The sequence below is a fragment of the Pelecanus crispus genome, chromosome 5 (genome assembly GCF_030463565.1).
Source record: "Pelecanus crispus isolate bPelCri1 chromosome 5, bPelCri1.pri, whole genome shotgun sequence".
NCBI classification, from domain to species: domain Eukaryota; kingdom Metazoa; phylum Chordata; class Aves; order Pelecaniformes; family Pelecanidae; genus Pelecanus; species Pelecanus crispus.
Genome location: NC_134647.1, coordinates 30,780,803 through 30,896,836, shown reverse-complemented (window position 1 = coordinate 30,896,836; position 116,034 = coordinate 30,780,803). Strand labels below are relative to the sequence as shown.

Sequence of the window (116,034 nt, the reverse complement as noted above, 5' to 3'; positions counted from 1 at the left end):
TTGGTGTTTTAATATATTGTATGAGGAGAGCAGGCAAATTTTTTTATTTTTGGATGGTGGGTTCTCATTGCTAATTCACATCTTGAAGTTCTAATCTGCATTCCTGACATTATCACTTATACAGGGACAAGCAGTGTCAGACAGGATTAGAGAATTAGTACAGAGCGAGGCATCCAAAACCATTTCTGCTGGCTTTTATTAGACTTTTTTTGTTTGGTTTGAGTGGCAGTAGATAACCAACTTAATAATTATTATAAGGTCTTTAAGATCCCACTCTTTCTTTGGAAGGTCTATGCCCTGCTGAAATTTTTTTGTCCTGCACAGGGTCAAGGAAAAGAGACAGGCTGAAGGTGCTGCTGTTTGGAAAACAATAGCTACAGAGCTATCAAGTGTTGACAGGGGACGCAACCATCATCCCTGTATCCAGCTGATGAGAGAACAAGGAAGGAAATAGAAGATGGACGTGAGCCCTGCTTTTCTTCTGGTTGTCCCCGTATTAGATCCAAAGACTTCTAGGAGAATATGAGCCGTGCTGCAAGAGAAAGCAGAGGTGGGAGCTTGGTGATGGCAGCTGGTAGAACTCCTCTAAGTCATCCAGCTATTTCTGTAGCATTTGGAGTGAGAAGGTACTTTCCCAGTCCTCCTTCAGGCTGTTTGGAAGGAGTATGTTTTATCCCAGACTGTCCATTCTCTAGTTCTCGGCTTCGGGGGGAGGGGTGGTGGTGATGGCCACTTAGGCCAACAGGTGATGAAAGGAGGTGGGTGTTGGGCAAGCACTCTTTGCTCAGACAACTTAGAAGCAGTTCTCCTAAACGTTGCCCGTTCTTTGTGCAGCAGGTTGCTCTGTACGCATCGAGAGACAGCAAATTTAGGAAGTAGCTATACTTCTGGAGGCTGCAAAAAACCTGAAATTTGTGTGGGTATGTGTAGCCTCACACAATGTGCACACACGTACACATGTAATTATGTATATAATTTTTTATCAGACTCGGTCATTTGTTGATAATAACTTGCTATAAACAACTGTTGACACAAAGCCATTTTCAGTCATCCTAGAAAAAGCAAATAGCTTGTTTTCATGTGACAGCTCGATGAGACAAGCACCTTAGAAACTGTTTATAGTATGTACAGCTGTTTTACAAAGACAGTAATTTAAAAATACGTATTTCCTGAAGTGTTAGCTAACTTGCTTGTGTGTTGAAAGAACTTTAAACATTTAGCATGGCTGTTACCTTGTATTGCTGCTTTTGTGCTGAGCAGTCGGTCATTGAAAACTATGTTATAAATTAGTCGGCAATTTGATTTTTTTTTAACCTTTGAGTAGAGAATATAGAATCCAAGCTGTTTTCGATCTGACATGCATTATAGAAGAATTAGAGGTTTTGTTCTAATCAAATATTTGTATTTGTCATGTTAATAAAATCAGTAATGGCTGTGGTCAATGACAGTCTTTCCTTTACTAGAGTGAATGTAAGTCAGATCCTAGGGAAAGGGTCTGAATGGTTTGTGAATCATTAGTGACTCTGCTGTTCTCTCCAGCCAACATCAAAAAGATGTTTTCCACTTGTATCAGCTGGTATCCAGGCATTGCTTTGTTCTGCAAACAGATCAAGAGAGAGGGGGATTGCAATGGGGTGACCCATGCAGTCAGAGACAAGAGATGAGGCGGTGCATGTAAGACGTCAGAAAAAGTAGCAATGAATGAAGGAGAGGCAGTGCCAAAGTTCTAAATGTAGATGAACACTAAGCAATACCAACAGTATTAGGCACCACTTCTTCTGGAGCATCTGCGCTGCTAGATCTGTGCTTGTCTTGGCCTGGCCTGACCTGGTTTTCCACATCAGCTTGGTTTTCCTGCACTTCACCCTTTGTGTCTTTTTCCCCCTCTCCTGGCAGTAGGGAGGGGAGGCAGGAGGGCACTTGCTCCTCTTCCACTCTCCCTGCTCAGCACCATTCTGTTCTTTTCCTGAGAACATGCACAACAGATTTGCCTTGTACGTGGGTCATCGTGACTCTCTGACCACAACACGAGTGCATGAAGATCATAGAATCGTAGAATCGTTTAGGTTGGAAAAGACCTTTAAGATCATCCAGTCCAACCATTAACCCACACTACCAAGTCTACTCTAAGCCAATCAAGGGTAGACTAGACTAAACCATGTCCCGAAGTGCCACATCTACCCGTTTTTTGAACACTTCCAGGAATGGTGACTCCACCACCTCTCTGGGCAGCCTGTTCCAATGCTTGACCACCCTTTCCGTAAAGAAATTTTTCCTAATTTCCAACCTAAACCTCCCCTGGCGCAGCTTGAGCCCATTTCCTCTTGTCCTATCACTAACTACATGGGAGAAGAGCCCAACAGCCACCTCACTACAACCTCCTTTCAGGTAGTTGTAGAGAGCGATAAGGTCTCCCCTCAGCCTCCTCTTCTCCAGGCTAAACAACCCCAGTTTCCTCAGCCGCTCCTCATAAGACCTGTACTCCAGACCCTTCACCAGCTTTGTTGCCCTCCTCTGAACACGCTCCAGCACCTCAATGTCTTTCTTGTATTGAGGGGCCCAAAACTGGACACAGTATTCCAGGTGCGGCCTCACCAGCGCCGAGTACAGGGGAACAATCACCTCCCTGCTCCTGCTGGCCACACTATTCCTGATACAAGCCAGGATGCTGTTGGCCTTCTTGGCCACCTGGGCACACTGCTGGCTCATGTTCAGCCAGCTGTCTACCAACACCCCCAGGTCCTTTTCAGCCAGGCAGCTTTCCAGCCACTGAGATAAAGCATCTCAGACTGTATGAAGGGAAAAGCAGAGGTTCCAGGACTTTCAGTGCTACTTGTTCTGCAACTTGCAGTGTGGGATGAAGTCTGTGGCCCTCCCAGCAAGATTGGACCAGTTTGGGTTTAGTAGAGACAGACTCTTCTTGCACTAACAGTCTCTGCAAAACCGAAACTTTGTAGTGAGTTAATAGGTGCTTGATCTTTCTGGAGTATTGGTAGCACGAAGGAATCCTCTTTCACTGATAGACACGTGATGTATGTCAAGGACAAGGCTTTGAATTCAAAGACAGGACAGCAGACACTAGTGCAGAGGAGTCATTGGGAGGTGTCATAAACAACAGAAATCTGCATTGCCTGCCTGGGCTACAGAGGCTTTCTTTCAGGCTTTCTCCTGAACAGGGGAGAAGGAACTCTCTCTCTCTCTCTTAACTACCGAGCACTAGTGTAAAAGTTGATGTTGCTTCTATGTATTATTTTTGGCTTGCGATTTCAGCCAGCAATTGTGTGTAGCTGCAGATCCATTTGACCTTGCCTCTCTGTTGTCAGGAGTTTTGCCTCATTCTGCTTGACACTCTTTGCTCCCTCTGTGTTTTGAGAGAATTGCTCTGCCACAGAGAGGCTGCCTGGGTCCCTGGCACAGCACAAATACTGTAGTCAGTAGAGCAGACATGGGGGCTTTAGCACATGTTTGTGCTTGTCACCTCCCACCTCTAAAATCACTCCCAAATGCCACCAAAAAAGATGTCGGCTACATCTCTTCTTCTTTCCCTCGGTCTGGGAAAGGAGACTTGCCAAGATCTAAACCCTAGCAGGGGGACCCCTTTCCCACTCACATGATTCACTCAAGGGACACCATTTAGGTACTCTTGGGGAAGAGGAGCGCTTGCACAACCAAAAGAATCCTTTGTTTTGCTCCCAGATTCTATAAAATGGAAGTAATGACTAGAGAGTCTCTAAAAACCCAACCTGAATATTGTGGCCTGAGATACTCTAAAGGATTACTTCACCTTCCTGTTACCTAAGTTCATTCTTTTCTGTTCTCCTCTTTTTATCTCCTTCTTGGTGGCAATGCTCTTTTTTGCAATGAGCACAGTGATCTCCCTCCATATAAATCTTTATGGCCAGAATAATCTTGCCATCTTACGTTGTTCTCCTGTGAAAGCTGATGACCAGGGTGGACTTCTGCAATTTCTACCTATGTTTCATGGATAAGGATGTAAAATAAGATGCTGCCTTTTCCTGTCCTGTGGGCGTGTTTGCCTCATAATTCTTAAGGTGCCAGTGCTTAGCTATGTGCACACAACTACCTTCAAGGAATTTTTTTTGGTCAAAAATGAAGAAAAGGGGCAGAATCCCCTCATCTTACTGGTATTTCCTTACAACATGTGCTCTCCGTTCCTTTAGGATCGTAAAGGTACCAACTGCATTAATCTTTTTTGATACTAGAGGGAGCTCATGGCTTGAGCAGTCAAGAGTGAACATGGTATCTTGCACAATTCTTGAGGAAACACAGATGGGAAGTAAAGTGGCATTGATGACTATAATGCACCTTTTTGCACCTTTTTCCATCACTGGCAAAACTAGAAGGGCTGAATTTATCTGCTTAGCAAATTACACATGGCTTTCAGAGACACTCAGATAATGAAATGCTGTAGCTGCAATTTCTTCTCTATCTGAGCACCTCTCTGTCACGGCTGGATTTATCTTCACAACTTCCTCTGAGGAAATAAGCCCTCTCATATCCCTGTTACAGTCCCATACTGTAACACAGTAGGCTGTAAAGAAGCTTTTGGCTGACTCTTTTGCCACATCCCTGTTTTTCTGCACTAGGCATCTGTCACTGTAATAGGGCAGTTGAGAGCAGATGAGCCACCAGAAGCTTGGGGTCTTCGGAGGCTGGAATGCAGCCACGCTTGAAACGGGCTGGTTTAAATATCTTAGTTAAGATAACTTTGCATAATCAGAGCAAACAATTTACATTACAGCCATTTGATCACTCAGAGCTCTTGACACATGGACTTCTAATCCTAGTGAGCGCTACCTGTATCCCGTTTAATTATACTTCAACAAATCGTTATTCCTTTAGAAGCAGCTCAGCTGCCACCGTGGTGCTCAGTGAGGTTACTGGAAGTGTCACGGCAACACTAAGCGGACAATCGTATTCCTTCAACGCCTGAGGCAAAGCAGAATGCGGTGCTCTGCCGAGTTTGAGTTTTGGCAAGCAGGGCTCCGTGCCTGCGCAGGGCAGCCGGTGCAGAGGCGCACAGGCGGCGAGGGCTGCTGGGGGCTGGCATGAACACAGCCTCCCCGTAGCCACTTCCTGCACGCACGGCTGAGCTGTTCTTCTTCTCACTTAGTTTATTCTAAACGTGAAGTGTTTACTGCAAGATAAACAAGCGCGATGCCACTGGATGGAAGTGTGAGGCTGCTTTGACCCTTTCCAGTTCAGGGGTGAGAAGCATTCAGTGTCATTTTTCTCTTTACTTCCACATCAGCAAGGAGGGAGCAGTGCCCTTCTGAGGGGCTTTTGGGTGCTGTCAGGCCGGCATCACCGTAACTGGGAGCCTTTAGCCTACTCTTCACCGTAATAGCCATGGTGGGGAAAGTACAATATATCAGATAGGAAGGACCATACAGACAGGTGGATATTAGATATGATGCAGAATAATCACTCAAATGCAAGTCACAGTAGGGGGATTTCAGTGGAATATTACAGCCAGAAACATGCTCTTCTGCTGCAATAGATGCTGTTCAGGAAGCCCTACAAGGGGGCTCTTGCAAAGGGCTGAAGATGGGAAGGCATTACAGCACATTGACGTTATAGATACCTGGGCTTAAGTACTACAGTTTTTCTAACATTAAGTGCTGATCATTACTATGATTAATAGCTCGGTCTAGTTTGTGGAATAGAAGATATTAGGATATACCTGAGTGCAGAGGGCTGAAGTTTTTCTCCTCAGTATCTTGTAACACAATTGCATAAAGCTAGATTGCTTGGGCTTTACTCTTAAAGGATGCAGTAAGTACTAAAAGATGCTGTTACTTGCTCTTTTATAGGTGACGCTGTAGACAATCCTCTGCCCAAGGCAGTTATGTTCCTTTATCACCTAGGCAGTTAATCTCTGTTAGATAAAAAGACATCATTTTTATTTAGCTGGATTCCCTGTAAATTCTGTCAGCCTTTTTTTTTTTTTTTCTTCTTTTTATTTGTGCCCTAACAATAGAAGTTGAAATGAAAAAGAGTGAGACTATTACAGCACATACTATTCAGGATTTACAAAATGGTTGATCATGTTCTTGGATGTGCTCTGAACATGAGTACAATGATGGATATATGGAGTAAAGGGATTTTGGCTCTCGGGCCAGTATTTGTATAGGAGTTGCAAGCTATGGGAAAGTAGACCTGCAGGTCGCAGTTATGCCCTTGGTCCTCATACTGTAGAAAAAAGAGCCTTGAGGCTGCTGTAACTTGTAGCTAACTGAAGCTGCACCTGAATGGCTGCAACATCAGCCAGAGATCTCAGGAATGCAGCAACAACAAAATCTTGCTCCTTTCCCCCCTCTGCTACTTGCTAATTAAATTAGCATTAAGATGAAGAGTCACTGTAGAGGAGCTCAGAGGCAAACACTGAAGCTCTGGCTGTAACTTCTGTTCTGAGAAGAAAACAAGAGCAAGTTTCTAGCAGCAACAACTAGCAATTGCCAGTTGTTAGAGACCTTTTTTAGAGTCAGCAGATTACATTTGTGAAAGCTCTGGCATCTCTGACTTCTAGATGGGATCAGTTTCAGGTCTCTCTATCCAAACCTTTCCAGGGGAGTTGGGGCTGGAAGTCATTGCTGTATAACATCTGTTCTCTGATCTCACTCCAGCTTCAGTATTTTCTTCCTACAGTATTTGCTGCCCAGCAAGGAGCTCACATAAGCTGTATCTATACTGCATGCAAGCAGTGCCTTGGGAGAGATCCCTGAACTGGCTGAAGGCTCCACACAGTTGTGTTGCTGTGCAGAGGGACTGGCCGAGGCTGTGGGTGCAGGATGGCTGTTAGGACGGTGCCGCAGGCAGGCGAGTGCTGCACGGCACTGAGGTGTCAGTATTACTCCCAGTCCCAAAGCTGGCAGGATTGGCACCAGCTAGATTTCTGCACTGAGTTGCCTCTCACAGTACAGATATTCCCCTTGTCTGCTGTATTAAATGCTTCACAGGGAGAGTGAGCAGTGTTCTGAGACCAGAATCAGGTCAATGCCTGTGACTGGGAAGCTGGAGGAACCATGGACTGCACCAAAACAGGCCACAGAAGGCCAAGAAACTGGGGTGGGACCAGGACAAGGAGAAGGATGGGCCTGGAGCAAAGGCAGGCAGGGAGAGTTCATAGGCAGGGAGAACAGAGAAAAGACATGTCAGGAAATGACAGTACTGAACATTCAGCTGCATCCTTTAAGGCTGCCTGTACCCCCATAACATGGGGAGGCTGAGCACAGTGCCCTGGTGAACCCAGTCCTTGGACTGTTTGGATGCAGAAGGCACATCAGACTGGTCAGGAGATGAGTTCATGAACAACTTAAATTTCTCAGTCCCTGTCAGTGTAGAGTCCTCAAGTGTTCTCAAATGTATCCTCAGAGCAGCAGTCCCCTTTCTGAATGGGGAGATGGAGATGCAGAGACAGAAGCAGCTTGCCTAAACTCACATGGGAAGCCCACGGCATGCACGAGGAGTAAAGGCAGAAAGCCACCACCCTAACCTGGCCTTCCTGCCTTTAAATCTTTCCAAATGGGGCTGCACGGACAGGCAAAAATGTCACACAATTGCTGCTGTCCCTCCTGTTCTTGTGGGGCCTTGGTCCACCTGGCTGCTAGGCAGGTGAGTACTTCTCCCCTGTACCACTCTTGTTGCCCAGGAGAATGGCCAGCAGGAGTGAGCAACAGAGGGCAGGTGCAGCAAGCACCAGTTGAGGGCATTAGAGGGAAAGGGGTTTGCGAAGCTGGCAAAGCAAGACCCGTTTTGTAGAGAAAGAAGAGCTGAAAGGATATGAAGACAAAGCAGGGAAGTTACATTGAACTAAACCGGGATGTGCTCGCAGACATTAATAGCTGCTTCCTGTCCCATATTTCAATATGTCTTCTGCTTGCAGTAGTTTGCAAACATACACAAATGATTTTCTGGAAAGGCATCTTTTACTCCTCCTTATTCCTGTTAATTTTCCCTTGGGTTTCAAGGCATGGGTGCAATTGAAAAAATGGTTCAACTCTACGTTAATGAGTCCAAACACAATTCAGGGCACAATCCAAAACTGCAGAGCCGATGCAGACCTGTTCATTGTTTTAGTGGGATTCAGATCAGATCTTGGTTACACAGTTGAGTGTGACAGGATAACAGCAGCAGAGTGAAGTAGAGCAACCTGGAAGGAATCCGCTCATACTCATTATCTGTTAGCCTCAAATGCTAACAGAATTAATACAAAAAAAGAGAAGGGAAAAGGGGGGAGAAAATATCCGTGTACTAAACTATAGGTGTTAAAGAGCAAATCTAAATAGAACTGGCTTGACAAAGTCCAGTGTTGTCATTCCCTGCTCCCTGCAGAAACTATACCTGGGGGAAAATAAATTGGACAAAGACTTGCTGACAAAGTGATGGTTCTCAGACTGAAGCTTTTGTTCCAAGACCTTACTTGCTGTGTTCCCATCCTTTCATACTAGATGCCTCATCTTAAACTGTACTATTCTGGCTGAAATTCCAAGAAATAGACCCACCAGCCTCTCATTGCCCATCCTATCTCCATCACCGCTGTGAGCTTTCCTCCCTTCTACTACAGGACCATCTCATTTCAGCCTGCCATGCACAAGCTGCTCACTGAGTTTTCCTTCACGTGGGGTCTCAAAACTCCATTTTCTCATGACAAATCTCTTTGTCTGCCTTGGCCATCGCTCCTTTCCCATGCTGCAATTGCTTTTTCTATGGTACCCATATCTTCTAAGCCATAAACCAACTTTTTTTTTTTTTTTTTTTACACCTCCATTTCCCCTTGCTTTGGATATCAACGAGATCTCAATCTCAATTCTCCCTTCTGAGTCACTATTTTTTATTTTTTGTTCAAATATCGTCTTCATTTGCAACAGAGCTGACTATTATCTGCGAGTGGCAAAGAAGGATGACATTTAAAGACACTTATAAAGCAAAGCTCGCACCAATCAGAGGCCAGGTGGTGCGCTCCTAGTAACCCATTGCTTTATGTATCAGTGTATTAACTCCCTCATTTAGATTGCCAAATCCACAGGCAAAAGCAGTTCCTCTGTATATGTTTAATGATTATTCTTCTAAAAAGAAAAAGATAATATGAACAAAAACTGTGATTAACATTAAGAATGAAATTATGAAAATAGGACTGATTTTCTGTTTCAGGAGTGTGATCCTCCAGACATTTCAAAAGAGGGAGAAGGAATACCAGAGATCTCAGAACACTGTAGTAAGACTCTGGAGAAAGAACTGTATCCACTTCCTAGCTCTGCCATGGCAAGAATGACCTCAGGTATTGTTATTTAATTTCCCCGTGACTTAGCTCTCTCTGTGTAAAGGGTGATTGCTCTCTCTTTGACTTGCAAGGTTGTTCTGAGATGTTTTGATCCTATAGAGATGAGTCAGAGGAGCACCTATGAAAAGTTTGTTACAAGAGATGCAGTTACTGGTGAAATGTTGAAAGGAAAAGGCCAAAATCATGAAAATTTCAAAACTACCGAGCCCTCAGGAAACCAGGGTGAAATCCTGTGTGGAGTCTGTTTCTTCAAGCCAGAGTCTTGTGGTTTAAGCACTGAAGAGTTTCTGCATATGTTTTTTTCCTCTGCTTGTGATAAACCTTTAGCACCAGGACATTTGCCTAAGTGGAGAGGGCTGGGTGGGTGCCTGTACAGAGAAGTTCATCGTTCCATACCTCAGCTGAATAAAACCATTTCTCATAACAAAAGAGGCAGCACTGACACTCACCAGTGCAGTTCCTGAGACTGCTGACATGCACAGGTACGCAGACACGAAGGCACTGCTCTGTCTCTGCAGTCCGTGGGCTGATTGTACGGTACAGCCGTCCATTAGGGTGCATCATGTGCAAGTGAGGTAGAACACAACGTCCAGGGCTTGGCTTCAGTAAAAGACCTGCACAAGCTTGGGGGAATAATTTCCTTTTTTTGTTCTTTAATTTCCTCATTGGCTAAAAATGAGTCTAGCAGTTCTCAACCTTGTATCTACACCACCTTGCACACTGTAGTTGAAAAAGGCTATATCGTTCATTATTCATAAATGTGCGTATCATTACAGTTCACTGTTTGAAGGCTGTCTTTTGCAGAGACCTCCTGAGGCATCTTGTCCGCATTTCACTGTTGAAGTGACCAGTGTGCATCTGACCCTGTAATATTGCAAATCGCAATGTTTTGCAAAAATTGCAAAAGAACTGCCTCGGAGGTTGACCGCTTACAACTGGTGTTTGAAGATGGGGACGGTCTAGGAGGCCTCAGAAGAATTTTAGCCGCATGCTCCTGAAAGTGGCTCTGAAGGATCTCAGGGTGGAGGTTCATGCTGGCGTTTGCCTCAGTCCATCTCTCCATCACCAGAAAAGCGCCCACAGCCAGAAGGTAGGAGTCATTGGCCCGTGCCAGATCCCAGCCTGCCTTCTCCAGTGGTGTGGGGAGGGGGGGCTGCCCCGGTCCTGCCTTCCCAGCAGCATCTCCCAGTCACAGCTGCTGGATAATGGATAGCAGCGCCAGATTTTGCTCCGAGAACTTAATCTGCACTGTCGTCCCTCATTACTGCCACTCAGTGCCGTCGTGTCCAGCCATGAAGGGTCACAAGATGACATGAGAGAGGTCGGGCGGGGGGGGGGGGGGGGGGGGGGTGTTGTATAAAAGGTCCTGGCAAGCACCGGGAAATATGGAAGGGCTAAAAAGAGAACAGCTACCCAAACGATGCTCCCAGCGGCTCGGTGGGGATGGGGCTGAAAGCGGCTGGGTTCACACTAAGTTTTCCCGAAGGTCACCCCGCAATATGGTAACTCCCGGCTCGGCTGTCAGTGCCCATAAAGGCAGCTCTCCTCACAGCTCTCCTGGCAGTGCGGGGGGGCAGGGAAGGAGGTTTGTTTAGAAGCATTAGCGTGCCCCTCCCCCGGCCCCATTAGCGGCCCTTATTAAACCAACACAGACAAAGAGCAAAGATGCCCTCGTTAATGGAGAGTCTCCGATAATTACTCGGCTCTGCCGCTTCTTTTGGGGCCTGAATGGCCTTTGAATAATGTTTCTCTTGCTGTGGCTGCAGACAATACCCTCGCAGACTGCTTTAAGCGGTGCCAATCCCATTAGCAGAAGAATAGCAGAGCTCGCTGGTTGCGCGGCTGTGCGCGCCGCCGGCGAGGACCGCGGGCTCGCAGCGGGAACCGGGCTACCCCGCCCGCGGCTTCGCTCGCCTCTCCTGCCCTCCACGGCCCCAGGCGGCGAAGCGGGGAAGCGCTGGGCGACCCTCCATCTCGGCAACAACCTCCCAATTTAAGCAGCGCCCCAGGCAGGGGGCTTGCGGGCGCCGTGTGCCCCCCGCCGCGGGAGCGCGGACGGGCACGGCTGCTCAGCGGAGGGAAGGGGGGGGGGGCAGAAGCCCCTCAGCACTGAGGGAGGGGGGTGCCCCCGGCCCTTCCTCGTGGCCCCCAGGCACAGCTCTCCCCTCGCGCCCACGCAAGGCACCGAAGGGGACGGAGGCCCAAGAGCCTCCGAAATCAGAGTCGGGCCGTGCTGCTGCTTTACCCGACGGAGGAAACGAGGTGGCGGTCATCCCTCTGCATCCAGTTGATTACAGAGCACGAAAATGGCAATACCGCCTAATTTCGGGAGGGTTAATTTTGTGCTGCGCACCTCAGGCAGGAAGCTAATTAGTGTGTTCAGTGGGTAGCTATCGACCGAACTTGGAGGAGTTGGAATAACTCTACCCAAGCCTTTCTCTTTGATCTCCCCTTCTGCATGATAAGTGAAAATAGCGTATAGCTGGGCTGGCTGCGGTGTTTAATTTAATCATCTGATGATACTTATTTTCACAAACATGAACTCAAGGAACAATTATCGGAAAGGCTTCATCTTGTGCCGAACGTGCCAGTGAACGGCCTTTCTGTGAGGTAATAGCTTCTATGTAGGGAGTCAGTAATTAAAATGTGTGAAAAAAGGCCCCTTCTTCAGAGACAGCGGGGAAAGACGGTGGGTCTAATGCTCAGCTGGTGTGAACTGGCAAGTCTGTCTATGGCCACAACAAATGGGCACTGCTCCTTCCACATCATGCCAGCAAAGGATGTGGCAAAAGGGTTCTTGAAAGCTTCCTGCTTTGAGAAAGATGTTTGGATTCTGATCGGCAGGAGCCAAACTCAGGAATACAGGGTACAATGATCTGGTCTTTGGAAGATGATTCTGCAGTACTCATGGGAGGTGTTCGGATCTGAAGAAGAGCACTTGGTCCTGCAAACTCTCCCACAAGGAAAGCAGCTAAGTAAAGTTTCTAGTGTTAACGGGTAGAGCCATTTTCTCCCTCTTTCAGTGTTAACCCTCTAGACTTCCAGAACCATAATCTAAAAGCTAGGAAGAAGCTGACATTTGAGACATTCTAAGTAGAAGGAAGATGACTTCCTTTATGTCCTCATCGCATGGGCATGTAGGGCACAATTTGGTTACCGGTACAGTTAACCACCAGGTAGCTCTATGCGCTCCGTTCGGTTTTGGGCCATGTGCTGATGGTTGAGAGCAAGGGGGACAAAGCTGGAAGTCAAGCTGTGTGGAAGGTTCTGCTGGATAGCCACCACCATGTCTTTAACCAGTATGTCCTGCTTGAAACAGCTCGTGATTTCATGCTGGAGGACGGTGATATGCTTAAACAATGAAAACTGGAAAATCTGGAACTTGTGTTCTTAAATATATATAGTAGCAACAACAACAATTTTTTCAAGGCTCATGTTTCTTCAGAATTAGAGCGTGTTATCCTGCAGATTTGAAGGATAATGTTGGTCATTTGTGCTTTTCCACTGGCACACAGACTCCAGGAAGAGGAATCTCTACCAGACTAGAGGAAGAAAATGTAGAGTCACCTGTTCTTAGATGCAGTTTTTTTAAGCTGTGGTAGAGGGATATGTGATAGATGACAGATATAAAAATGTGATTTAGAAAGGGGATGGAATCTCTTCTTCCTGTCAATGAAATGGTGAAAATTGTTTATAAAATGCTTCTTAGACAAGAATGGAAAATTACAAACTGTTCCCTAGCAGCCAGTGGAAGAAAGGTGCACGTTAATTGCATTTTGCCTAGGAAATGGAAAATGTTACCCATCCCAGTACCTTTGCAAAGGGTTTCCAGCAGGTAAGAACTGTTAGGAATACCTAGAGCTGGGAAAAGCACTCTTTAGGGGGCTGAGAAGGACAAAATTAAGAGACCAGTATCAGCCTCTTTCGCTACATGTCCTCCCACTTTTTTGGGGGAACACAGTGTTTCCTACAGCCCCCCACAGTGCACAAGGCAATGCTGCGAGGATGTGGGGGGGCCCTTGGTGCTGGCTGGCCCCAGGGAAGCATCTGGCAGGGCATGGAGCCCTGGCAGGAGGTGCCTTTCCCATCTCCCGCACGGCATTGCACAATGCGAACCATTGCAATGCCTGGGTGTGTTTGGCAAATGGGGTCCCAAGGAGCCCTGTGGGACATGCTTGGGGTGTACGAAAGAGAGGGGGGCAGGAATAGTGCCTGACTGCACTGAATGCCTGGGACTTGACTTGGCTGCTGAGACAACTGGGATTGTTCTGGGTTTGTGGCATATGGTTGCTGTCCTTCCAGATTTATGGCTGCCAAGTGTCTCTGGGAGTCTGGTTTTTGAGCAGAAGGGTGATTGTTCTTGAACAAGGCCTCTCTGCTGTCCTCCCCTAAAAAGAAATCACATTTATGCCCTTCTGCAGCCTGAAATCACTTTGTCACTCCAGGTAGAAAATGATATATGGGCCACTTCCCAGAAAACTATCTAAGTATGAGTGTAATGTTAAATGTGGGCAATTTCCTCATCAACACAGCATTGAAATGAGGACCAGGGGAGGGATGGGTTTTTACATTTCTCTTTGAGCGCAGCGCACACTGCCTACCTGCTCTCCTCCCCTCACATTCGTGTCCCCACAGGAGATGGACCAGCGTGCCCTGTGCCTCCCGCACGAGGATGCTGGGTCTGGAAGGGGAAACTCGTAGTTCATAGCTGGCAGAGAGGCAACATTCTGAAGCATCGTCAGACCCAGGAGTCCTAGAGAGCCTCTTTCCTTCTGAGGAGCCCAAGAGATAAATGTCTAGGTACCATTTGAGAAAAGGCTGGATGGCGATAAATAGCATGGCAAGTGATGATACTGCCTCGTCCTTTGAGGGATCACAGTGCATACAGTTGAATTAGAATAAAAAGATCAATCTTTGACTGTTACTCAGTGAAGAAGCCATTCATCTTCAGGAGCAGCACTTGAAATGTATGGTGCTCTAGTAATATATTATTTGTAAAGGCCAAGATTAATTAATTTTCAGTCAGATAAACTGGTATTTTTTTTGTGCCAAAGGCTCTCATTCATCCTTGCCGTAACTGAAATGAGATCACCCATACGAACACAACTTTGTTAATTGTGCCAGTCATTTTGCAATGTATACTAAATGGTTGGGGTGTGAGGATGAGAAGAAAAACTACTGGTGGAAGCTAACCTAACACCTGCCTTTTGTTGCGGATCGTGAATCCTCTTTATGGACTCAGTTCAGCAGCACATTTTCCTGCAGTTACATTTCAGGACTAACCTTGTCTCTGCTGCTCGGCGCGGCACCGCTGACTCCCCTGGGATGCAGCCGGTGAAACAGCACAGCGCCCGAGATTTTGTATGTGACTGCGGCGCGACTCAGAATTGGTCTGCCTACGCCGGATGGCAAAATTCGGGTACATCTCTAATACCCACATGGGTATTTCTCGCCCTGAGGTTAGTTTTGCAGGACATGTATTGTCAGGTGGGGTGCCATGGTACCTAGGGAGGAAATAAGCCATTCGTAATTGTCTTGTAACTTTGTTTTCTTTGGGTAACAGGTTGTGCCAGAGATCTTTTTGCCGCCCTGTGGCGACAGGAATTTGCAGGCTGTGCTGCTCCCCGCAGCCTGCACGCCTCGGTAAGTGCGCTTGCAGTCGGGATTGTTAAAAACCCCTTCCGGATTTTGCCTTTTCCAGCTCTCCTGAAGTCAAGCATCACCGCCCTGAGAATCTTTAGGCGCGGAAAGGTGCGATTTTACCCCTTACGTTTAGAATGGAAAACCTGAAGGTTTTTCTCTTCTTATTTGTTGAAGGGGAAAGGAGCAGCCGGCGGCTCACTGGGACACGCGGTGGCCGCCCAGCCGCTCTCCCGCCGCTGCCAGCGCTGGCGCAAGGCCCGAGGGGTCCCCGCGGCTGCCGGCGCCGCCCGGGCCCCTCTGCCCGGGGCCCCCCGAGCGCCGGGGCTCCCGGCCGGGCGGGCGGCGGCGGCGGCAGGAACCTTGGTGCCGCGGAGCCGTTTCCCGCGGCGGCCGGGACGGCTTTGCGGCAGGACGCGGCCCCGCCGCCCGGCAGCAGCGCGGCGGCGAGGAGGGGCCGGGCCGGGCCGGGCCGGGCCTGCGCGCCGGCGGCTCCGCTCCGCGCCGGGCCGGGCCGGGCCGGGGCGAGGCGAGGCGTAGGCGGGGAGCCCCTCCTCGGAGCACAGGCAGAGCGCGGCCCCGGGCCACAGGTAAATACCCCCTTTGGTCTGTGGTCGGTGCGGGCTTGAGGGGTCTGCGAGCTTCCCCAGCCCCTCCGGGGCGGGCCCGCAGCCTTGGCCGTGCTGCCCGCCCGCCGAGCGCCGATGCGGGCTGCGTGCGAGGAGCCGGGCGCGGCTGTCTTCGCGTTTATAGCACAAGCACGGTCTGTCGTCATGTGCCCGCCTGGAAAGACACGTTCCCGTGTGCACAGAAAGGCCCCGCGTTTTAGTTTGCCCCCACCCGTAGCCGCGCACCATGTCAGCAGGAATTTGGGCTGCTCCCCGTCGGTAGAATCGGACTCCGGTATGCGTAGGCACAGTGTGCAGGCATCACCCTCTATTTGAATAGCCCAGAGTATGACATAATGCCCTGGTCGTCTTATGTTGCAGTGAAACTGCTTCTTTTACGGAGCAAGCACCCAAGCACAGCCAATGGAACTGTACCTTCTGGAATCAAGTAGGCCCGACAGGAGAGTATCTGCTATGTGGGAATGTGCGCTAGCTGGAGTATCTGCAGAAATGCTAGGAGCGCTGGCATTGCAACGTAAGGGAAGGGAAGAAACTCGAGATTAGATCTGTGAAAGGAATCATGACTTGCTCCTGGTCTGTTTTCTGTTCTGCAGATATGCACTTACGGCCCTGATCCTGCAAAGATTTACAGACAAATCTAATTTTAGGCGCTGCATAATCCTACTAAGCGACTACAAAAAGTCGCAGTATGTAAGACTAAGAAAGCATCTGAATCTTAGTAGGACCAATGCCCATACGCTTTAAGCAACAGTAGTTTTCATCTTGCCGCTTTCAAGGCTTATTTATCCAAAATTAGTGAATTAAATTTGGGATCAGAAATCTAAAATGGGAAACAGGGCACTACATAGTGGAATGAAGGACCTTATCAGTCTACAGTAGCTAGATATATCATTCCTGCAGAGCCTTAATCAGACTGGAGTCACCTTATGTGTTAACATTTCAATTTCATCAGATGTTTTGAGGTTTATACTGGGCTTCTGCTAAGATCTTCTGTAATAAAGTTATAGTTCAGTTTAGAAAGCAGCAGGCGTTTGTGCTTAGTAGTCACAGGACTCTGCAGCGGTACATGTGGTTACGCCAGCCTGCGGGGTTAGCTGTTGTGGCGGGGCAGGGCTGCCAGGACCTGAGGGTTTGGGATGCTGTGGCAGTTTGTTGAACTTCAGCATTACTTGGATCGTTGCTTCCTTTCCTTCCCCTGCCCCTCTTCCCCTGATAATTAATGCGCCAAACCACTGTGTTCCTGGCCGTTTGAAAGACAAGAGCAGGGTTTAGCTTGAGGTTCAAAATGAGTTTGTTATTAAACACTGTATTTCCATCAGTGTCAGCGTTCAACCGCTAATAGATACGGGAAATCCAGGTCTCGCTGTAGAAAAGCTCGTACTGTCCCAGCTGAGCTCTTTGGGTACCACAGTTAGAGAGAGGAGTTGGCCACAGTCGCAGAGCAGGGCCACTCAGAAAGCTCTGTGCTGGACGGATTTGGATGTCTTACGGCCATGCCCTGATCTTAGGGAAGAAATGTCTCCCATGTTCTTGTGGGAGATGCTGTGTTTCTTACCCTCCTCCTGGCCCCTGGAGCAATGGCAGTTGTTATTCCCAGCTGTGGGGTTATACCGGGCTGTGCTGGAGGCTGATCATTGTTTCCTGCTTGGTGTGCCCCAAAGAAACTACCCTGCAGTGCTAAGTGAAAATTAACTGTGTGGTCTGGCACAGATGGTAAAGGATTCGGTTATTATATTGCTGTTTATACCAGCTAGTGCTTCATCTAGAAAAGTCCCAAAGTGTCTTCTGAGTCTTAGTTATAAGGAGATAAATGTCTTTATCTGTCAGCCCCGCTTCTGTATGTCCTTCGTTGCTTAAATGCAGCCACCTTGGGGTGCAGCAGGACATTGCTGCACACAACAGCTGAAAGCTCAGCAGCCTGATTTCCAGCAGTCTCTGTAAATGAGTCCCAGAGGAGCAACATCCCCAAGAACAAAATGTGCCTTTTATTTCTGTTCAGAACTCACAGGGACAAACTGAAAATGTCTTAATTTCTGATCTCTTGGGGGAGGAAAAAAAAAAAAAAGTAGAGCTTTTAAGGGCTGGCTGTCTTTTCCCTTCAGCATAGTTCTAGAAAGTGTGGAGTGGGGAGGTGCTTGTAAAATTTCAGTTTGCATTAATCAGAAATGTTTATTTTTTTTAAAAAAAAGGTTATCTCACCTGGCATGTACAAAGTTCCCCCACATCCTAGCGGGAGACAGGCTGGTACATCGTGGCAGGTACAATTAGAAATATTAGACTGAGTCGTGTTGTTTGTTTTTTCTTGAATGCCCAGTTCAATCATGTTTCCTCTTGTACTGGGGGAGGTTTGTATCACCCCTCTTGGATATGCTGTTCCCTGACAGTCTCTGTACTCTTTGTGCTGAACTCAGGAGGTAACAGGCTATTTTGTGGTATCTGTCTGCCTGGCAGAACAGGTAGGAGTTCTTGTAGTCAAGGGCAGCATGTAAAATGCAAGTTATACAACTTTAGACAAACCTGTACACACAAAGCAGATGAACCCAAGTATAGACATCATCCACCATCCCTTGGGTTGTTATTTGAGACTACAGGTATGTTTAAGACCACACATCCGTGCCTCAGGCCAAATCGCTGCGCTGCTTCATTCCATTTGTCCATGTGGGTTTTGTGCCTGAAGTGTGGGTTTGAGGTGTTTGCATCCAGATGATCTACATGGGTGGTGCTAGGACTCGGGAGAGCCTCTGTTCCCCTGCGCCTGACACCCTTCCCCGCAAGGTCGGCCAGCCAACAGGCAGCGTGCTCAAGGGGGAAGTCTGGATTTTAGTCTCATGTAACCTATGAAGGTGCCCACCTGCTGATGGGTTTGGCTGGCCTGCAGCCTGGGCTGTGTGTCACCATCAGCTAACTCCCCTCTGGTCAGTCTGCTTTGCTTTTTGTTCCCTTTCCTTGCCAAGGGTCCTTCATCCTTTCCAGAGTCCCAGTCCAGCTACTGAGATTTCAAATAGTTACTCATCCACGGGAAGTGATACAACCCCTCATTACTCAGTGGTGCTTGCCAGCCAGGAGGGATGTGTGTCAGATGGCTGCAAGGAAGAGGAGTTGGTGACAAAGATCTTGGGAGAGCTGTACAGCAGTCAGTCTCTGGAAAAGAAAAGCTTTCTGTGGTCCATCTTCCCCCACTGCTGGGTCTTCCTCACCCTCTGGACCTGGTGCAACAGGCTGTTGTGTGCCGTTTAGCTTAGAATTTCGTGTGTTTTAATTACTGTTGCCAAAGTGCAGTTAAAATTAAAGATAATGTATACTATAAGTGCTGTTTATTATTCATTACTTTGTGCTCATCACTGGATGAGCTGTTCTGTAGCTGTGACGTGTTAGTTCCCCATACAGGGAGGATGCCTGGGGAGCTTCCTTGTTAAAGGCACTGGGTCAGATCAGCAGCTGGGGAAAATCTATGCTTCACAGAGCGAGACTCATGTATCCTTCCTAAGGGTCTGCTTCCCCTCACAGAATATGGCATTCTTCTTCCTCCCTGGTTTCACCTCTTTCTTCGTTTCATCTTTTCTCAGTTGGTTGTTTTGTTTTCTGTAGCATGGAAGAGATCACTGCTGTCTTTTAGCTTGACTGTGATTAGGCACGAAGTTAATTGCAGCTGTTCCTGCTCTTTGCCTCTCCCTGGGTCTAGCACACAGGATGTGGGAGCTCTTCTTCACTGGGAAATGTTGACAGTCGATTTTATCCTTAAGGGCAATGAGACTATAGCAAACAGGTGGGTTTGCAACATGAAAATGGTTATGCTTATATTCACAGTTATCCTTTCTAGTGCCTGGCTGTATAGGCAAGCTTTCCTGACCAGAAAGTCTCTTTGTGAGTTTTTCCTGAATGTGGTCAGTGGTTTTTGCAGGAATATCAGTCAGGAGGTATTTATGTAAGACACTTTAAAATTGGGCTCATATGGCAATTTTAAGCAATTAATTTCTCCGTTGTGTGTTGGGGAAAGAGGCTTTTGAAGAGGGGCTTTAAAAATGTGATCTGAAGACAATTATCCAGGCCATGTTGAACCAGCCATTGACTATCATATCATATGGCAATGTCTTTGAAACTGTGATACCCTGTTCCATATGAAAAGTTTCTTGTTGTTTTATCTTCTGTAAGTTTCATCCAGACATTTAAATGATGGATCTAACAAGCTTGGGTGCTGTGTTGCTCACTCGGTGTACACAGCAGTAGGTCACCTGGGGTTTTGGAATCACGTGGGGAGAAGGCTTGCAATGTGCCGAGGGAACAAAATACAGCCAGGACACACGAAAATGTGATAGTTTGTACAGGGACAGTGTCCCAGCTGACACTCGCTCCCTGCAGTCATCCCTTATGAAATTCCTAGTTATTGGTTGTCTCTCCAAATTGAGTATGAGAGGCAAGCGCGAGTGCAGCTTTCAATCACTGCTCAGAGAACTGGTCACTGTATGCATTGGATTTGTAACTGCTCGGACTGTAAGTGTTTTGAACCAGGACTGCTCTTCGGTTACAAGTGGATGGCACACAGCGCAATGGATCTGACTGGGGATGTTGTATGCTGAGGCTTCAACCACGGCAGCAATGATGCTATGCTTCCTGTACAGCTAAAGGAGAGAGGGCTTCTGGCTGGGAGAGACGCGTAGGTGCCATCATGCTTTGAAAGAGCTTCTGGTCAGGAGAAGACGGAGAATGTTTGCTGAGGAGGCCTTGCCATACTGTAAATAAATAAAGCACCATCTGCCATGTAGTTACAGCAGGGGGATGCTGGAAAGAGGGCATTCCACAATACCTTGCACTGTGCTGCTACTGTCAGTTCTCCAACTTTTTCTGCAAGCATTCTGTGCCAGCGATATATAGAAGAGCATAGGCAATGGTAAAGACTTCGTGTGTGACAGTCAGCCACCTGTGCATCCTCATTCTCTCTTCTACCCATTCCGCTGTGCCCACCTGACAAATACAGCTCAACCTCTTAACTAAGAGGTAGCACCTAAGTCTTCAGCTTCATAGCTTTTTCTCAGGGATTCTGCACAGCAGAGCCTGGTTTTCGGGGGCTGTCATTGACCTAAGTGTGTCCCATTTAGATTCTGGGCAATACTTGGCTGATGTGACCACAGAGCTAGTCAGAAATCCTTGTAGTGGCAAAACCCATAGGCTGTGGTTGTTCAGGGTGCCACTGGAAGACATTCAGGTCACAGGCTGAGGTTGCTCAGACTGGCAGGCAGAAAAGCTCATTAGGTACTAGCTGCTCCAGCCCCAGTGGATTGTATTCAAAGAGACTGTACATCCATCTTTTCTTCAGATGACCTGTTGTTCAGGCCAGGCTTATCACAGCCCATGAACTGGACTATAGTGGTGCAGGCCTGCAACATAACAGAAATAAACGTTCCTGAGGCCGCTTGAATTTGCTGTGCTACCAGATTGTTACCCAATTGAAAGAATGTCTCTTTCTGTTTTCCTTGTTGGCATTGGAGTTTCAGCCCACAGTTGCAATGCAGCGCGAGATAAGCAGAGCTGGTTCCCACAGCAGGTTCCAGGGTGCTGAGAAAAGGGGATAGGGCAAGCTCTCCAGTGGCTGAGGCACCCCTGCTCTCTATTTGCATACAGGTAACTTGTAAAGCTCCTTTTATGCTCTTGAGATAAAATTCTCAGAAACACCCAAATCTTTGCCAGGAATTTGAGCCTAAGAGTCATTAGGAATCATTGAGACTTGGGGGACTTTTAACGTTATTACCTGCCTTTTGCTACCTTTTGCTGGCTGAGAGCTCCTGTCCTTTATGCATTTCCTCCTGAACACGTTGCTTGTGAACTTTCATTGTTTGTTCCTTTCCAATTCTCTCTCCAAATAGAAGAGAAAAGGGGAAGTCCGTATTTATCTGTTGTGTATCACTCATTGTTTTACACATCTCTATTACCTGTGTACTGAAGAGGAGGTCCTGTGAGCACCGAAACCAACAAGACTGCTTATCAAGTTGTGTGATGCCTCCTATTCCTCCTTCCTGCTTTCCCCCGCTGCTTCCCAGTGTTTTCAGATCCATCTCACACTAACCACTTGTGCTGTGGCTAATTTGGAGAGACCCATGTGGTGGCACTGGCCTCCTAGAAGGGATAAGGGACCGAGTTTTGCCTGCTTCCCTCATAGCAGGAGGGTCAGTTTGGGCCCGTTTCCTGTCCAGTGTTGAACAGCAGTTCAAGAACTGCATCTTTAAGGACACTACTGCTTTGTCACATCTAGTTGAGTTACCTGTATGGTTCAAAAGAAAGGGAGAGAAGGAGAATAACTGGCAGATAGCCAGGATGGGGCACAAACCCCGTTTCCTTAGGAAACCAAACTGAAAGGTGCTTCTTTTCTATATACTTTTTATACAGATTGGTGAGCTAAATGGATCTCTTCAGTCACTGGTTCCTGAACACATGCTGGCTCTAGCTTTCTCTCCTGCCTGAGCTAGAATGAACAGTCCTGAATATAATGTGTAAGCTGGGGATGCACACCGAGTGTCTGTTGTGGTGGTATGTATCACCTGCAAGATTGCTTTCTACTCTTCTTTTCTGTGCTTTTTAATTTTTGCCATGCGACGCCTGGGTATTCTCCCTGGCCCGTGGGGATCCAGAAAAGCACGTCAGGAAGTTAAATGATCTCTTCCAGTGTACATTCCTTGGCATTTGGCGTCCGTGATTTTTCTCTGCTGTCAGACTGTGCTGTCACCTAGGTTAAGTCCTTGTGGCTTCTCTAAGGGAAGTAATCTTGACAAAACTGAACTTCTGCGTCTCCCATGGCAAGACCAGCAATCCTTGCTGTTTACCTCAGCCATATGAGCAATGTGGCCACTATAAGCTTGTGATAGTAAAGACTTTACCCATGTTGTAAATGCACATTAATTATCTGACTGCTGCACGTTCATGGATGAAGGCTGTGTCTGTGCTAGACAGATGTATAGAAAAGCATGTTTTTCAGCTGCCGCAATCCCTGTGTCCAGCAATTTTTGCTAAGTACAACACCCTATGTTCCTTCAGCTATTTTTCAGTAAGACTAGTTCCAAGGCACCTGGATGGACTGTTAGGTTTCTGCTTCCCATAACAAATCCCTGTTTACAGTTGCCCATAGCTTTGGCAGTCTTTAATAGTTTGGGCTGCTGCTTCTCTCTTCCTCTCCTATTCACTGCCTTAGGCTGAATATCTTTGGAAAATTTCAGGTGTTTCCAAGAAACAATAGATAAGGCAATACATTTTATAGTAATTTTAAAGGAGTTCATCCTATCCTGTTGTTTGCCTTTTTTTCCCCTTCATGTGAAGGAACTGATTTCCACTGCTTTCCCTCCTGGAGAAGATTCTGATGGAGCTGTTTGCTGCCATAGCAAAGTTTGCTTTCATTTGGCACCAAATCCGTGCAGAAGTCTGAATTAAAATTTTGTTGAGTGCCACTGTCAGAAAATGCCAAATTGTATTTATGGAGCATATGTGATTGCAGAATCCCAGTGCTAGTGGAATAACTGGCACAACTCTTTCTTTGATCTAAGGAGGTTCTTGGCAGTGTATGAAGGGATGAGCCTGCCACCACTGAGGTCACCTTTCACATCTTTATGGAGCAGGGCAAACAGACTAGTTTGGAAGGTATGAGTGCTGCAATTTGCGAACCGTGTGGTGCAAGGGCCTGTCATTATCTCATGACTTCGTGATTCAGCATCTTACTGGATGTGAGGTCAGTTTGTAGTTCAGCATCACCACACTTGGCTGCATGACACTGGATAGCTCCAGTCTCACAGGAGCCAGAGAAACGTGCGGCCACATGAAGCCTCCAGCATTTAAAAATGAACCTGTTAAATGTAAGTGTCAATTTTTCCCCCTTGCTTTCCACTTTTCCTAACGATTTAAAATAACAAACAGAGCAACATTGCATCTGCTACCACTGAAATGCTTCAGTGGCATGTCACGAGCCCTTCTGGAGTGATTGCTGCTCCAGTCCCTTGAGTGAGAGCAAGGCTGTATACTCTGCTGTATTCACCCCTGTGAAACGGCATCTTTGTATGGGCCAGCCTGTAGCTTTCACTGTTGGCGTATGATTGTGTTAGTGCTGGTTTTGTTCACGTGAATGCCTGTTGCAGTTTTGCAACTTCAAAATATCATTCTTGCTTTAAAGACATGCCATAGGAGGATGTAGAGTAAGTGGACAGGTTGCACCACATCATGTCCCTTAGCCTGTTCCTGGAGCTCCCAGGCTGTAAGGTACCAGGGAGCAGAACGCTGTTCTGGGGTTGCTGGCAGGAATGAGCTTCAAGAGTGAACTCCACGCTGCATTAAGCTGACAATGCAGATGTGCCCAGGATGACTTTATTTCCCACTGCTGTCAACTGGCACACTTGCACAGCTTTGCAGAGTTTGTTCCCATACTGTTCTGATTTGAAACCACTCCAGATCTGTTTTGCTCAGCCCTCTGGTTGCGGTTCTGGCTCTTCCTTCAGTGTCTTAACTCTACGTTTACTTGTCGAAACTGATCCTAGTCCTGGTTCACTGTGAGGCTAGTGAAGTGAATCCTTGCAGAGAGATAACGGGAGAAGGATCCCAGTGTAAAGGCTTGAATTTTCCCGAGTTATGTATATGATTATTTATTGCTTTTGAAAATTATTTAGTTGGAGTGTGTTTGCAGAGATCATGGTCTGAACTGCTGGTCTGTTAGGAGGGAGGGTGAGCTGCTGCTTTTGAACACAGCTGTGTCATGGCTGGCCACAACTGAAGCCGGGATGGGAGGAAGCCAGCAGGTGATTGTGGAGGGGGTTGGTTTGTGCTACAGGACTCTGTGCCCCCTTCTTGGGGGTCTGCTTGCCTCCTTCCTTCCTCTGGCTTGTGATAGGAAAGGGTGCCTATTTAAACGACTTTGCTAATAGAAGTTAGGCAAAGAGACTGTTCTGGATTAAAAAAAAAAAAAAAAAGAACCTTAAATAGAAGTATTATCTGTGTTTGATGCTGTTTAATAGATGTTTTTTCCTGCTAAGTGTAAATCTTCATGGGTCCTGGTAGCACTTCAGCAGCATTCACAAGCTAATGAGCTGCTAATTATCGGCCCTGCCCAGGCTAATTAGTTCTGTTAAGAGTGTATTAATCTAGGCAGAGCTCTCAGCTAATGCAGCTTTGCTGCTTCTAGGACTTGAGCTGATGTGGTCAAAACTGGCATGTAGATCTCTGACTTTGGTCTCTTCTGCATGTACAGGCTCTAGGTAGTGTTGATTTCTCCTGGGAGCCTTGAGAGCTGTTCTCCCACCAGCACAAATGCCCAGTCTTCAGGTCCCAAGAACTTGCACGCATTTGACTAATTTCCCCAATTTAAACATACCTACCATGCACTTCCCTCGAGCATGGCAGCGCTGTGGATGGAGCTTCAGGAGGGAGAGGTTAGAAGGCAGCAGGCTTGGTGCGACAGAAGTCAGCAATGAGACACCCCCTTATTGCACCACGGGGAATAGAAACTACCCTTCCTTCCTCTTCACAGGCATGAGCTCAGGTGGATCAATACAGATCCTCAATAGTTCTAGCCTTAAAGCCCTTTGCTATTCTTACATTTTGCCCAGTGTGTCAGCTGCTTGGAACTAAAGATCTGCAGATTTGTGACAGTGCAGGATGTGGTGTGTTTTGTTTTGCTGGTAGGATGCTTTGTCTTTCTGGGGCTTAGGTTGCAATGTGGTTTCACTTAGGTTCCCAGTGATATTCTAGAGAGAAACTCTATGTGCAGTGCTCTGCAGCAGCCTAATAGCATTGATTTATTAGGCAAATATCACAGTTCTGTTTATGCAGGCAAGTAGGCAAAGTAGCTGCTGTAAAACTCATGTTGGTCTCCTAAAATCGGGAGTGCAAGCAATCTGGGAGAAAAAGGCAAACTATTTGAGACCGGTTGGCCTATTTTACTAACCTTCGTTTCTCAACTTTTTCTTACAGTCCCATGGGAACCTGTACTAAGCATTCCCTAGGTTGCTGCATTTGTGATGTTAGCCGGTACCGCCTCTCAGTGCAGCTTTCTAAAGCTTGGTTAATAAATGGCATCACTTTGGTTCCCCTTTATCTGGTGCCCCATCCCGCTCTCTGCGGGTTCCAGTTCAAGAAGTGATAATACACAGAGTTCACACACAGTGAACAACAGAAACCCCAAAGGGGTTCTTCATACACAATAATGTTGGTGCCAAGTGAAGGAGAAAGTAAAATCAAGCAGACTGTGACTGTGAAAGGAGTGATGCGATTAAACACATTTATCTGGGAAAAGGCCCTTACTGACATGATATTTTGCTTTGCTTTACAGGTACTCGCCATCCCTATGAGCTTATTTCATAGAGGGACTGTAGCCCACTTGATCAGTGGATGTTAAGTCTCCCATCTGAAGACGGGTTGATTTGGTTCCTTTCTGCCACTAAGGATTGTGGTTGGCGAATGTATTTGCCCCACCATCTCTGAGTTAACGGTGTGCCAAGGACAGATGTGAAGCAGCTCTTTCTCTGGATATTGATGTGGTATCTTCTTAACGCATCACGACGCCTCGGGCCCATCGGCAGCACAGGATATGGAGGCTCTTGAAGTTGATGACATTAGCCCTGCCTTGGAAGTGACTGAAGACTTTTTCAATAGTTTTGATACCAAGCTTGAGAAGATTGTGCAGCCCTCTGAGGTATATGGTGTACAGGAGGTCCCCGAACTGGTTGGGCACGAGGTATTTGATCAGATAACAGAAAGCAGGAATCTGAGGAACGTCGCCTCCTTGGCCAAAAGTAGCCTCATCTGGGATCACTGCAAAAATGGCCTCTTGGAAACCAAAGCTCAGACAGTGTTCCCCGCCAAAGACCAGCGCGTGGTGCAGAGGGGAACGGCTGCTGACAACCTTGCTTGGGCAGGGGAAGGGGAGACTGCAGCTTTTAACATCTTCACTATCTGCCAGCGGAGGAGAGACAGGCCTCGCTCGGTGAACGACATCTTGGTGCAGAATGAGGAAGCCTCCACATTCAAGCCAGGACACAACAGGTCACGCTCCGATATCAGCCATGTAAACTGGGGAGTGGTCTTCACGGGCACCTCCCTGCAGCAGCCGCCTGCGCCTGGGGAGGGCAATAACTGCGCCCTGCTCTCTTACCTGGCGTTAACCAAGGGAGAGGACATCCAAGGAAACACAGGTTTGTGCTGATGCTGTATTGTTTCTGTTGATATGAGGACTTTCCTATTTGTTTTGAATATTTATCTTGAAAGAGGAGCTGCATGTTTAAAAAAAAACAAAACAAACCCACCAAAAACCAGCTATGAGGTAGCTCTTAAGATGATAGAAATCAGCATGGCTCTGTTGTCTTTGATATGGCTCTGCCTGCCTGCCTGCCTAAGGATCAGTCTTTAAAGCAATCTTGACTTCTGTTCCTTTCATGGTTTGAAAAACTAAGCTTGTTTTACTTTTTGCTTCTGTTTTGCTAAGTTTGACTCAGGAAAAAATAATTTATTTGTTATGGATTTCTGATCATTTCCTTACCTGATTTTCCCAAACTATAAAATCTTCGAGTGCTAAAGCTGTTGGGAGAATGGCATATCCAAACAAAGGCAGTTTTCCTAAAAGTTAAAGAGCATTATTAAAATTAAAAAGAGAGCATACAAAGCTTTACTATGAGGCCTGAGATCTCTGCTCTGTTTCTTTAAGAAATGCTGGCTACTCAGTCCATAAACAATTAACAAAAACTCAAGCATGCAATTTGTGCTTGTCAATATTAAGGCATCTCTGCCAGCTTTGTATGGGGTACAGGAAGTCTTATTAGATTGAGGCAGGCGTCTCCAGTGAGCCATACGAAGTCACATTTCGGCAAGTGATACTTTTTCCTTTCTCAAACATGGCACTGGAAGAGGTTGTGCTCAGGGCTTCGGAAACACCGAACCAGTGTCTCTGTCTCCGTGATTTATTTTGTAGATGCCAGAAGTGGACTGGGCGCTTACGGAAAAGCAAAGCAGTTAGTGCCACAAAGGTTTAGAATCTAAATAAAGGCAGGACTTAACAAAGGAATTTAAAAACCAAAGGGTTGTGAAAACGTATGTGTGTGCGTATGGTGGAATGGCTCCAGTTATGAATAGGTAGCCTGTTTAGGGTTAAAACAAGCCTTTTGGGTTGGGTTTTCCAGGTAAGTCAGCTATTTTGGAGCATGGAAAGCAGGTGCGTTAATGGTTGTGTTTGTGGATGTGTGCATATATAAACATAAACATATATAATATGTAGGTAGGTATATATGTATATATGTACACACAAACCTGTAGGTTATTGTGTTATATTGTGACATAGTTGCTGTATCCCAAAGAAGGGTGCTCTTGGTTTACAAAGGCAAGTATACTTGCTGTTACTTTTGTTTAGGGAGATAACATTGCTTCCCGTAGAGTGGGGTCTCTGTTCTGTGTCCTTCCCATGGAAGGGATCCAGAACAGGAATGCACCCAGGAGCCTGGAGACAGAGCTCTCAGTTTCTGTCAGCTGTATCCTGGGCATCTCATGGGTTTAATTTAGCATGTAACACCTTTATATACCCGCAGAAACACCATTAAAATCTAGCCATTAAAGGTCAATACATGTCCCCGATAGTGTTTTAAGCTTAATCTTTTTAGCCCGTTTTCCCCACGCAACCCTCAGAAAAAGAAATGAGTTCCGTTACGTACACTGGTTGTATAAATACCTAAGCCATTCTGTGTTTAAAGACTTGTTGATGCACTTGTTCAGTGAGAGCAATTTCAAGCTGCTGCTAGATCCCCAACCTGCAAGAAGCAAGCCGCCAATCCAGCTGGTGCTGAGCAGCATAGGCTGAGTACAGACAGGTCTCCCTTCTGTCTGTCCAGGGCTTAGGCAGCTGTGAGAGTACGTTGGGGTGCACCCTAATGCATTGCACCTCTGTCTGGGGTGAAGCAAATCACGTTACCCTCTCCGTTACACACAAATGCAAGACAGTGTGATGCAACTGTTCATAAAATGAAGCAAAATGAAAAATGGAATCAGTGATGTACGTTTTTCTTCCCCTTCTGGCAAACACAGAAATTTTATTAGGATCTGCAGTGCTGGGACGTGATTGCTTCCGAAGTCAGGGACCGCATACTGCGGTGTCTCCTCCCTCCTGGGTGAGAGTGTCTGCACTTCCAGAAGGTGGGCTGTCTGCAGTGTTGTCCTCCTTCAACCCTGGCTCCCACTTCAGCTGTTCCAGTCCGCTTTGCTTAGAGATGACAGACCCCAGGGAGATGCACCAACCCGCTGGAAGCCCTAAAAGGGCCTTGCTGTATCCAGAGTCGAATCTAGAGCAGGACTTCAAACCAGTGTCTAGAGCAGCTTGATAGAAAACCTTCCATGATGTAACCACGAGAGGAAGAGAAAAAGACAAGAAACACGCTCTGTGTACAGCTGGATCTAACAGTGAGATTCCTTAAGCTAGGTTGTTTCCAGGATTTAGTCACCCCATCGCAGTGTGTACCCAAGGCTTGCCACTTCAGTAGTAGCCGTGGAGTTCAGTGGTAGTCTTCCCAGCCCCTCAGCAGGCACTTGCGCTGTTTAAATGCAGTTAATGCAATGTAGTTTTTCTCCATACAGAAAAAGTGAACAAACTGTGTTAGTGTGATAAACTCTTTATCATTATGATTTCATGTTAAACGGTTTGTAGTTATGAGTTATAAGTACGAAGACCTTGCATCTATCAAGTAGTTTTGTGAAGCAGAGCCATATTAGCACTCTTCAGAAAAACAGAAATTGACAGATTTCCATGAAGAAAACTCTTGTTTTTATACTATCTGCAGTAGTGCCAGGTATCTTATAGCCCATCTATTCCTCGATTTCTCTATGGTACCAGGAACAAGTCCCATTGCTGTGCTCGGTGCTGCCAGAAGTGTAGGTCTCTTCAAAATGGCTTTTTACAGAAGAGACTCAGTATGGTCAAATTCTGGGATCTTGGAGGTGAACTGAGCAAGGGAAGGAAATGGATTAGTAAGAGTAGTCGCAGAATTTCTCCCAGTACTCACCTGTGGCCCAGCAGCAGTCAGTACCTCTAAGGTGCTCAGCCCCCACTTTTTCTATTGCTTTTTGCAAGGGTGCAAGGCGTTTGTCAGTGCTTGCTGTGTGCCCTCCAAGAGCCTTTCTGCATGGGATGTTTGAAGGCAGTGGTACCTTCTTTAAGCAAGGAGAACTTCTGTGCTCTAAAAATACACTCTTTTAACCTGTTTCCTTAACCTGTTCTGTTCAGCTGCTGTGCAGGTTTTAGAAGGTAGCCATGGTATTTCTTCCCTCTGTGTTTACAAGAGAGCCTGCCATAGAGTTTGCTGCTACTGTGAGCTGAGCTGAAAAAAGAAAAGCAAAAGCAAGAAAGTAGATGTTGCAGGTATGTGTATCTGGGACTGGTAATTGTTCTCCACAAGAGACTGAAAAATGTATTTTAAGGATGGCTAAAAGCTGCTGCAGCTGGTTGAAGGAGTCATAGTGGCTGCAGCCTGTGGAGACATCCCTTTCCAGGGCTTTAATACAGAATAAACGAATGCATATGAGATACTGAGAGCAACCTCAGCCACTCCTGTCAGTCCTCATTGTGGTGAAGGACTTCCCTCTGGAGCCTGCAGAGGTCTCCCAGTCCTCCGAGGCTGGCCAAGTTGCTGCACAGATTAAGTCTTCACAATTTTTTGTCCTTATCTTCATAGTATATTTATTACTATGAGCTTATCTGTTCCTGCTGCTTGCTTTTTTGTAATACAAATAAAATGAAACTGGATCCTTTCCCTGTGCTGTGAAAGAAAATGATCTGAAAAGAAGCTGTGCCTTTTGGGGCAGTATCTCCTTAGGCCTGCTGGCAAAACAGCTGGTGTACTAGAAGCGAGCACTGTTTGTGCTACCGAGCAGTGTCAAGCAGTAAGTGGAGCTAGCAAAGACGGAAGTTGTAAGCAAATTCAAGGCAGCCTTTTGTATTCCTGGGCATGTGGCCTGGCAAACAAAGGGAGAATGCTGCTTCAGTAGTACCCAGCGCAAGCTTGCTTAGATCATTAAAACACAATGTGTGAGCAGTTACCTTTGATAGTCATGTGGATGTTTTCATTCGAACACGACCACTCCCGAGAGTGTGGGTGCTATAGTACTTTTCCCAGGTAGCTGTTTTGTTTGCCGGCGGTGCCTGTGAGCTTGGGAACTCCAGAGCTGTCATTGCGCTGAGCACCTGCATGCTGACAAACTGTCCGTACTGCAGAAGGCTGATGCCTTGTACCCCTCTGCACCAAGCAGCTATGGAGGTACTCAGCCAGCCCCATTGATTTTGGGGTGTTTGCAGCACTGTGGCATGGCAAAATAGGCATACCAGAGAAAGGTGACTGCTGTAAAACTGGCCAACAGGCCTGAATTCTACTGTGTCTGATCGAGGCCAGGATTTCGCCTCCTTTCAACTGACTGATTTTAAAAAAATACCTTTTTCCCCCCCCCTCTTCACATTTTTTTGTCTGGCTGGGAACCTAGCCATTGTTTTTGATACTTTGAAGGTATGATCTTGTACTCAGAGTTTGTGCAGGGGATATTTCAAGAGAGGTTTGGGTGCCTCTTCATATAGCTCTTGTACATATTACAATCTTTTCTAGTGTGTTTTTGTGGAGGTGAGACATCTGTATTTGTGAGCAACACACCACTGATTCACAGGTTGGGGACTGGGGGTGATCCTTGAGTTCTGAGGAGTCATTTTACAGTGCTGCTTTCTCTTATTCTGGCAACCACACAGACTTTATGTCGGGGTGTTTTCTTTGTTAGCCAGATATCCTCACCTTCAGCAGCAGTAGTGGTGGCTGGTACTAGCTCTGTGCCTGACATTGGCTCCTGCAGTATTTAGTGGTACATACCAGTGTGCTGAGCAGGTTTGTTGTGGTGGGTCACAGAGCAGCAGGCAGCGGTGCCACCAGTTGCCACTGTTGTTGTCCTGCTCAGGGAGGAGCTGCAAAGACAGCTAGCTGGAAAGGGGAGGTGTGGCAGGTACGGGTGCTGCTGCAGAGGTGGAGGTGGCCAGAGATCCTGAGAGGTGTGAAACATTGGAGGTGTGTGACATGCAGCCTCCAGTGACATGCTTCCCCTCCAGTGATGGCCAAGTAAAGCCTAGCTCCTGACCCATCTACCAGGGAGGTTTGGGAAGCCTGATTGCTGTTTGTGATTTTGCAAAAACACCCCTGTAGCGCTGTCTTTTGTCTGTGGTATGTAGAAGCTACACAACCAGGGCAGACCAATAGGCTGTTAATTGCCACTGGGATGGCAGAACATTATAGATCCATGCAGAAGATAATGGTGCTGTCGTCCAAGAGGCAGATGTGTGGAAGCAACACTTCTGCACCTTCCTCTCTGGAGAGCAGGAAGCCTCAAACCACTTGGAAATAATCCCAGAGGCATCAAGCCAGCTGGAGAGCCGATGTCCCCCCTGTGGCCAATTTGTTTTCAGCATTAAAAGGTAGTCAAGAAAAAGGTAGCTGTACTGCAGAGATCTGGGGCCTTTCAGGATTTAAGGAGGCAAAAATGTTATTTAAAATCTAGTGTGAGTTGGATGCCCTCCACTGTGGGGGTCTGTAAGTGCCAGGGACTGTTTATGCATTTAGCAAGAGATAGCCTCTTCTTCCAGGAGATTAAAGCTTAAATACACCACACAGTAAGGATAGGGAGGGTGACTAGGGACAAAGAGAGGTGAGGTGCTTGCCCAAGATCAAATGGGAGTATAATTTGGATCACCTGATTTCAACTCCTCTGCTGGATGATACTTCCCCTCTACCGCCCCGGCTAATTCGGGGAGTGCAGCACTGGTTCCCTGCAGGCTCACTCCTGATTGCTCCCTGGGCTTGGGCACCCTCTGAGCTGGAAGGGCCGTGGGGGGCTGGCAGAGAGCAGCAGCGGTGGAGGGGGCTAGGCTGGGCAGATGCCTTGGGTGGAGGGAAACGTGACCTACTCCACTCCCTTGCCTGTGGGAGGGTGCAGGGTGATGGAGAGGGGACTGCGGTGGGAGGCGATGGGAGGGGCTCACATATGGGTGATAAATTCACAGTGCAGGAGGATTACAGTTAGCGGCACTGATGAGTTTGGTTGTGAAGCTGTTCTGGTTGGGAGGGTTATTCTTTATGGACATTTTTGCTCTGGAGTTACGACACTCCATACAGCTAATGAACAGAGTTTTTATCTCCTGGGGCAATGCTGATTGCTTCCAGTGGTGTTGTGATGACTTTCATAACTGAATTTTCAGATTAGTTGCTGTTATTCACTTAGTGGTGTCAGCTAACTCTCCTAATGTGAACTGACCCTGGTTTTGTGGCTTTGACAGACACTTTATACCCTTTCTTCCTTCTTTTTAAAGCTGAATTGAGTGAATTTATAAAAAAATCAGCAAATCCATCTTCGTTTGATATTCCCACTTCTTTTGCAAGTGCTGCTGTTTTATGCCTCTCTTAGCTGGTGGTAGGTAACCATCTCCTTCAACTCACTATACTTCTGTCTCTTCCAGAGTTAAGTCCTCTTCTGGGTTGGTCTTGAACTTTGACTGAATCCAACCTTCTTCTCCACTGCTCCTTGGCATAGGCACTGTGTCAGTATGCACAGGGTGCTCATGGTCTGCTCAGCAAACACTATACAAGTGTTCAACTTGCTGCAGAGGAGCAAAAAGGATTGGGTGGAGCAGCTGGGCAGCCAAGATCCTGTAGACTTCAGCAGAGTTTCCCCTATGTTTCTCATGCAATGCCACACCTGAAGGGAAAGACATAATTTGTTCAGGTTCTTTATCCATCTGTTTAGGCAGTTCATTCAGTGAGGAGTTGTTTTTGGTGAACAGCTAAGCCAACCTTACTAGCAATGCATAAATCTAAAATTAAGAGTTTGCAAGTTCAACATTTTCAAAGCAGGTTTTGCTTTCCCGAAGCCTAAGGAAGATGACAAAGAGTGAATGCCCTTCTGGTGGGGAGAGATGCTGTTTCTTCATATAAATTAATGCAAACTACTACCTAGTTACGAGTCCAGTTGCTACAGTGGTCCCTTGAAAAGAGGTGGCATTGGGAGAAGAAGCCAGATTTGGCTCCAGGACAGCCATCTGCTGGAAATTTTGTGGCTAAACATCAATGCCATTATTTCAGGACCAAGTGGAATCAGATGTCCTTGCCTGACAGAGATACACCTGCAGAGCCAGATGGGAAAATAGGTGGGAAGAAAAGACTGTATTTTTAAGTAGGAGGGAAGTAGACATTGTGGATCTGAATCACGCTGGCTGAGGCACAGTTTGTCCCTGATCTAGTAAACCCCACCAAGCAGGTGACTAGCCCAACCCAATTTGAGAGCATTTTAGGTCCCAAAGGTGTCTGTTAAGTTCTGTGGAAATGAGAGAGGAGGACTGTTGACAAAAACTCTGTAACTTGTGCTCATCTCTTACTAAGCATTAGAGAACCCAGGGAGGAGTGCCACCTCAAGAGACAAACCAAACCCTGCAGAAACCAGGCATCTCCACTTCTGCTCTTTTCCAAGTTACTTGATATTACTGTCATCAGAAATGCTTCAGTGGTGGAAACCAGGGCAAGTTTTCCTGCTATACCAACAGGGATGCAAGTACAGTCAGTTGTTCAGGAGCATGTATCTTCTGGACATGCTGAGACAACATTTGGCCTCCTCTCCTGCAGTGCTGGTTGCACCAACTGCCCCCAAGTGTGGGGAGGGATACATGTGTGCTCGGTGCAGGGTTCCTAGCCGGGACGAGTGGGCAGTTCCCAATGGAGAGGAGAGATGCTGAAGAAGATACCGCCCTGTCCCCAGCTGCTGAGTCTCTCTTTGTTTCCTTCTGCCTCCTTCCCCTTCTTCCCTTGAAATTATAACTCCAGATGGCTCAGGCGTGGGCCATTTACTGTGATTATTTTCCTTTTTTCACTCCTCCTCAATTTATTCTCCCTGTCTCTGTAGGGAGGAAAAGAGATGCAGTTTCTGTTTGGAAGGTGGATGCAGAGATGGTAGCATTTGCTCTCTGAGTGGAAAGGTATTATCTGGCACACTGCACGTCGGGGAGATAAAGGAGCAGAGGGTTGTAAGGGGGGGGGGGATGTCTGTATGTGTAGCATATGGATTCAACCTGTCTCTGCCAGCATCTATTGCCCTGACCAAAACAATACAAGGCATTTGAATTTTAATCAAGTTGGCTGCTGGTTCTGTCCCAGTTAGAGTGAGAGTCAACGGAGCCGATTCATGGGAGCTTGAACGGAAGGAGTGGGGCAAAGGAGGGAGAGGGGGGTGCCTCTGTGAAAGGCAGGGAGAGATAGCCTTTCTCTAACTCAACAAAAGACAAGCAAACCCGTGTGCAGATGAAGGAGGGGTGGCTGGGGGAAGGTTACAAGTTGTCTTATTATGGAGAAGCTTGAACTGTCATCTGTACTTGATGGAAGCGAGAGAGATTGCAGTTGGAGCTGCAGAAGCGCTGCGTCCCTGATTGGATTAATAGAAAGGGAAGATGACTCTAGAATGGCTGCCCATTATCTGCACTACAAAGGGATTAGTGTGGGTTTCAGAGAAATTAATGGCTTTTGAGTTAGCGCAGAAATACTAATGAATGTCAGGGCCAGAGATGTACGGTGAACAAAATTGGTTCTCTTTTTGTGTGTGCGTGTGCTTGCACGTGTATCTATCCATTTGGGATATGAAAGTGTGCTTTTTCTCTACCATTTTGAGTTTTAGATTAGGCTTTCAGTTTTCATATTTAGCAGAAATACTCCTGAGTAGCTTATTTGTCGGCAAGGTATAGTTATATTGATTTCTTTTCCACCTTTCCAGACCTAGTGCCAAAGTAGCAATTTTTAATTGTTGTTATGATTTTAGCCAAATATGCAGGAAATCTCTGTAGGTAAAGTGTAGAGTGCTTTGAACATGGTGTTAAATGCAGGCTCTATTCTGAGTAAGTGGGCAATGTGGGGGAGCTGAGCTGGCAAGGCAAAACTGAAGTGCCTCCTTTTTGTTAGTGTGGATGGGAGGCAGCATCCTTCCCCCATTTTTAACCCCCATGAGGTTTGCATATGCACATTAAGTATATCAAGCAATTAATTCTCACGTACGTTCATTAAGTTTAACTGAAACATGTCTACTTAATCCTTATAAATCCTTAAAGTTGGTCTTCACTGAAGAGCTCTGAAGAGCTGGCCAAAGCTTCTACACTGTTGCTGTCCTTAGTCCTCCTCCTGACCATACACGAAACTCTCACAACCAACTACAGCAATGCTTTCAGCCAAGGACGGGAGCATTTCCTTAGACTGTAGGTTACAGCCCAAGGTCTGCTTCCTCACCAGTTGGTATCTGAAGTCCTTTGGACGGTAACTAAGTCCCTCAGATACTCATAGTCCCTGACTGTCCTTGTGCCCCTGGGAGGATAGACAGAGTCACCCATTAGCTGGCAGTGGTGAGAGCGGCTTGACCAGCAATCCTGGCTGTATTAGCTGGGAAGCCCGGTACACGTAGGGATGCAGTAACTTCTGTACAGGCTCATTTTTGGCTCTTTGTTTCCAAGCTTTGTCAAGCCCAGATGCTTCTGTTCTCTTAGCTCTGCATTGAAGACATCCTAGGTATACTCGGAAGCGATCATGTCTAAAACGTGTTAGACTGTGGTTTGTTAACATCAGTGGTAACTGGTTAAGCTGAGACACTGAAAATATTTTGCGCCTCCAGCTGTCTACCCTATCTGTCTTTCAAAGGTTGTCAGCCTGAGGCCAGAAACCATGAGTGAAACAGCTCCTGTATTGCTGCGGTTTGTAATGCTGTGTGTTAAGGTCGATTGGTGCTGATTTTGTTTTGACCTAATTGTGCTGGGCAGTGGATGAGGAGCCGTTCCCAGGTGGCTCCTTTGCTGCTGTGTTGGGAATAGCAGTCTCCAAGGGAGATGGACAACTGGATGCAGAAACCTCTTCACTTGTGTCTGTTAATTCTGCCACTGCTTGTAAGTGAAGACCCATCACGGGTACCCTTACTGGAAAGGTGAAGTAGAAGTCAAATGAGAGCAAGAATTTGTTCCTCAGGCTGGGTTGTTTTGGGGTGCCAAGTGTTAGAAGTCAGTGGTAGAGTGTAGCAATGAATGCCACTGAATTTATACAGGGACCAACAAAAATTGCATTGAGCCGCATATCCAGCCCAAGGTAAAAATATGACATTTGCATGTATTAATGGTGGCTGAAGTGGTGCAAATCAGATTGGAACAAATTTTGCATGGAAACCTTTTTTAAAACTCGGAAATGCTTTAGATAATTCCTTTTAAATTCGTATCACTTTGGTGCCCAGAGTGACTTGTGTATGGTTGGTTTTCTGGGGATGAAGAAAATTTCCCTTGACTGCCTTGGGCTGAGGTTTGTGAAAGGGCCTGCTCTGAAGCACCTGAAGTGCTGAGGCATTTAGGTATGTGTGTTTGAGTCTGGGCAGCCTCTTACTTTTCATTTTTGGTCATGTCTGCTGGTCCTGAGCCTGATTCTCATAAATCAGCAAAGCTCCTCTCTAGTAAACGGAGCTGTGCAAAATGTTCTGGTCCCGGGTCGTGCTGAAATGTGGTAAGAAACTGCCATTGCTGGGCACAGTTCTCCCTTCCCCGTGTCCTGGGTAAGTCCAGGTGCAGTGCCTGGGTGCTGGCAGCGGGGCTGTTCTGGCCAGTTCCAGTGGCCTCGCTGATGGGCACAGCTGTGCCTGTCAGACACAGGTGGGGCCTCTCTGGCAGAGTCCATTTCAGAAAGGGCAAAGCACTGCACTGTGGTCTGAGGAGCGAGGAAGAAAGTGTGAGGAGCAGCCCAGGGTCAGAGGAGGAGAAGGTGCTGCAGACGCCGGGGCAGGGATTCCCCTGCAGACCCTGGGGAGCAGGTATCTCCCTGCAGCCCATGCGGGACCCCATGCTGGAGAAGGTGGAGATTTCCTGAAGGAACTGTGGCCATGGAGTGCTAATGCAGGAGCAGGTTTATCCTGAAGGGCTGCAGCCCCTGGAGAGGACCCACACTGGAGCAGGAGAAAAGCGTGAGGAGGAAGGAGCAGCAGAGAGGAACTGACCATGAGCCCCCATTCCCCTTCCCCCTGTGCTGCTTGGAACAGGGGGAGGTAGAAGGGTTGTGTGTGAAAGCATGAAGTTGAGCCTGGGAAAGATTGGGCATGCGGGGAAGGTGTTTCAATTTGTATTTGTTTCTCACTGTCAAAATCTATTTTAATTGGCAATAGATTACTTGATAATATTGTACTCTTCTGGACTAGGTTCTGGGACTTGCAGTGTTTTGTTGCTCTGTCACTGTTCTCCTGGATAATCTCAGGAAAATTGCTTTGTTTCTCTGTCCCTCTGTTTCCTTGCCCCCTTTTTGTAAAGTGTTTTGGTACCTCTGGGTGAAAAAGTGCTGTATTCTCCTTGGTTCAAATGTAGAGTCAGTGCTTGTGTTAGGTAATTATAACCTATTGTGTGAAGGCTATTTCTGTGATCCTATCCTCCAGATATATCTTGTATGGGTAGGAGGGATAAGCCAGAATGACATAGCAATTTGAAACAATTATTTAAAAAGAATTAATGGTAACGTTCTCATTTTGTTTCCTCCAGAACACAAGCCAACGTTCCCAAATATTCTGAAGAAGGGATACTTAGAAGTTAGAAGAGGCAATGACAGCTACTGGCAAACCTGTTACGCTGAGCTCTCCCCATACAAACTGTACCTGTATTGCTTGGACAGCAGTGGCAACCAGACTCTTCCCACCGTGTATCCACTCATGCATTTTCAAAGGGTCACTGTTACTGGTTGCATTGAAACCAAGGTGGTGGACACTGTCCTGTCGGACAACTCACAGCTACAGCTGAAGGCAGAGTCCTCATGGGAGGCTTTGGACTGGGGACAGAAACTCTGGGAAGTGGTGCGTGCTTCTGTGCCTGCTTTCACAAGACAGCAGGAGAAAGTGGAGAACGTGCCAAAGCCTGACAATAACAGTGACCTTTCTCAAACCAATGGATTGTTAGAGAAGCCTATGGAGCTCTTTCTGTCCATGAATTTGACTGAAAACACTAAAGAGTACCAAAATATTCTCAAATCAGGGACTCTTTACAGGTTAACTGTCCAGAACAACTGGAAGGCATTTACTTTTGTCTTGAACAGGTCTTATCTCATGGCATTCCAACCGGGTAGGCTTGATGAAGATCCTCTGCTGAGCTACAATGTCGATGTGTGCCTGTCCGTACAGACAGATACTCAGGATGGCTGTGACTCTTGCTTTCAGGTCATTTTTCCTCAAGATGTCCTCCGCCTGCGTGCAGAGACCCGTCAGAGAGCCCAGGAGTGGATGGAAGCACTGAGGGCAGCAGCTAATGCTACTAGAAGTTTAAGTCAGAACCCGCAGGTTACGCTTAGGAACAAACCTGTAGATCGGCCCTTTGGAAACGATCTCAGAAAGAGCAAGCGCCAATCTGTGACCACCAGCTTCCTGAGCATCCTGACAACACTGTCTCTAGAGAGAGGGCTCACAGTTCAGAGCTTCAAGTGTGCAGGTAAGCGACCAGACTGCAGCATCTGCACCTACTCCCCTTCTGCAGGAAATCACTTGGAAGAGCATGTATGTGTTTTAGCAGCACACAGCTGTTCCCTGCCTCTTACTATGGCCGTAGACACTTTGGTGTGTTAGCCTTTCTTTGGTCTCTGGAAAACGTGGAGAAGAGCCTATGGGATATTCACCTGCATTTGATGAGCAGTGCTGAAACGTTAGATCCTGCACATATAGCACTGCATGGGCCAGGGCTGCCTTACAGGACGACTGAGCTGTTTCCTTGATTCAGGACACTGGAAAGGTGGTCCAGAATCAAAGCGACTTGAATTCTGGATACGAGGCAACTTTCCAATTTCGAGCACTTTTGTTTCCTTTTATTACTGCATCTCCTCCAAGTAATTTTTGGAACTCAGTTTCAGCTCCAGGCCTTCTGGGGAGACTCCTCAAAGCATATATGCTTCCATGAAACGCTGTCATTTGGCAATGTGTGTTCTAGTACGGAGGTTCAGGCATGAGCTCATCTGCTTGGTTCTTCCCTTGAGACAGGGGTGAAAAATTGACCTTAAGCCTCTGCATCTAATTGTAAATCTCAGTTCATTTGACTGCTGACTCTAGTCCTAGGCAAGAGCGTGATTTTATCCCGTTTGGGAATGAAGTGAAAATAGAGAGGACCTGTGTGAATGCAGTTCATTGTCCTTTTACTTTAGCAAGGGCATCTTCCCGGAGCAAATTTGGGAACTGTGTGCCTAAATTGTACTCTGTGGCTGGCTTTAGTTATGCTCACTTACAAATTGTCAGCTGTATCAGAAACGGCTTTCCTGAAGGGTTTTCCTCTTTTGTTATGGGAGCTATGAGGGTCCTGCCTCCTCCCCACTCTGTTCTGGTGTGGGGGAGCTGTCTGATGAGGATGTCTCCTGCTGCTCTGGAACGACACGTGGTGCTGGGGGGAGTCTGTGCGGGTCCAGGACCTGCTCGCTGGCCTGAATGCCTTCCGGGGGAGTCCCGAGCCCCAGCAGTACTGGGTTGCCCTCAGAACCGGCTGTGGGTGTAGCTGGGTTTGTCCCTCTGTGGTCATCACCTGGAGGTGGTGTTCCTGCTCACCTCTCTGCAGTCCGTGGCACCCACCTGGTAGCCGGAGCATCGTGAAGGTTGGCCTCACTGCAGCTAATGATTTGGTCACAATATTGTGCTTCAGGCTTCTGCCTGAATTCAGTTCTGTTCCTGGCCACAAACTTTGTGTGACTTCATGTCACTTTTTTCTAGGAGTAATTACGTGCCAAACTACTGCTGAAACTGAAGGTGCCTGGGTCCTATGATAACTCTGATTACCTGAACACTGTATCAGACAATGGTCATGTCTTACCTTTAAGGGTAGTTGTGAGAGTGAAAACTGCAGGGAGACTCTGGGAATGGGTCAAATAAGTATCCCCAAGATGGATCCAGCCCAGCATGTTACCCAGGAGACAGCCTTGTGAAACTCAAGAAGACAGCAGAATTTACAGCCTCATTTTAAGATAATGTCCCAGATGACATTAAAACTTTATTCCTCTCTGCTCATTGCTTTTAATTCAAAGCTCAGTAGAGGAAAATTTTGTAATTCTGCTTCATCCTCTGACTGAGGTCCAGGAGAGTTTCAAGTGAGCGTTTCCAATGATCTCCTCAAAAATAGGATCAGGCCCTGGGATGGCAACAAAATGCATGTCTCCGATACAAAATAGGTTTTAGTCTTGCATTATGTAGTATGGGAGCAGACTTTTCTGTGGGAAAGGGTGGATTTCCTCTCCCAAACATGGGGGGCGATTCATCTGCACTCAGTCATGTATTCCCCACAGAAATAAGGTGCTCCGACCACATCAGGGTTGCATGGAGTCTCTTCCCGATACACGTGAGGCATTCTCAGTGCTCCTGTGGCCTCCTTTTAGCCTGCAAAACTGAACAAACACTCTTGTGCAGAGAAATGTGAGTTGTGGAGAGTCTGTGAGAAGCCGGCCACTGGGATTCCCTGTACCTGAGGATGGGGATGCACAGCACTTACTGTAGGGGCGGACCATTTGCCATCTGCCTGAGACTCTTCGAGCTGGTCTTTGAGAGTCAGCTGGAACTTCCCGCTGTTACCACGGCGCAAAGAGATGAATAATTGTAATTATATCTGGGAGAAACTGGGGAAACTTGCCTGGCTCGGAGAAGTTGGTGCTGAGGAGAGTTCGGAGGCGCACCAGCAGGCTGAGACTCTCTCCTTGTACCTTGCTCCCTGCGGGCAGTTTGCCCTGGTCCCCGGCGTGGGCTGCTCTTTAACCTCAGGGGCCTGGTGTTGGTAATTACAGCTCGCAGGCATTGAGAGCGGGTTTTCCCCAGGGCTGCTGGGAGGGGTAAGCTTGGAAAAGGATGAGGGGGGGGGGTGGAAGAGAAGTTTTGCTGTGAATTCTTCAGCCATTTAGTGCAAATTCCTGTAATTACCGTCTTTGTGTCCTGTCCCAATGGCACATAATACAGCAGAAGCCTTTCCTAATTGAGACCTTACAGGAGGTACAAATCCCTCCTTTGTTCGGCCTGACAAATTAGTGCCAGAAAGTGGCAAGGTCCGAGTGGGAATCAAAGGCAAGCAACACAAAGATGGAACTTAAGGCTACAGTAATAACCCTCTCTAGTCCTGCAGGGTGGGAGGGAAGGAAAAGTAATGACCAATGAAAAATGAAGGGGGTTTTTGTTATAAATTCCCTTGACATGACAGCACCTCAGGGCTGCTTTATTTATTTAGGAAAAGTGATTAAATAGTAATACAACAGGGCAGACCATTGTCTCTTGAGCTACCCCCCTTCCTACAGACCCCTGCTGCCTTGGCTAATTGATTGACAATGAACCTCTGATAAAGAAGGTTGTTGGGAGGACCTGGTGGGGACAGGGTGGGTTTTTTTTTTTTTTTTTGTTTTCTCTTTGCAGTCTTTGTGGGGTTCCCCTCCCCGATTTTCTTCTGTTTGAAATGCCCTCTGCATCCCCCTTTCCTTTTCTCCTTCAGTAAAAGCTTTTCAAGGGACTGCTCCCAGACAAACAGCTGACACTCACAAGCAGGTAGGGAAGAATGCGAATGTCTGCGCCTGGCTATTGGCAAGTTTATCTTGGAGTCTGACTAGCACTTTTCAACTCGTGATACAAGCCAGGGCGGTGGTGTCAGATGTAGTCATGGGGCAGGGGGAACAAACTGTTGATACACTGGAGTCAGAACAGCAGCTTGAAAAAAGTTTTCTTCTGCTTGATCAGCAGATACAACAGCTTTTCCCCACATACCTAACTCCTAGTCTTACTGCAGAGGGCAGGGTGTTATTTCTCATAATTTCCAAAAATGAACTAATAGGCCACTGATTAATAGTGGAGAGCCATGTTTTTGTAAACCCTTTCGCCTTTGCTGCCATTGTTTATATTTTTGGCTTGGAACATAAATATGTTTTGGAACATGGGGTTAACTAGAAACTGCTGGTACTGGAATGGCAGCTTCCTCTGTCCTTTGCATGTTCATATAACTGCAGGCATGATCTTGCCCTGTTGCTGGGGCACAGCAATGTTCCCGTGGGAAGTGTTTGTGGCTCTGAGCAAGAGTGGCATTTCTAAGCATCGATCTGCTCAGGTGAGACTTTGGAGGGCCCTACCCTTTGTCTTCAAATGGATATGAAGTGAAAGTTGGTCGCAAATCCAAGCTGGTAAATATCAGGTTTTAGGATTTGTTCTTTGATACGTAGGAAATAAGAGACATGCATCATGTTAGGATGATCTGTTGGCGGGGACTTATTATTTTTTTATGTATTTATTTCACCTGGATTCAAGAGAAATCCCCAAATTGTTCATGTTACAAATTTGGGATGAGGTGACTTCCATCAAAACATGCGTTTGGCAAGTGCAGCATCTTGCAGACAGCAGTAGCCGGTTGAGAGTACTGCAGTGGCTGTCCTGTCTCCCTGTTGGGCCATCTGTGGGCTGCTGGGGAAAGGCAGGTGTTTCTCCTGGAGGTGCGTGAGGAGCAAATGCCCCCAGCTGCCCTTCGCTATTACTATTCCCTTGGCATGTGCCTTCATGTTTCCATAGATGGGGAAGACAAATGGCCTCTGCCCTTGCCTCCTGTTTACGCATAGCTCCTGTTCTTTTCATGTCTCTCTTCCTTTTCACCTTTTATTTTTTTTCCTCCCTGTCCTTTATTAAAACAAACATTTTTTCAGTGAAGTCACTTGTGTCTGCCAGGAACAGCAAATCCTAATGGATGTGGGAGTTTCTGCCTTGCAAAATGTGCTCTACACCCTTTTGTTTGTCTGTGTGACTTTCCTTGCTCCTCTTCTGGGGTGCCTTTTGTCTTTTCCTCTCTGCTTTCTCCATGCCTCCTCACTTCCCAAAAGGATAAATACTGCTATTAGGGCTCCACTGACTTGGCTGGCTGAGCTGAACACTGGGTGCAGAGAAGCCAGGGTTAGTAAATGGGCTATTTCCTGAGCTTGCAGCCCTGTCAAATTGAGCAGCAGGTGGAAAGCTGTTGGCTTTCAAGGAGTCATTCTGCCTCTAGTGCTGTGATCATCTGTGTAGGCGGGGGACAGTCCAGTGCAACATGCCCAGCTTGTCCAGTCTCTGCTCTAGCCTACCTCACTGGTCTGAAATCAGCCCCTACTGTGGTAAAAGTAAAGTTCCCTTTCCCCGCCCCCACAATGAAAAGAAAGTATTTTCCTAGTTGCTTGCAAGCCAGCAAGTGTGATTTAAAAAAAAAAAAAAAAAAAATTAGCCAGGTGCAATGTTGACTTCGTTCAACTTCTCAAAAAGCCATATAGTTGAAACTTCTCAAATCCAGATAGTTGAAAAGCATGGGTGCTCCTTCCTTGAATTTAGCAAGTACTTTGTGAACTGTTGTCACACTCGGCACCTATTTGTAGCATTTCACTGAAATAAAAATACTAGGGGACAAATCTTAGCAAACATAGCAAAATAGTAAAATACCAGAAGGTCCTTTGGAAAGTTGTCAGCACTCTTGTCACATTTTTAGTCCCAAATAACAATAGTCCTCACCTTGTCCAGGGCTTTTAGGATTGTGTTTTCTAAGTGCTGTATATATTTTGTGCTTGGTTTAATTTCAATCGATCTCTTTGTTCCAAGGCTTCGGCAGCTTTTTGCCTTCCTTGTATTTGAGACTCTGTAAAATCCCCTGAGAATGTGTTTTGCACTGTAAAGGTTTTATTAAGTATCTTCACTTTAGATCACAGTCTTCCAGTCTTGTATGTGACTTTCAGGCCCTGTTTCTATTGATTCAAAAGTAAAACTTCCACCGCCAACAGTGGTATTTCTAAACTCTTATTCTTTGTTAGCCAAAACCAGCTGAGCAAAAACCCATTGTCCATGGCTAAACTGGTATTTGGAAAGTACGCTGTCTAAACGAGGCCACTGACTTGTTGCGAGGACTGGGGGGAAGGTTTCCAGGCAAGTGTGACTAGAATTTGTGTAGCAAGGAGTGCTTAATTACAGTGGACCTACATGTTTCAAAACACAAGGTTGCTGGTCCACAGTGCTTTGATGTGTGGCAGCTCTTGTTTGGGTAGAGACCAGAAGATACCCCATGGTATCTCTTTTACTTGCTTGAGTTGATTAAACCTGTTATCAGTGATCAGTCATGATCACAGAAGCCATTTAATTTTCAGTGGTGAGTGAGCTCTTCAATGCGGTTTTAAGATGGCTTGACTAGGGGAAATGGCACTGAAAACTATTAGCTTTGTCTAAGCTGGTAGAGGTTAGGTCCTTCACCTTCCTGGGATCTGGCTGGCACCTTCGCAGAGTGGGATTTTCCCCTTCATAGGATTTGGTTTGGAGTTGGCCTGCTGCTGCCCAGAAGGGCAGTTTAGCTGAGTACTTAGGCAGTTCAGTGCCTGCCCTGCACCCTGATGTGCACTTTGCAATCCTCAGCTGGTGTTTTACTGACTACTTTGCCTTAGCCCTGCAGGTGGAACAGCTGATACAAATGTCTTGGCTGATGAATCTACATATTCCTCCTGGCAGGTTTAAAGGGCGCCTGTGCTGCCTGTACAGTGATGGGTGACCCCATCACTCTAATCTGCCTCTGTGAACAGCTCTGCAGGTTTTCAGTATGTTCTTGTTTTGCCTTTTTTTTTTCCCATCACAAATAAAATATTTGTCCTTATTTCTTTTACTGTTAATGACCTCAGCTCTGCTGTGTGTGAGCATGTCTCAGCGTAGGCTCTGTGTTTGTCCTTGGCTATGCCTTGTTTCTTCCTGGCTTGTGGGTGCTAGGTATTAGTTCCACTGCCCCGAAAGAACTCTTGGTTGCTTGGGGGTTTTTTTTGGTCCATTTATTGTGTGAAGCCAGTCTTGATGAATCTTTTGGCATAAAGTTCAAAGAAGAGAATGCCAAAACCAGGGAGTCTAAATGTCCCAAGTCTCACCTTTGTTGGGATGCAAAAAGCTACGTCTGGACAAAAGGAAGTGTTTTCAGACCAGAAAATTCCAAACACCACCCCCACCCCCTCGCCCCTGTTCTTCGCTGGAGAACCCAGAGGTTGAATTGCATTACAAGAGACAGCTTTATTTGTTGGGCTAACTTCTTTTAAATCAGTCAAGCCAGCTTTTGCTAATAAAGGCCTTGCCTTCACAAAAAGGCACAGGCAGGGTATATCAGCACAACAGTTTTTCTGCAGTTGCAGTTTATACCAGGACCCTGAACTGTTTTGGGACATGACTGTCAATTTAGTTTCCTAAGAAAACAAAGCTGATGTTATAATGCTGTTTGCTCACAGTTTTACCCTGCTCCATAAGATTTGTACCTACTTGACGCTTTTAACAAAGTTTGACAGAGGAGAGGAGGTGGCAAAGATGTGGGAATCTTAGAGGTTTCACAGAAGCTGGCATCATAGGGAGCCACTCTTAATGCTGCTCTGGAAAAAAACACCTGCGACGTGCACTGTGCGTTTGCTCGGCATCAGAGCATCCACGCGGGTATGCAGCCTTGAGGGACAAATACAGAAGAAAAATGGCTGGTTTAGGTCCACTACCGCAAAACTAGGGCATTTGTGTGTGTGTTGGCAGGGCTGCCCCCGCTTCTGTCACATGCCAAAGCAGTGTATTATTGGCAAAACTATTACATTTGGATCAAATTGGGGGAATGCAAAAGACGTTACAGAGCAAACCACAGGCCAGCTGGTGGGAAGATTTCAGGTTCTGAGTCTGGCCTTCTGCAACGTCAATAGACTCTGATACATACCTGTGCTGTGTAAATCTGAATAGTGCATCTGCCCAAAGTAGTGCTGTGGTGGTGATTTGTGACCAAGAAGAAGTTCAGCCAAATAGCACTGGCAAAAAATATATAACCACACTTACTGCACAGTTGTTCCTCATGTTAAAAGGAGATACAAAACCAGCTGTACATTCAAACAGAAACAGAACTGATTATTTCTAGGTATGTTGATAGCTGCTGTATCAAATAAATGAACCTTAGCAAACTAGGTAGCTTTCAGTGTAAGTAAATGAGTGAGCGGTGCAGGGGTAAGTGGTCTTCAAACTAACTGTAGAGCAGGAATGAAAACTGAGTTAAGTAGAGACTCTTTTTGCTAAACGACCCAGCCACAGCTGAGGATGCTGGCACCAGTGTTTGCTCTGATCGCACAAATGGCTGGCCTGCTCTTTGCTCTGTTCGCTTGTCTACCTTCTCAGTATATAAAAACAAGCATGAGTGTAATCAACTGTAGGAGTGGGAATACCATTATTAATTATGCTCAAATTATCTACTTACTCATAGCTGGCAGACTTTGAGAGCTGGCCCAGAGAGTGTGTTCAGTTGCCATCTCTGACTGAAGAGCTGGTAAATTACTGAATCCTGCCAATAAGTCATTCCATGTGAGCTCCTGTTCCCTTCTGTCAGGCAGTGCTTCAGTCTCAGCAAAGCGCCAGATATTGCAGAGAATAATCCTATAAGGGCATGGGGGAAAGAATAGCAAATTAGCTTGAGGTGTACAGTATTATTCCTCAACACTGTTGTCCTGGGAAAGGGGAGAAAGGAGTTGAAAGGATGCACTAGGAGAATGCAAACTGGCCATGTGTTAAAAGATTCACAAACTATAACAATGTGTGAAGTGTGTCTTCATAGCTGTTTGTAATTCCCTCAGAGCAAGTTCTTGGGGAAGAATGGCATCTTGGCCATTCACAGCATTTGACACTAAAGGTAAAAGAACCTATATTCTGGCGAAATTCAAGTGGGGAAATCCAAGGAAATAAAAAGCTAGTTTTCCAAAAGTATGGTTTTATTGCAGCCATTTGACACACAGCTAGTATTTTTTGGTCCTGATTTATTGATGAAATTTTTTCTTGACTTACATATGCAAAATGCGAGCTTACACTTTGACATTTATGTTTTTTCAGTGTTACATTTGCAGGCTTGACTACTGTTGGTTTTATCGGGAAGGCAGAATTTAGCTGTGTAACCTGCAGCATGCTTGTATGCTATCTTCTACAAAGGATAATACAAACATGCAGGATGTTGCGTATGCATGTATATGTGCTATCATCTGGCTTGTTTCCACTAGTGATTTTTTTTTTTTTTCTTGATTCTTCATCTTCTCAGAGAGGGTCACAGCTCTGCGTGTTCAGCCTGACTGACGCAAAGGGTGTTGTTTACTTCACCTACCCCTAGCAGTCTAAATATTGGTTGTCTACGCTAATCCAGTCTTCGCTGATTGGAAGAAAGCCTAGATGTCTAGAGGATGATTTATCTCATCTACCTTGGAGAGATGCTCTGCGGCAGCGTGCCTGTGAGACATCACTAGTAGGATGGGATGGGTCACTCTCTGGAGTGGCCTGTCTCCTCAGCCCTGGCTAGAGCCTGTAGCCAGCAAGCCTAGACTGGGTAGGCTAAGTTAGCTGAGCTGGATTCTGCGAGACAGGAAAGACAGGGCTATGCATTGTATCTTCAAGTGGCACTAACGAAGATGGGAAGGCTGTTAATTTAGGGCTTAGTCCTGAGCTCCAGCTAATAGTCAAGGTTTCCATTGACTCAGAATGGTTGGTCCATCCTTTGGAGTCTATGTGAAAAAAAATTGAGTCTGGCAGCTGAGGACTAGTGAACCCTTCATTATTTCCTGAGAAGCTGATCTAGATTATAATTAAAGTGGGATTTGTACATTGCTGAGATAAATAATGTGGGATTTATACATTGCTTAGATAATTATAACTGAATAGGGTTAAAGCCACATGGCTTCAACAGGGAAAATTTTCTGCCTTTAATCTGTTAAGGGTTTTCTTTTTTTTTTTTTAGAGTCCCTAAGAAGCTCACAAAAAAGTGGGCAACGTGAATAAAGTGTCAGACTTTGCTTGGAGGTTTATGAGTTTTGATTATTTCTTTAGAAAGAGAATTGCTTTGGGAAAAAAGTAGTGCTGGGAAAAGGACAAAGTGTAATGTGAATTCAAACCTGGGTAGGCATGAGGGAGAACTGAGCTGGATTGTTAGTGTGTCTTCCTCATGAGTTTGAGTTTTCCCATGGTGGAGTGAACTGGAGTAGGTGCACAGAAACACAAGGCCAGCAACTGAAGTAATTCTCACCTCCTCTTTCTGTTTGTGCTGAGCAGCTAGAGCAATGTTGTGTCTCATCTAACACTCTGAAAATTTGTTGCTGTGCTGCTTCTCAGTCTGTTTTATGGCTTTATCAAGCTGAAAGCCTTTTGAAGTCTGTGGGTCATTTTCTTTTCTTCATATTGTATGTTGTTTCTAAATGAATTAGCTTCTAAGCTAATCTGTCACAGATTTAATTATGGTACACAGTCAGGAGGGAGTTGCTTTTCCCTGATACTGAGCAAGGAACTTTATTGAATAAGGAAAACAGTTGTGTACTTAATTCTAGTTTGGTCTTCCACTTTCTCTGTTTCACTGTGGAGCTGCTCCAATCTTTTCTTGCTAAAAGATTAAAGAAAAAGGTATCTGGATAAAAAGAATAGTTGTGTGTGTCTTCCTTGACTGTAAGAGTATGCAACACCCTGAAAGTGGCAGAAATGGTGTTTTCCATACTTTGCAGAAGAGGAATTATATTTAAGTGTCTTGGGTTCTTCCTCCATACTGTCCTCACCACCACCTTAAGTCAAGGAGAGAGACTTGTTATAACTTTTTAACCTCATCTTCCTGTACTACTTTCCTCCTGAGGTCTTAGCACCTGGAGATGAGCCTCTTGATGTTGATACTCCTTCTCTGGGCACAGACATGTTGTTGAGAGAGGTTCATCTGTGCCCAGCAGCGCTTTCTTGCTGCTATTTTTTCTAACCCCTTTTTTCTTTGTTTGATTCCAAGGCTGTTTTGTTATATTTTCTGTGATGAAAGGTTTGGGATTATTCCTTCCCTCACTTTGCTAACAGTATACCTACAGTGACACTTCTTCCCTCTGTAGCTTGCTCCATAACGTCCTTCAGGTAGGGATGATTTGGGGTAATAGTAAATATTGCAGTATTCTCCTTGCTCTAGGCTCAAGGTTTGCCAGACCTTTGTACAGGTGTTATATGGATAATATTCTGTGTGAGCATTAGGAATAGGTGAGAGAGGCTTGGTGAAAGTTGTGCTGCTTTTTTCCCCACACCTTGTGGAAGGTGCTTTCTCTAGCTATAGGCAAGTAAGTGTTTTCTCTGCAAACATGAAATGGTCCCTTCCCTCACCCCAAACTATTTGTTGAGTTGTGTTATCAATCTCTGAGGTGGTCAGCTGCATCCGACTATCTTGCTGGGAGGGGTGCTCAAGAGTTTAAAGCCAGGAATCGGTACTACCTTTGCTTCTGGTAAACACAATGGCAAGTTCATGTACCTGAATGTCCAGGTGCAGGATTTCTAAGGGCATTAAGCCACAAACTATTGCTTCCTCCTCTTCTTTCTCTCTCGCTCTATTTTTTTCCGTCTTAAAAAAACGAAGTAGCATAAGTGGTCTATGCCACAGAAATGTTTGTCATGCTACATCACTTTGAACTGCATAACATCAAAGAAAATCAGTGCTTTGATAACTTGATTTGAAAGGATTGTAGAAATAGCCATCATTATGAATCACAACAGATAGGAATGGAAAGGATGGTGATTTTCAAACAGCAAAGCTTGTAAGGTAAGGGAAAATGTAAGGTAGGTGCCTGTGCCATGTTCTCATCTGAAATGCCCCAACCTTACAACTGTTACGTAGCTTTGGAGACTATGATTTACTTGAGGGTATGAAGAGGAGTGAGAAATACTCTGTGTAAAAATGTGTTTCTGTGGAACAAGGAAACAAACGTGGACTCAGAGAAGGGCTGGAATAAGGGAGAAGGCAATGCATGCTGCTTGGGTAGGAACTTTTTCCACTTTCTCCTCTTTATAAAACCACCCTTCCTGAAGGGAAGGGCATCCAAGATTGCTTGCTGAGACCCTCCTTATCCTGGAGACCTTCAGTTCCTCTGGGTTGGACATAGGGAGGAGCAGGGAGGCCCCCCCAGCACTTCTGTGCTTTGTCATTCCTCTCCTGAGGAAACTCTGTCCATGGACTGGAATGAGTTTCTGGCTCTAGGAAGTTGCAAGAAATTAGGCCTTAAAATGGTGACTTCTCAACTGCAAATGTTTCAGTTTAGGGTGATGGCAATTCAAATTGGAGTTTAGCTTATTCTTGCCTTCAGTCTAATGGATAGGAGCTAGGGCACTAAGGCAGACCAGAGCCTGTAGAGTGGCAGGGAGTGCACAGTGGCAGTCAGATGAAATCAGTGTGTCCGGTCCCATCCCCGTCCCCCAGACAAGTAAGTGATGGCTGGTGGGGAATGTTTATAAAGGTTTCAATGGCATTGAGTTAGGATACTTCAGCCTCATTCAGACACAGCTTTACCACTAGTACTTCATCAGCTGCTGCAATCACATAGAGCTAGAAAATACTGCATGTCATTTAGCAGTTTCTCTTTCACCCAACATGAGGTGATGGCGGAGGCCAGCTGAGGTATGAAGACAGATGCTTCAGTGCCTTTCAGTGATAGGAAATTCAGAGGCAACTAGTGAGGAGAAAGATTCAGACCCTTCACTTCTTTTAGCAAGGCTGGCACAGCAGAATGTGTTGTACTGAGGTATTGCTAATGCAAACATCCTCTCTGAGGGCTTAGAATAGAATCATAGAATCGTTTAGGTTGGAAAAGACCTTTAAGATCATCCAGTCCAACCATTAACTTACACTACCAAGTCCACACTAAACCAATCAAGGGTAGACTAGACTAAACCATGTCCCGAAGTGCCACATCTACCTGTTTTTTGAACACTTCCAGGGATGGGGACTCCACCACCTCTCTGGGCAGCCTGTTCCAATGCTTGACCACCCTTTCTGTGAAGAAGTTTTTCCTAATATCCAACCTAAACCTCCCCTGGTGCAGCTTGAGCCCATTTCCTCTTGTCCTATCGCTAACTACTTGGGAGAAGAGCCCAACAGCCACCTCACTACAACCTCCTTTCAGGTAGTTGTAGAGAGCGATAAGGTCTCCCCTCAGCCTCCTCTTCTCCAGGCTAAACAACCCCAGTTCCCTCAGCTGCCCCTCATAAGGCCTGTGCTCCAGACCCTTCACCAGCCTTGTTGCCCTTCTCTGAACACGCTCCAGCACCTCAGTGTCTTTCTTGTAGTGAGGGGCCCAAAACTGGACACAGTATTCCAGGTGTGGCCTCACCAGCGCCGAGTACAGGGGAGCAATCACCTCTCTGCTCCTGCTGGCCACACTATTCCTGAAACAGGCCAGGATGCTGTTGGCCTTCTTGGCCGCCTGGGCACACTGCTGGCTCATGTTCAGCCAGCTGTCTGCCAACACCCCCAGATCCTTTTTGGCCAGGCAGCTTTCCAGCCACTCCTCCCCAAGCCTGTAGCGTTGCATGGGGTTGTTGTGACCGAAGTGCAGGACCTGGCACTTGGCCTTGTTGAACCTCATACAATTGGCCTTGGCCCATCGATCCAGTCTGTCCAGGTCTCTCTGCAGGGCCATCCTACCCTCGAGCAGATCGACACTCCCACCCAGTTTGGTGTCCTCTGCAAACTTACTGAGGGTGCACTCAATCCCCTCATCCAGATCATCGATAAAGACACTAAACAAGGCTGGCCCCAAAACAGAGCCCTGGGGCTTGTTCCCATGTAGCTTGGGAAAGGGGAATGTTCTCTTTCATAGATTCCTTCATCTTGCTCCATGAAGAGATGAGTGGGCATACTTCTCCGTTTCCTTTACAGAGGAGCAAGATTTACCTCTGTTGTGCTTTTAAAAACACGGGCTCCATAGCAACAGCGTGAGTACCTTCTGCAAGCATCTTCCAGGGCTAGTAGTCAGGTGAATGTCATGTCAGACTGGTATTTCATGTCTTGTCAGCTGTTGAAAACCTTCACCTTTATGTATGAATGCATTTTGAAAATTGAAAGAATGGTCCTGTATGTACTACAGAGCACTGATACTGAGCTTACTACCAGGCTGCCTGCTGACTTCATCCGTCACGGCATAGTGGAGGACGACTGCATGGAAACTCTTTTAACTGACTAGTCAGGAAACTGCTTTTTTAGAAAAAGAGAAGAACAGGAAAGGAAGGATGGGAAAATGCATGCTTTGCACTGAGGGAAATAGGAAGTTGTTGGCTCCTAAGTTCTGATCCCAAGCCACAGTCATAGGTCGTATTTTTTGTAACGCAGTGCTGAGTTACTTGAATTGACTTTACCTTATAAGAGGCATACCTGCATTTTTTCTGCCCGAAAAATATTGCCTTGCAAAAAGTTCTGCTAGTATTGACCATACAAAAACTATTTCTGCGATGATAATAGTTTACAGCTATAATGTTTGGGTTTTCTGTTTGATTATTAGCTAAGACGAGGTCACATTTTTGCATTATGTATGTTGAGTTATACCACTTGAGATATGTGTTTATACTTATGTTCTGATCTTGTGAATGGTAAAGGAGGAGACATTAACATAAGTATCTCTTTCATCAACAGACCTATTCATGTATTTGCCTTTTTCAAGAAACTGCATATCCTTTCTTCAGAAAAAAAAAAAAAGGGAAGTGGGAGAGAGAGATGGAGACAGGACATGTCCCACACTGATTCACTTGACAGTGTACAATGCAGAGAATCAATGGCCAAATGGCTCTGGAGTGTGAAAGAGGAGGAAGTGAACTAAATGTGTTGGTCAGGTTATTCTAATTATTTTGATTAGAGAAGAGGGGACATGGTAGCATCAGCTAATAGGGAGAAGGAGGAGATTGAGTTATGCCTAGAGTGGTTGAGCTGCAATCTGTCCTCAAATCAGGATGACTTCTACTGGGGAAAAAAAGATGCCTTCACTGGGAGAAGTTACATAATTGCACTAAATAAAATCAGTTATACTGACAAAAGCAGTCAGTCAGTTGGCTTGTGCCTGAAAAACTCTGTTTAACCAATACTTTTGCTGTAAAAGTGATGTACAAGGATTCTGCTAATCAGCATTACTAACCAGCTCCAGCAGAGACCGTCTGAGCATACAGCACATGCTGGAGTGGGGCTCTGGTGCTAATTGTGTCTGTAGCTGTAAATGTCATATGGGGACACTAGCATTTGAAGGAAAAGCAGAAATATTGTCATGTGTGCTGTGTCAAAGAGGTGTTAATAACAACCACAGACATCTCATTATATCTTATCCAAACATTTTTAGTCTTGCTTCCTGAGCAGGCTGTTTAATGTGACTATGCTGTCTGTCTTCAACCCTCCACTCTAATATTAATTTGAACCTGTTAGCTCATTTTAGCCACAGTTGAGAGAAAGACAGAGGTGTCAAATACCTTGAGTTTCTATGTGTTTTGTGAAAACAGGTGGTCAGGTGAAGGAGAGCTCTGCATCAGTTCTTTCCAACTAAAGCAGCAGCTTTTGACTACGTTGTTTTACGCCAGGGACTCCACACAAGAGGGCATGGGAAGAGGCAAGGGATCCAGCTGTGAAAAAAGTATCAGGCAGATCTCAGACCTTTTAAGACACAGGGTAATCCAATCGTTATTAAAAAAAAAAAAAACACAAACTGTGCAGGAAACTGAGCTGTGTCACTACTGCAAGTCAACGACCACTCGTTCTCAACGTGACTGCTGCTCACAGTTGTTATTCATGGTCTGACTGTGGTTTGCCTTGGCTGTGCTAATTCTGTGGCCCAAGCCTACCTGCCAAGTCAGCATCCTTTCTGGCTGTCAGCAGGAGCTGTCTTGAGCTCCTCCAGGCAGCCAATGCTGGCCCATTCTGTTGTGGGGAAAATGGGGGCTGTCTGGAGCGAGCGCACAGTACTTCTGTGGTCTGGTGCTTTCTGTCTAGGCTTCAGGGCATGGTTTTCAGATGGCCGTGCCTTTTAAATGCCCAGTGTCTCAAAGTTGGTCTTCTGCCTTTGTTTCTTGAGAAGTGCTAAGTATCCTCTGACTGCTGTCTGAACTCTGTCATAGATGCCAAAGTTAGCATATGCTTGTTCAGCGCTAGTCCAAGAATACTGATATTTATTCCTCTATTTTTAGGGAATGAGAAATGGCTTATTGGTAAACTAAATAAATAAAATTTAAGAAGGGTCTCAGATGGGGGAATAATTACTTTTCTTACTGCATCCTGAGTGTGTACCTCTGGCATGGTGTACAAACCCAGGCTTTTCTCCTCTCTCTTCTCCAGGCTGTCAGCGCTCCATAGGCTTGTCCTATGGGAAAGCTAAGGTGTGCAGCTACAGTGGATGGTATTACTGCAGCACCTGCCATGTGGATGACAGCTTCCTCATCCCTGCGCGGCTGGTTCATAACTGGGACACTTCCAAATACAAGGTAATCTCCCTGCAGGTTGGCTTGCTAGCAAGTGAACTGAATTGCTCTTCAGATAGAAACACAGACATTGCAACAGGTTGAAGGTTACAGGCATTGACTGCTAATACTGCCTTCTTTGTCCCTCTTGCCAGAATGAGCCATGTTCTCTCAATGTCCTGGTTTTGGCTGGGATAGAGTTAATTTTCTTCCTAGTAACAGGCATAGTGCTGTGTTTTGGATTTAGTAGGAGAAGAATGTTGATAACACACTGATGTTTTTAGTTGTTGCTGAGTACTGCTTATGCTAGTCAAGGACTTTTCAGCTTCCCATGCTCTGCCAGGTACACAAAAAACTGGGAGGAGGCACGGCCAGAATAGTTGATCCAAACTGACCAAAGGGCTATTCCATACCATATGACGTCATGCTCAGTACATAAACTGGGGGGGGGGGGGTTGGCTGGGGAGCAGCGATCGCTGCTCAGGAACTGTCTAAGTATCGGTCGGCGGGTGGTGAGCAATTGCATTGTGCATCACTTGCTTTGTATATTATTATTATTATTATCATCATTATTATATTGTTATTATTATCATTACTATTTTACTTTATGTCAATTATTAAACTGTTCTTATCTCAACCCAGGAGTGTTTCTCACTCTTACTCCTCTGATTCTCTCCCCCATCCCATCGGGGTAGGGGGAGTGAGTGAGCAGCTGCGTGGTGCTTCGTTGCTGGCTGGGGCTAAACCACGACACTCAACAAGACAGATGTTTTTATCACAATTTCCTTAGCCAGGCCTAAGGCATTTCGCCACAGGAGCAGCCATGCTGCTCTTTCTTGGTGGCATCTTTTCCGTCATTGCTTATCTGGTTGTTCAAGAGACAAGGAGGGACGGAACACTGAAACCTCTCTTTTGGCCCTAATCTTTGCATTTACTGGGCCCTTGAGGAGTACCTGTTTCATGAGCACTAAGGACTAGGGATTGGCACTGCTTGGTGATGGATGCTCAATTGTGGAAATGCCCACAGGAAGCTGGCATCCCCAAATGCGATGCTTGCAAGGCCCGGTATGTCCTGTCCCTTGGCACAAACATTTCAAGGACACTAGAAGGACATTGTTATAGCACTTGTTTGGACGAGACAGCCGAAAGTAACGTGAAGAGAAAATTCTACAGTTGCTCGCTTGCCACACAAGCAGCTTTTCTAAAACTTGAGTAATCTGCCGTTTGCTGCTGTCTCGGTGGCTGGTTGCTAGATAGGGGCAACTGATTACATGCTTCGAAGCATTATGCCAGGAAACACGGTAGCAGTGGTGTTTTGCCATCTCAGGGAGCATATGCTGAAACAGTAACAAACTCATAAGGAATCCAGACCATGCTAGAGCTTCAGACCTAGCAGCCACTGTTAGGAGAGGCTGTTTGATGTTTTGTGTCTGCGAATATTATTATTATGGGCTATTTGTAAAGGAAAAAAATAACCAGTAAATGCCCTATTAGAGGAAAAGCAGCTCTCTTGAAGAAGAAAATTTGTCAGATGGGGAGATTATTAAAAGGTAGCCAGAGCCTGCCATCAGGAAAATGATAGTCTTGTGCCATGAAATGCAAGATTCTGCAGAGTTACAAAGCTCCTATGTGTGGAGACAAAACCCCCTCCCTCTCCTAGAAGCTAGGAATAAATATTTAAGAGTTCTTTCTTTGGATGCTTTTACCAAGGACTAAACTTGCTAGCCCTTGGTAGTATAGGTAGCCCTGATATGGGGCAAGTGGATGGTAGGGCAAAGACCTCATATTAAGCTATCAGTAATAGTGCCAAGAAAATAAACTGGTTTTGTTTTCTAAACCTGCAGGGTAAAAACTATGCTCTATGCTGTTTCCTGTGGTCTTGGTGTAGGCAGCTGAGGCAGAAAAGGAAATAGAACTTCATTGAAAACTTAATCTACTGTAATCGCACTGTAATAGTGAGAAGTTACCAATCTGCACTTTTTGTAGACAGGCAGAACAGCTGTGAGGTGGCTTGGGAGCACAAGGAAATTCTGTGCAGATACTTTACCAGTCTCTGTGCCAAAGTGCTCAGAGAGGTGGATTTAAGAAAGGAGCACCATCCCTCAGGTAGGAAAACACTACAGCATCCCGAACTATTAGGGCAGAAACTAAGGCAGGGAGGGAAGGTGAAGAGGATATCATGTGCCACAGTGGGAGTGTGACAACTGAGCTGAGATCACTGGTTGGATCTCCTCAACTCCGTCCCATCCATGTATAGCATTAAAATAATAAGTAGTTCTTGTTACTTTCGTGAAATCTTTGGGGTTTTCCCCTTTCTGTTCAATTCGGCATACATGCACTTTTATTTCTGTCCCTGCTGTACCTCCATGGGAACTAAGCAGTACTTTTCTGAGGTGGAGCACGTATTTCCTGCACTTTGACATCCGCATCTCCTTTATCCATTCAGAGATGAGGTCTGATGCTTATTTCTTCTGTATGGTCTAAAAGGCAACTTAGTGCTGGCTGCTGCACTTGGTAGTTATAATGAAACTGCATGATTCCTTAGTAGTGTATTAATTAAATGTGCTGATTTGGCAGACAGATACCTTGTCCCGTTTCCTTGAGGTGATTTTGGTAGTAATAATTTTCTTTGGGCTCATTTTTAAAGGCAGATGATTTAATTTGTCAGCATTTCACCTCCCATAACGGGCCAGTGCGCCCACACAAAACTGTGCAGCAACATCCTAAAACAAAGCTGAAGAGCAGAGCTTCTGAATGCACAGCCCTGCCCCTCACAGGTAGGGCAGCAATGCCTGGAAGTGGAGCTTCTGCGGTGGGTGCCTTGCTCCTGGCTGGGCTCATAGCATACCCCAGAGAGGTCCTGCAGGAAATAAGCACATACCACATTTGATGGTCAGAACTGAAACAGGGCTTCAGTTTTCAAAAGCTTCTGCATTTCACCTAGTCTAAAATGTGGCCGTCAGTCCACCAAATGGAAGGACAGTGAATAAAGAGTTTGAAAACCTGCACTCCTTCCCACTGCCACCTTTTCCCCGCCTCTGCGGGGGTTTCTGGGGTCTGTCCTACCTGTCTCTGGCAAAGCAAGCACCAATAGGTACTCTAGGACATGAGCTTTTATGACGATACAGTGTAATTGGGCACGTTTCTCTTTTATGTTTTGTGGACTCCTAGGCACCTGAGCAACAGCTGTAAACTAAACTGTTGCATCAATTAAGTAAGTTTTGCAAATGGAGAGGTTCTTGTCTTCTTTTGGCAAGATAGGTCATGAAAAAACAGAAGCAGTAGAAATCTCTAGAGTTGTGTCTTCCCATACCCAGGATCTTGAAAGACAACGATGCACTTAACACCTGAAAACAGTGGGTAGGAAAAGAAAAATCCCCTTGACTGCAGTAAAAGCTCTTTGAAAGGACTTGGCAGTTAGGCACATTTCTTCTGTCATAACCAAAGCAGCAGTTCAGTTCCCGGGTTCACTTTTTTCCCCTGTCTCCCTACTGTTTTCATATTTGTGTTTTTGACGAGTTTGTGTGAAGGGAAGAGAAAAGAGGCAATCTTGTGAATGTCCTTTCTGCCTTTTACTTAGGCCAACCATTTTCCCTGTTTGCACGCAGAAACCAGTAAGTATTGCAGTTTGATTCAGGTGGCTTCCAGCCTGCACAAAATGCCAGACAAAGACAGCAGGAAATGAACTCCCTGTGCCAGAAGGCTTCAAGGGAGGCTGACTTCTGGTAAATTGAATTGTGACCTGTAAGTCTGTAGCCTCTAGAAAAGAAAGGTCTGGAAATGTTAGCATCCATCCGTGTGTAACATTTAAAGCTAAAACCCTGTTGCACTTTGCATGTTCTCACTCCATCTGGCTTATTTAATAGGGTTGTCTAGTCTGTCCAGTAAAATTGGGGGACTGTGAGTATGCTAGTACATGTACTAGGATATTGGCTGGTAGCAAGCTGAATTATTACGACTGCCTGACCGTTCCCATTATAAGACTGCATTTCAGCTTCTTGTAACTTTGCTATGGTCGGCAATGTGAGTTAATGTTTTAAATGACCTGTGTCAGGCATGCAGAGTGAACCTACACCTACCTGTCAACCAGTGATGCTGGGCAAAGCTACTTTTCTTGCAGTCAGCCCTCTGGGGGTACATTGTGTTGGGAAGAAGAGAGAAAGGTTTGCTTTGCTCCTCTCTCCTCAAAGGCTGCATTCAGACCATGCAGCACCAGAGCCACAAAGCAATACTTCATCATCATAATGCATGTGTATTGCAGAGTCACTCAGGTGACCTCAATTCTGGCTTTTTTTTGTTTCTGTGCTCCTACTGTTGCAGCCTCAGGAGGGTTGCCCCATACAGGGTACAGGTGTGCACAGGTGTGGATGTAGTACTTAGTAATTGCCCTTTGGTTCCCGAGACAGCAGGGCAGGTGGATGAGGAGCCCTTCACTTCAGCAGGGGTTTAAAGCAAGTTAAGTAAGACTATAAGGAACACTGGGCACCAGGTCCTCCTGGAGGGAGGTGCTAGTCACTGTACCAAGCATTCATGTGCCTCCTAGGGAATCACTGAATATGTGGCTTAATTTGCCCATTGGTGGAAGAGAAATAATATCTACTATAGATACAGCAGTTGTCAGGGGATTGCTGAGGTATTACAGCCAAGTAGTTTAATGCTTGTAAAAGCAGGTTGTTTAACTGCAGGTTCTTTTGTGCACTGCAGTTAGCACATCTAATAAACCATCAGGGTTGCTAGCGTTAGAAAACTTGACATATTTGGGTTTGTGGAGTTTTGTTCTACAAAATCCAAGTTGCCTGTGCTGTTCTTTACGCAGCATGTTACCTGTGCTTCCATTCAGACAGCACAATTCCTTGTATGTGCATTATTTAAAAACAAACAAACAAAAAAAAAACAAAAAAGAGAAAAGCAAAAGAAATGAGTGGGATGTTTAATAGATTTACATGTGTAAATAAGTGGGATATTTAATACAGGTTCAGGGCCTGGGAAACCTCTGGAGTTATGGTCTGCTGTATTTAAAATTGCGCGTTGTATTATCTGTGTATTTATTGGTGGGAAGGCTGGCCTTGGCATTATTTCTTTTATTTTTGTTATGCATTGTGAAAAGGTTACATTTGAGGCTGTCTTTCCCTGTAAGTAGCTAGTGACTCCTGTAGCTAGTAACTTGTGCTGGTTTTGGAAGTGGTGCTATTTATAAGGATGTATATTGCTTTTACCTACTTCCTACCTTGCAGCACCAGAAGGGATATAACATCCTAAATCTCAAGAGGCTATGGTGTGCCCTTTCTCCTTTTGTTAGCCTAATTCATCCCTCCCTTGACTCAGTGTAAACACTGATTTAAAGGTCCAGGAGGACTAATTGAATTGTGTAGCGAATAGTATTTCTGTAGCACAGTTTCAAGTGATTTGCAGCTCGTTTCAGATAATCCCATCTTTTCTTTTCCAGCTGTGATAAACTGCAGAAATAAGGAATGAGAGGGAATTTGGCCTTCTCACCTCAGAAACAGGAGTATCTTTTCTAGTGTGAACAAAAGTCCCATTAATTTATCACGATTACAGTAGCTCTTTGCAGGTGGAGATAGAACAGAGCACTATCATGAAAAAGGCATAAGAAAAATTTCTTGCAGATGAGACATTGGGAGTGAGTAATACCAGTAAAATTCAACTTTATCTGTATTTAAAAAAAACACAGCAACTTGATAGATGTGCGTCTGATTATTTTTACATAATTTTAACCATACTGGCTGAGCATGAAACAAATGGGAGTAGTACTTCACACTGGAGTTCCATACCCTGGGATAGTGCAATGTGATTGGATTTGCAGTGTGTATGTTTCTTTTTCTAATGTTGTGCTTTGGCACTTACTTAATCACTTGCTTCTTGCCAAAAAGAAAACAATGAACACACAGAAAAACATTGACAGGGAAGAAACTTGGTAATCGGTTTTTAGACTTGAAAAATATCTAGTAAGCTATGTTACCCTGCAGTGAAAACATGTGTGGCTGCAAATATCGCTGTACTTCGGGTAAATAAGCAATTATTTCATATGCTCAACATTGATGGGCTTCATGAAGTTTGACTTGGCTATAAGCAGAGACAGTTGGATCTCTCTCAGCTCTGTCTTCATCTGTAATTGGTAACAGAGTAAGTTTTCAGATGCAGAGAATAGCTGACAGATCACAGAGGGGAAGATCCACTTAAAAAGAGTTGGGAGGAAACCCTAGCTAAACTGGTTGCTTTATTTTTCAGGTATCAAAGCAAGCCAAAGAGTTCCTGGAATATGTTTATGAGGAGCCACTGATTGATATCCAGCAGGAAAATCCCATGTTGTACAAGCATGTTGAACCTTTGGCAACTGTTGTCCGCCTGAGACAGCAGCTAAAATCTCTCCGAGCCTATTTGTTCAGCTGCAGAGCAGCAGTGGCTGAAGATCTGCGTAGAAGGTAAGAACCATAGACAACATACAGGACAAGGATGTAGTTTCCTTGTCACGTTGCTTTTCTCCTTTTTTTTTTTTTTTTTTTCTCTCACAGTCTAGTTCTGAAGGTGTTAGGTGTTTAGAAAGATGTTGTGCTTCTATCTGACTTCCCTGGGCAGGTGGGTTATCTACTGCCAAAGAAAATGGTTTTATAGGGTCTGAAAATCTGAAGTTGTTCTTGACAACTATTAGCCCAGGGGTCACACGCTGTGGTGAGCGTCTTTTACTCCTCCTCAGGCTTCCTGGCTGTGCGTATTTTCAGTCAGGTGTGATACCTCATGCTCCCTGCCATGGCATCGCAGTGTGGTAGCCACTGCTGAAACCTTTGAAACACCTCACAGTATGGCAAAGTGTGAGAGAGGCCAGAGTGAACCACTTGTTCAGCGCTTCTGCCCTCTTCCGTGATGGGATCTTGCACAAAGACAGAGGCCAGATGTTGTACCCTGGCATGTGACCCAGCATATGATGATGTGACACCAGAGCAGTTATGCTCTTGCTCAGCCACTATCTTTTCCATCCATGACATAGCTGTGCTGAGTGTTCTGTTTATGGGAAAACTCATGGTCACAGCACAGCAGAAGGTGTTTCATACTGAGTTTTCTGTGGTGGAAATAGTTTTATAAAAAGTGAACTTCATTTTAGAAGTGCTGTGTCTTAGTCCATTCAGCTGCTGCTGCATTTTTCTAACAAGCTAAAAATGAACAATCTTCTTAAAACCATCAAGCCACAGTTGTAACGTTAAAAAAGCCAAGTTACTTTTGTTGTCGATCTCTGAAAGAGATGCGGAGGTGTCTCTGCCCATGACGTACTGAGGTGAGTGGCTCTAGGCACATGCAGCTGACCTGGTAGTAAATGCATCTGTAAGCATTTGTATACCCCAAGTTTGTAAGAAAGACAAGACCACAAATAGGAAAGCCATTGCTTTGAAATGATGAGCTGCCAAAGGGTAAGAAAGCAGATGACATCAGTGACTGTATTTTGAGCGTGGTGTTTTAGGGATGGGGGACCTGCATTCTCTGGGAGGGAGAGGTGGCTGCACTAGTGTCTTTATCCCAGGTAAGGAGTGAGGCGGTCTGCTATTCGGTACCTAGCCTATGTCATTGCTTTGATGAATTACCTAGAACAACTAAGAGAAGGATTTAGCAACAGGTTTCTGGAGAGCGCTACTGAGTTCTTGTGTCAGACCCACTGTGTGTTAATACGTATTTGTGTGTTACTGCTCAATTCCTATTATTTAATAGGGCAGCTTACAGCATTTTAAAAATGAGAATGATTTTTCTTTTATTCTGGAGGATGGTATTATCTGGCAGAGCTGTTTTGCTATTCAGCTGTAATAACTTTCCTATGCCATCCTCTTCAACTGCAATAAAACTAAAAGGAGAATAAGATTTGTGAAGGCTGCCGTTCAGAAAAAGTGGCAGAAAAGAAATTATGCTTTCTGATTAATGCTGAAGAAAAGAATGCTCTGATTAAAACAGACAGGAGGAGGCATGAGACTGAATGGACTTGGGTAAGAGAGTGAAAGAAGAGAGATCAAAGGAGGCCTAAGCAGAGAAATCAATGGACTAGAGACAAAGGGATGAGGGAAAGCCAGGAGAAGGAGGAGATTCAAAGAGGGAAGGGATGTTAGGAAATTAAGAGTTAACGAAGAACAAAGAGGAAGCCCAAAAACCTACCTCCAAAAAGGAGAGATGACAAGTGCTGAGGAAATGGGGAGAAGAGAGAATGGACAAAAGTTAGCACAGGAATGCGTGCATCATCTTTTCTTGGGGTGGGGAGGAGAGAGAAGAAACTCCCTGTATCAAAATGAAACACCCAGAAAGGCAGAAGGGGAAACTGTGAAATACTCCAAATGGTTGCTTTTCTTACCTAAGGGTTCCTTCACACTGTCTCCAATTAAAGCTCTCTGTGGTGGAGAGGAGGACCCCAGCTCAAGAAGGGTTTGCTTTTGTGCTGGGGAAACATCTCCAGTTTGGTAGGACTTATTAAAAGTGTTGTAAAAGCCACTGAAGGAATGTACAAAACACACCTTAGAGTCCAGCTCCTTCTTGGTCTGTGAAGTCTCTGTCAAGGTGGGTTTGGTGCTCAGCTGGTCCCTCAGATCTCCCCTAAGAGGTCTGCAGAGGTGCAAAGGAAGAAAAGTTCTTTTCCCAGGAGTTTATTCCTTGCTCAGACTGGTCCCAGTGGCTTTGCTTTCTGCATGTAGTATCACAATGTGCGGACATTCATTGTCAATGTGATGGCTTTATAGAGCACAGCTGAAAAGTAAACGAAGAAAATATGTGATTTAAATTTCCCTTTGGCTCATCACCTGGGCAAGTTGCAAGAAAAGGAGGAGTTTAAACAATACGGTGAGACAGCATTCCTGAATTTAGTACTGTTTCCTAGTTAGAAATGAAAGGCTGGGGGAGAGAATCCAGTTATCTGTCCTGCTCTAAAAACATTCTTTTTCTGCTTGGTCTTCACCTTAGTATGTGAATGACTATTAATCACAGAAAGTGAACATAGGATCTTGAAGACCTGTCAGACCCATATAAACAGACTGAAACAAACTGTTAATATTGCTGTCTAGGGAGAACTAAAAACAGACTGATTAATTGTATTGGCACCTTGCTGCCTTTGGGACACTGATAGAACCTACCTTATTAGGGAAAAGCAGATCACTGGGGTTTCTTTTATTAATACTATTTGCATTATCATCTTCTTTAAATCTATACCTTGCTCTTGAACCCAGATCGCAAAATGAAGATGGCAATGAAGCTGGAAACTCTTGGTGTCCTCTGGGAAGACAAAACTGTTTACAGTGCTTACAAGTTACTTTTTCTGAAGAATTCCAGATGGCTATAAACCAGGTTAGCTCAGGATCCAGTTGGCTTAAATGTGGAAATGTTATTTATAATGCTTGATGTGCACAGATAGGTACTTTGGGAACTTAGAAACTTGGCATCTAGCAGAGAACTTAGGGCTGAACCACATTGTGAACTTTGAAGAAGCAAGTGACTAAGTAGAAAGAAAGGAAGAAAAAAAGGAAGGAAGAAAGGAAAAGAAGCAGAAGAAATCCTAAAAGTAGCTAGAAGGCTCACAATAAAAGTGGTCTTCGTCAGTTATAATTATTTGTTCTCACTTATTGCTCCACTGGATTCTAAGCTCTTCTTGTATTTGTGAGGGGAAAAAAAATAAAGGAACTCAGACTTGGCTGGGAGGAGAAATAAGGCCCTCCACCGGTGCACATCAGCAGCGTTCCTCTGAGATGAGCCAGCTGAGACTCTGAGCCTGTTGCTGAGCTCTCTGTTTTACAAGGGACGTTGTTATGCCTAGCTTGCTGCGGCTGTCACCTCAGTGTTGCAACAGACATAATTTGCCTCAAATGTCTTTACTCAACAAGTTCTCGCTTGCTTTGGTTGCCTTGCTTGTGTGGATGCTGTTCAGGCAGAAACATACCAAGACCGAAACCTAGAGCCAACAGAGGATTAGTACAAGTGGAGTTGTACAGATCCCACCACCACCTGCAGATTGTGGGATGATGAATGATGAATGAATGGCACAGGCAAACAAGATGGAGTCAATAACATTGATAGCTGGGAAAGAGCGAGAATGTCTGAGTCCATTAAATAAGGAGGTTATTCTGTGAAGCTGTGCTGAATGGTGCAAGTTTTATTCTGGTTTTGCTTTCTTCCTTTTATCTCTAGACATAAGACACACTAACAGTGTGTCCGTATGCCACAGCCTCTTTTCCTCTGTTCTTGTCATGGTTGAAGGCTCTTCAGATCAAGATGCTGTCAGAATGATTTTTTGGGGAAGTCTTCAGGCACCTCCAAGTCTACTGTAGGGTAGGCTAACCCAGGTCAGCCTTGGAGCTCTCTCTCGGCTCTCTGCTCTCTCAGCTATATACCTAAACTTGTAGTTCAGGTGTTGCTAGCCCAGATATTTTAGACAGATGGCAGTGATACAAGATAAATTGTCTGCAGCACATTCCCCTATACATTAGAGCTCGTTGCAGTGCCCTTGCTCTGTAAGTAAATCTTCTGAATGGTGGTGAGAAACTATATGGAAAAATTGCCCTCTTCTTACTCATCTCTCCCTGATACCATTTGTCTATCAGCTCTTGAGCAGCAACAGATCAGTTTTACCCTAGTAAAACTCCAGTGCTGGATACATTCCTTAGCGTCTTACAGGAAGACCAAATTAGAGCTTGCTGTTGCAGCAGGAGGTTAAAGATACACCTCCAGTGCCGCAGATGTGTGGTCCTGGCTGAGCCTGCTGGTCTGTCAGCACGATGCAAAACAAGCCCAAATTCAGTTATGCTGAACAATAGAGTCCTGTCACTTCCTACAGTGAGGCCTTAGACATATCACTTCTGTCACAGGAGTAGATTACTTTCAAAATATTTGTGTGGCAATTGGGGAACCTGTCTAAACACATCACAGGAATCCTGATTGATCTTACGCAATCACTATACCACCAAATACCTCATGTATGTGAAGCTGGGGCTATGTCATCTTTCAGACCAAGGACGACAGAAGGTCATTAAGTCATGTCCAGACTGTCAAAGGAGACTGTTTTCTCCATTTTCTTTGCAGTGGGTAGGCCATTTGGAGAGCGGGAAATCCCAAAGCAGAACAACAAAGGCACAATGTGTGAAAGCAGTAGACTGCAAAAAGAAAGTTTGAGCAGGAAAGGGACAGAAGGATGTGGTTTCATAGCACTCAGGGCTTTGAGTTAATGGCAAGACCAACAGAAGGAGAAAATTTGTTGCATGGGTGATTGGAAAGAGGGCGAGAGAGAAATTCATTCAAAGAGGTTATCTGGATATCCTGAGAGGATCCAGTGTCAAGACCAAACAACACCTGAAAATGAGGAAAGGTGAGAAAACAAATGCAGAGAAGTATGCACGGGCCATTTGTTGTTTTATATACATCCTGCATGCGTGTAGTCATTGTGGTAGCTGAAACAAAGCATGCCTGTTGATGCAGCTCTTACAAACACACCACCTCTTTGCTTCAACTCGTGTCTTTTTGAAGAAGTAACTGTGCATGCAGGGTCCTTGCAAGTTAACATCTGAAGAAGCATTTGGCTAAAACTGTAGGCGATGGACTTAAGGTGGACTTCCAGCTTTTGTTTCAACTAGGGGTAACAAACAGCGCTGGAGCAACAAGATGTGTGCCAGGGCAGCCAGGGTGGAGGCAGTACTGCTGTGTGTTCAAGCCAAGGGAAGGTTAAAAGCACAAGCCAGTGCTTTACCATGGTAAGCATCCAGCTGAGGAGCATGCTAGGGTATATATGATAACTTTTTCGGAGGGCAGGTGGGTCTTTCAGTTTATGTTAGCATTTTCCAGTCTAGGGGCCCACCTGCATCTCCTTGTCAAATAGATCAGTAATATTAGACATCTTTCAAAATGGTAGTTTCCATTCACCTAGAGAGACTAGATTGCTTTAAAAAACCATAATGATTTAAAAAGAAGTTCCTATTAGATGTGGACACCACTTTAAATATGACTTTAGCCATTTTTACCCCTGTGTTTTTATATCAGAATTTTGAGCAGCAAACTGCAAGGGTTCAGAAGTGCCTGACTAAAAAAGAGAGCATTTTCTTATTCTTCATTACAAGTTAATTGGGGGATCTAAGCTATTTTGTTTTCAAAATGAAACTGTGTGCCTCTAATTCTCTGCATCCTGCTTTTAGTAACAGCGGTACTTGATTCCGGAGTTTGATCTGTAGTAATTCTTGTCTTTCACAATGTTACCATAACCTTGCTCAAGTAGCCACAGAGGAGAGAGAGTTAGTGTACTGCATTTCAGTTGAAAGTTTATATACAGGTTCAGGATTGCTGATGGATGATAAGAGTAACTGTTTTAACATAGGGATGCTCATAGGGAATTTCATAACAATGTGAAACAGTAGCTTACCTGGACATGCTTGTGAATAAATCTAGCATTTAGTGTGGGCTGAAGATATTTAGGAATGGCTGCTCCCAGAACATAACCAGAAGGGTGTTCATACCTCACGAATGGGGAATGGTTCACAAATGCTTTTTTAGCCAAACACATACAATGAGGAAAAAAATCATTAATCTGGTATAATACCACAAGAATTAAATAAGTAGTGTTTTGTTTTGTTTTAAATTCATTAATTTATTATTACCTTTTAACTTTCAAATCACTGGGTTTCCCAGGGCCCCACTTCCCTGAGTAACTTCTTTTGGCTGGAGAATTGGGGTTCTCCTCTCCCAATGTACTTCCAGGAGCTGAGATTTCCAAGGAAATACGAAATCAAGAGCCTGAATAAAACTGTAAGAATTGGCAACACTGGAAAAAATCCTTTCTTTTCCCCTCACCTCTGATGCTGTTCCCTACCTTAAATCAGCAGATTCCTTGTCAAATGAATTGCAAGAGAAAACCTAGCAAGAGATGGTATTTACCCTGCCACATATATTTGGGATAACTGGCAATTCACTGATATCCCTCTGTACTTTTAAAATCAAATAGTAAAAAAAAAAAAAAAAAAAAAAGAGCCCTTATCGATGAGATCAGAGTGCATGGAATTCCTGCCCGCATGCTACGCACACAGCCGCAGCTGCTGGTGGTGCACGCTGCAGGGACCTCTGAGGTCCTCTTGCCCCTTGTCGTGGGGGCAAACCTGTCAGCTGCTTCAGTTTGCAGCGTGGTGCGGTAGCTTAAAAATAAATTGGTGGTGGTGTAAGTTGCAGTGCCAGGGGATGAACTGTGCTGGCTGAGGAAATGGACTTGGTACCTGCGGTGCTGTGCCAGCTGTGGGTGTAGCAGGTTCCTGCAGAGGGGTGGGGAGGACACCGAGGTGGCTGCGTGCTAGGCTGGTGCATCTGCGTCTCCCGTGAGTCAGAGCTCAGTCACACAATTCCCAACCTGGTCAAACAAGACACTCCTGGCTGGCACATGAAATCATCGTGCCAGCTTCCCCTCCCCTTCCCCCTCCCATCCTAGGTTTCAACAGGCTTTTTGGTACAAAAGAGACTTGGTTGTGCCCACCTGCCAGCTAACTTGATTTCTTTTGATTGCACTGTAAAAAGAAGAGTTCCCTCTGCTTATCACGTTTGTACTTTGGTTATAGTGTCAGGCTCTGGCAGATTAATTGGTTGTAGCTTTAGCAGAGCTGTCAGGGTATTTAACCCATTGGAGAAAAATTACCTAAGCTGATGATAAACAGGCTTTAAATGCAGAGCAATTACTTAGTGCTAACAAAGCACCATGACTACACACTTTGTCCAAATGCAAAAAGCAAAGTCTTATCAGTGGTCCTGTTTGCAGGAGGACACTAAAAGATAACCTTTGTTTGTGCAAATACTTACCTGATAAGATCATCCGGAAAGGGAACGGATGAAATTTCTGGTTCTGTCTTGCCTGAAGGTTATGCTTCAGATTACAAAGTTTCAAGCAAAAGAAGAATAATAATCACAAACTGAGTATGCTCAATTCTTTTTCTTAGTTGGACCAAAAGTCTCCACTGGTGGGTTTCTTTCCTGCTTGCATTGATTGCTTTTATTTCTAGCACATAACAATAAAGCAATTTAGAGACCTTTAACCAACAGGGCTTTGGATTTCATTGTTCGCAGGAACCGGCAAAGCTAGAGGGCTGGTTAGCATTGAACTTGGTTTGTTCGTTGCAGGCTTAACCCTGACTGGTAGCCAGGGTTTACAGCACAGCAGCCCTGTGAGTCACAACTGTTCTGTTTTGCATCGATGGTGAAACTGGTCCGGGAGTTTCCAAACTGTGAAACCTTAGGAGATGCTTTTAGTGGGATGTGCAGTCAATACCATTTGCCTCTCAAGGGTCACAGGTCACATTCTGAAGCAGCAGAGGTTTGAGGTTTTATTGTGATGAGTCTTAACATCTTGCGTTTGACCTCTGTCTAGCTCACTCCAGTTTTTTTCTGTGTTAAGATTTGACTGAAAGGACACTGTTTATTGAATGCTTTTAATTGACCAACTTAAAAAAAAAAATCCAGTTCGTTACAGCACGTTGATCAAAAGATTTACAAAACTAACATCTTTTATTTTGCTTTCAAATAACTTATCAGAGATCTCCCATTTGGTGTTTGTAAAGGTCCTTTATATCAAGGGAAAAATAAAATGCAAGCACATGTTTTGGTCTTTTTGGACCGAGGCCTTATATTAACCCAAGCATGCTCGAAGTTCCATCTCATGCAGAAAGTAAATACATATTTTCTAGTGAAATGTTTCTAACTGTGGTTATCTTAGCCTGCTCTGTGGTTTGTGTCAGATTTTTAGACGTGAATGTGATTCTAGGTTAATTTGGATGCCACGTAGTACTTCGTCTGGACGCTAATGCAATGGCATGGTGTTCGCGTGAGCCTCATCTCGCCTGCTGTACTCTACTGACTTTGGCTCACTTTGGCCAATTTCAGTTGCAGCTGACAGAGGGATGGAGGTGGCAGAGATACTATGTTCCTACTAGTTACATGAGAGGAAGTGTCTGGGTGGAGAAGCAAGAGGCTCTGAATTAGTCCTGTGTGCCCCCTCCTGAAAAAGACTTTATATAAGCCATCACCTTATTAGGCTCAGAGAACCTGTGCAGACAAGCAAGCTGTTGGAAACCGTCCGTCATTCATTTTCTTGCTCACTGGACTACTTGGTCTGTGTGGATTTCCTGCCCCAGCTGATTTGCTTGCATTTTATGATGAGGTTTTTTGAAAATGTGAGTTTGATATTCTGATGCCTCTTGTGCTCTTCTTCCCCACCCACCAGAGGCTGACAAAACTGGCAATAAACAGACGCATTTTTGGGAGGTGGCTTCACAAGTTATGTTCAGGTAGCTGTTGAGTTTCAGTTTTTCTTTCCAAATGGGACTAACAGAAGTTTTCCGGAGGAGATCTTAATTGCGGATGCGCAGCACAGCAAGATGTGTTTTTGAAACAGCCACGCAGCTCACCACAGGTATGGTAAGGGCGCATCATTTATATTTTCAATTGTCAGGCACTGAGCTGCCTACTTTTAGGCGATTTCAGTGGTTTCACACTCATGGAGCTGTGCGCTCTCCACCTTTAGTGACACTGGCAGGTGCTGAGAGAGTGTTTTGCACCTCTGCACATATTGGGAACCATACAGGAACTGGTCCGGTTGCTTCATAAGAAATTTTGTAAATGCTGTTGTACATGTGAGCTCTGGGTGCTCAGCTGTTTTTCTGTGGCCCACCACAACCAAATTGTGATTTTTCCAGTCAATAGAAGGACTGCAAATCTGAAGCTGGACCAGCCTTACTTACTGAGGGTTTTTTAATGCCTCAGTTTCCATAGCAATGGAAATAAGCACTCCTCTCACTTGAGTGCCGGGTATGTGCGTGTGTATGTGTGTCTTGCATAAGACTGGGAGGGCAGTGTCTACTTCTTTTCCTGGAAATAGATTTGGAAGGGAGAAGGGGTGTTGGATGCTAGCTCTGCAGAGCTGCTGCTGCAAACTAATATGTGTCAGGGAGGGGAACAGGTACCGGGAGAGGATGACTGTCACCAGGGCCTGTGCTGGCTGAGACCCCCCTGTCCCTCAATCATGAGTTTGCTTTTCATCTGCACACTTTTTATTAGGAGTTAGAACTTGCAGGAAATAAAATGCAGTCCTTGAAGGCAGGGGAACATGATGTTAGTCATCAATATTAGTCGTTGACAGTTTCTGCCTTATGGGCTATTCAGGCTATTTCCTGAAAAAGGAAATCTTTCATTAGCTAATTACTTTCCTTAGCGGTGCTGTAAGGGCATCAGCAAATCATACAGTTCCTGGCAAAGCTACCGCACTGTTTAGTGCCTGCCTGTGTGATCAGGGGAGAATGAGGGGGAAATTGTAATGAAAGAAATTCTGTCAGAGCTGAAGAATACTAATGGCTTCGAAATGCTGTTCAGATTCCTTAGCAATCAATTTTAATAAATCTTCTATGTGCAAATGAGGAATCCCAATGTCATATGTTGTCTGATATGTGGATTTTGACTGTTTTCTAGTAGTCTTTGACATTGTGCCAAATGTATTATGAAGGTGTGATGCAGCAGAGCTGCTGAAACACGTTCACCTCTAACAGGAGCAGTGGTATAGCCTACAGAACTGGAAGGGGAAAATGCAGTATCCCAGTGAGACTGCAGCTGAAAATTAGGTGGGTAGAGCAGACATGCTTGGTGAGGCAGAAGGAGCAAGGGCACAGTCCTGCTCCAGAAGAGTGCCCTAAGATTGGCAGTGCCCAGTTGTCAGTGCCTTGCTTGCAGGACTCTTCCCCTCCCACCCCAATAAAGCTTAGATTTTTTTCAAAGGTACAAAAGGAATATGAGACTTTGTACCACTCACCTTAACAGCAGTGAAAAGTCCTAGTCCCTCCAAGACAGCTTTGAAAGCATCAGTTTAAGATAGTTGAGACAACTGATGGAGTAGAATGAACCGAGGTCCTCCCATTATTTCTTAGATTTGGTGTTCTGTTAAAGATTGTAGTTTGTACTGTTATCCCTGCTGATCTGTGTTTTAGCTAATTATGTTGCTGCAGCTTCTCAAATCTCTTCTTTGAGTTCCTGTGTACTTTCTCATTAGTCTCATATCATGACCGTGTAAGTTCATATCAGCCTTTCAGTGTCTTTGGTTTTTTGAACATGTCCAGTGGACTTTCTGTGCACTGCCATTCAGTTCTGCCATTACAAGCTAGTCTATGCCAGACCTTTGTTCATGCATTTAATAATATCAAGAATTTTGCTTCTGTATTGCCTTAAAACTACGTGATTGTAATGTAGGAACTGAGTTGACAGTTTCTTCTAAGCAGCATGTAGTGTAAAATGGTTGCACCTCTTGACATATTTGGTTGCTTTTTTTTCAAGAGTGATGTGATTCTCTGCTCCCCACGATACCGTAGCATGGTGTTATATTTGTTCTGCGTGGATGGAAAATGAAGCTGGTCAGCTGGTTGTTTCTCTGTGTGTGCACACAAAGATAGACATTTTAATTAGATGCACTTTTTCTCTTCCTGACATTTTTATGGCAGATACACAGGTTTTCATAAACTTTTCTTGCTAATATCCACTTACCTTTACAAGGTCCATTTTTCTTTGTAATGTTACTTTAACCCAGTTTTTCGTTTTACTGCAAGTCACTCTAATTAGGACATCTCTGCTCTGTTCAGGTTTCTGTAATTTAGCTTTACTGAACAGGTCTGTCAGTGGATAATCAATGGTCTTGCCTGAAACCTTGGTTTATGTAAGGAAAATACGCCTTTCTCAAATAAGTCATTATAAAGTCAATACCAATACCTACATTGCTATATGCAAAAGGGAATTGCTGTCAATCAACTTTATGTTGGAAGAACAGTATCTGCATGACGTTTTTCCCAATATAGTTATTTCAGTTACAAAACCATAAATCACATCTGAAATTAACTGTTACAGCTTTCTAGCAGACCAGGAACCTTGTACTAAAAACTGTAAGAAATACTTCTAATGTGTAGTTTGAGTTTTGTTTTTATTACTGGGTTAACTGTTTAAAGAAACCCTGTGCTCAGGATGAGCTTTCAATGGCTGTAAATGTCATTGTACATGTTTACCTGACAGTTGGAGAGTGACACTGGCACAGCACTCATTCTTATTGTGGAGTTGCTGTGCCCATGAGGAATGCTGTAAAAGTAGCTGGTGCTTACAGGTGACATAATTCCAGTTTCTGACAAGCGCTCTCTCTAGTATTGTTATTCTGCGGTCTTTTGGTAGGGAGAGGAAATCTTTGAGTTTCTCTGTCAAAAAGGCATGACACATATCCATTTTTCTCTTTTCCAGGATCTTTCCCAGAGAGTATCTTCTCCAGCAAATCCATCTTTATTCTCTTGCAGACCTTCAGCAGGTAAGTTTCTTCAACTAATTCTACCTGTTACACATCAAGCCTGTTCTCATCTTCAGTGCTAATTGTACATTCCCCCTTCTAGCTAATCGTAGCATAAATAGCATTACTTCCAAGCCATCTCTGTGGTTTATAGTTTAATATAAAAATGGGTTAACAGGGGCATTGGTTAGAGATGAGAGAGAGAAAGCCTAGAGCTTCAGTGTTGAAATGGGTCTGGAAAGAGGCTGCGGAAGAAAACTGTGGTTTGCAAAGAGAACTTTGCTGTGAGAAATTTTTCGTCTGATCAGTGAAGGCTCATCTAAGCCTCAGCCTACAGGTGACAAGTAGTATTTATTGCTTTGCTTGAAAGAATAGTTATTCAGGAATTTATGAGTTTGTACAATCCCTAGTGCAACATGCTTATTTACGAAGTCTGCTAGGCATTACCACAAGAGGGGAAAAACATAAAAACCAGAAAACCACAAGAACCTCAGCAAGCCTGCTGCACAAAGTTAAGTCATGCAGTGTTACTATGACAGACGTGACCACAGAAGAGGTAATGTGCCAGCAAAATGTGTCTTTGCGTTGATATTGATGGAACTGAGCAAGCACCTTGCAGTACATCTGCCTGAACAGCAGAATTTTATTACGTACCAGATTAAACAAGAAGAATTTGGCAAAAAGGATGGGAAAGAGAGGATAGGGAATCTAAGGTGAATGTGCTGCTGCGCTCAGATGCACAATGGAGGAAGCAATGAGGTAAGATGCGCTAGCTGACCTGGGCATGTCTGTGTTCACGCACTAATGCCATTGCCAGTGATACGTAAAACACATTATTTTAAGCTTCTTCCACTTCCACTGTCTAGTGGTGCCTTTTCTGCAGGATAACAGATGTTCCGTTGACACATTTAAGTTGAGGTAGTTCAGACGTCCCTCAGAGCTGGAGACTGCAGAACTGCAGGAAACATGGCTTTTGTTGGCTGGTGAAGTCACAGGGTAGAAATGATTCCATATATGAAATAAAAAGGCCAGTCATCTGAGGTCTAAAACTGTTTCCACATCTTTTCAGCATGTTCTGCTATCTCACCTTTAATAATCAAGCCATGAAAAAGCAAGCTACTTAAACTCCAGAGCGGCAGTCTCCCTGGTGGGCCTGTCTATTAGCCCCCAGTGCTTTGTTAGCTGCTTAATCAGTTCCTAACATTGGTAGTAGATGTTTTAGAAGCAATCAGCAGCTTATCAAGCACCCTGTGGGAGGGAGGGAGGGTAGAAGTCACAATTCATCCATTGATTTAGCAGTTCCCTTTAGCATGTTTCTTTGTGTTCATGTTTGCAAGACACCTTCTCTTCCCCTGAGGGCCCCAGCCCCAAACTTACCATATTTACAGGCAGTATAATTTGATTACCGCTTCTGCTGGGGTGGGTTAAATTGCATTTACCTTTTAATCTAGCTATACCCTTGTTGTCAGCCTGGAGACGGTTTTCCACAATTCAGAGGCTCCAAGTTTGAAATTGGATTGCCTGTTTTTGTCAAAGTGGAACCAGAGTGGAAAGGGGAGGAGGGCCCCATTGACAAAATGAATCCAACAGCCAGAGAAACACTAATACCCTTACAGCCCCGCCTCCTCCCTGGTTTGCCCCTTACCACTGCTTTCTCCTGATTGCTTATCATTTTCTACTGACCTGCAGTTTGGGTGGTTTTTAATCCTAAAAGTTTCCCCTCCCTTTGATTCCTCTGCTGCCTATTTCCTCATATCCATGGGCTGCTTTTGCACTGTATCCTGCTGTCATGTAGATTGCATGTGTTTGGGGAATTAACTAAAAGGTTTATTAAAGATTAATGGAAAGATAAGGCACGGTGAGTGAATTAGAAAAGCAGAGAGGGGTAATCTGCAGATGTAAGCAACCTTTACCCTGGTTAGTCCCAGCTCAATTCTGATTTGTTTCCTAGCCAACTTCTCTTTAAAGATCCTAGAAAACATGGGTCGTTTCCTACCAAGCAGCTGAGTTTCAAAAATATGGTATCAGGTTCTTAGGTGCAAAAAAGTCGAAATGCCTGTTTGCCAGTAGATGAAGCAGCATATAATACTATTCTAAAATTAAGTCAAATTTAAATCTCTTTCCAAGCTTAACAGAGCTCCATGTCTAGACCTTATGGATATGGCAGAGTACATACTTGAGCTATCTGATGGTCTGGGGATGGTTGTCACTTGGATCCATTTGGACAGGGCTCTGCTGGGGAAGACCTTAACTGTGAGGTTAAAAGCAGGGTGGAAAAAATTGAAACAAAATGTCCTTAATTTTGGAAACTCGCTAAATCCTGGTGAGGTAGTGGTTTTGCTAATACTTTACTCATTAACAAGTGCTTGTAGTGCAGATGTGAGTAGGCCTGACCTTTAACCAAAGAGGCAGCAAGTGATGGTCTTTATTTCTATGTGCATGTTTAAAATAAAGACAAACACACACATGTACCCCAGCAAAGTTTCACTGCAGACCAGGGCCCCAGGGACTACATTAAAGTTTACAGCAAGACTACCTACGGGCATTCCCCATGGGGTACATATTCTTAGAATCCTCTTGTCATTGTTGTCATTGGAGGTGTTAGCAGACGAGGTAACTAATTAGGTGCATTCAGATTTAACTGGCAGAAACACAAAGTGTGACAGGTTGCCTATTCTGCCCCATTGCCTAGACTTGCTTTCCTTTCCAACCCTCCCTGGCATCATCTGCCCAGAGAGTAATCTGCCCTGTGTCACCCATAACACCACTGCATGGCTGTTAGCCAGCTCATCCAGGGCTATTCCAATCAATTAAAGCTTTAAAAAGGGAGACCTCCAGTTGTTAGGAAGCAAGTATTTGCTCCTGAAATTGCTGGGTTTAGCAGACATAATACACTAGAAAAATGGCTTACTCTTATTTATGTGCAGTATAATCCCTGATGGTGCAGTCACAGACCAGGGTAGCTTCACCCTAAACCTACTGGAGGTGTGAACTCTTTTTGCTGCTGACATTACTAATGGACATATATCACTGGTTTTAAGGACCAGTGGACACAGTTCATGCAAGCTGGAATTAAAAACTATCCATTCATTTTGTATGACTATGGGGTTGCTTTTGGTGAGACTAACAGTTTTTGCACTGTTAAACATTGATTTGGATAGAAGCTGACTCAGACAAGACTCTTGCATTTCTCAGGAAAAGAAATTCTTGCTAACGCTAGATTCCATATTAATGGGAGCTTTTAAAGTAAAAGACTTGAAGTGGCTATTGTGACGAGTTGAGAATTCAGGTGCTTAATTGATGCAGAGTTAACTAATGTCTTGCCTGTTTTTTTATGTTAAATAGCAACATATACAAGTGTACAAAGATTACTGCAGTGATGGTCCTTACTGTAGAAATGCTCTTAGTCATGGCAATTATTTCATCCTGGTTATACTTCCACCAAAAGATACGGTAAAATAAAAAGGATCCATGTAATGGCAAAAATGACTGGATGTCAAGGATAGAAATTGTGAGCGAGATAGGAGATTTTAAAAAGATGATGAGCTGAAGACTTGTTTACATGGGAACACTCAGGGAAAAAAAATGAAGTGACAAAATGTGGGAATTTAAAATGATGAGTTGAATTACATTGAATCACTGTGTAAATACTGTTATTCAAAATGTAAGTGGCTTTCATTTGGTTTATCTCCATTTACTTTGGAAGCAAAGTGAGCTAAATTGTATTAAGGCCATTTTCATTCTGAATGTGTATGTCCATGCAGGGATTTAATGTAGTATAATTTATCCATTTTAACATTGTAGATAAACTAATCCGTTACAATTTAATTAAAACATCCATTTACTTCAGATCAACTTTCCTGACTATCTACCTGTAGATGAACCTACAAACAATATGAAGAACAGTGGAGAGAAAGGATGAACGGGAGAGCCCTGTTCTCATGATAATATAGCACAGGTCATACAGTGAATATGAGATAAGCATAAAAATCCTTAATGGAAATGCTTCTTTGCAGAACACACAGCGAGCACGAGGAACTTAATGCCACAGTAATATTACCAAGGCCAGAAGTTTATCATCTTTGAGAGGATTAAGTATCCATAATGAGAATGTCCACAGTTACACTACATAAGATAAAGAGATTATAAGGTTTCAGAATAGGCATATTATTTACTGAGGGGATTAGGAAGATGTCTTCCGTATTGACAGATGGATCAATTATTTCATCTTCCTCTGACGCATATAGTACTGATTACAGTGTCTGATAGGGTTTTGGGCTAGGTGAACAGTTGGTTTAACAGAAGCATTCCCAATATGAAAACCTTAATGTTTCTGTTCAAGATTTTGCACATGTAAGGTTCCCTAACAAAAGTGTGGGGAATAAAAATGAACTTCAATGAAACGTAAGTTCCACCTAATTTGAGCCTAGTATATTGTTAGATTAGGATTAGGAAGCCTTAGAAGAACAAAGAAATTGCTAGGTCTGGTTCACTTTTCCAGGCTTTTAACCCATGGTGTACTTTCATCACACCTCCTTTTCCAATGGCAAATTTGGGTCCTCCCTGTATTTTCCTAGACTGAGGTGGAGGAGGAGATTGAAGATGCTCTTTCTAGCATTTTTACATGTGCAAAATTTTAGGTTGATTTAGACAAGTTGTTTCATGACTTCCAACAATAGCAAACACTGCAAGGAGATGTGGATTATATTTTGCTTTTTACTTGTTTTTTTCAGACGTAAGGCATCTTTTCTGATCACTCAGTCCTCATACAATTACTGAGAAGTGCTCAGCTTAGATTTATGACATACAGCCTGATGACTTCCAAGCCGATCAGTGGTGGTGTCCATGCCCAGCAGTTCCTTTTTATTCACACGTAAAATGATAGGATGTGGCATGTAACCCACATGCCTGTGCTGGTGAAAGCCAGTAGTCTGCATGTGGCTATATTGATTGGCAGTACTGGGTTTTGGCTAACACACTTTGGGCTTTCTCTAGTTTTAGAAGTGTTACTGGGATAGGTGCATGACAACCCCCCCACACACACCCTACCCTCTGCTCTTAACAGACATAGCCATACCTGTAAAAGCATTAGTGCAAACTCAGTTATATCAATGAGAAAGTATTTTGCTGTCATTTGTTTCATTCAGTGGTTCAGTATAAGCTCTATCAGCTTAAACTTTTATTTACCAAAGAGGTTTACCCATGTAGCTGTACCAGCAGATCCTTTTAAGTTGAGGCAAGCCCTTTTTTTTTGCTTGGGGGCAGGAGGTGGCAAATGAGAGGGAGAATTAGGTTTTTGGCAGGCCTGGCCGTGCTGAGATGGCTGAAGATTTGTCTGTCACAGTTTGCTGTGGGCGCTCACTGTGCTCAACAAGGGCAGCAAAATGCCAGGCACATCTGGGCCACAGCTGCCACAGTTCAGAGTTCAGCACCGTAGTGAAAACATGGATTTACGTCCCCAGCTTCCCAAGCAAGGATTGACACAGTATGTGTGACAGAGGTGCAAGTCCTGTGGTGCGTTACTACCAGTATTCAGCTGACCACAGGCTGGAGGACGTTGCTCAGAGTAGAGCTGGTTTAAAACAGTGGTGGGTTTTAACTGACGTGTCAGGTACAGCCTCTGCTCTTAAATATTTGGTAGCAGGTAGACAGAAACAGATGGTTGTGTGGGGAGGCGAGAAGTGTACACATTGTTAATTTGTACAGTGGTCCAGTTCTCATCCTAAGGCACATGAGATCTGGAGAGATCTGGACTCTTCCCAGCTGTGCTGCAGGCTTTCTCTGACACACAGGACGAGTAATTTTTAACGGGATTAAGGTAAAATGGGTCCTGCTTCACTATGTGTATGTTTAAAATAGACATCCTAGGCACAGTTAAGTTCAAAAGAGGGAAACCAGCATTTCGGAGGGGTAGTCCATCTGACCTATTTTAAAAATGTTGTGCAATTTAAATACATTAAGATTTTGAGGCACTTAAATAATTCTGTACTTGAACTATGTAAACATGCATCTTGGACCATAAGGACATAATGCTAATAGCTATCTTTATGTCCTTCCTTTACGACCTGTGCCTGTATGACTGTGGTAACTATATTAGCAGAAGAATATCAAAATAGTCCTAGGATGGGAAAAACACACATTGTACATTTCCATAAATATTAAAATAGCTAAACGGCAATTAAACAGCTTGCATACTTTCCTGTGGCTATGGCTCCTTTATCACTCATTTCTGTCGCTCCCTGCAGTTTGCTAGCACTGAGCTGCTTTTCAGCAGAACAGGAAGCTTCAAGTTAGCTGATATTCCAGGTGTGTGTATAATTCCCCAAAGCGCTGACAGCTCTGCTTACAATTAGCGGTAACGGCAATGATCTTATTGGCGTTTCCTTTTTACCGCAGCTTTGCTGGGGAAGGGAGTTGCTGTCATTCAGAATGGCTCGTGGTCAGGCAGAGAGCATGGCAGAGCTGGCCAGGCTCGTGGGTGAAGAGCTGGCCAGGAGCATTTTGGCAAGCGGCAGCTAGGAAGACAAGTTCATCTGAGTTAGGTGTGTTAAAGTCTTGGAGGCAAAGTGTGGAGATATAACAAGATTGTTAACAGATATTTTTAACAGTAGAACTGGTTTTTGCGCTGCTTGAAACCAGAGTTTTCAACAGGGCTTATTAAATACATGTGGTGCTTTTCCATGTGAATATGTAATCTAGGCCGCTTGGGGTAAATGCGGCTTTTTAGAAAGAAACACTGTTTAAAACAACCCAGCAGTGGTGCCAGTGGCTCGCAGGACCTTCTGAGTTGAGATCTCCAGAGATATTTTAATTTTTTCAGCCCCTAGAAGAGGCAGCAGCAATATAAGCTACCCCTTTTCTAGTGCTTTGTGCTAACCAGGTTTCTTCTGTTCTTTTTTGGCTGTGCAGAATGAGAGGCCCAGTACTGGCAATCAAGGTTAGCAGTGTGAAAGATTCGGCTCTGTACTTCACATAAAATGTCTATTCAGGAGAGGCAGTTGGACATATCTCGAGGAATAACATCCCAAGAAACAAAATTTCCCGAGGAAACAAAGTACTGTCTCAGGGCTACCTGCTTGGATGAGAAAAGAAAAATTTTTTTTTTAGAAATTCTTCTGAATATACTTTGTACTCACAGATTTTTTTTCAGAGTAACCCAAGCCATTTTCTTGGTATGTTGCTTTCTTGTTCTAAAATCCTTCAGAGGACTCCTGCTTAAAATGCCCTGATCCAGTCCTGTGCAAGGCAGGAAAGTTTCGAATTTTCTGGTATCACTCATGAAATAACATCTTAACTCAGTGGGCATGTAGAGTCAGTTAATATCTCTGCATGCAATTGCCTGCTTAATCTTAAAGAAAAAAGCGGGGGGGCAGGGAAAGCACATACATACTCTCTGCCTGAATGCATATTTGCTTGTGTGTGTATTTAGAGTCACGTATGTTTTTAAGCTAGGGAAAGTGCTTTCTGTTCTCTACCAGCCAAATTCCTTGTACTCTTTCAACCTTGTTTGATTAAAACAGCCTTTAACCTTTGCTTGAATACCTGTTTCTTAAAACAACCTATAATTCATCCCTGCAACAAGATTAGGAGAACTTGGGGTGTGACAAAATTGACATGTAGCTGCCTGGAAACCTTGGGGGAAGGAGAAAAGAGGAAAGACAATTGAAACACAGTGAGTGTGAAGGCAGAGGTTGTGGGGATGGAGTCCTGTTGCAGGGCTGGCTGGGGACCTGCCACAGGTGATTTCCAGGCGTGTTGTTATGCTGAGACAATTCCATCTCTTTCTTACTTGTGTCAGCTTGCACCCGGAGACCGGCTGAAATTTCAGGCTTTTCTTCCTTTCCATGAGAGAAGTGGGGAGGGCTTGGAGGGACCTTGTCATCCTCTCTGCCTCCTGCTATAAATTCACTTGGATTGTCACCAGTTTGTTTCTCTCCCCCAACCAACGTAAAACTCCATCTTCACCTTGCCCCCTGCCTATATGTGCTTGTCACAGGTTAGCAACATTTGCTCTTGACCTTGTTTTGGTTTTCCTCCTCTTCACAGTGCCTATTATAGTTAGTGGCTAATTTGTGGAACATCACTTTAATACCAAAGTGCAACACATTGAGTGGTTTGGTTTGGAAGGACCACAAACAGCAAATGGCTCTGCCGTCAGTGCGGACTGCCTGGTGCAAAGAAGTCAAAAGGAGCTTGTGATTCCTGTTTATTCAAATTCTCACTCATTTCTGCTTTAGCTTGATTTATTTGGTGGTCGGTTTTGTGGGTTTTTTTGTTCTTCGCAGAGTTTATCGCCGGGTTTCCTTTCGGGATGTTCTCTGCCCTGTGTGGGTGATGAGTTAGCACGGCACAATGTGTGGCTGCGTGATGTTGCTTTGTCTGTGTCAAGGCCAGCGATGGCAAAACGGCGTCGTCTGTGTCAGAGCCAGCACCTTGCGCCGGTGTCAGCAGTGGATGAGCAGAGTCCCTGGCCTCACCCGCTCCTGTCCACCCTGCTGCTACCCGTACCACAGGCTGAACAGGCCTTTGGGACAGCCAGGGACCTGCAAAGGCTGTAAAGGGAAGAGGAGAGAGGATGAGGTGGTATCACCCTTACCATCAGGAGCTGGGGTTGTGGCCCATAGCATGGCTGTAGGAGCAAAAGATGGGGCTCTCCTGAAGTTTTTCTGCTGTGTTCTTTTTTAATTGGTTTTACAGCAATGCATAGTGACTGATTATAGTGTGTGTGCACACAAGTATTAACAAATCATTCTTCCCTTAAGTCACTTGCAATTTAAATGAACAAGGCAGGCAATCTGAAAGAGATGACTGGGAGTCAAATGGAGCAAGGAAAGCTGACCAGACCAGTATATTGCACAAAAGATGGGGCAGAGCTGAGATCTGATATCTGCCTCCCTGGGGCTTTTACCTCATGATCATACTTCCTCTTTCCATTTCCTTTTCCTCTGAACTAAAGATTAATTGTGCATTGAAATCGTAACAAGAATTCGCGGTGTTAAGAATCTGGTGAACGGAAGGGAAAAAATCCTCAAGGAAATTAGCAGTCCGCAAGCATTGTCTGTTCCCTGGATATAAATGACTAGGTACTTCCCAGCCAGGGAATACATTTTCCCTTTCTTTTCTGTGCAGCTTGCATTATCCTTAGCTAAGCATATTGTAGCATACTTGTCTCCAAGTCCGTGTTTTCATAGCCGAAATCCTGACCCTGCTGAAATCTGTTGCGGGGCGGAGATTCCGTTTACCCTTTGCATTTTAATGCCCAATCTCCACACTTAACGAATGCGGAAAATACCTCCTTGTTCTCCAGTTAGCAAATAGGTAAAGGCAACCATTGTAGCTTTCCTGCACCGCAATCTGCTTTTGCTCTTCCCGGCTTGTGACAGAGATCACCTGTGACCGAGACAAGAATGTGTCAGAAAATGGTTTCTGAAAACAGATTGCGCAATGTAAGGATAAGAGGTATAGTGTGAAACAAAGATAGTTCACTGCAGCAAAAGAGATCAGAGGCAGGCATTAGGAACAACTTTCTAGCTGTTTTGAGCGCTGGAGAGTTATGGGATCTCTGTGGTGAGAAGTTTTAAGCCAGACAGTCATCTGTTGGTTGTGCCGCAGGGTGAGGAATAAACTGGAAGTTTCTAGAGGTGTTTTTTCTAGCCCTGGTAGTTCTTTCAAAAGCATATTTCTCATCTGTCCTGGAGGTGAAGAAAGGTTACTGAGTGTTTAGTCCTCCTCCACAAAGCTTCCACCAGTGGAATTTGGAGGGTAGTGAGCACAGTGGTGAATCCAAGACAATCCTGAACAGAGATTTTATTTTCCCTTTCATTCAGTCCAGGAAGCACATTGTCAGTGGTACTCTGAAGTCTAGGCAAATCTGGAGCTTACCTCTGAGCTTGTTAGCAAAAAGCTTGATTCAGACTAGCTGTTTCTGGAGAGGTGGAAAGAAAATAACCAGGAAGAGGCAGAAACCTTATCTTTAGAGGATGCTGGGAAGCTGTGCACGATTGTTGATTGCTCCTTCAGATAGTTTCCTTCTGCCAGGCATGCTTGTGACACTCATCCCAATAATTAAAGGACTTTTTATCCCTTCAATGTATATAATTGGGGATGGTGAATGAGCTTCATGTCTACCACCCCTTCTGTTTTCTCAGTGCCTCTTGGCCTTTTCATGTCTCTTCTGCATTGCGTCAGTGCCTCCTGGCAAATTCTGTCTGTGTCTGTCTCTCAGAGCCAAGTGTGCATCTGGCCTTGAGAAATAATCATAAATTTTGTTCTATCAGGAGGAGAGACTGGGACAATCCAGTTGAGATTTGAACCTGTAGTTCAAGGTGTTTTGGGGATTTCATACCACTTAACCCATCCCCTCCAGGCGTCACTTGTGTGACTGGAGAAATAAGTGGAACAGATTGCTCGGTACTCCAGAAGAAGGTTATGAGGGAAGCCTGTGTCTTTAAGGAGAGTGCCTTCTAATAAATGTTATCTGCAGAGAAATACACCAGCCCCTACATAAGTAGTTAGTGTTACTGCTTCAGTGTTGGCTTATAAAATGACTTTATCACCTCTTTGACGATAATGATTAACAAGCTGATTTACAAGGGTGGGGTGACAAAGCCATTTGGCAAATTTAGCTTGTCTCACAGTGGCAGTGATACAGAACCTGGTTTTACAGTATTTTCACCATTTTACCTGGAATACTAAACCCTGGTGGTGGGGCTCTTAAGCAGAGCAGTAGCAACAGATACTTCTCTATGAGGATGATAACCAGGGTTTCCTCCTGTGCTTCTCACATGTGAGGAAATTACAGGTCTGGGTCTGAGGATTCAGGAGAGTTGGGGAAATTTCTAGCTTCCTTCTCAGTGTTTATTCTCTGATCACTTAGCCACAGTGAAGTGACGGTGTTCCTAGACACACTGTTACATGATGCCTGTGGTTGTTGGCTGTCCTTTGTGTCAGAGCTGGCAGAATATAGAGATGTGGGTACGTTTCTCTTCCTTCTTTTTGATTCCGGATAGCTTCTGTTAAAATATCCTTCATCTCTTGATTCTTCATTACCTTGGATCTTAATGTAACAAAAAAAAATTTTTTTTTTTGGTAACTGCTTCTGATTTTACTTTCATTATCATATGTTGGAAGTTACATAGACTAGCAAATTTAATCTAACAATTATTTTAATCCAGAAACCCTTGATGTGGTTTAACATACTGTGACACTTTTCAGAATTTGGACTTAACCTTGGCAGTTCCTCACATCGAGCAGAACAGTGTATCTGAAAGCTCAGCAAGCTGTATACCCTTTACCGCTTGTCTTGACAGTCCTCATGTAGGTGATCAAAGGTATTTATGATCTCCATGCTATGTAAACATCTACTGCACTTTTAGAAGTTGGTAAAAATGCACAGACAGGGTAGGAGGTTTGATGACCTTCACTCGAATTCACAACATAGACTCCTGCAGGGATGGAGGTCTTACCCCTTACCTTTTACTTCTTAGCTAGCATTGCTGACAAGAGCCTTGCCCTCAAAACAAACACTCACTGCCCTGAGAAATGTCTGAAAACTGTACAGTTTCTCCTCTCCTGTCCAGAAATTTCATCGTGTCTGATAGATTTCAGTGTTGATTTATGTGGCCATGATGCAAAGGCTGGGTATTTCTGTGGACTTGGTCTAATAGGTGAGTGGAGGGCTATGGAGGCATTACTTGAAGCAATAGTGGATTACAGCTGACTCATTTTTCCTTCTGTTTCTGCACATCACCCCTCTAGTTTCCCCTAAAGCCCTTGTAATACTACCTCTTTGGGAATGACACAGTCTGAGTTTGGAGGGGACTTCCATGCTTACCTTGTCTAATCAGTATTTGATTGCTTTTTAGTGACACCCAGTCAGATGCTTCTATTAGGTCTTTTCTAATTTGAACAACTGTCAGGAACTGGAACAAACTGTAGCTAATTTTGAGTTAGGTTTTTTTCATGCTTTTTTTTTTTTTTTTTTGTCTTGTTCTGTTTTCCAAACAGAAAGTTATTACAAGCCATGAGTTGAGGTTACCATCTATCTCTCTGGGTTAGAACTCTTAACAGAGACGAGAATTTCAGCCACTGTTACCTTGGCCACTTTTCTGGTTTGTTTTTTCATATGAAAACATACATATTGCAACACTGTGCTCACTACATTGCTCTCCCGTGGGACTAGTTTGTGCAACCCTCCTTCATGCTGGTAAGTATGTTCTCATACAAGGAGTCTTTGTTGACTGAAAAGGGAAGACAAAGTGACTTGACTTCTCTCTGCTGTGTGTAATAGGCCGGAGTTTTGGACTGCCTGTACTGTGCTGTATGGGAGGAGGAGGTTTAGGGGCAAGGCTAGGGATGGGGAGTGGGGGCCTTCAGAGGTGGACTTCTACCAGCATTGTGCTTGGCCCGGAGAGCTCAGATGAGGGATGGGATGAGGACAGAGCGGTAGCTCAGCATGTGTCGGAGGTGAGGGAACTGCCTGTTCTCTGGTGCAGGGCAGCATCAGGGGCTCAGAGATGAGTTGTGAAGGTAGGGCGCAGGGGTACCAGTAAGAGTCCCCTGGGCAACACATGCTGCTCCTGGAAGCTGTCTGCGGGCAATGGCCCTGTTGTGCACATAGTGGGCCACTGAGGAGGATTCCTCTGTCTGTGGAGGATGCTGTGGTCTATGGCCTTCCCAGTTCTTATTCTCTGGAGACAGCTGGCTGCCTGCTTGTTTCTGAAAACGTCACCTTGATAGAGCAAGGGAACTATGAGTAACTTACAGTCTTTGGATAGAAGGATCAGTAAGCTTCTGGGGGCCGGCAGCCCTCCTGACAAGTAGTTAAACTTTGACTGATCATGCATTGCCCTCATGATCGTATTAATGTAGTGTGTCCAAAGGGATTTCAACTTGTACCATAGCCCCTGCTGCCCTTCATCTTCTCTGTCTTCCTGCTGAATCAGTAAAAACATAACCCAGTGCATGTACATAGTGTTTTCCCGCCGCCCAAGGCCCTTGCAGCCGTTGCCAACGTTGGCTTGTCTGCTAGCGTTCAGCAGTCCCCATGTTTCACCCCAACCTCACTCATACAGAGCATAATTGTTTCTTTGTATTTATACTGCTACCCAACTGAACAGAAGCACAAAGATATACGGAGAAGAAAGTTTGATTTACCTTTATTCACAACTTTGACTTGTATGAAAAGCCTCTGTTCTAGAAATCACCTAAAATAATTGTCCCAACACCTTTTTGACATGTGTTCAGATACTGTGTACCCCTTTAGTTTCTCCCACTGCTGCAGACCAAGTCTCTGCCTTCCCCTCTTGCTTGCCAATACCACCTCAGCTTTGCCGAGCCGGGTGCAGGAGGCTGGGCAGCGGGGCAGGTTGCTGCTCCTCCTGGATCTCCTGGCTTCTCTCCCTTCCTCAGCAGCCCCGGCACCTGCGGCCGTGCTCCAGCCGGAGGGATGTGCTCTGCAGTGTGGGCAGGGAGCCTGTACGGCAGGCTCCTCCAAAACACAGTCTGTCCCATTTAGGGTGGGAGATATGTTGCAGTGAGTGTAAAAAGCAGTGTTGGTTTCGTTGTTTTAAATTGTAAGTGCTTTGAGGGCAGGGCCTGTCTTTTATGTGTGTACATATGGGTGTGTATTTTTATACAGTTCCGAATGCAAGACACGCAGTTAGGAGCTGCAGTATGCAAAGCCACGGCTTTCTGTCCTGTGGTAGCTTAGAGAAGCGGTTTTGCAGATCCACAAAGGTGGACAGCGATTCTGCTCTGGACACTGGGGCTCTTTAGGGACACAACTTGCTTTGGGCCTCTGAACACAAGTATTTTCCTCCCGTTGTCACCAAGCAGCATACCCCAATGTATTCCAGGTGCAGCAGTGGTAAGCTAGCTGTAAGAGCATGTCCCCATGCCCAGAATCCTTTTGGGATGGGTTCCTTGACCAGTTTAGGAAAAGAAAGCTGCATTGCACCCTCCATCAATTGATGACCAGGATGCCATCATCAGTCACCTTTCAGCCTTAATTTTGGACAACAAAACAATTATTTGCATTAAAAGAATTTGGATCAGAAAACAGACGTTGCTTTTAATGTGTGCTGTAGATAGAAGACAACCTGAACCCAGCAAAATTTTAAGCTTGATGCTTTTTCTTTTCTTTCTTTTTTTTCCTTTAAAAAGAGGGAGGGATATATTTTCAAGACTTTGCAGGTGCATGTTGAGGCTGTATTATGTTACAGGGATAAGTCAATGGTGAAATTTTTTGTTTCTGTTCATTTGGCATGCTCTTAACTTAGTTTTGTGCTAAATTTCCACATTTCTTATGAAATTTGCTGGACTGTTCTGCAGCTCGTGGTGTGTGATTTCAGTTTCTCTATTTTGTAAGCTTATTTTGTAAGCTTATTTTGTAAACTGAAATGTCCTTAGGAAAGGTACGGGTCAAAGCTTAGGAATGACTCCAGCAGTAAGAACAAGACGTGTGCTGTGTTAGACTGCATGGGGGCTGTGGAGTCTCCATCACTGAAAGGTTTAGTAACAGATACAGCTGTAGAGAATGACATAGGTGTTGCTGGCTCTGCCAAGACAGCCTCTTGAGGTCTTTTTTTTTTCCCTCCATGGTTTCCGAGCTATCTGGATAATGCATTACATTTGCTTAACACACTTCTATTCTTTAATCGCTTGTGTTTCCTTGAAACTCAAGATGAGATTCCAGCATCAACTGGGAGAACATCCTGGGACTCTGCCGTCATGGTTCTGGGATGTCTAAACTGACCAGCCCTGGGCCTCCAGCTGTCACAGGAGAGTGCTTAGTCACAGGAGAAGTTTTGACACCTTTGATTACATGTCCTACACTCTTTTTCCCAAGCCATAAAACACTCACTGGGGAAGTGTTACCATGAAACTCCTCTTGGGGACAGCAAGTAGAAGTCTTGAAATCTTTCTTTTTGCTTGCCAGAGTAAATGGAGATGAGGATTTGAGGATTTTATTCTTATTAGCTACAAACACGAATGAGAGAAGGCTGCAAGGAAAAGTCATATCCTGTGCACAGCCCTGAGGTCTCTGATGAAACAAAATGACACAAAATTTACAGATGCTAAAAATAGTCATAACATCAGTTTGATGTTGCATTTTGTCTTCCTCCTGTAATACAGTAAAATGGCCTGTAATTCACACTGCAAAATTGGCATGCATGGCTCTTTGAAGATACCATCTTTGTTGTGTGTCTGCAGTGGCCAGAGTTACAAGCCAACCCACTACAGTGCTACAACAAGCCATACAAATAAATAAATAAATAGGGACAAATAACACCAGCTCCCTGGGGGCAGCTGCCCATTCTCAATCTGTCTTGCTTAGGTTGCGAGCTCTTCGGCATAGGAAACCTGTTGTGCCTTGTACAGACTTAAATTCACCCCTGGTGCTTAGGAAGGTAGTAGGTTATGTTAATTTTGTTTATTACATGATATAAAATGTGATTTTAATTCAGAGATCTAACTTGTAAGTCCTTGTTCACAGTGACATTAGTACAGACTTAGTCTGTTTGCAGCTCTGTTTTCAGCCTGGCGTTTTAAGCTGAGCTCTTGTGGCCTGTCAGAGGTAGTTGCTGTAGCATGAAAATGCTTTAGAAAATATGTAGGTATTGTGGTTTATTTACTATCCTTGTATGTGTATTTCATCTGTTAGTGCTGAATGGCTTTTTGGATGGTGATTGTAGCCATGTCACTAGCTGGGAGGCTTCACTGTTTCTTTCCTCCTGTTTATTGAATACTATCAGCTTTTGTGTCTTTCCCCTGCTCCCAACTTGTTTGGCTTTCAGACCCTTTGTAACTCTGGAGTCTGCAAGCAAAAAATTTCTTCCTTTAAAATGAAAAACAAAACCCAGCCTAGGGGAGCTAAACTAACTTCTGACCGTCCGTTAGAAGGTTAGTAATATCACTACCTTGAACTATGGCTTCATTTTTGTATTTCATGCAGCAGCTTCTCCGCATTGTTTATATTCTGGTTGAAGGGGATCTTCCTATACCAGGATGCAATAGGAATGTCATTTTTCCTCTAACAGGAGCAGATGTCCTATCTGCAGTACTAGCAATAACATTGCCACTTCCTGTTGGTGCAGATGTTGTTAGCAGGGTAGAGCTGAAAGCAAAGAGGGAGCACGTTTCAGCCCGTGCCATTCAAGGCCATCAACATCAACGCTACCTATGCACCTCCTTTTCCATGTGCACTCTTTAATAGTGGCTGTCTCGGCTAGTGGGCAGGAAGTTGCCCTGGAACACAAATTTATTTCCTTTCTACTTTACGTAGGGGAGGAGTGCTTCCAAAATCTCTGTTGTTCTTCTCTGCCTTGAACCTTTGCTTGTTCTAGATTCATTTACACTAAACCCAAATTACCAGTGGTGTGTTACCATATTGAGGGAAGGGGTGCCTGAACTGAATCTGGCACACATGTAAGTGTAAATCTCCCCACTCTTAGGTTTCAGGGTACAGCCCTGTGCAAGCCTTCCATCAGCAATTATTGCATTCTTTTTCCTTTTTATAGGAGGTCACTATCAAATCCCGTGACACAGTTCTATCACTAATCTGGCAGGCTGCCATTCAGACCACAGGAAGCCTGGGAAAGAAGAATATACACTTAGGGCCTTACTCCATCTTCATTATTCCCTACACCAGCAGAATTCCTTAAAGTCTCTGGAAGTTTGATCTGAATGAAAAGTATTTTGCCTGAATAGCACCCCTTATTGAGGCATTGTCACCGAGTCACAAATTTAGATGAGTGTTGTGGCTAGCAGTTTAATCTATACTGCACAGCCGTTTTTTCACACCAACACAGGGAGTGCTAATCACTTCTAATGGTCTAGCAGGATTGTCTGGCAGTGAGGGACTTCTTGATTTGAGAGCTGGACACTGAAGGAAAAAAACACAGTTTCTATTCAAGAGTTTATCTGAGAATTTATTCATTTTGGCAATGAGGGGAATATTGTATTGTAATGGTTTTCAGTGGGAAACACGACTTTATTAGAGCAAAGCCAGGGTTCCGTTCACAAAAAATATGCAAAAAACTTGTGCTTTGGAGGAAAAGGAAAAAAGACAAAACTGCAATTTGTGCATAAAAAATAGTAAGAAATGAAAATCATAAATGTCAGGCAGTATCCATAGCTGTCAGATGATAATATGGAAGCCTTAAACTCTTTTCCTGTCTACTTTTTTGTGCCTTAGTGTATGAATGCATTGTTGTACTTAAAATGACTACTAATCTTGTATGTTGTTGCTGTGTAGAGGCTTAGAGTGATAGTAACTTTGTTTTTATGTTTGAATGGTTGCCAGTTCATTGGCTGATACTATCACTTGTGATTTCGTGGAGCTATAATTGTTGGGAAGTAACTTTCCTGTTGTTTTAACGAGCAGCTGCTGCATTTCTGTATTAATAAATATGCTCTCAGTCCTTCACGGAGTTCTAGTAATTTTTTGGGGGTTCATTCAATGTTGTCTTCTCCTCATTTCAGGTTATTGAAGGAAAGCTGGCTCCTTTCTTGGGGAAGGTGATCAAGTTTGCCACCTCTCATGTGTACAGCTGCAGCCTTTGTAGTCAAAAGGGTTTCATCTGTGAGATTTGCAACAATGGAGAAATCCTTTACCCCTTTGAGGACATTTCTACAAGCAGGTACTGTAATGTCAGTCGTGCATTTCACTTGCATATCGTATCCTTGCGGATTCTCAGCCTGGTGACCTCTTATTTAAATAACCAGGGACTGGATCCCACTAATGCACATTTCTGGGCCACTACACTGGATTACTGGTCCAGGGAGGCCACCATGAGCAGACTTGGAAAGAGCTGCTTTCCAAAGTCCTGTAAGTCTCAGATCAGCTGTTCAAAAAGGGAAGAGTGCTCAGTAGCATCACACAGGGTGATTTATCCATAGCTCTTCTGAGTTTACAAAGTGTCCTGAAAAGCCAAATGGATTCTCTGGAGTGATCACAGACATCTTTCTGGTACCTGATGTCACTGGGCACATGATGTACTAGGATTGTCCATTATAAAAACAATAACCATCTATTCTGAAGTGTTTTCCCCATGAAATGTTAAGGCTAATTCTCTGCTTTCTGTGTGCATACTCATCTGTGCCTATGTATGCAATTTTTTTTTTTTTAAATGGCATTGCTATTCTCAGATGGCTACAAAATAAATATAAGCGTATGCCAGTCCTAAGCTAAACAAAATAACCTTTATTTCACATTATATGGAGTGCTGGATGCCAGATCAGGGACAGAAGTTGCACGGAAAACCTAGAAGCAAAATGCAGGAAACCAGAGCAGACTTGGCAATGCAGCCAATCTTACTACTCTTTTTCAAAAATGTCTTGGATTTTGAATAAAGGAGAGATTTTTCTTTTTTTTAACTCAACAGAAAGACAGTATATCTGACAGCACAGCATTCCTCCATAGATAAGTACTTTTCTGGCTGTTTCAAATACAGTCATTTTAATTTGTTCTCCAAAGTGTTCCATTGAAGGGAAAAAAAATTGAAGAGCCACCTTTGGAAACAATCAGAACCAGCCTGTTAAAAGAGCTTCGTTAAGAATCTGATTCCCCTGCGTGCACAGGGATGTTAAATTACAAGTAACCAAGGACTACTCTTCGGGGATTTTCAGCCTGATCTGAGTTTCAAAGACTGTTTGCACATTCTTTTTCCAGACTCTCATTCTAAAAATGCATTGACAAAGCAGTGGACATAAGCTAAACAAGGTGTGCAGCTGAGCTCTATAAATGGTTTTCAAGAATGTATCTAGGGTGCATGGTGAGATAGGCTGAGTTAAAAAGAGAGAGACTAAGATAACATAAAACATAAGATGTCTATTGAGACTGTATAAAAAGCGATTGAAGATGTTCCCAAAAGATTGATGAGAATGTGTAAGAGCATTTGGGAAGACAAGTTTACTTGAAGTGTCTGTGCATTTGATTTGTCTGAGGGATTTTTGGTCACAAAAACATTGTTGGGTGTATATTGTTCCCCCGCCCTTCAGCTGAGATCAGACATACCTTGCAATTACAGAGTTTAAAACCTTCTGGAATCGAATAGTGTTTGTCAGCAGTTCAGTGAAAGCCAAAAGAAGCTGCTCTAGCTCCTGTTTTTATGTGAATTAGAAGCCAGAAAGGACTTTTGTTCATGTTTCACAAATGTGAAGTCGTGGTTGATGTCATGCCAAAGACAGCGGTCTTTGTTAATGATTTTAATTAAAACACAATCAGCATGAAAGGTTCTCCAATATTTCTCTTTCTTATTTTGTCAGAGGTCATTCTGCTTAGTCCTTTTGTACTCCTTATCACTAAACCTTGCTTTTATCCCCAGCATTTTCCATTTCCCTTCCTAGTTAGTTTTCTCATCTCATTACTGCTCACGTGTGCACATGCACCTCTGTGAAAATAACCAGGTTATTTCAGTTCCATATTTTTGCTCTTTTGCACCTTCAGGCTGGAGGCAAGTCATGCCAGCAGAGGAGCTTGTGTGTTTTACTGTGCAACTCCACCAGCTGCAAAGCAGTGAGGGAGAAGAGAAGGCCAGGTAGAGGGGTCTTGTGATTGTTTCCATCTTTTACAGATGAGAGAGATTTCTGAGGTGGGTGTGCTGACCACTACAATGACGAGTGTAAGATGAGGAGGCTGGTTAGAAATAGGTAGATGTACAGAGTAACCTGTGGCAGATGGAATGGCAAGTCACAAAAGGTTCATGTGAAGACTTGCAATTATGCCTGAAATTTCTGATGGCATGTGTTCAGCTTTCATTGTTAGTTACATGTCATACCGCGCTCTGAGTAAACAGCTCAGATTTGTGATTTAGTTGTACTGTTCTGAGTCCACAATGTGCAGTGAGAATTGACTATGATTCCCCTTCTCCATCCTGGTTTTCTGGAATTGCTGTCTACAGCATAGTATTCACATTTTGTACTCAATACTAGACTGCCAAGTACCCTGACTGTAGCTGCTGAGTTAAGGAGGGAAGAGTAGCTGAGCTCTGAAGACTATATTTTTCCTTCTTGCTCTTGAATGTTGCTCATTCACTTCTGAGTGTGCTACTAATTCTCCCAGCAAACTGGGCTGTTAGGTTAGAAATATTCAGAAGTGGGTGCATGACAGCTTTTGCAAACTTCACGTCTCTGTTGAATGTTTGAAAAGTGAAGTCTGTTTGTGTGTTGGGGGTGTGCGTGTGTGTGTCTGTGTTGAGCTGGCATTTGTTTTTCTGGCTACCTCCCTGACCTTTCTTGCTCTTTGGAAGGAAGAGTGACAGCTGTCAGAGAGGCCATTACAGTTCCAAGGTGGTTCTCAGCTGGCTGTTAGCTTTCCATCTTCGTGGCCTCTTAGGTCAGCTTTGAGGTGGAGAGATTGTTTCTCTCCGAAATATTCTCAGCAGTTTCTGGAGCAGTCTTCAGTAGGAATTTATGAAGGATGGGTCGTCTTTAGATAGATACTGCTGAAAGAAAAGGAGGGCCCCTCTTGAGGGCTGGAGTTTCTCTTTGGTCAGGTTATTTGCTTGAGAGTCATTTTTGTCAGTCCTTGAGCAAACAGAGTGAATACCTGGGTTATGCACTCCTCAGGGTTTGAATACACATATATTACATACCCTTCTCTCACTAATCAGCATGACACATTCCTTTGTTGGCAAACGGTTCCAAACCAAACACAATCAGTTCACTTAATTAGCGGGTCTGTGGGCTGTGCTTGGCAGGCTCTTTACATCCTGCTTAACAATACAACGCAACAGTTTGCTGCCTTGAATGTAAGGGTGGGCTCACAAAGTCATAAGCTTTCTAATGATATTTCCTTTCTGTGGCTTTTCTTGGGAGGTGGCCATTCTGCACAGAGCTTAATGAAAGCTGTGATTCAGTAGTTAAACAATTTCTTAAAAATTGCCTCATCCTTTTCGATGCCTCTTCCAGTCAGTTTGATTCCTCTGTCCCCCATTTTCCTCTTTTCTGTCTTACCCATATTTATATAACAGTTCATCAGGGTTCTTTCTAAATTTCACAATTTCTGCATCATTTTGAAGGCCTTTAAATCATGAGAACCATATTTAAAGCCTCCTGAGTTAATTGCACATTTCATGGAGCAAATCGCCTGCTAATATAAACTCTCACAGCTCTGCTTTTGCTGGAGCTCTGGCAACTTAAACAACCTGAGCATCTACCTCCTGTTTTATTTCTTGGACTAAATTTGCCCTGGGCTTAAATTTAGCAAACAAACATATAAAATTATCCTATTATATCACTAATTTTATTTTTACAAGTGTTGTGAAATGAGTTTAAATATCCCTGGTTATAAATTGTCTTGTTAGAGCTATCCTTGCCCATTTGTTAGCAGCCAGACACTGCTGCTCAAGTTGTTCTGATATTGCTTGTTTTTCATTAACGTGGTGAAAAGTTTTTGTTTCTTTCTCCTAAAATAAAAAAAGCAGAAGTGAAAAGAAAATGCCTGTATATTGGCACTGTTGTCTGTAATACATGGCTGTATTTGTTTTATAACCTAGAACAATTTTTAACAAGTTTTAATTCTTAAGCAATACTGAGAAAAATACCATTGGAACAAGAATAGAATTATGCATTAAAAAGGGTTTTCTGTGCAATTAGATAACTAAGTAATTATAGTTATGGTTAAGATTATTATATGCTACCCAGTTAATAAAGTTTTGGTCTTGCCTGTGTGTTGGAATCCTAATGACTACTTTCACAGGCAATTTGTCGCATTTTGCTGGTAAAGCTACTTGCTTGGTTAAGAACTATTTAGTCAATTCCTTGCCTTTTATGTGGTGACTATAGATGTATGTGAACCATGGAGAGTTGCTCTTTTGTGTTCGTATTCATTTATCAAGGCTAAACTGTTTCCACTTTGCGAAGTTAAATCGTTCTGCAGATCAGTTAAGACATGTAGACCTTTTAAGATACAAACCAGAAGACCCGAGTTTAAAATAGACGTGCCACAGAACAGGCTTGACTATATCAACCAGCTTGGATGCCTCTATAATCTTTGGCTACCATCCTGATAAGACCTATGAATATCCTTAACTTTACACAGAGCAAGAAGTCTTACTAAAGGCTCTGAGGCTGTGCTTAGTTTTATGTGCATGCCAAAGTCTTTGCAAGATTACAGCTCACTGTGTTATGGATGCTGTGTCACTGGACAAAACCAGCATTGAGCATTTGGGAGAATATTAAAGATAGATACTAGGTGGAGAGGCTGAAATACGTAGTATAGAGCATTTCCAGGAAATACCTTGGCACAGATTAAAGGCATCACTCAAAGTACATCATTTTCCCTCTTGCTTTGATTAGTTTGTTTTATCTAGACAGCCTTTCCCCAAGCCCGGTTCACCTGAGCTGCGCTAGTACCTAATTTTTAAAAGAGCTTAGCTTATCAGATGTTGATAGTTGATTCAAGGCACCCTGAAGTGATCTGCTCAGCACTTTCTTTAAAGAAACTTAGGCACCTGAGTAGATGTTAAGTTCTCTTGATAATTTAATTTCACCTGAATCTGTCAAAACTGGTCAAAATCTTCTGGCCCAGATCTTCTGATTTTTGTCTGTGCAGGGTAACACCGTAATGTTATCTAGAATACAAAAAAAGAGAGCGATAAAATATACTGGCTTTTTTATCAAGCATTGTATTTTGGAACTGAATTAGCTTTAGAGGTTGGTTTTACCTGCCTCATGTCAGAGTGGTATTAACTAGAACGTTCAGTGTAAAGGCGGGTATTTATTTCAAGCAGGAAGGCCGCTGCAGTGCTGCCTTGTGCTTTCCCTGCTGATGGCTGAACATGGCGGCCATCTTGCTTCCGGTTTCTATTTTGCACCTTCCCTGCTGTGCCTTCTTCCTCACTCCAGATATTTCCAACTTGCCAGTCAAGACCTTTTAATTCTTCCTTCTTCCTCATGCAAATTCCCTTGTTAAGATAGACTTCTCCATCTCCCAAATACAGTTCCTTGTAGACCAGACAACAGCTTTTCAATTGCTTTTTAGCCCATGAAAGCCAACACTGCCAACTCTAAGTGCTCAGAAATTCTAAGATTGCCTTAAGAATCTTGTTGTTTATATACTTACTTTACTTTTTTAAATGTTACGTTCCTTTTTTCCATCTTGGGTCCAGGTAGGCATATCTTCAACATTATGGCAGAGCTACAAAGTCCAGGTGGCCTTTGCCTTTCTCTTTTATCAAAAGCAGAAATCCTGGCTTACTCACAGGATTTCCAGACTTGAGACTTACAGAAGAATGCAAAGTAGTAGAATCATGCAGTCAAATCATAATGGTTGAGGGCAGTATGTTAATATTAATGTTAATAGCATTGCCTGACTCTTTGCTTTTAGGTCTTCAACCACCATTTTGTGAATACAGTTCATTAATAATAGGAGAGGTAGAGAGGCGAAGTCCAGTTCATGGCGTGGCAGCTGGCAGAGGCAGAGGATGTATGTCTGAGCAATGTAAACACTTGAATCTCTGTGGCATGTCAGCCTCTCCAGTGGTTTGCAGGTAGTGGATTTACCATGTGTAGGGCTTTTCCCCTTTCCAAACTCAGCTCCACTGACTAAAGCGTAATCATGTGAGTTTCAAATTAAATGCTTTAATACTGATTTTAGTGTCCCTTTACTGACCTCTTGTGAATTGCTGTGTACAGGCCACATCACTTGGCTTGGGATCTCTGAACTTAGACCTCGCAAAGTGCAGTACTGAGGTTCGCAGTCAGTCCTTAGTTCTCCTGCTGGATGCAAGTATGGAAACATACGTAGATAAGTGTAGCATAAATCCCTGCAGCCGCAGCTGGGGGGGAGCTGAGGGCACGCATCCCTCCTTAATCAGGAGTGACAGAGCTCTGCGACAAGGGGTCTGGGAGATCCAGGATCCCTTTGCTCCTGCTTGACCCTGCTGCCGTGCTCCGGTGTGGTAACTCGGCCTGTGCACAGAACTGTCACGGAGGGATAGCAGGTGGTGAAATCAAACTGTTCTTGTTCAGCCCCGGCCCGTAACAAATTGTTCTGTGAGCACCCAAAGCAAAGGCCTGCTCTGCGATTTCTCTGGGTCTAGCAATGGAGGAGTTGACACTGAGGCTCTCCCCCACTGGTGGAGCACTGGTGGTTTTCTCTCCCCTCCAGTGAGCTGCCCGCTTTTCCCCTTGTTTGCGAGGCTTTAATATCTCTGACCACTTTGCACATCTGTGGGATGCAGCTGACCCTGGCAGTGGGTCCTGGCATGACAGGATGAGGGGCAAGAGACCGCGCAGACGGGGATGCATCCAGTGGCAAGCCCTGGGCAGCCGAGCCGGGATGGGGGCGTATTCATTCGTCCTCCCGCCCTGCCTGGGGCACTCCTCCAGCAGCTCAGTCTAACCCGTGCAGGGTGGAAGGGAGCAGACCCTGGTCTGGCAGTTTTCACGCAGGGACACCGGCTAGCACGTCATTCAGCCATCCTGGGGTGGCATTACTAGAGCAGCGGTGGTGGTGGTGGCCACAGATGCTGCATCAGGCTGTGTTTGGGCTGGTCCCGGCGGCTGTTCCAGAGGTGCGAGCCACGGGCGCTCTGCTTGCTGAGTCCCATCGGTGCAAGCTGGTGGTTGCTGTACACCCCTTGCTATAGCTGCTGCCTGTAACCGGCTCGGCCCTCTGCATCGGTTCCCCCAGCACACGAGCTGGGCCGATGGTTGGCAGTTACAGTTATTTCTCCTGTTTCTGTACCCTCCGGGGCCAGCCCAGGACCCAGCCATGCCATTATAGATGAGGAGCATCTGGAAGCTCTGGTGGCATATCAAGGGTAGCCCCCATCTGATGAGCAGGTGTATGGAAAGGAAAACTATGATTATGCCTTGAATCACTGCTGGCTCCCTCAACACTGAATTAATCACTTAGAGTGAATTTCAGACATGTAACAATTTGAGGGGTTGGATAGTGGGCTCTGCTCTGGTTTTGTTTGGCCTTTTTTTTTTTTTTTTTCCTTTTCAGAGGCAAATTTTTCAAAAGCAAGTTTGAAGTATTAACAGTTTTCAAGTATGGTAGTTAAAAAAAAAAAAATGTGTCTAGTAAAGACCGTGTCATACAAGGCATTATCTTAACAAGCTCCTTATAGGGACAAATCAATGTCATATTAGTGCCAAATTTCTTCCATTCATTTACTACATGGGCGTCACTCCCTAGGCAGGCTCCTTGCATTGGTTCCTAGGCAACTGTAATAATATTGCTGCACGTGTGTGTCAGGCATTGATTGCCTTTGGGGCTTTGTGTTGTAAGTGAACACAGGCTAGTTTCCCTTTTCTTTGTGTTCTGCTAAAGTCTCTGAGAGTTTTGAAGGGTGCGACTGTGATATTCACAGCTGAGCAATTCAGAAATAGTTGCAGACAGGCACATGTACATAGTGTGGGATGGTTATCATGCTGGAATCCCTAAGGCAAAGCTTACTTCAGCTACTGTGGTTTGCTCTTTGGGGTTTTTTAATAGCCAAGTTATGGGTGGCTTAGTATTTTGGATGCTTGGTGAATGTACAGCATCATCTAAAGAAAACAATGAACAGCCCTGGTTTATCTTGTTTTTACTCTGCATGGAGGGAAAGAAAAAAAACGAGTTTTCGTCAATGAAGGGTTCAGCTCTAAATCAAATCCTTACTGAAATTCCTTTCAAGGGATTACTCACTTGAGCAAATGTGTGTAAGGTCTGGCACAGGGGAAGTGAGTTTTTTAAATGAAAAAATGAAAGTTAATGTATAAAATTACAAGAGAAAGCATGCAGGATGAATATGGCACTGCAGTGAGACAGGAGAGCTCTTTGCCCTTCTCAGCTCTTCTAAGAGCTCCTGGCTGACCTTGAGCAAGTCTGTTCCCCTCTTATTTCCCGTTAGTGAGGTGGGAATGGCTGTATATCTGTCATCCACCGTTTGTTCATTTCAGGGACGAACGGCATAACCACGAGCAGCTTTGATTCCCCACTTGGTGTTTGGAAGCCAGACAGGTACAGCCCATGTGTGTGGTACTGAAGCTGTCCTAATAAACCTTGCTGGTCCCAGCAGCTTCATCCCAACACGGTCACGCTGGTCAGTCTCTCAACCTGTAAGGTTCCTAGGAGACAAATAAAACTGTCTTTCAGGTGACATCCTGGGCCACTAGTTGATCATCCCTGGTTTATTTTGTCTGCTTAAGGTGGAAGGTCTTTGAGGCCTCTCCGTGTTGCACCCACCTCTTTGGGCACCTGATCTTACCCATGGGCACCTAAATGGTGGTGCAGTACAGAGGAGAAATACGAGTATAATCAGTTGGTCGTGCAGAATCTAGAATTACTTGAGCCATAAGCCTGTGAAATACGTGTGGGAAGCATGAAAAGAATTTGCTAGCATTTACAGTTTACCAAATATTGGTACGTATATGTTTCAAATGCTCAGACTTAATGGGAGATACTAACATTGGCATTTCCTCAGCATACAAGGAATGATTTTATGCTTTTAATGTAGAAAGGCTTTTCTTTTAGAACTAGTAATGATAATAATAATAATAATAGCATTATAATGCCTGTCTGGCTGTGGAGAGCTTTGCCCTTTCTCTTTTACACTTTTCAGTCCGATAGAAATTATTTAGAGGATTGACTAATTCTCTGCATTTTTGTTACTCTGGTGTTCAAACAAGCAAAACATCCTTAAAACATAAAACATCCCCTATAGTCTCAACAGAAATTGAGTTGGTCAGGAAAGAGGAAAAAAAAAAGAGAAAACACCGAAATAGAGAGGAAGCTATTTCAGATGCCTTCTTAGAAGACTGAAAGTCTGTATGAAAACAACATGCAATGTTCACCAATTCTTCAAATAATGTTTGAAAAATAGCAAGATGCTGTTAATGTGCAGTGTCTCAATATCATTCATTAAAGAAGGAAACATGAAAGGCCTGAATGGCTAGGGGCTCATCAGCTTATTATCAGTGGTGTACAGAAGTCTCACAAAAGATGCAGAGACTTCTTGGCCTCTAGCCAAAGAAGAAGTCAGGATTCAGAAATAGTGCCTGAACTGTGAATTACCTATGACAACAACAAGGGTTAAGGGAAAGATAACTAAGTATAGTGAACTGTTACATGAGCCTTTTATATACTACAAAATTCCTTTTTCTCCAGAGAAATAAAAGCATTTTAGAAATCTGAGGCTTGAAAACAACAGTAAAGAAAAACTGTGACTCTCACATGTGGAGATAAAATTAGATGTCACGATTAAATAAGAACCAATTTATTTGTAATATTCTAAGGAGGAATATAATTTTGGTGGGGTTTTTGGTATCACTGGAAAACTTCTCCCAGTGAGATTAGGAATGGTCAACCAGTTGACATTTCCAGGGTCAATTAAGACTGACTGTATTTGATACGATGAAAAGCAAAGCTGTAGGTGGCTTGGAGTAGTATAGCTCCATCACTTTAAAGGGAGTAACTTACCATTTGCCCAAAGGCAGAGCAAGATCAGCATTGCCCCCCTGCCCCGGTGACTGAGTCTCTTTAGCAGTGAGGGGGTACAAGCATGCAGTGAAGGCTCCAGGTATCCTCTCTACCTGTCCCTGCGCAGACCAAGAGGCAGCTTACCAATTCAGAGCACCATTCTTCCAGGCAGCTGTTTTGCTGTCATTTGCACCCCACGGTTGGGGCTGGGAGTATGTCAGCCATCAACGGAGAAAGCAGAAGATAGGTCTTCAGAGCAGCAGTCAGGGGTGGGGGCACCAGAATGGACCAACGACGGTCCCGATGGCAGCCGGTGTGGTGGACTCTGAGATCCGGGGCTGGCTGTTTGCACTGCCTCTGGTTAGTGCCTGACAGTGCGGGGTCCTGCTCAGAGCTTCAGCTATTGCACCAGCTCTAATAAATAACAGTGCGGACATTTCCTCTCTCTCTTTTGGTTCTGAGCGATGTGAGAGAAGTTTGTTGATTTTTTTCGACTGAGCTTATTTCTGAAAAATGAATTCATATTCATTTAAACACCATCAATCTTTGTTTTCTCTGCTGATGGCCTTTGACTGGGGAGAGCAGGTGTGCTGGCTCCTCTCTCGTCCTGCCCCATCCATTTCAGCAGCAATTTCTGATAAGTTTTGTCACCTCCATGCATACTGTGGAGAAATACTGGGCAAGCGTAGGGAGTGGCAATGCAAGAGCACAAAATTACACTCCTCATCAATCATTACCCTCTAGCAACTTCCAGGGCACTGTAAATTGCTGACTAACAAGGGAGAATTAGCTTGATAAAATCACCATTAGTGTCAGTTCACAATGATGTAAAGTTTTAAAGACACTGCTGTCCTCTCTTGTCTCTCCCTCTGTCTGTTTGTGGAGATCCCAATCCAGCAAAGCACATAAGCAGATGCTTAATTGTAGGCAGATCAGTAATCCCAAAGAAATCACTGGGATATGCGTCCTAAGCATGTGTTTATGTGCTTCACTGGATCAGGGCCATAACACACACTCTCTGAGCACAGAAATGATAAATATCTCTGTTTCTTGATTCAAAACCAGATTTAGACTTGCTAGCTGGACTTAGAAATGTGGCAGTCAAGTTTTACTGCAAGAGAGCGTAGTAGTTAGTAGATATACAGCATTATACTTAGCCTCTTTAACCTTCCTTTTCTTACTTGTTATTTGAGTTTTATCAGTTTATGCTAGCTAGAAATGTGCCTCTCTAAACCGCTGCATAGTCTTTTCAAAGCTCTGTAGTTACTAAAATTTAGACCATGTTTGGACCCATACATAAAACTTAAAATGCAGCCAGATCAGGAACAGTTTTTTAAAAGTTACAGGTGAAATGGAGATGCAGCTAATATAGCTAGCAAGTTATATTAGCTTACAGACTTCTCTCAGTATTGCCAGACTGCATACCAAATACTACAATTTGCCTTATGACTTCTCAGTGTTTGGGGTTTTTTTCTTCATGTTTTCAATTTTTCTTCACAGTCTTGAAGAGCAGAACCTTATTTCTAAGAAAAAAGAAAAAACACAACAAAAAAGCTCAAAGCAAACAAAAAAAACCACCAGAGAGATAACAATGGACACTTGGATTCTTATATAGTCATTAGATTACAATAGCTGAGAAAAAGGAAGAGTGCGAGGCATTTCGAAACTTCCCACAGAATCACCAGGGTGACCAGGGCCCCTCATTTGTATTTTGAAATTGCTGTAAAGTTTGATGTTTTGTTGCTTTCATTATGTAATTATCCAAATAGAATCTAAGACTTTGCACCTCTGACACTGTCATCCTTTTATTTTTTTCATTTGGTTACAAAGCTGTAGTTCCTCATCACTACAGATAGTTATTTGCATTGAAAGGCTGAGAATGTCCATCTGTTTAGTTGTAGCCCACTCCATGATCACCAGATATTTCATTGCTCCACAGCCATCTGGAACTGGGGCTTGATCTGCTGTGATGTGACATCCATTGCCTCAGAGTGCCCCAAAAAGTGATCCAGTCATCTTGTTTGAGCAGTTGATTTGTTTGAAGTCATAATATCACATTTGAGAACAGAATAGCACACCTTTGAATGCCAGAAGCTATAATTGTGTTGATCTAGTCCAATATTCCACAGGGCACAGAGCAGAAAATACATCACCTACTTCTGTTTTGTTTTTTACTTTGTGGAATGACTTCTGCTGCTGTTGAAGTGGACTGTACTTTTACTTCTTCCAGAACAGCTGACCACTGGAACTTCAGTGAGGAAAATGTCATTCTCTTGACTGTTGCAAATGCTCAAATATATTTTAATGGAAATTAATATTGTTACTCTTCATTTACAAACCAAAGCAGCAAACTTGTCTTGCATAAAACAAAATTGATGTCTGTTCTGTGATAGACCTGAATGCTAGTTAATAAGCAGATAAGTATTAATCCTTCTAAAATTTCTGTTTGTGAAGCCGAAGTGCTGGGACAGATTCTCAGCAACTGCAAATGGATGCAAGTCAACTTACTTTAGTGGTCCTGAGTAGCTTGACACCAGCAGAGGTGTGGGCAAGCCAGTGTCTTTTACAACTCCACTCTTTTGAAACATAGTGCTCTTTGAGCTACCAGAACTGTCTGAAGAAATGTCTACTGCCCACAATCCATGTGAAGTCCATTGCATGCTCTGGTCCTATTTTGTCATTCAATTTTGACACTAATTTGTGTTTGCAGGTGTGAAAGCTGTGGTGCTGTCTTCCACTCTGAGTGCAAAGTGAAGGCTGTACCATGCCCCAGGTGTGTGCGTAAAGAATTGCAGAAGAAGCAGAAATCCTTCTGGAAGCGACTGAATATGGACGAAAATTTTGAAGAGTCTTGCAACATGTTTGAGTTGTCATATCAGAACACATGAGTTCCTTAAGGCAGTGGCCAGCCTGAAGAGAATCCCTTTCCCAGCTGCCAGCTCAAGCAACTTCTCAGCTTAGCCAGGCAGAAATCTTTTTGCGAAATAGTATCTGGCCTTCTTCATCTGTGAATAGCAGCTGCCAAAGTGGCCATAAAGCCTTGTTGGCTTTGAAATACCAATGGCTAAACTGCATTTTGCGTGGCAGTCCAGCCGCTAGCTCTCATACAAAATGTGGTTTACTTGAAATGCTTTAGGTCTAGCTAATTAAGCACCCAACTTTTTCTTTTCCACCTCTGGAGAAGACTTTTCCTCAAGGCAGAAAATATTTGCTGTCATCACCACAGTATTTTTTATGTTGTTCATTTAGAATTGATGAATCATCTACTTATTTATGTGTATTATTTATTTATTATTGGCCTTGGCAGAGGTTCTGGTGAGGTGTTTCACAGAACCCAATAGGGCAGGAATGATTTTTAAACCCACTTGCTCATTATGGTGCGGACACATGGTTCCATTTCCTCATGTTTCCAGAGAGCTATTTTTAAAGGATCAGTGCATTTACATGTCACTCCTCCCCGAGGAAAGAAAAGTATCTCCCATCAAACCTTATTCAGGGTGCTTGCAAACATAAGATGCAGAATAATTCCTTCAGCTATGTTTGTATATTTATAACCACCCCAGTGAACTATTCCATATGCAGATAAGCAGGAGACTTGCTACTGTTTTTGTTCAGGCTGGGTATGTCGGTCAAGCTCTGTCACTGAAATCCGTTGAGTTTTACCCTGGTTGTTCTTGATCTATGTGAGGCCACATCCTCATCTCCAGTAACATGATGTTGCTTCTGACCTCCTGCTAGTCTCACATTTTAAGATATTTTAAGTGTCCAGATTGGTTTTGGTTTTATTTTGTGAAGTTTACTTTAAATATTTCTCTAACCTGAACCTGTCAGACTGATAGTCAGGAAAGAGGTCTTGCCCACATCAGTTAGAAAATACCTCCAAAATTGTGAAACGCTAGTTTCCTATGCTCATGTGCAATTTGTGTCCTGTGTTCTCTGTGAGCTCTAAGGGATTTTATACTTATGTAGTGACTTCCGTGGTGGAGAGCGAAGTTCCTCGAGGTATGGTTCTGCTCCATGCACTTGGAACACAGGGAAGTATTAAACATGGTAAATTACATACATTGTGAAAGGGGAGTACGTGATGGATTTAATTGGGGAGATGTGTGTCATCACTGGCAGTATGTTTAATTCATTGCGGCTTCACCTTCAGTGAGCACTTAGAGATCCTCCTCCCTCCAATCCACATTCTTAACTCTTTCTCCAGACCCTGCAGTAATGTGTGTATTACATACATATGAAAGCATTCACATATATATGCACATACATCTATATACAGAAAGCAAATATGGTTTCAGGAGAAAAAAGCCAGTCACGTGCGTGTGTATTTTTCCTCTCTTCTCACATAGGTTTGTGGAAAATGCAGAATACTGATCTTTGCTTCCTATATAATCTGCAGGCTGTTGTATTCAAGGCAGAAAGCAGTCTTGATCATTGAAGCACCTCACTACTTGCTGAAGTATTTTAAATAAAAGAACAGGGTACATCATGCTTACATTAAAAGGTAGAATGCTGCAATGAATTGCCGTGTACTGGAATATAAGTGGTTACCTTTTCCAGCCTCCAGTCAAAGAAAGTAGCTGAATCTGAGCTTTCTCAAATTTGAGTGCCGCTACTATATATATAGAAGCATGTTTATATCTGTATACATTAGAGAACCAGTGCCTTTCTTTTCCAGAAGTCCCTCTCACAGTGGGATTCTTTTGAAGGAAGTGAGGGTGTTTCCATGTTCTTGGCAAAGTAGTATAGGCATTCCCATATTTAATAAGCCTGGTGAGTCATGCACCTTTGTCAATAAAATTAATACTTCCCTTACGCAGGGATGTCTCTGTCTCAGCTCACTGTTCCTCATGTGAAATGAGTTGCTTTCGGCTATCATCCTTAAAGATATAATGTTCCTTGCAAGTCCATTCCCACGTGAAGAATTCCCTGCATGTTCACAAATGCAAACACTGGGGAAGTATTGTGGAATTAGTCATGCAAACAGGAACTGCAGTGGTACTGGCTGAATAAACAGTACGCTCCCATGTTTTTCAGCATGTGTCACTACAGCTAGTCCTGTGGCAAAGCCAGTAGCTCTGAATCTGTCAGAATCTGGAGGTAGTATTTTGAATTAGCTCTAGGCATACTGGTGGGTCATTAAAGAAAAAAAGGTGGTGTTTTCCATATCATCATGCTCTGGTATTTAAGATACCCTGCAGCACTGGTTCATGTCCAGCTTGGTTTAGAGAAGGCTGCTTGTGTGCACTGTTAAAAACCCTATGGAGTCAAGGAATCAAGGTTCAGACATTGCAAACTATTCGTTACTTTGACAGGTGTCCTGATCTCCAAAGTACCAGTCATGTGCGTGGTTAGATATTTTAGTTGAATTCTGGAATAACAACATAGACAGTATTGGAGTTACTCCGGGTTTGTACAGGTGTTACAGAACTGTTTCTCTGCTAACTGAGATTTACAGAAAAAGAGAGTATGTTGTTGGCAAAACAGCTGGAATTAGTCATGGGTCTGGAACCACCACCATTACTACTGGCAAAGAACAAAAGCGTGTTGTTATGATGTGCTGGCAGTGCCGAAAGCTTCGTGTAAAAGGATACTGTACAATACAGATCAGATTGATTTCTTTAAAATGCAATGTTGTAAACAAGCCAGTTCCTGAAATGGATACGCGTTCATTTCTACCTTGGAAAAGTAATATAGCTTCTCATGGTAGCTATAGGAGCAGACTGTAATGTGGAAGATGCTTTCCTCTCAGGGATGCCTAGCTCCTATCCAAAAAAAGTTATTCCATACGAATGGGTAAGATAAAGTCTTCTGTCACTGCCTTTCTTAAGCATAATGACAGGCTTCATCCTGCCCTCAGAAGGTGCCGATGCAGTAGGAACAAGCCCTATTCGTTTTTCAGGATTGCAAGGCAAAAGAATAAACTGAAACTATTGCTCACATTACTAACCCTCAAAAGACCCAACTCTAAAAGGACAGTTTTCCTGCGAGAGCCACCGGCTAGCAGGAGACTCAGCCTGGGGTTCTGTAGGTGATTTGGGTTTCAGACAATGCTGTACGTGCACGTGCTGCGTGCTGGTCCCCAGTGCTGCTCTGCCCATTCTGCAGCCCCTAGCCTGCACGTGGCTCTGCTCCGCAGACTTCTGGGTGGCATCAGCTGGCAAAGTACCTGGGGTTCTTCCACATTGCACAACTCACTCCCCGTGCACACACACACGTGAAATTACATATTGGTATTTCTAGTCTTGTCCTACCCACGCATGAAATAAATTTGAACAATAGCATTTCATTGTGAATCAAGAATAAAACGTGCTGTTTGTCTCCTTCACAGAGAAGGTGCTTTCATAGCTGATGGAGGAGGAATTGATCTGTACCTCCAGTTACAGCTTTTGCCTGTACAGAACTTGTAATCGGTGTAGAAATAGGGTGCTTCACTGCAATGGACTATAGCCTGACCCTCTACAACTGCTTGGAAACTTCTCATCTCAGTTTAGTTAGTCTGAGATTATTTTAATCTGCGACACTGTAGAGATCCTTATTCAAGTCTCTTCCTCTTTACCCTGACTCTCTAGCTTTCCTTTAATGGGGAGAAGGACCTACCTAGGGGATGCAAACTGCAGCTTTTTTTTATATTATCAACCTATAAAAGGAGAAATTTGGATCTCTTATGTAGAAATCTTTCCATTGCTTTTCTTTGTCTGTCTTAGGTAATGAAAAATGATGGCTTTGTGATGTGACACAATATCCTCGCTGGCACATACCAATATGAGCTCATCGCAGGGATGATAGGAATTGGCAGTTGTGAGGGTTTCCTAGATAAGTGAGAGAAGGTACTTTTTGGTGAGCAACTTGAGTTTTTCACAGTACTCCACAGGCTCTGATTGCCCTGTTAGGAGTGAATCATCAGGGTACATCTGGAGCTCCTCTAGTCAAGCCTTCTCTTAATATCAGGATACTGTGTGTATTATAATGGATTGATGATAATGTCCTGAAAGGCTTAGGAAAAAAAGCAGAGCATGTCTGTTTAAAATGAAATGGGGAAGCTGCACAGTTGTGTTTTGCTTTTTCTCTGTAGCAACAGAAGCCACCGAGAGTTTCCCGGACTTCCCAAGGTCATGGCCTGGATTGCAGACGACTGTTGATCTGTATAAAAGAAATGTAATCGAATAATCATCATAATCTTCTCTCTTTTTTTCTGCTGCTCACCTGCAAGCCAGTCCCCTCTCTCTCTTTCACTGTCTCTGCCGCCGTCTTCGCTCACAGTGCTGAGTGTACAGCTAGACTTTGAGCTTCATAGCTCATTGTGTTGCTTTTGAACCAGTTGAGCCTGATCATTCTCTCCTTCATAATTTGGCTTCCAATTTTCCCTTCCCAGTAGGAGTGCCTTACAGTACTGTATATTAGTGTCTATCTTCCTGTTTTGGATTTCCTGTTTTAATCTGCTGTTCGATTAACTTGTAGGCTTAAACTGAAACTCTCCCATGGCTGCATGTGCTGTTTTGCAGGGCAGCTGAGTAAATCAGTTAGCTTGTTCTGCCCTCATGAATTGAGCTCTACAGGCTGTATATACCAGCTCTGAAGACACCAAGCTGCATGGAAACCCCTCACTTTTGCTCAATTTGGTGCCTTAAATTTTCAAAAGTGAAGGATTTTGTCAGGAATGCTCTGCCATGATGGAGCGTGTTTGGCATTGGAGCTTGAAACCCTTGCTCATGGCAGTTTCTGTCTTGCTAGGAGTGGTGACCATAAAATTTGTTTACTATCTGTGCTTTGAGAGGGAAATACAAGAAAGGGTAGCATGGATGTGGCATTCGTTTTTACTACCTGTATTTTGGAGACTAGCTGGGCTTCTCTTCAGCCAGAAATGCAGTTGTGCTTATGTGGATAAGCTCCTTCATGAGCTGTGGATATATAATAATGGCAAGCACTGGGCATTAAAATGGTATCAGGTCATGTGCAATTTTGCTCCTCCTGGAACCACTGGCCAGCCCACGCCATGTGGCAAGGGACTCCTGTATGGTGCTCCCTATCCGCATGGCACAGCTGGGTCCAGTGTTACGGGAGTGAAGGTTTTTCCTCAAAGCTTAATTTTAATGCAGCCTGGTTCCCTGAAGCCTAACCCAGTGAGGGTTTGGCAAGCATTACCTTAGAGAGAGAGTTAACCTGCTTAAATTTTAGCGTTATTTGCTAAAGTGATGGCTAACTCTTCCAGCATGTGTCAGCCCTGGGCGCATGTCCATACTGACTGTGATCTTTTAAGTCCACGTTTGACACCAGTAGCAGGAATCCCGTTAGGCAACGGCAGTGCTGTCGCTGCATTTTAGCAGTGTAGTGAGGAAACAGCCCAGATGATAACGTGCAAAGTCCTGTCCTTCTTTACTTGAAAACCCTGGTGTGCACACACTGGCTCGGGTCGTATCTTAAAATGCCAATTTCGTCCAAATTTCTTAGGGTGGCCATTAATCCAGATCGCAAAGATGACACTTGTGGGCAGCATCAGAGAAATCCAGGCCTGGAAAGCTATCAGCTGTCTTAGGACCAAAGTGTATTGGGCCTCGTCTACATGCACAGGTGTCAGTGGCTGAATTATTTATTTATTCGTGTTTAATCCACACGTTAAAGCAATATAAATCCTTGAATATACAGCGTTGTTTTGGTGGGAAAAGGATTTGTTTCAGTTTTGCTTATGCACTTGTCTACAAAGTCGATCTTGCTTAAACCACAGTGTGTTTTCAGACTGATTTTTTTAATGGCATTGATACCTGTGATATCAGGTTAGCTTATACCAGTCCCTTCTATACTTGAGCTAAGCAAAAGGAAGAATTCATGAGCAAAATGTGTGTTTGAAGGGCTTTAAGTGATAAAGGCAGCTTCCAAATCAACTTTATTTCAGTCGAGGCAGCGAGAAGCTGGAGCAAGCCAGAGCAGCAGAGCGCAGCGGCTGGTGCCTGGTCCCTGGCAGCCCGGGCTTTCCTTCCCGCCGGAGCACCAGCTCACCCGCACCATTTGCAATGGATTTTAGCATCACTGGCAGCACACCCTGAGTTTTTGGGAAACCATTATGTGTGTGTGCTACTCTGTTAACTTATTTGCAACATCATTATGAGTGTTTCATTGTTCTTGTGTTTGTTTTGTTTTTTTTTACTTTTGACAAGGATTTTTTTTTTAATTATCTGCAACTATTAGGCAATAGTCTTAATTTATTATTGATGTGTAATAATGTTATAATTTAAATTCAGTGAGTTGAATTGCTTGTTGACACTTGAGCAGGGTTTATTTGGGTTCACTTGTGACAGCATCAGAGCACCAGTCCCTCGTGTATAAAGGCAACTCTCAATAAACACTAAAACAAAGTTACTCGTCCTTTTTAATTTGCCTTCTGGTGGGTACTGCACCATGGGTAGGACAAGTTTTGAAAGAGTGCTAGGTTCCTTAAAAATGCTAATCTGCTGGTGAAAGTCTTCCAAATCTAAGCAAATTATGGTATTTACTGTTCCTGGGTCTGAGCCAGGAGGTCTCTGGAAATACTGTCAATGACTGCATCAGGCTTTGTAGGTTTGGATTCCCAGTTAAATCTCTTAAGTGTTTTTTGAAAGCCACAAATGCCTGGATTTTTAATGGTGCTGACCCGCAACAGCTCCCAGGGGAGCTTATTGGGAGCTGTTGTCATCAGTCACCTTTGGATACGGAGCTCCTGGGAGGCACACGGGAGGCACAGGGAGGCAGCTCCCCACCGCGTGGCTGTCACATGGACCTCTGCCAAAAAGGTCCAGGCTAAGGGCCTTGAATCCTAAGTAAGGGAGGCATCTCCCAGCTGGACTGAAGAGACCGCTGAGAGGCTGGGAGGGCAGGATTTTGCCCATGTTGTAAAGGCTCTCCAAGCGACAGATGTAGAAGCACGCATGATTCCTGCTCTTCTGGGGCTGCTTCTTCCAGTGCAGCAGCTGAGGAGCTTCTGCAGCTCCCTGGAGCTGTGGATTTGGTGACTAAAAGGATTGCAATGCTGGGCCGCGGTGGAGCTCATGGGCGTAAACCCCCTGCCTGAGGGTCCCTGGAGAAATCCACACCCAGCCCCATGGTCTCGTGGCCTTCAAAGAGAAGGGTATATCCCCTCCTCACTGCCCTCCTGCCCCCACCTCAGAAAGACCAGAAGTCCACCAGAAATGTCAATCCTCTCTCCTGCAGGAACCTTTGGACTTCATCCCTGTGATGAAATCGGCTACAAGCAAGGAGTTAATGTTTGACTGGGACCACACAAGCTGCACAAGAAAACCATGTGCAAGACCTTCTCTTCCTCCTTATTTGCTCTACAAGGTGAGCAAATTCCGTTATGACGTCTCCTTCCCCTTTCACTGCCACCTCCCCTCCTCACTTCACCCTGTAAGAGATGGTGGGAAAAAGCATCAACACAGAGCAGAGACCATGGGGACTGGGGAGCCCTGGGAGGAGCACTTTGGTTGGGTCTTTTTGTGTCCTCCTGTGGCTGTATTTACACAGCTTCTTCTCTCCTCATTGCCCCTTCCCAGCCTCTCCGTCGTGCTCTGTTACGGTGTATGAACTGTCACTGAAATGAGCTGCTGAAGGGCCATACTCCAATAGCTGTCATGGACAACTTGGGGCTGGAGTTTCAAGCAACACTTTGGTTTCAGTCAGGAGCTAAAGTTGGATTTTTCTCCCTGTTGTACATTGTCATTACGTGAAAGCTGTGCCCTCCTGTGAAGTGTAACTCTGCCAATAAAACCTTACACTGGCAGCCCTGTTCTTAACTCCTACACGCACGCCCCCAAAAGCCATGCTTTTGGGGTTGTTCTGTTAACCATCTGTGTTAATTTATCAGCTAGCCTTTAACACAGCAGGCCACAGACAATACCAGTCAGACTGTGAATTGCAGCGTGCCCTCCAGATCCCTTGGGAAACAGTAGCAAAGTGGCATTTGTTTCTGGTGCTGAGCAAGGGGGACAGACTGGCACCCACAGAGTATCCACCCACCTTGTTCTCTTCATGGTTGATACTCCTCATGCTGGTGGGACAAGTCAGTGTTTTATAACCATATAAGCTTATGTGTTTGGGAATATTAGATCATGGGCAAATCTTATAATGCCTTAGGTCCAACAGCCAGTCTTTTGGATTTTGTTCTTTCATGTTCTTGTTGCATGTTAAACTCTTTACAATATGTTGAGCCAGGAGAGTTGATCATCTCTTACGGCCAAGTCCCATGAGTGGTATTATGGTTCATATCACCTGAGCATGCCAAGCCAAGCTCCAGTTCTCTCAAAAGTCAGGACAGTTCATTTTTAAAAAGTTACCCTTCTAGCTCTTAGACCAAAATTAACAGTATTTGGTTTAATACGGGAAGTTGACTGGTTTCCTGAAAGGTGGCAGAACTGAAATGCAGCCCTTCGTCTGGGAATACATGACAGTGTCCACAAGTTTATGAAGTCCTGAGGACACTGTCTAAAATAAATCAAATGGTACAAGCTCCTTGTCCAGAACTGCTCCAGGCTGGAGCAAGGAAACAAGTCTTTTATTTTTTTTCTTTCAACTTTTCCATAATGTGTATGATACAATCCCGATTATGGTATAGTAATAGATTAACCCAAGTGGAGCCAGCTTCCTCCTTTCCTTAGGGACAGAGCGGGACCTTCCAGGTCTGAGGCTTACCATACCTTTTCAGTGAAAGGCACACTAAGGGCAAACGAAAATATTCTGGCAGTGTGTGTACATAGCTCTGGACTGTCTTTTTAAAATAGTTCTTGTTTAACTAAATACTCTCCAAAATAGTGGTCCCATCCAGAGGCCTGAGTATTACCAATACAAGAAGGTGGTGAAAAGCATCTCAGATAATCAGGTGTCACAAGTAAAACCAGACAAAGTCTTCAAGGCAAGCAGGAGTAAATTCCAACCATTTTAAGCATAGACAAATACAAAACTTGGCATTGAGGCTGTAAACATGCTAAAAAGTCAGTCCAGTGTTTATAGTAAGTGACTTCTGATTTTCTATAATTGAGTTTGAGGCATGAGCCTCGGATATTAAAAATGAAGTTGTGAGGCTCATCTGGAAAGCAAGAGAAGCCAGATAAGAGCTTGTGTTCAGGGCTGAACTTTCACTGACTTGAAAGTTCCCAGGTGTTTATCATGTAGGTACAATATGATGTATTGACAGGTGAATAAGAAGGAATTGTTAGTAAAGTATTGTTTAAAAATAAGAAAGTGCAAGTTACTAGATCTGTGTAAGAAAGTAATAGATGTAATCAGTGTGCATGGAGCAGTTCAGTCCAAAGTGCTTTCATAGTCCTCACTAAAGGTTGTAAGTAAATCTCATTTGTGACTGACACTGCAGGCAGGTATCTAAAGTACAGCACTTAAGTCATGAAACATGATGAGTGTCTCTCCGCTGAATTGTGCCTTGCCCTGCAAGTAATCCCGCTGATTTCTGAGAGCAGGGGGTACAGAATCCTGCGGGAGCAAGGTTAGGGTGGAAGAACTGAGACCCCAGCACGCACCATTCTGTCATCAGACATTGGCATGCAATTGCTTGTGACACTGGTTGATGTTGTTTGTTGTGTACATATTGCAAAATGTCCTGTTCTGACTTGGACTCTGCACTTCTGAAGAGCACTCATCTCTGATTTAACAGACAGCATGAGCGATCCTTTAAGCAGATACAAGCTCTGCTGACTCCAATGAAAGCTGCAGTTTGTGAAAGAACCAGACCTGGGCTCTCGGTGTTTAGAGACATAAACTGTAACAGTATACAAAATTGGCAGATTCCTTGTAAAATCCATGTGCATCTAGCACAGAGTTAACCCTGGGAGACAGCAGGTAAAAGAGGACGAAAGTATCATAAAATATGGGTCTCTACTGTAGGTATTTACACGGTATTGACATTGTTAGCTGTGCTTAGAGATTTATGTCAAGTGTTACTGCGCTGTCATAAAACAATTAAGTACTTCTGTGAAGGGCTTAGGGCAAAGGGGAGGCAGAGAAGTCTCACTATATAAGGCCCTCCTCCAGCACCCGTGGTAATCCATGGGAATGTTTCCATAGCTGTCGGCAGGAGCTGTGTGGAGGCCTACTAGGGGAAGGCGAGCAGAAGCAGCATGTTTACTATGTATAGAGCAGGTAACTAGTGATTTTACCTCAGGGAGGATATTGCCACCACCAGATTTTAGGAGCCTAACACAGCTGACAAGTCCACCTTGCAATCAGTGGAGAGAGATGAGGGTTCCTCCCAGGAGCAGGGATATATCTGAACTGAATTGTCCTCTGGTGTTTCATAGAAACGCTGACAAGGACCCATAAAAGCTGAGAGATGACATTAAGAAAAACACTGTGCTCAGGGTGGCCATGAGGTGAAAAGGGCAAGAGTCCAGTGTCCCAGGGTTTCTACACAGCGTACCCTGGACTCAGCACACTTTCAGATCTAGGCTGTTGCAGCTCCACTTCTCACATTGGGCTCACAGTAGGTTTCCCCTCAACATTTTGGCTGCAGGACCAGACTTTGCAGCTGAACTCAGTGTTTATATGTAGTGGACCAAACTGAAATGCCAGTCCCAATCAGTCAGAGCACCAGGGAGTTTAGATCCACGCACAGTGCCTGCCTGTCCATGGGTCTGCAGCTCCTGTTTGTCCTCCCTGCTCACTGTCTCTGCTCTTCATGAGGTTATTGCAATATTTCTTCTCCAAGAAGAAATGCTGGTACATGGGACCTGTTAGCCTTCCTGCAGAAAAGTATTGCTCTTCCACTAGAGGTGGTTTCTATGTAGTTGTGGCCCTGGTTAGATGCCACTGCATGGGAAGGTGTTTTCCTGCTTCCTTCCAGATGCAGGAGGTAATTCTTTTCCATCAAAGCATTTAGCAGAAGTGTGCCCCACCATAGCAGTGCCACAGCTGTCCTGTGAGGGGTGGGAGAGTTACCTGCTTGGGACAATACTTCTCAAAAATCAGCCAGCTTCAAAAAAGAGAAGCGTATCTGTTGAGAAGGGACATTTCAGAGCCCTTCGTAAACCTGAGTGTTGCTGCCAGCCTGGCTTGCCTTGCTTTCCCTGTCAGGAACCGGAGTACTCCACACCTGCTGGTCTTCACTGTTCTCTGAGGGAGCTGATACGGGCTGTTTGGAAAACAGGTGGGGAGGTGTTGAGCACTTCAGCATCTGACCCCACATCTCTCAACTGTCTGAATTAATTTTGAGCCTAGGCAACTAGATGAGCCTTCCATACTTCTTGCTCAGAAGCATTGCCCATGCCATTTCCTGGCCCAGATTTTATCTTAAAAGCTAATGAGTGGCGCTGAAATCTGTCCCTCACTCATTAGGTACCTCAGCCTCCAAACTCCAGGGCTGACTTCAGACTGGGGCAGCTCTCAGAGTCCATGGGCTCACTCCAGCCGAGTCTCAGTGTGAGACTGGGTTGGTCCCTCCCTCTTGAGTCCTGGGAGGTGTCACAGGGGCAATAAGCAGCCTCAGTCCCATGGCACCTGACGTCCCGTTCATTCCTCCAGTTTTCAGCTCAGCTGGTGCTGAAGATGTGGCCCAGGTTTGTTCCCCTGCTCCCAACAGCACCCCAGGCTCCTATTCCACAGGACCATCACCTACCCCAGCAGAGCACTGTAGGACAGCCTGTCCTTGCATCCCACTGTCCTTGTGCAAAAAAAGGGGATTTTAAGCTCAGTTCAGTCAGAGGTGAGCACTCTCTCTCACATGTGTGCCCAGAGCAGAGTGCTGCGGCACCAGCATCCCCTTGGCTTTGTGTGTGATCTTTTCCCATGAATATCTCAGTGGTGTCCTCATCACATGAGCTCTTCAGCCTCTGGGATGGTGAGACAGCCTGGGAGATTGAGGTGACCCCTTTAGTTTGCACATCTCTTGCTCTGCATAGCCGCCCATTAAAAGTATTCGCTTTACCCTTCTCTGTAGGAATTTGGGGGGGACCTCGGAGCAAACTGCTTGGGACTGGCGGGGACGTGCATGCGGGAGAGACGCGGGGCAGATCGCGTCTCTCGCTCCTCACACTCCTTCTCTTCTTTTTCTTGACCTGCCTCACTGATTGGAAAAGACCCATGTCCCCCCCACGGCCCCCTCTTCCTCCCCAGCCGCACAATTGTCACCGCCAATTAGTGCATTGTTAGGGCACACAATGGCGCTGTGGCCACTGGAATGGGGCGCTTTTGTGCGTCTCCAGTCGGCCGTAGGGGCAGTCAAGATTCATTTAGGGCCTTACACAACATGGACAGAAAATACTATCAGAAAAGCAAAAGGGGGAAAGAAAAAGGGGGGGATAGAGAGAGGTAGCAAGAGGAGGGGGGGCGAAGTCTGCTATTCAGGGGTGAGCCCAGCCGCATGAAAGGCCCAAGAAGCAGTGCCACATTGAAGACGCCCCTTGGAACACAAAAAGGAACCAGGGCTTAATAGTAATTAGTGGGCAAACTGCAAAGAGCGCCGTGGCTCTCCAGTGAATTGTTCCTGCGCTTATTGCCACCGCTGCCCCTTCCC

General features: G+C 44.5%; 1 protein-coding gene across 1 annotated transcript; it reads left to right on the top strand.

Annotated features, from left to right (window-relative positions):
• Positions 1-26,073: 26,073 nt before the first annotated feature.
• On the top strand, positions 26,074-103,432 carry PLEKHM3 (pleckstrin homology domain containing M3). The gene is made up of 7 exons (XM_075711478.1): positions 26,074-26,732; positions 38,129-39,064; positions 54,704-54,849; positions 61,075-61,268; positions 73,087-73,150; positions 90,614-90,771; positions 103,255-103,432. Exons 1-7 carry the CDS (start codon positions 26,129-26,131, stop codon positions 103,430-103,432), a joined length of 2,280 nt encoding a protein of 759 aa, XP_075567593.1. The 5' UTR covers positions 26,074-26,128.
• Positions 103,433-116,034: the final 12,602 nt, after the last annotated feature.

Coding starts and splice junctions, on each gene's coding strand:
- PLEKHM3 (XM_075711478.1), top strand. CDS start 26,129: ATGGAGGCTCTTGAAGTTGATGACATTAGCCCTGCCTTGGAAGTGACT. Junction 54,850..61,074: donor GGGACACTTCCAAATACAAG/GTAATCTCCCTG, acceptor TTTATTTTTCAG/GTATCAAAGCAAGCCAAAGA. Junction 61,269..73,086: donor GCTGAAGATCTGCGTAGAAG/GTAAGAACCATA, acceptor TCTCTTTTCCAG/GATCTTTCCCAGAGAGTATC.